The sequence below is a fragment of the Balaenoptera musculus genome, chromosome 16, assembly GCF_009873245.2.
Source record: "Balaenoptera musculus isolate JJ_BM4_2016_0621 chromosome 16, mBalMus1.pri.v3, whole genome shotgun sequence".
In the NCBI taxonomy this organism is placed as follows: Eukaryota; Metazoa; Chordata; class Mammalia; order Artiodactyla; family Balaenopteridae; genus Balaenoptera; species Balaenoptera musculus.
Window position 1 is genome coordinate 84,695,363 of NC_045800.1, and position 142,705 is coordinate 84,838,067.

Consider the following 142,705-nt stretch of genomic DNA (forward strand, 5'->3'; position numbering starts at 1 on the left):
CTAGAGCCGTGCTCCGCAACAAGAGAAGCCACTGCAATGAGAAGCCCGCACACCACAACCAAGAGTAGCCCCCGATCGCCGCAACTGGAGAAAGCCTGTGCGCAGCAACGAAGACCCAACGCAGCCAAAAAGAAAGAGCAGTTTTAGGTTCACAAAAAGTTGAGCAGAAAGTACAGAGAGTCCCATAGTCCCCCCACCCCCCGTGCACAGACTCCCCCATTTATCAGCATCCCCCACCAGATGGTGCATTTGTTACAATTAATGAACATACACCGACACATTATCACCTAAGTCCAGAGTCTACCTTAGGGGGTCACTCTTAGTGTTGTACGTTCTGTGGGTCTGGACAAATGTATAATGGCATGTATCCACCACTGTAGTATCATACAGAGTGGTGTCACTACCCTAAAAATCCTCTGTGCTCTGCCTATTCATCCTTCCTTCCCGCCAACCCCTGGCAACCACTGATTTTTTTTACTGTCTGCACAGTTTTGCCTTTTCCAGATGTCGTATTGTTGAAATCATGCAGTGTGGAGCCTTTTCACCTTAGCTTCCTTCACTTAGCAGTAGGCATTGAAGGTCCCTCCATGTCTTCTCATGGCTCAATAGCTCTTTTCTTTTTCATGTTGGCTGGATGGACCACAGTTTATCCATTGAAAGGACATCTTTGTTGCTTCCAAGTTTTGGCAATTATGAATAAAGCTGCTGTAAACATTTGTGTGCAGGTTTTTGTGTGGCTATAAGTTTTCATCTCCTTTGGGTAAGCACAAAAGAGCACGATTGCTAGATTGCATATGGTAAGAGTATGTGCAGTGTTGTAAGAAATCGCCAAACATTCTTTCAAAGTGGCTGCACCATGTTGCATTCCCACCAGCAGTGAATAGAGTCCCTGTTGCTCCACATCCTCACCAGCATTTGGTGTTAGAATTTTGGATTTTTGCTGTTCTGATAGGTTCGTTGTTGTCCTAATTTGCTTTTTTCCCTGGTGACGTGATGCAGAGTATCCTTTTATATATTTATTTGCCATGGGTGTATCTTCTTTGGTGAGATGTCTGTTTGTCCATTTTTTAATCGGCTGTTTGTTTTCTTATTGTTGAGTTTTAAGAATTCTTTGTATACAATAGTCTCCCCTTATCCTCGGTTTCACTTTCTGTAGTTTCAGTTACTTGTGGTCAACTGCAGTCTGAAAATATTAAATGGAAAATTCCAGAAATAAGCCATAAATTTTAAATTGCACACCATTCTGAGTAGCATGGTGAAATCTCACGCTGTCCTGCCTGGGACATGGGCCATCCCTTTGTCCAGCGCATCCCACCCGTTAGTCTTTTGGTAGCCATCTCGGTGATCAGATGCACTGTGTAGTACTGCAGTGCTTGTGTTGATATGACCCTTGTTTCACTTAATAATGGCCCCCAATTGCAAGAGTGGTGATGCTGGCAATTCACATATGCCAAAGAGAAGCCATGAAGTGCTTCCTTTAAGTGAAAGGGTGAAGGTTCTTGATTTCATAAAGAAAGAAAAAAAATCATATGCTGAGGTTACTGAGATCTATGGTAAGAATGAGTCTTCTAGTCATGAAATTGTGAGGAAGGAAAAAGAAATTCGTGCTGGTGTTGCTGTCGCACCTCAGACTGCAAAAGCTACACCACACTGCTTAGTTAAGATGGAAAAGGCATTTAATTTGTACAAGATACTTTGAGAGAGACCACGTTCACATGACTTGTTACAGTATATTGTTATAATTCTATTTTATTATTAATGTTACTCTTACTTTATAAATTAAACTTTATCTTAAGTGTGTGTATGTAGGAAAAAAATACAGTTGACCCTTGAACAACACGGGTTTGAACTGTGAGGGTCCACTTATACAGATTTTTTTTCAATAAATACGTACTGTAGTACTACACAATCCACGGATGCAGTTACAGAGGGCCTACTACAAAGTTATACATGGATTTTCACATGCGAGGGGGTTGGCGCCCCTAACCCCTGTGTTGCTCAAGGGTCAGCTGTGGTATATATGGGGCTCCACGGTTTCAGGCATCCACGGGGGTTGTGGAACGTATCCCCCGCGGATAAGGGGGAACTACTGTATTTTGGATACCAGTCCTTTGTCAGATGTGTCTTTTGCAAATAATTTCTCCCAGACTGTGGCCCGTCTTCTCATTCTCTTGACAGTGTCTTTCACAGAGCAGAAGTTTTTAATTTTAATGAACTCTGACTTCCTTAATTTTTTCTTTCGTGGATTGTGCTTTTGATATGATACTTAAGAAGTCATTGCTGAACACAAGGTCGTGTATGTTTTTCTCTTATGTTATCTTCTCAGAGTTTTATAGTTTGGCGTTCTACGTTTAGACCACTTTGAGTTAATTTTTGTGAAAGGTGTAAGGTCTGTGTCCTGAATCATTTTTTGCACATGGATGTCTGGTTGTTCCAACACCATTTGTTGAAAAGTCTACCCTTTCTTCATTGAATTGCATTTGCTCATTTGTCAAAGATCAACTGACTATATGTATGTGGCTCTGTTTCTGACCAATGCACTCTTAATTTAACCTGAGGGTTTTAATCCACCGTATCTTGTATAAATAACTGTATACCTTAGACAGAATATTTGAATTGCATTTTTTCAGCATCCTTACTGAGGGAAAGTGTTACAAGTATATGTTCTGGCAGTTGACATGGAGTGTACTTGGAGTTTAAGTCATTAATTAAATCATAGTTCAAAGGTGACTTTAAGAAGAGGTTGGAGTATTTAACATTGCCAAATTTCTTTTCAGTTTTTAGCCTGGTAGAAGTTGTATTTGTTGACTGTCTGCAAGGAGGGTTTGATTATGTGGATATGTCTTTTAAATGAATATTGGGGTACCTTAAATTCCTTATAAGTATGGGATAAGCATTATATTTTATTTATATTGCTATGTTTTTGAGTAGGTAGACTTTTATGTAACATTGTGATTTTAATTCATTGGTTGATTAGTATGACTGTATGTATTTATAAATTCCCTGATCTGACCAAACATTAAATCCGTATTAGAAATAATGAAATTGGAGGAGGAGAAACTGAAGGAACACAAGGGTATGAGACTGAGGGAGTTCTGGTGGATTCCCAGGTAGCTGCTTCAAATCAGAGTTTATATTAAAAGCAGGTGTGGTTACTGTTCCCAGAGGGCTGGGAGTAGCAGAGGGCCGTTTCCTGGTTCCAGTGACAGACGTGTGCCTTTGCTTCTCGTCCTCAGGTCTGAGCTCCTTCTACTCAGAGCTGATGAAGGGACTGGGTGCCGGGGGCCGCCTCTGGGAGCTCCTCGAGAGAGAGCCGGAGCTTCCTTTCAATGGTGGGTCTGAAATGGGTTTGCTCCTGTTTGCTGGGATTAAACAAATGTGGTTTCGGACCGTGACACCAGCTTCCTGCCCCACCTGGGATGGACGAACGTGAGCGGGACGCTGTCCCTTGCGTGTGGCAGGGACAGGGCCATCAGTGGGGTGGGCGGTGAAGAAGGACAGCTGCTGGGCGCTGTCATGGGGCCCCAGGGCGTCCCTGGAGGCGTGGGGACTGACCACAAAGCGTGCAGCCACTGTTTACCTCCCTGCAGGCGATTTGCTACCACAGACAGCAGGGTAGAAGTGAGTGCAGCGCAGGGGTGCAGATAGGAAGGGCCCGGCCAGTGCCCCAGACTTGTCTTCCTTGGTGCTTTTGACGTTTGTGTGGGCGGGGGGGGGGGGGGGCCGGCGGGGGGTGGAGAGGACAGGAAGAGGGATCACGCGTATAAAAGCCTCCGAGTTGCCTGGCTTCGGGGGCGGGGCGGAGGATCCTGCCGCTGATTGGCTGGAGCTGTCTCCTTCACCAGCTGCTTCCCGGGAAGCCGGCGCTCGGGGCAGCTGTGCGGCCTGGGCCAGCTGGCCCAGGGCTCGGGGGACGGGGACGGGGCTGTGAGCGGCAGCCACTGCCAGCTGCTCGCTGATCCCTAGGGACTGGCGTTGGCCCCAGGTCAGTAGCGAACGCCCAGTGTCCTCCGCTCTGACAGGCTGGGAGAGATTGCGCCCCTTCTCCCAGGTCGGGAGCAAGGCTACACAGCACAGAGCCGACCTGTGCCCGCCTCTAGCTCTGGGGCTGTTGTGCAGCGCCCGCCTGTTCACCGTCATCCTCTCAAAACATGTATTTAGAGAAGGTGAGGGAAACCCTGGACAAGGGAACCGCAGAGGCAGCATACAGGGGGAAGGCCCCTGGGCTCGCCCGGACGGCTCCGCGCTGGAAGCTCCGTCCCCGCCTCGGCTGGCTCCTCTGCACCTCGGCGTCCTGTCAGTAAGACTGGGATGGGGACTTCTGCCTCTCAGGGCTGCGAGACTCCAGCAAGGTGGCGGGCGTATGGTCGCACTGCCGGTGCAGAGCGGGTTCAGGGAAGCGCTGGTCGGACGCCTCCTCCTGACCTGCCCGGGAAGAGCCCAGACTCCAGGACTCGCCACGCTGGGCCGCGTCTGCAGTCAGACAGGCGGGCGCTGGGCTCCGCGGTGAGCCTGAGCTTTGCCCTGAGTGATTGGCGCTCCATCTTCCCTTGCAGAGGGGGCCATTTTAAACGAGAAGAGCTTCCAGGGCGCTTTGGAGTTCAAGAACGTGCATTTCGCCTATCCAGCTCGCCCAGAGGTGCCCATATTCCAGGATTTCAGCCTTTCTATCCCAGCAGGATCCATCACAGCGCTGGTTGGCCCAAGTGGTTCTGGCAAATCAACAGTGATTTCTCTCCTGCTGAGGCTGTACGACCCCAGCGCTGGTGAGTGGCTGAGCACGTTGTAGGACGGGAGGCCTCTCCTGAGCCCCCAGAGAGGATCAGATTGCGCAGGGGGCCGTGCAGTGCGCGAGTTCTGAACGAGTTCTGAACGCAGAGGGTTTGTTCCCAGGAAGGAAATCCCAAACAGAGGATTCACTTTTTGGGCTATGGCAGCTCGTACAGAGGGCCCGTCGGGCACATTGTATACCTTGTGTTCGCCACTCAGGTCCAGAGTGGCTTCCTGCACCCCACCTCCTCCTCGTCTCCCGTGTGGTGCTTCCTCCACCGGGAGAGGGGCTCCAAGAAGGTGCCTCGGGGCTGCTGAGCACCGCCGGCCATGGCAGCACCGTGAGTAAGTGCCACTCGGTGCCGGCCCTGAGCTTGTGCGGGAGCCCGGGCTCTCCCTGAAGCCCTCCGGTCCTCCTGCCTGGGGCTGGTGTGCAGACAGGGCACGTGGCCGTCACTGAGTCACTGCTGGGCCGCTGCTCCGTTGAAGCTTTCTTGTGGTAGTAGAGGTTTTCTTATGGATTTTTCTCTTTCAGGTTTTTTTTTAATTTTTAACTGGATTATAGCAGCTTTCAGAGCAAAGAACACATTATTCTACTTCTTTATATCTTTTTAAAATACACAGTTGGCCTACAACATATGAGTTTCAGGTGTTATAGCGTAATGATTCAATATATGTATATACTGTGAAATGGTCCCCACAGTGTGTCGGGCTAACATCCATCACCACACACAGTTACAGAGTTGACATCCTTCTTTGTGTCAGAGCTCGGAGAAGACAGTCTGTTTTGGGATTAAGAAAACGATGATGGGGACTTCCCTGGTGGTCCAGTGGCTAAGACTCCGTGCTCCCAGTGCAGGGGTCCCGGGTTCGATCCCTGGTCAGGGAACTAGCTCCCACATGCATGCCGCAACTGAGAGTCCGCATGCCGCAACTAAGACCCAACGCAGCCAAAATAAAATTAAATAAATAAATATTAAAAAAAAAAAAAAGAATGGTATTTCTCAACAAGAAAACAATTATCGGTATAAAATAAAACCATGAATTTAAAGAGTATGTCTTATGGTCTTTTTGGTTACAACAGTGTGAGAGCTGGTTATGTGCCAGGTAATTATCTGACTCACAGATCCTGACCCACAGAACCACCAAGCGTGTTAAAATGGGTATTACTACACTGTTTGCCTCTGGAATCACTGCCTTGGTTTACCCTCTACTTGCTGTAAAATTCTGAGTTTAGAAAAATCCTAGTGAGGGGGATGCAAATCAAGTCAAAATACTAAGTCTCTAGTTTCTTCATCACAGTGAATAAATCAAGGAGAAAAGCAACGGCACTTACATTCCTGCCTTGTGTAGCCTGTAGAACACTTACACTTTTTAAGTCAAGACCTCAGGTTTTTGTAGGTTTATGAAAGTTTACAGCTGGCTTGTATAATGCCACACACCTAACTGAGAATGAATGGGATTTCTTGTGTTGGTCACTGTCATTGTAATCGGGAAGCATGATTGCGTTCCCTCAAGGTGTAGAGGTAATTCTGTCAGCTGAGGTCACAGAGTTACATCTGACTGTTGAAACACTCTGCCACCGTGTCAAACAGAGTCTTAGTTGCAGACGGCAGACTCTCCAGCTATGCTTACTCGGGAAGGCAAGCTGGATGGATGAGCTAGGTGGGCTTAGTCATCTAACCACTGCAGGGAGACAGTAGGCGTGGACGATCCAGAAAAGTCCCTTTTAGTTCTAAAATTCCCTAAAATACGTTGGTTTTAGATTCTGTTTGGAGATTTTGAGTACCTGATCTTTAAAAAACTGAGTCTGGAATTTTCACACGAGATCCTTTCTGTGTTTACATCAGTCATTGGCCCCATGATACCCAGTGACTCTTTCCTTCTTCTCTGCAAGGAACGATCAGTCTTGATGGCCGTGACATCCGTCAGCTAAATCCAGTCTGGCTGAGATCCAAGATTGGGACAGTGAGTCAGGTAGGAGGGGAGGGCTCCATTTTTATTACATTTTCTTTTAAAATGGCTTCTGTCATTTGCTTTTTTCTTGGTCTTGAACCTTTCAAAAGAAAAGGAATGGAAGTTTTCCAGATGTGTGAAACCAATCTCCAGGGCAGGTTGTTTAGGTTTGTGAATAGTGCTGTTTCCTGAAAACCTTAAACATTTTAACCACTCGAAGCATTGACTTTATCAGAAGCTGGGGACTGGCATTACTTTGTAACGCAGATAGTCTAGAAGAAGACTGGGGAGAAAAAGATACAACTTTTTCGCTTCTACTGGCTCTTCCTCAATTCTCATTTTCATTACTAGCCGGTCTACTGTTTTGCATAATGGGTTTCAGAGACAGGCAAGCAAAGGCTGTGGCCAGAGCCAGGGTCTCCTTGCAAAGAGGCTGCAGATTTCAAGAACCTTGATGTCATGCGGCCTCTTTGACGAGGCTGTTTTCACAAGACCACTCGGTGCAGGGGGATTTTGACACAGCTATTGGTATTTTTATCACCAAGCTTCGTGCACAGCAGGCAAACCCAAGCACCCCAACTCCTGAGCCTCTTCTACTAATGAGCCTTCCCTCAGCACCACTCCACTGGTCGGGGGCAGTGACGGGGGGCTTGGCTCGGTGGTGCAAGGGTAACGGCAGTGCCACAGCCTTACAGGGAGGGAGAAAGAAGCTGGGAGTTCATTTGCTTTTTAGGACTATTCCACAGAACGGCTCTGTCCAAATGCCACGTTCCCGCCTGCTCTGTGTGTATTTCAAAAAGTGATAGATAGAAATGGATTCTCCCATTGCCCTTGGACGGCAGGCGGCTGGAGAACGCAGACGGGCTCAGGGTCCTCCTCGGGGAGGGGGGCTTGCGCTTACAGAGCGCCTGCTGTGTGCCGGACGCTCGCAGGTGTCTACTGTGGGACCCCGTGTCCTGCAGTGGGGGACCTGCAGATGATAAAGGCAGTCCTGCTCGTGCTAATGCATGCATTGTTTAATCGCCCACGGGGTATATTTATGGAGAATGAACCAGAAAAACAGTATATATTCTCTGGGAACCGTTTAGTGTCTTAGCTGTAAGTCTTGTACTAAGTCCACTGTATTTACTAGACTGTTGCAATTTGCAATGAATACGTTTTATTTCCAATGTGTAGGAACCAATTTTGTTTTCTTGCTCAATTGCGGAGAACATTGCCTATGGCGCAGACGACCCTTCCTCGGTGACGGCCGAGCAGGTAGAGAAAGTGGCTGGTGTAGCCAACGCAGCTGCGTTCATCCGACATTTCCCTCAAGGGTTCAACACTGTGGTCGGAGAAAAGGGCGTTCTCCTCTCAGGTACCTTTTTGTTACCCCTTTGCGGCAAACACTCTCTAAACATTTCCTGTCGCAGTGTTATTTTCTAATTAGGCTTTTGTCCTTAGAGTTTATGAAATTAACCTTTCTCGTTTTCTCACATCTCTTTTGTATGTGGACAACTCCCCAGTGCCTTTCACTTTCCACCGCAGAGGTGCTTCCAGATTCCCACTGGTGTCCCACTGCCTAGTACTCAGCCACAGCAGCTTTCTCTCATCCCAGAAGAGATACGTTTTGCAACTCGAGATCCTTGAAAATCGTAGAAAATAACACAGATACCGCAGATGGCAGGATGACTTGTCCAGGGAGGCAGAGACTGGATCAGGGCAGACGTGCAGCTGAAGGAGCTCCTTATTCCCCACTTCGTAGGTTACGTGTAGACCCAGGACTTACAGACTTTTCTGTAGAGGGCCAGAGAGTAGATGATTTAGGTTTGTGCATCACATGTGGTCTCTGTCACAGTCGTCTTATTATTTTTTAACGACTCTTTTAAAACATAAAAACCATGCTCAGCTTGAGGCTGTGCACAGACAGGCCCTGGTCCGGACCTGGCCCAGGTGGAGTCCGCTCTGCCCCGTCCTGGATGAATGGGGGCTCGCAGGGCTGTGGCACCATCTGGCCCGTGGTGTCGGCTCACCCTGCAGGTCAGATCGCCCTTGGGGGCGGTGTTTCCAGGAGGGAAAGAGAAAACAGTTCTGTTGCTTTCGAGCGCAGAAGTGGGACCAATGAATAGAGGAGTAAATTTTTCGTTAAACACAGATTTTTTTTTTATTACAAATGTTCAACTGTACTTCCTTTCACGGCGAGCTCTGTCACTGGATGTGTCCGAGCAGGGGATGGAGGCCTCCATGTCAGAGTGAAGGCTGCCAGGTTGGACTGGAGCAGGAGTCCTTTCCAGTGCTAAACTTTGTGCTTGAACTTAGACTACAGACAATTTAACACAAAAACGTTTTAAGTTTGTTGTGTATGATTTGTTTAAATGATACGCAGTAGATGAAAAACTGTTTTTTGATAGATTGGGGAAGTTCTGGGGGTTTTGATAGATTGGGGAAGTTCTGGGGTTTTTGATAGATCGGAGAAGTTCCGGGAGTAGAACCGCTACTGCGTCCCTGGAACAGATGTGTCCTTGGGCAGGACGCCAGTGTAAGCTTTACCGAGATGGAGGAGTGGGGTTGGGAGCTACCTGTGCTCTGTCCCATGAGCACAGCACCTGCTCCCTTCGAACAGGTGCTGCATGTCCTTCCCTTTGACCAGGATTCTCAAGCTCCATCTCCCAGTGAAATAACCAGAGGTTTCAGTCTACCCTGGAGGAAGGGTGGGCATCTAGCAGGAGGCCCCCCGTGTGCTCATTGGCACTGGGGTTTTCAGAGCTGCCCAGAGCCCTTGCTGGCCACTCTGCTGACCCACACCGAGCACTCAGACCCCCACCAACCAGAGAATCCGGAAAGGAAGGGTTTTTCCTCCTTCCCTCGTCGTGAGGGTGGGGTTGCCTGGTTGAGGACAGCTTTTAGCAGTGCCACCCATTTCAGTTTAAATGATTAACTTGTCTTAGATGAAATGATAAGTAGGTTCAGCCAGTAACATCAACCAAAAAGGAATGTTTTCATCACCAAAAGTGGAATTGAGTTTCCTAACATGAACTAAGTTGGGAGGAGTGAGCTGAGTCCTGCTCTGAGACTTCACCAGTTGTAACTTAGGAGAGCGTCCCTGGGGGAAAGGAGAGGGTGGGGTGGAACAGGGATGAGGAGGGGAATTGTCATCTGTCTGTCCCTTCCACCCTTCCCCCACACTGCCCCCCCTTGCGTTTAGTAGAATTTGAGTTTTACAAAGGGGGCTGGCTAGAATGGCATAGTCTATCTGTTGCCCCCAGTTTCATACATGCACAAAGTACCGCATATGTCGGTTGTTCCCTGGGGCAGGAAAAAGAAAACACCGTGAGAGTGGAAGTATGGAGTGGTGTTCTGGGCGGACAGTGGAGTTACCAGTCCCAGCTCCTTTCGCCCCTGTCCATCTCACGTACTGCTCGGAAACCTCTAACTTTCTCGAGTTGCCCGTTTGTTTCCTGCTACAAGAGGTGCTGTCTTGGGGGGCGCGGCACGTGTGTGGTTAAAAGCACACCCCACTGTTCAGACCTCGGCTCTGCTGCTGACCAGCTGTGAGGCCTCTCGCAGGATATTTGTGCCTCAGCTTTTCACCTGTAAAAAGAGAATCGTTATAGGATCTACTTCAAAGGCTTGTTTTTGAGATGAAATGAAATAATACATGTAATGCATTTAGGAAATGCCTGGGACGTAGGAATTCCTCAGTGTTAGCCATGATAATAATTGTTGTTATTATTAATCTTGAGATAGATGAGGAAACATTATAATATTTAAAACATAGGTTTCTGTTCTCGCATCTATCTCAACTATGACTGGGAGAAACTACCTTCAAATTGTCATATGGCTCATCAGAAAAGCCTATTACCAAGAATTTTTGTTAAGGCCTTCAATTTAAAAATGTATATATTGTCATTGTCAGGTGGGCAGAAACAGCGAATTGCAATTGCCCGTGCTCTGCTTAAGGTAAGCCCGAAGCCTCTCGGCCGGGGTTGGCATTGTTCTTCATCAGGGACCTTGTAATTTGTAATGTGCAACTTTTCTTCTTCTTCCTTTTTCTTGGGAAGGGGCGGGTAGGTATATGGTTGACAGTTCTGGTGAAAGATGAGTTGGGAATTCCACTGAGTACCTGTGGTCCAAATTTAGCAAGTGTTTCCTGAGTATTAGGAGCCAGAGGGAGAACAGTTTAACACACAGATCTTCCATCAAGAAGCATACAGAATATTTTAAAAAAAGAACGTCTCTATGTGTGTAACTGAGTCACTTTGCTGTGCAGCAGAGATTGGCACAGCATGGTATATCAACTATACTTCAGTACAAAAAAATAATAAAATTAAAGAAGCATACAGTCTAACTGGTGGAGTAGTGATTATATCAAAATACCAAAATAATACAAGTATGCTTACTTGTATAATCTGTAATCACCTGCTAAACTGAATAGTACGGACTTGAAATACTTATACAAGACTCCTAAGAGGAGAGGGAAAAGCTGAAAGTCATAGACATTGTATTTTTTAGGAAATGATGGCCTTCTCCTTTGTTATATAACTATCCTCCTCAGATTTATAGGTGATTTTTTTTAAAAAACAGCTTTATTGAAGCATGATTTACATATCATAAGACTGACCAGTTTTTTTTTTTTTTTAATTAATTTATTTATTTATGGCTGTGTTGGGTCTTCGCCTCTGTGCAAGGGCTTTCTCTAGTTGCGGCAAGCGGGGGCCACTCTTCGTCGCAGTGCGCGGGCCTCTCACTATCGCGGCCTCTCTTGTTGCGGAGCACAAGCTCCACACGCACAGGCTCAGTAGTTGTGGCTCACGGGCCTAGCTGCTCCGCGGCATGTGGGATCTTCCCAGACCAGGGCTCGAACCTGTGTCCCCTGCATTGGCAGGCAGATTCTCAACCACTGTGCCACCAGGGAAGCCCAAGACTGACCAGTTTTAAATGTACTTTTCAGCGACTTTTAGTAAATTTACAGAGTTGTGCACCCATCACACAATCCAATTTTAGAACATTTCTATCACCCTGATACCCTTTTGCAACCTTTCTGCCTTCCCAGCCCCAGCCTGCCACTAATCTACTTTCTGTTTGTCTAGATTTGCCTTTCTGGACATTTCAGATAAATGGAATCAGACAAGATACGGTCTCCTGCTTCTAGCCTCTTTCACTAGTATAGTTTTTGAGGTTCCTCCATGTTGTAGCCTGTATCAGTACTTTATTCCTTTCCATTCCTTTGTATGGACAGACCACAATTTGTTTACCACCCAAATGTTAATGAACTTTTGGGTTGTTTCCGGTTTAGGGCTGTTGTGAATAGCACTGCTCCGAGTGAATAGTGTACAAGCTTTTGTGTGGGCATGTTTTCACTTCTTACGGATAGATTCCTAGACAAAGCTAGAATTTATGTGTTTCTCAGTTCTGTGTGTACTACTCCTAGCTAAACTATAAGCAGGACCTTGAGAGTCCATCTGACTCACTTTAGAGCCCCACTTCATACTGTTAGTTGATTCACCAGCAGGTTAAAACTGCACTATGAAGAATATCCGGTTCATTGATCACTGTGATCATGGTTTAAAATCATGTCTAAATCTTCCATTTATGAGCTTATCTCAGACACTTATGAGCTTGTTTTTCTTCTTTTGTAGCAGCTTTATTGTGATAGAATTCACACACTCTACATTTCACCCATGGAAAGCATACAGTTCAGTGTTAGCGTATTCAGAGTTGTGCATCCATCACCATAATCAGTTTTAGAACATTTTCATCACCCCCAAAATAGCATCCACACACCACCCTGCCTTATTTCCCCATTGACGCCAGTCCCAGGTAACGGCTCTGCCCCTGCAGAGGTGCCTGTTGTAGACATTTCCTGTGTGATATCCTAAGTGGAATCACACACGAGGTGGACTTTTGTGTCTGGCTCCTCTCGCTCAGCAGAATGTTTTCAAGGGTCATCCATGTTGTATCATGTATCAGTACTTTATTTCGTTCTGTTACTGAGAGTTTGTGTTTTTCTAATAAAATTATGTTTTCTTTGCCTTTTAATGTTTTTCCTTCTTCAGAATCCCAGAATTCTTCTCCTAGATGAAGCAACCAGGTGAGGCTATCTTAATGTGTAATTGGATTAAACCAAATTCTTCCTCTATCACAAACTTTTATTCTGTACTTCAAGTGATACGGCTGAGAATGCCTTACACTTTAAAGTCACAGGGTCTGAATTAATCCTGACAGTTGGGAGGCAGTGAGCAGGCTGAGTCATGAGTTGAGGGTTCTAGTTCCAATTCAGACATTTGTGATGAATCCCTGATCACCAATCAGCAACTGTGCAAAATGCTTTTAACTTACATGGCAGTAGTTCTATGGAGATCAAGGGTCCAAAGCTTCTTTTTTTTTACAGTAACTTTATAATATAAAATATAGATAGTTGACCCAAGAAGTTGCAATTTTGATCATAGTGAAAATTGGCTGCTAATGAGGGGCCAGTGTACGTGTACCAGGAAATACACGCGTGAACAGTGTGCGTGGCCCTGACGTCTTTGCTTTCCTGTGGGCTCTCCTATTTAGTGCACTGGACGCTGAAAACGAGTATCTCGTTCAGCAAGCTCTGGATCGACTGATGGAAGGAAGGACGGTGTTCATCATCGCCCATCGTCTGTCCACCATTAAGAATGCCAATATGGTAGCTGTCCTTGACCAGGGGAAGATCACCGAGTGTGGGAAACACAAAGAACTGCTTTCGAAACCAGACGGGATATACAGGAAATTAATGAATAAACAGAGTTTTATTTCAGCATAAAGAAGCAATTATTGGTAAACTTAATATGAGACACTTTAAAGCAAAGCAGCACTGCAGGAAAAAAAATTTTTAAAAACCCAGGCTGTATGAAATCTGTAAATCATACTTCAAGTTATTTGAAATCTGCCTATTTTTTCCAAAGATTGTAAAATATTGTTTTGAGATCGACCTGTTCTCAAGACCTTTTTATTCAGAGTTTTAATAATTGTAACTTTCTAAATGTCAAGCTCACTGAAGTTATTTTCAGGTTTTGTACTTTTATCTTGGAATATTTTGATTAATATAGCCTGGCACCTCACTTTCTTTTATCTGCTGTTATAAATTGAAGCTATTGTCAAATGACAACTTTTAAAAGGGAATTATAAATAAAGAGCCTAATTATTTTAGGCCACTTTACCAATCACTGTGTAATCTCTTGGTAGTACTCTACCTACTTTGGGTATCATTTTACTAGGTAGCATAATAGAAGGTGAAAATCTAACCCTTTAGTTTATCCTGATAATCTCATAAAGCAAACCTGACATATATATAGATATATATATATCTATATATCTATATATATGTATATATATATACACACACACACAGAAATCGTTAACGTCACATGGCGAGGAGGGATCATGTATATTCCCCATCTCCTCTGTCTTCAGAGGTGTGAAAGTTCAGGGACATGTGTTCCTCTGGGCTGAGACTGTGTTTGGATGTGTGCATTTTCAACATTTTTGGCACATGAGAACCTGATGAGTTGTGAAAAGGGAAGAGGCCCCATCCTTTGAATATGAGAACTTCTGATTTCATTATTTACATATTTGTTTCTGTGAATTTGGGAAGCCAGGCATGAACTGCCAGGTATTATCAAGAAGGATGTAAAAATGAATTTTACACTTATGTTGTCTGAGGCATGTGTCTTGAAAATTATTTTTTAAGAGTTTATAATTCCTAGCCAAATTTTACAGGTTTTTGTCGGTTACTTAGTTTTGAAATTTCATTCAATGAGGCTAAATTCCAAAATTATTAATATAACTATAATGTTCAACCTTAAAACATTTGAAGGAAGCTTATATGTTCTTGCTATTCTGCAGAAGACCAAGAAACCTTAAGAGCTTGTCACTCTTCTGAAAAGAGGACGTAACTAACCATCTTTCTTTTATTTGTGGTTATAGTTTTGTTCACCTAAATTTCTGAAAATTCCTCAAGCAATGCTGACGCCATTGGATTTGTTGTATTTCATATCAGCACCATTAATTTGCTGTTGCCTCAAGAAAAAGTACTTTTCTACATTGATAATGCCAGAACCTAAGAAGTAACAATGTTGATGTGATTAAAATGGAAGTTTTCTCGTGTCCTAAGTATGGATTAGTTTCCTGATTATACTGGAAGAAACCACTATTTCATGATAAGCGTGGAATATTATATTTCATTCTATGTAAGGGAATTTATTAATGAATAAAATGAACTCAGTGAATGAATGAACTCAGTCTTCTTTGAATTAGTAAACAGTACATCCGTGACAGTCATCTTAACAAGCTTTACTTGTTTTCTTCATGGTTTACTACTATGGTATAGTTCTCAGAAAGCAAACAAATACAATCACAAGGTTGGATCTGAGGGAAATCTCTTTGTGCCATAGAAATAGTTACAAAATTGAATTTGATCATTATATTTTATTTTCTCATACAAGGTGTTTAATTGTGTCTTGGGTAACATTTTATATCATGGATTAAAATTCAAGCACATTACATTTATTGTGCACTTTATTTCTATTATTATTACAGATGCAGCTTAATTGTCACTTGCCACTCACTGATAGGTTTTTGATACGAGTCTGCAAGCTATTGATTTATTATGGTCTCTGTGCAGTCAAACCTCTCCGCTAACGATGATCTGTATCTGCAGCCGCTCCCCAGTGCTAACACCACCACCTCAGCTCCACCTCAGATCATCAGGCATTAGATTCTCATAAGGAGCGTGCCACCTAGATCCCTCGCATGTGCAGTTCACAGTAGGGTTCGCGCTCCAGTGAGAATCTAATGCTGCCGCTGATCTGATAGGAGGCGGAGCTCAGGTGGTAATGCGAGCGATGGGGAGCGGCTGTGAATACAGATGAAGCTTCGCTCGCTCACCCACCCTTCACCTCCTGCTGTGCAGCCAGGTTCCTAACAGGCCACAGACTGGTAGCCATCTAGTAGATAAGCAAAACGAAATTTAAATCACGTGAAAGCCTCCACGTGAAGATAAAATGTCACATCAGGGAGCTTAGTGTTTTGTTGTCTGCTCTCCCAGGCTCCTCTCTGTGCAAGGTCTCTGACCTTGGACCTGACTGGTTCCCAGGAAATAATCACAGATTAAACCATTACAGGCTGTACCCTGTATATGTACTTTTATAAAGTAGGGCTCCGTTTAGGGAAATCCATTTTATTCCATAAAAGTGCCAAAGCTGTTAGAAAATAAATGAAAACAAATGTAAATTGTTGTAAGACATTAAGTATATTAATGAAAGAAGTATATGGAAACTGCATTGTAAATGTTCATTTGAGGGTGTTTGTTTTTGTACGTTTTTACATCTGAGGCATCATGGAGCTTAGCTGGTAATCTCCATTCAACTCATTCAATAAACATTTATGGAACATCTTCTATTTTGTTAGGTCCTGTGCTAGGTGCTGGCTGCGCCTCCCTCATGAAGCTGGCACAGGGGTCCACAAGCTGTGACCTGCTACCTGTTTTGTATGGCCTGCAAAGCTAAGGATGGTTTTTACAGTTTTAAATGGTTAAAAAAATTCATAATACATGAAAGGTACATGAAATTCAAATTTCAGTGTCCATAAGTAGAATTTTATTGGAACACAGCCATACTCACTCAGGGCAACAGACAGCAAGCTGGAGATTCTTCCTCTCTGGCCCTTGACAGAAAAAGTTTGCAGCCTCCAGAACTGGGGAAAACAACACACATTCTTCACTGCTTGAAGAACGTTTAAACTATGCTGACATTTAGAGTTATCTCAAGAAGTTCCATTGCCACTAGATGGGGGCCTTGGAAATGATTGGGCCTGGATAATTTCCATGATGAGTTCTTCATTGTACCCCTGCCTTTCCATTTGAAGAGGGTCATAATTACTGTGTTGCTGAGAATGGAATTCTGATAGTTCTACTGCATCTGCAGGAAATAATCCTGGCTGCTTTCCTGTTGTTGACTGAAGGGATGAGTCCCACATCAATCAGTTTGGTCTTAACAGAATGGGCTGTGTCTTAGGAAGGCTGGACAGAGGGAGGCACACCTAGGCTGAGAATCTTACACACATGCTGCACTTGTGGGGTATCTTTCTTTTTATCTTAAACAAAAATGGGCTTATATTGGACATACTAATTTTTAACCAACCTGCTTTTTTTATTTGATAATATCTTCCTACATCTGCAAGTATTCATTACACACATCCACATGTATTCTTTTTAACCATATAGCATTCTATAATGTGAGTATACTAGAAATCTATTGTTGGACATTTATCTTACTTGCTGTATTCTTTGCTGTCATAAACAACATTACCTATATATCTTTGTTTTGATTTCTTTGATTTTTTTCCAGACAAATTTCTAAAAGTGAAATGGCGAAGTTTAAAGAGCATATACAAATTATAAGGCTTTTTGATAGATTGTCCTCATAAAAGACTACTAATTCATAATCCCACCAGGAGGCTATACAGTAGGGCCTCTTTCTCCACAGTCTTTTCAACATGAGCTATTTTCATTTTTTAAAACATTCCTGCTAGTTCAACAGGCAAACAATGCTGATGGGTGGTTTAACTTGCATTTCTTTAATTACTAGTGAAGTTTAAGACCTTTTCATGTGTTTTTTGTCATTTTTAGTCTTTGATCTAGTGCTACTTCATGCCCTTCATACATTTCCATTTTTTTCTATTGGGGTAGCTTGCTTTCTCTTACTGATTTTCTTTAAAGTTTACTACTTTATTATAAATATTTTTTCTTCAGATTTTTTGTGTTTTTTTGACATCCACAAATGTAATGGTATCTCTATTCTCTAATTCTCACAAGTGGGCACTATTAGTAGTTTATCAGAGGCTCAAAAAGGTGACACAGATAGTAGATAGCAGAGGTGGGATTTGAAACAAGTCCCATTTAATTCCAGAGTCTATATACTCTGTCAGTTACTACACAGTAGTTATCAAAATGTCCCAAGACAGCTGTCTCAATAACACTTGGGAATGCAAATGTTAGAAATGCAGATTCTCAAGCCTCAGCCCAACGAGTCAGACACCGAGGTGGGGCTCAGCCGTGTAGCTTAGCCAGCCCTCCAGGTGGTGCCGGTGCCCACTTAGGCTGGAGCGCCACTGCACTACACTACCCTTCCTTCTGGATTTCTAGAGTAAGTGGCTGCACTAGCTTCAACGAGGGAGAAAGATAAACAGGGAAATGGCAGCACTGGGGAAGGATAAAGACGCCCTCGGCTGCCCCAAGGCGAATGTGCTGAGAGTATCTTCTGTTCCACGTGCCTCCTCCACTCTATCCTCCAGGAGGCCGGCCTCCAGACTGTCCTAGTGTCCTCCTCCCTCACACCCTGGCCTCCTTGCACTGAGGTCACGATACGAACACTCCCAGTCCCCTTCTTTCTGGATTCCCATGAGTTGGCTGCAACTCCTGACCCAAAGCCACGGCTCTGGCAGGTGGCCCTATTTCTCAGGTTCTGGTGACCCCCTCCTTTCTTGGCCCATCTGCTGTTAGGAGCCTCAAGGCTTTACACAATCCCTAATAGTCCTTTTGGTTTTTTTTTTCATTTATTTATTTATTTTATTTTTGGCTGCATTGGGTCTTTGTTGCTGTGCACGGGCTTTCTCTAGTTGCGGCGAGCGGGGGCTACTCTTCATTGCAGTGCACAGGCTTCTCACTGTGGTGGCTTCTCTTGTTTTGGAGCATGGGCTCTAGGCACTCAGGCTTCAGTAGTTGTGGCATGAGGGCTCAGTAGTTGTGGTGCACGGGCTTAGTTGCTCCGCGGCATGTGGGATCTTCCCAGACCAGGGCTCGAACCCGCGTCCCCTGAATTGGCAGGCGTATTCTTAACCACTGTGCCACCAGGGAACTCCCCCTAATAGTCCTTTATTAAACTCTACCCAGCTTGAGGGTGCTATCTATTTCCTCTGGGATCTTGTTTGATAGAGTTTACAAGGCCCTTCCTGGGCCCTCATTTCTCCAGTCTCCTCTACTTTTACTCACTTGTCATTGGTTGGTTTGTCTGAAGTCCCTGGAATGCACCAAGCTCTTTGCTGCTTCAGGACCTTTGCCTGAGGATCCACTGCTTCAAACACTCTTCCCCCTCTTCTTTGCCTGGCTGACCGCACGTCTCAGCATAGACGGCCTTTTCTCTCAGAGGCCTTGTAGATCTTCTTCCAAAATCAGGTACCCCAGTCATTCTCTGTCAGACATCCTGCTCTTTTCTTTCACAGTACACATCTCAACTTGTAGTTGCGTAAATAAATTTGTGTCCATTTGTTCAGTATCTGTCCTTCTCACTGGCCTGTGACTCCATGAGGGCAGGGCCCTTGGCTGCTTTGTTTACCGTTATAAACCTCAGCACTTAGCGCATAGTCTGGCACGCGGTGTGTACTCAATAAATCCAGAATGAATGAGTGACTGTCTATTCGCCATCCTTCCTTAGTCATACATCTGGACTCCAGGGAAGTTCCTTTGAGCACAAAGGTGCTGGCGAGTCGTTCCAACCCCTGCAAATAGCAACTTTTATAACTGGCTGGTGGACAAACCACTAACCAGACCCACAAAGCCCAAGAACAGATTTATCCCACAAATACCCACTCAGCCACGACTACTCTCATCCCCCTGGTAAGAATGAAACAAGGGGGGAATGCACGGGGATATAAAAGCTATGAGACTCAAAGATGAAGTGCGAAGTTGGGTTATAAATCTAAGTGGAAGAAAGAGCAAAGCAGCTTGCCTATATAACCTTTGAGATGACTCTCCTGATGCTATAACGTGCACAAAAAGAATGGCTTCCCAGGGGAAATGCCAACACCTGACATCCACATTGTGGTCTCCCACATATGCATATGCCAGTGTTTACTTAACCATTCCCTTATTTCAACAAATATTTAATGCAAGTCTATGTACCTGTTATGGTGTGCACAAAGGGAACAGCTGTTAAGGCATTCAGAAGGAGCTAAGTGTGACAGACGGTTATGTAAACAACTATCAGGCAGGGTAAAAATATTATAAATAGCCTCTACGTAGGAGCACAGGGGGCAAAGGATAAAGGGATGCCTAGTCCTGTGGAAGGTTGCACCGAGAAGGCAGCACTGAAGTAAGACTTGATGTAAGAGGCAGACGCTTGCGGGCAAAGGGGAAGAGAACGCGTTCCGGGCAGAAGAAACGTGCGCAAGGGCAGTGGAGGCGGGTGTGGGTTAGGGACAGAAAAGCCAGCCAGAGTTAAATCACAAAGGACCTTGCAAGGGAGCTTAGCAAATTACCTTTGGGCAACGATCAGCCAGAGCATTTAGAAGCCCAAGAGCAGCTTCTGGTTTGCCTGAGTTTGTTAAGCGGTGTCGATTAAAAAAAATATATTCACAACCTGAAAGTTGAGAGTTGTGTTTTATCTGGCGGGAATTTTTAGGACTTCAAGCCCAGGAGGCAGCATCTCAACTAACCCTGAGAGAACTGCTCCAAGGAGGTTAGGGGGGGGGGGGAGCCAGGATATATAGAGGTTTTGCAACAAAGGGCAGGTAGTCTGAATGTCAAAATATTACTGTTAAAGAAAACCAGGTATGTCAAGTTAAGGAATTTAGTACTTTTCTATGTATGGGCAGATGCAAGAGTCTGGGCTCACCGAAATCGTTCCTTTGATGTGCACCTCAGCTCTCTGGGGCCTGCATCCTGTGTTTTCATATCCTGAGTTTCCTCAAGGCTCACCAGCTCACCATCAGCTGTGGCTGCAATCGCTGATGACTGACATCCTCTGTTTACTGATACGGCAGGCAATATTCCATTTATCAGCTGGCAGCGTGGGAGGACAGTGTTGTAAGACTACACAGGGCACGGAGACTCAAAAAAGAGGCGAAAGTCTACGAAAGGGGGAAAAGATGAACACCTGAACCAGGGCAGAGGCAGTGCAGGTGTGGTTTCTACTAGAGATGCTAAGTACAATGTCCCAGGCGTCACAGTGGAGGAGAGTGTGAAGAATGACCCTAGGACAGACCTCTTCCTTTTGCCTTGGCCAACTGCCCAGTTTTACCAAATGGGGCAGAGGTGGTAGTAAGATAGGGGTCCTAATGAAAGCGTGAAACCAGCTTTTAGCGATTGGATTGTGAGGCGTCTGCAGGACTTCCAGGTGAAAGCGTCCACTAGGCGGCTGTCAGAAGCCTGTGGTTTTTGAGCAGGATCTGGTTAGCGATACGGACTTGTGGCGTCACCAACGTGAATGGGAAATGACAAACCTAGAGGATAACATCTAAAACACTGAGTGTGAAACCAGTGTCAGATTTAACACTTTTCCTCCCTTCTCAGCTTGGACCAGGCAAGAACTCTTCATCTCCCAAGAGGCTCAGAAAGGACCAGTGTGCAGAGGCTTTGCGTTCCAGCTGCTGGAGGGCCACCCCCACCCGCCGGACTGGAGAAGGGCACCTGCTTCTCCTGCTTCACTTCCCTGGAAACTCCGGATTCTCGCCGCTCCAGGACGCGGCCACGCGCACACTATCCCTCTCCGCTTCTAGGGGTAGCTGTCTTGACCACGCCCCGTGGCTCGAGGTTGCCCTGTACGTCATCACCGCGCCCCCTCCTTCCCTGTTTCTCCTGCCTTCCCGACCACGCCCCGCGCCTCGGCGCGGCTCTTTGACGTCATCACAGCGCGCCCCGCGGCCTGGCGCTGCGCTTTGACGTGTTTACCGCGCTCCCTCCCTCCCCTCAGGTGTTCAAGCTTCGTGCGCTGGCCGAGCTTCAGCCTCACGGCCGGAACGTGCGCTCTCTGTAGCTTCTCCCTTGCGTCATGTTCCCGGCCGTCTCCTCTCCGCGGACCCCGGGGCCCGGGGCCCGAAGGGGCCCGCTGGGCGGAGTCGGGCCGGGCTCCACGCCCCGGGCGACCAGCAGGAAGGGTCTGGCCCTGGGGTCTTTGGTCAGCTCCCCGGTGCTCTTCTCGCCGGCCGGCCGTCGTAGCTCGCAGAGCTCGCGGTGAGTGATCGTCCCGGGTTGGGTTTGGCGACTCACAGGCTCACGGGCCTCCAGAAGTCACCGGAACCGGGGACGGCGCGGGACGCCAGAGTACTGGGAGAATAGACCTCTGTCACCCTTGCATCCTTGTGTGTTGTTATTTCAGCCTCGCTTTGATTAATTCATCAATTGAGTCTTCGCATCATGCACTTTGCATGGAATTACCTTTGTGTAGAGGTGAAGAACACATTGAATTAGAATCAGTGGTTACCCGCCTCACTCTTAGTACCCCTGTGATCTGGTGTAGGTCACTCATGATCTCTTCGTCTGCGAAATGGCGATAATGATACCTGACCTGAGCCTGCGAGGAGTCAATATGAAATGCCACGATGCAGATGTAAAGTGATGGTGGGAGTGAGGACCTCAAACCCTGGAAAATCATTATATGTGCTTAACATACTAATTGTCCTTAATATCCGCTGGTGGATAATTAAAGGGATTTTAGCTACAGAAGTTAGCTTTGTAGCTAAATTAATAGGGAAAAGGCTTTCCATAAGCAATGAGATAAGACTAGTAGTTTTGTTACCAAATAAAAGCGTGGCACACCAGGTCACGTCACTTGTGAAACCGTGGTCTGCATCTCCCCTTTCATAATTAAACTAGAATTTTAGAAGGAGCTAACATGTGTCTTGAGTGGTTTCTTTTGAATTCGTCTATCAAAAATGAATTTTCCCCTCAAGAAGACGGTAATACTGGATCTTGAACTTATAGTTAAAATTTATCTATAGAAGTTTGCAATACTTTAAAGGAGAAATGATTTTTAAAGAATACCTTGTATCCTTTTGCGTTTTGTAAAGTGCTCTTCAAATGGTGATCTTGTGATTGTTTTCTACTCCTTTTGAGAAAAGTCAGTGAATAAAAGTCATACTTTGTTTTCTTTTTAAATTTCTTCTTACCTTTCGGTAATCATTGAAAGAAAAAACCTTTGTTATAATACTTTAGCAGAAACAATGCTCTCAATCACTCTGTGCATCTCCTTAATCCTGTGATAAGAGGTAGAATAACTTTTATACTAATAAATTTACACTGGTTTTCTGAATGTTAAGAGGAAGGGGAGAAGGAAATATAATTTCTACTGCTGTATCTGTTATCGAAGACCAGGTAGCGGCAGATACGACCCTATTTAACTTCTTGATTTTGATTGTATAAATCTGGTAGATTCTTATAATTCTGTGTCTGATGAGAGCTTAAAGATAATCTAACCCAATGTTTGTAAAACTTCTTTGACCACAGAGTATGATAAACTCTACTCTATATTCTATTTCGTTTTTTAAAAATGTTGATTGAGACCCTCAAAATGACCCATAATTTGAAAAACACTGATCTAGTCCAGCCTTCTTATTTCACAGCTAAGGAAGCAGAGTTATAAAGAATTTAAGTGAATAGGTCATGCATCTAATTACTAGAGCATGAAAGTCTGAAGCCAAGTTTTCCTAAATCCTGTCAGTCTTCTTTTTTTTAATGAAAAATAAATTTAATAACACAGTATATATGAGCCAGAGTTTTTTCACTGTTATACTTCATCTTTCTTCTTGTTTATCAGAGATTTTCTCTTTATTGTGAAAATATATACATAAAAATTATAATGAATAATGGAAAATTTTAAGTTATGAGTGAAATAATCTGGTCTCGTTTCTTTAGAGGAACACCTACACGAATATTCCCACACCACTCCATAACTGAGTCTGTGAACTATGATGTGAAAACATTTGGATCTTCTCTCCCTGTTAAAGTCATGGAAGCCTTAACATTGGCTGAAGGTGGGTGTCATTTTCCATTTGTCTCTGTTAGCAATTCAAAACGAAGCCTAGGTCTGGCATGGAGATTGAAATTTGTGCTTTCTCTGGTATACCTTCACTTCAATGGAGAGAAATAGGTGGCTTATATGGTTTTTCATTGTAATTGAGAAATATGGTAAATTTGGGAAGCAGAATGAGTTCATTTTAGCACAATCAAAATAAGTGTTTATGGTTGTACATACTGTATATGCAAAACTTAGTCCAATTTCAAAAGTTGATTGAGTATATGAAGTTTAGCTTTTTAAAGAAAATCCAAAAAACTACTGCCTCACATTACTGGGTTTAATAATGCAATAGAATCAAGTCTTACCTCCATTTCTGGATCCTATGTAGTACCCTGGAGGCTGTATGCACAAATTTATGTTATCAATTTGGTGCACCATTAGAAGGTTCTCTTGGCAGACAATTAGAGTGGAAGTGTAGACGGTGCAGTCAACACAAGCTGTAGAAAGACACCGTTAAGGGTGAGGAGTTGGGGTGACTAGAAGAGCAAAGTTCAGAGCATCCTGTGATTTCCTGGAACAGTGTTTTTGAAACTGCAGGTAGTGACTGCAATCAGTTTAGTGGTTCATGACCAGCATTTTTTAAAAAAATGAAGTAAAACAGATTGAAAAATATCAGAGTGCTTCTCATTTTGTTTTATTAAAATTGTGTATGAATGCATCATGATGTAAAATGTATTTCATACTGTGAATGACAGTCACAAAAGTTTAAAGTACTGCGTTCCACAAGAAGGAATATTTCTCATCAACTTAAACCAGCACATCTTGCCAGTAAGTCCATGAGAGCTTCAGGTACAATTATTTTCAGGCAACTAAACTTCCATGAACCTCTGTCATGCATTGTTCCTGTTTTAAGTATATATTTTCATTTCCCGTCTAAAAATTTCAGCTTAAATTGCATTTAAGCTTTTTGACACACTCCTGGTTCCTGCCACCAGATCATGTGAATAACAAATAGTACACAGCCTCAGAGGAGAGAGTCTCTAGAAATCAGGATGTGTAAATTGAAGAGTGTGTAAACTTGAGAGGAACTCGTCCTCACGTGGAAACTTCCAAGTGCTAGTCAGTTGGTGTGCTGTGTTAGCGTCCTCGAGGGTTCACCAGTGGAGGATTTGGAGCTGCTGTAGTGCTTTCAGGAAAAGAAAATATGGAGCAGATACTCCAGTTCAGCAAAAAAGCCCACCCTTAACCTAGGTATGATGTGATATTTTAGCTTGTACATTATTGATGCCTTTTATTTTGCCCCTCTACCCTGCCTTTAGACGGAGAGCAAAGCTCACATGAATTAAATTTCTAGGGCCGCTAATACATTTACTCAGGTTTACCACCAACACATACAACAGCGACAGAACAGTCCCCCTTCTCCACAGGCGTGCGTTCCAAGACCCCCAGGGGATGCACCGGACCCTGTGTGTACTGTGTTTTTTCCTGGACGTACATACCTGTGGTAAAGCGTAATTTTATAAATTAGGCACAGTAAGAGAATGTCCCAGTTGCCAGCGTCATGTCTCTGTGCTTCCAGCCATGTTTAAGTAAAATAGGGTTACTTCAACACAGGGACTGCGATGCCGCGACAGTGGATCTGATGACCTGCGCTACTACTGAGTGGCTAGTGGGCGGGTGGCAAAGGAATGCTTCACCTCCCCATCAGGACATCGGGGCAGTGGGAGATTTCATCACAGACTTCAGAAGTGTTATTTCTGGAATTTTCCATGTCATACTTTGGACCGCAGTTGACCACGGGTAACTGATACCACGGAAACCGAGGATAAGGAGTGACTACTGTATACTAATTTAGTTTTGTCACTTAATATGGAATGTAACCCTTTAGGTCACCATATAATGAAGTAATTTATCATACTTTCAAAGAGCTCTTATTTGAAAATCTTGTTCTTTTGAAGGAACATGATTTTTCCTTGAAATATTTTATATATTTAATGAGAAGGTTTATGATTTGTGTTGCTTTGTCAAAATTATGAATGTTACTAAATATAATATTATAAAAAGTAAGATATCTGTCTATAACAAAAATTAAGAAATATTAAACCTAGGCCCAAAATATACTTTTTGCCTTTAGATATATTTCTAAAAATAGTTGTCAAAGTTAAATGGAGCTCTTGTTTTGGATATTAATAACTCTTGAATTATTCAAGAGTATTTTTTGTTGTGAGTTAACCTCGTGTGTGTGTGGTGATTACTTTTTTAGGTGAAGATGGTGGCAATGAAGAAGATTTTGGTGTGAGGAAATTTTAAGTTTTTCTTATTCATACTTTAAGATTAATTACGTACCTCATTTTTTTTCTTCAGTTGACGATCAGCTGACTGTTCACATAGATGAAGGTGGATGGGCTTGTCTGGTCTGCAGAGAGAAACTCATTATTTGGAAGATTGCTCTGTCACCTATTACCAAGGTAATGGTTCTTTAGAGAGCTGGAAGGAGAGAGAGGAGAGGATCCCTAATTGGCTCCGAATTTTTACCCTAAATTTTCAGAGTTGTTGGAGGACCATAACTTGAATCTACTCAAGCATTATAGATTTGCATTTTCATAGCAATATGAAATACTGAGCATATCATTTCAAAAAAGTTTCTCCCCTTATCATGATTTTAAGCAAGATCCATCTTATTTACATTTAAAAATTAGAGACATGGAAATTTTTAATGAATGTCGTGCTAGTCACTCTGTCTAATGAAGTCTAAGACTAAAAGCCATCCACATAAGCTGATGAACTGAGTTTCTTAGAAGATAGGAATGTATTTCACTGAATCTACTGAATGATGCATAATAAAATAGGAAAAAATGATACCAATTTTTATAACGCTAATTTAACTTTCAATTGTCAACTTCTCACACGGGGGTTTTCATTTGTACGTACACTACCGTACCCTCAGCAGCGTCTTTTTCCTTCCGCTCCAGATCAGGCATACTCTCCTGTACCACTTGTGTTCACTGGGCCATTGTTCCACTGGGACTTGGGCTCCCACTTACCTAAACTCTTCACATCTACTGGCCTCTGTACTGCTGCTGCCTAGAAAACCGTGCTTGTAGTTTTAGGAGCATAGGTGAGGGAGAGGGCCTGGGGTGGGCATCCTGAGTTAGCAGAGGAACCTGATACTTGGCTGAGTCTAAGAAATGTTTTCTAGGTGACTTGGAATACTAACTCTGTGGTCATGCTGATTTTAAATGTCAACTAAACAAATCAAGATTAGACTGGGAAAATTCCATGGGAAGCCTACACACTTCTTTCAACCAATAGACTTTTTGGTCTGGGAAGAGATTGGAGTAGTTTATATTAAGGGTCTGGTCTAACTGTTAAGTTTTCTTGATTCTATATCTCTTAAAATATTTTGTTTTAAAATTACTGAAAATGATGATGAAAGCCTGATCAAAAAGATATGAGAAGAAAGAGTATTTGTAGAATGGTATTTCCAGCAATGAGTTAGAATCTAAAATATGCAGAGAAAGGAAATAGTGAAGCCAGATGCATATTCACAAAATTGGATTTGACATGAAAGGTTTTTTGTTTGGATTTGTTCTGTAGTTATCTGTTTGCAAAGAACTTCAGCTACCACCTACTGATTTCCACTGGAGTGCCAACTTGGTGGCTCTCTCTTACTCTGCTACCTCAGGTGAAGCACATTCTACTCAGGTAGGTGACTTAAATGCTTATTGAAGTACATTTTTTAAAATAAGGGAGTTCTAAAGTTGGAGGAATCATCCAGCCCAGTTCTGAAACGTAGCTATAAAGCTACAGGAATCAAGACAGAGAGGTAATGGCAAAGAGATGGACACACAGGGCAGTGGAACAGAATAGAGAGTAGAGATATAGACTCACTCAAGGGTGGCCTTTTGATCTTTGACAGAGGTGCAAAAGAAATTCAGTGGTTCAAGGATGGTCTTTTCAGTAACTGGTGTTGGAATCATTGGCTGTCTTTATGGAAAAAAAAAGCATTCCTCCTAAACCTCATTCTTTATGTAAGGATGAATCCAAAATGGATCATAGATCTAAATGTGAAATGTAAAACTAAAAACTTTTGGAAGAAAACAGGAAAAAAAATCATCATGACCTGGGATTAGGTGAAGAGTTCTTAGAAATTACCAAAAACATGATTCATAAAAATAGATAAATTAGACTTAATCAAAATTTAAAACTGGGCTCTGCCAAAGGCACTGAAAAGAAAATGAAGAGAGAACTACAGACTGGTAGGAAATATTATGAATCATATATCCAACCAAGGACTTGTATGTAGAACATAAAATGAACTCTCAAAGCTTAGTAAGAAAACAGGCAGCCCAATTTAAAAATAGGACTTGAACACTTTACCAAAGAGGATATAAGGATGTCAGATAAGCACATGAAGAGGTGTTTACATCATTAGCCATTAGGGAAATGCAAATAAAACAAGTGAGATACCACTACAGCCCTAGTACAGTGGCTGAAATGAAAAGCACTGACACTACCAAGTGCTAGCGAGGATGTGGAGCAACCGGAACCTCATACGTTGCTGGTGCGCCTGCTGGTGGTACAGCCACTTGATTTTCACTTCTTATAAAGTTAAAGTACCCTTGCCATATGACCCAACAATTTCCTTCCTGGCTATTTACTTTAGAGAAAGTAACGCTTATGTTCACACAAAAAACAGTACGCTAATGTCATAGCAGCTTTATTTGTGATAGCCAAAGGCAGAAACAATCCGAATGTCCTTTAACAAGTGAATGGATAAACAAACTGATTCATCCATAGGATGGAATACTACTCAGCAGTAGAAAGGTATGAGCTACTGATACATGCAACAACCTGGATGAATCTCAGAGACGTTATAATAAGTGAGATAAAGGTTATATTCAGTGTCAAATATAACCAGTGTCAAAGGTTATATTCTATATGATTTCATTGGTTTGGCATTCTCGGAAAGACAGAACTATAATGATGGAAACGGTGATTGCCAGGGGTTAGGATAGGGAAGGGTGTGACAGTAAAGGGAAAGCGTTAGGGAGTTTTGGGTGCAGATGGAACTGTCCTGTATCCTTATCGTGGTGGTAGTTACATGAGTCTACACGTGTTTTAAAATTCACAGAACTGTAAAAAGCAAAAGATTTTATGCGGTCTGAAGAGAAACCAGAGTATAAAAATTCATAGAACTGTAAAACAAAAGGGGGAAAATGTCAATTTTACTGTATGATAATTTTTTAAATTTGAAAAAAAGGAATTTTTATTTCTGATTTCTGTTAATCAATAGTGCACTGCCCTGGTTTCTTTATATCAGTGTCAGCAAACTCCCGATTTGGGCTCCTTCTTTTATTGTGGTTGCTGAGTGTTATGGTCTTGTTTTGAGGCTGTTGCTGTCATGGTTGCCACCAGAGAAGGATCCATCCGCTACTGGCCAAGCCTTGCAAGTGAAGACACCTACACAGAGACGTCCGTAGATCTGGGAGGTGATAAGACTTACAGTTTCCTAACAACAGTGCAGGTATATGATAGATATTCTTTTATATTTATTGGTAAGCTGTGCTTTGGCTTGGAAGTGGGATTTGAATGACTAAAAATTTGGGGTTTTGAGCAGATCATACAGGCAGGGCGTGAGGGGAATCAAAAAGAGGCAAGAAAAGAATGTCAGGATCTAGGATTTGAACACTTAGACGGAGGGAAGCCCTTCTCATAGGGCTCTGAAATAGCAGTAGTGCATGCTAACCGATGTTATTCATTTCTGTCAGAAAGATCTTCATAAGATGACTTAGAAACTCTTAGACAGTAGGAGGAATGGTTTGCTAATATATACTCTGCAGGTTTACTGAAGAAATAAAATCTAATACTTGATTTGTTGAACCTGCATGATGGTGAACCTATAACTTAAAAATCAGAATTAAAAAATACATGCAGTTAAAAAAATTGCAACAAAGTTATTCTGTGTAGAATCAATATTAAGTGAATGGATTCATAAGTAAGTGATTTTAATAAAATAGCACTGTTCTTTTTCTTTTAGATTTGTTTTAAGGTACAGATGATTTCCTTCTGTATCAAAGTGATTTATGTTAATTTTCTTTTCTTAGTCTTAAATGCTTAACTAATTTTGCTATGTTTGTTCACAGGGAGGAAGTTTTATTTTATCCTCATCGGGAGGCCAACTGATTCGCCTGATACCCGAAAGTGTAGGAAAAATTCATCAGCATATCCTGCCTCAAGGGCAAGGTGTGCTTTCAGGAATTGGTCGGAAGGTTTCTTCTCTTTTGGGAATTTTATCTCCTAGTAGTGATCTCATAGTAAGTTGATAAAATAACTTTGTTTTACAAGCTTCTTTCTTAGTGAAATCAATAAGTTGGCAGTTTCCTATGAAGTTGGTATTGCCTCTGTATGAACAGTGGTGTACATGAGATGAAAGCTTTGATCTTTCAGTGAAGCATTTTTATTATGATGGTCAAATGAGTTCATACCCTGTAACGTTAATATTCTTAAGTCACACAGATTATCTTATAAGTACATTCTTTGAACTAAAACTATGATATAAAATTATAAATGTGTTTAAGGATTAATTTTGCTTTCTAGACGTAACCAAAAGTGTGTTCTCCACCCCCATGACTCCAGCCATCTGTGTGGATGACTCAAATCTATGTCTGCTGGGCTTCTGCCTCAGTCTCTGGAATAGAAGGGAGGCTGATGGGAACTAACATGTGGGGGGCATCTGCTCTCTGCTAGGTGCTCCATGATTGTTACCTCCTGTAATTATTAGACGACCTGTAATGTAGAGAGCTTCATTTCCAATTTGTAGATGAGGAACTGGCCTCAGTGAGGCTAAATTGCCCAAGGTTACAGAACCACTCAGCAGCAGATTCATGCCCACGTCTGTTTGAATTGAGAGCACACCTTTTTTTTTTTTAAACTATGCTGTTCCCTCTGATTTCAGGTTGCTATTATTATCTGCTTCCTTAACTGGTCTTTGAACCTAAAACTTAACATGTCTGGAAACAAATTGCTCATATTCTCTTCTCTCCTGTTGACTTACAAAACTCGTTTCTCTTTTGACCTGTTTCTAATGGCACTGTCACTTTTTTCAGAGACCCAGGTATAAAACCCTGATGTGTGTGTGTGTGTCTCGCTCTCTCTCTCTCTCTCTCTCTCTCTCCCTCTCCCTCTCCTTACCAGGTTCTCTAGGTTTGGCTTCTTTCATGTCTCACTGCCATCTCCATCTCCCTGCTTCCATTGTAAGGCCCTAATATGCACTCTTGGTAAATTTCTCCTAATTCTTCGTGCCAGTCCGCTTTACTCACTGTTGGCCCCTCTGGTCCCATTAGTGGCTAGAGTCATGGTTACAGGAGAAGTGGAGACAATTAGGGTTTTCACTCAACAGTCCTGTATACCCAACTTAAAAAACACATCTATTCTTCAGAAGCAAGAAAGACGAGGTAACATACCCACGTGGAACTACACACAGCCCTACCAGATTCCTCCTCCTGTAACACAGCTCTTGTGCTCACAAGCCATTGAGACTATTGCCCTTGCTTATTAGGTTTACAAACGCACATTTAAGACTGTGCTGTGTGTGAACCTTATTTTTGCTTCTTTCCTAGTTATAATCTACATTCCAATTTAGCAGGACTAAATTGTCTAAATGTATCTTGTTCTCTGAAGATCCTGTGACTTTCCCACCTCCCAACTCTGCTCTTCCTGGGCCTTCTGCCTTTATATTTCTGCCTGTGGAAATCCTTCTTACTCAAGGTCTGTTTCAGGATCACTCCTTCCTTTGAATCCTAAATGAAGAATTCTAGGATTACTAATCAAATGGTTATAAAATGTACTAGTTTTGAATTTCAGAAAAATAGTTCATTAACATTAGAACTTAATAATCTATAAACTTTTTTCTCCTCTCCATATAGCTTTCAAGTGTCCTTTGGGATAGAGAGCGATCAAGCTTTTATAGCTTGACAAGTTCAAACATCAGTAAATGGGAATTAGATGATTCTTCAGAAAAACAAGCACATAGTTGGGATATAAATAGAGTCCTGAAGGAAAACATTATTGATGCTATCTGGGTAAGGAACGGTAACATTCTTCTCTGTAATTTTCATTTATGTGAGATTGCTAGTTCCTTTCGTTGTTGTATTCATTAGAACACATTTCAGTGTGATACACAAAGTTTTAGCCATCAGATAAGCTGAAATGGAGTAGTCAATCTTTAGAAGGATTGGAACTCACTGATTTACTTAACTTTTTAAATGCATACATTCATTCAATAACTGTTTGACTTACTGTGGATGAGGCACTTTAGTAGGTGCTGGGGATATAAAGGTGAAAAGAAATGATTCCTAAACTCAAGGAGCTTACATTATTGATATTTTCATGTAGGGATCTGAAAGTAACTATGAAGCTATTAAAGAAGGGGTCAACATTCGGTATTTGGATTTGAAGCAAAACTGGTAAGCAGTTAATTTGTCATGAAGAACATAGGAGTTGTTTGGAAAAACAAACTGATGTTTGTTATAAAATGATGAGCAGTCTTGCTATCTGTATTTCGAATGCCTCTAATGCTAATCTTATACCGTTATGTCTTACTAAATCGTTTTGTGTTGTCTAGAGATGCTAGTTCATTTGAGAAGTACAGGCAGTTGTCGGCCTTCCACTGTGTGCTCCATTAGCTGTCTGCCCTCAGTAGGGATCCTCTGTTCTGCTGTCACAGCCGGAGCCTCTCAGAGCTGCCTGCCCCGCTGCTGGGGGTGCTCCGTGCTGTCATTTTTCCCAACTCAGAGGAGATGCCGGGCGCTCTTCTCCAGCCCTTTTTCTGTTGCTGAAGGAGCTTTAGCCTGTGTTTGTGGCTGTATTGAATAAAGGAAGGATGGGGTGAGGTTTTGTCGTGGTGGTACAAGTTAGAACTCAGTCATGGTTTATACTCAGAGTGAATTTCCTCTTAGAAACGGTGCTCTAAATGGTGCTTAAGATCCCAGGTTAGGCTTCCCTGGTGGCGCAGTGGTTGAGAATCTGCCTGCTAATGCAGGGGACACGGGTTCGAGCCCTGGTCTGGGAAGATCCCACGTGCCGCGGAGCAACTAGGCTCGTGAGCCACAACTACTGAGCCTGCGCGTCTGGAGCCTGTGCTCCGCAACAAGAGAGGCTGCGATAGTGAGAGGGCCGCGATAGTGAGAGGCCCGTGCACCGCGATGAGGAGTGGCCCCCGCTTGCCACAACTAGAGAAAGCCCTCGCACAGAAACGAAGACCCAGCATGGCAATCAGTCAATCAATCAATCAATCAATCAATAAATTAAAAAAAAAAAAAGATCCCAGGTTAGTCTGATAAAGCTGCTTAATCCCATGTTATTGTTTAGCTTTAATACCAGAGACCATATGGAACTTAAAAACCATTTGTAATATGACTTCTGTGGCAGAGTTCATAATGAGTGCAAATACATGACTTGTAGTTTTTCAAAACACAACTTACCGGAAGTTAAGGACTATTTTTATGTGTTCTAGAGTAATTTAGTTTAGTAGAACAAATTCTACTTGTTTCTTGGCTTGAAGTTCTGCTGTTTAATTTTTCTCTCTTGGGCTATTGAGACTATCAGGATCCTTCTTTATAGTTTCTGAAAACCTCATATGTAAACTATCAAAGAAGTAAAAATAATAGTACATATTTAATTTCCCAAAACAGTTTCATTAAATACAGTGTATCTTGTTTTCATTTAGCATTACCAGACCTTCATAAATTTAGAACTGCTGCCAGGACACAGCCCACTGTGGGTGTAGGATGCGGGGATGCGGACGATTTTTCATGTATAGTTTTCAGAATGGAGACCTGGGTTGAGAACAGAGAAACATGCTTAGGACTGGCTGTGCCGAGGCAGACCCTGGGCGCCTCCGCTGGTGCTGTGATGCTAACACAACTCGATTCTCGTGGGCCTGTGAGATGCAGCTCTCATCCTCCTTCTGGGCCCCCTCCCCACCATAGCTCCAAATGACGCGGTCATCGCTCTTATGTATACTCTTGTTCCAGTGATCCGTGCAGACTGTTCCACGTCTGGGTGGGTCTTTTCTGTTTAAGAAGCACATGTGTCTCCCTGATGCTTATTGCTCCTCCTTGATCGACTGCTCATTTTGGCCAGAGCTGCAACCTCGGCTCCTATTTGCGGTGAACAGCCTTATGAGTTCTTTTACCAGATTATTACTGATGCAGAGCTCAGGTAGCTTCATTCTGGATTTTTTGAAATCATAAATGTATTGCCCTGTATATACTCGCATAAAAATTTGTCAATTAAAAAAAAAATTTTGTTTATTTATTTATTTATTTTGGCTGCACCGGGTCTTTGTTGCGGCATGTGGGATCTTCATTGAGGCATGCGGATCTTCTGTTGCGGCACATGTGCTTCTCTCTAGTTGTGGCATGCAGGTTTTCTCTTCTCTAGTTGTGGCGCACAGGCTCCAGAGTGTGTGGGCTCTGTAGTTTGTGGCATACAGGCTCTCTAGCTGAGGCGCGTGAGCTCAGTAGTTGTGGCGCGTGGGCTTAGCTGCCCCGCGGCGTGTGGGATCTTAGTTCCCTGACCAGGGATCGAACCCATGTCCCCTGCATTGGAAGGCGGATTCTTTACCACTGGACCACCAACGAAGTCCCTGTCCAATTTTTACTGATTTGCAGAATTGGTTATCTTCGTATCATCTTTACTACCTAAAATAGCTTCATGTTTTTTTAATCAGGAAGATTTTTTTTATAAAGATGTCAAATGAAACTGGTCCGAGCACCACTCCCTGAGGAATCCTCTGTTAGCTGTGTCTCCGGGCCTCGGGGGGCACCCCGTACCCCACGGCGGTCCAGTCTTCGGGGTGGCTTCAGTGTCGAGCCTCATCTGGGCGTGGCCGTCTCTCCCTCCCTACCTGGTGCGGAGGGCGGCTCTCAGGACCGCAGTCTCTGCGGCCTCGCTCACTTCCTTCTTACGTGTCATCAGGAGCTCTTTAGGTCACTGCCAATATGTTCAGATGTGGGCCAGTGTCCTTGAATTCTTCTCGGGAATTCAGGTAGAAGTGATAAGGTCTGGGGAGCTGGAGGAAGAGAACAGTGGAGAAGGGAAATGAGAGCCGCGTTAGGACTGCTTGGTTTGAAGTGCATGTCGTCCAGCCACTAGCTCGGTTTATTATTTTTAGTTGTCAATAGAGGGTGCTTGCCACCCTGTTAATATTTCTGAGACTTGAACGAGAGTTGCTAAAAATGCTACTAAATGTTTTAGAAGGGTTGAGATTAGAGACCATTTAATTGGTTGGGGGCAACAACTTTGATAGACTTAAGAGGACCATATACACTTTAAGATGGAAAAAGGTTTGTTTTTCACATATACAGCAGCTTGAATATACAGCAGCAGTTCTATGATTGGTTATTAAAATTAAAAACAAAATGTTTTTCCTCTGTACAAAAGTAAGCTTTAAAGAACAGATTAGATCAGGGGTTGGCAACCTTTCCTGTGAAGGGTCCAAAACTATTTTATATTTTCAGGCTTTGGGGACCATGTGGTCTTCACTGCAGCTCTTTTACTCTATCACTGGTAGCATTAAAGCATCCATAGACAACACATAACAAGCGGCGTGGCTGCATGGCAGGAAAGCTTCAACCTGGGCTCAGTTTAGTCTGAGAGCTGCACTTTGCCAATCCCTGTATTTGATGATTTGTTGGTGTTTTTAAGTCAGATTTATTGAGTTATATTTTACATATAGAAAATACCTTGCGCCCTTTTTAATGTATAATTTGGTGAGTTTTGACAAACGTGGAGTCATTTAACTAGAACCGCAATCAAGATACAGAACAGTTCTATCACTCCAAAAATTCCCTGGTACTCTTTTGTCAACCCCTCTCTCCACTTGCAGCTCCTGGTAACCATTGATGTATTTTCTGTCCTTATAGTATAAATGGAATCATAGGGTATAAAGCCTTTTGAGTCTGGCTTCTTTCACTTAGCATAATGCATTTGATATTCATTCAGTGGTTTCTTCCTTTTTACTGCTGAGTAGTAGTTCATTGTATAGATTTACCAGGATTTGTTTATCTATTCAGCAGTTGAAGGATACTGGGTTGTTTCCAGTTTTAGGCAGTCATTAGTAAAGCCACTATAAACACTTGGACACAGGTTTTTGTGTGAAGATAGGTTTTTATTTCTCTTGGGTAAATATCTAGGACTGGGCTTGCTAGGTCATATGGGAAATGCGTGTTTACCTCTTCAAGACCTTGCCGGACTGCTTTCCCAAAGAGGCAATAGATCTTTCTTTCTCACTGATTAGCGACGGGCTCCTGATTTTGGCAGCGGCGTGGCACCTGGCGGACAAGCCCTGTCTCGTCTATTGCTCGCTGGTAACAGTAGAAGATAACGGCTGCCAAGTGTCAGATGCAGTGACCGTGGAAGTCACTCAGTATAACCCACCTTTTCAGGTAAGGTTTCCATCTGTAAGTTAAAGTACAAAGTGACAGTAACATGCTGAGTTTTTTTCCTAACCATTGCAGGGTCAGATTCTTTGAGAAATTCATCTGCAGAGCTTGGAAGTACATTTTATTTTATTTTTTAAAAAAATCTCTGTATTGATTTATTGTTACTATTATTTTTGGCAGCTTGCGGGATTTTAGTTCCCCGACCAGAGATTGAACCTGGGCCCTCGGCAGAGAAAGTGCAGAGTCCTAACCACTGGACTGCCAGGGAGTTCCTGGAAGTACATTTTAAATAGCTAGTTTTTAGGCATTGCATTCTGTTTGCCATCTCATACTCAATCCTTTGCTCAGCCTTAGCTAACGAGAAGTGAGGGTGGGAACCCCTGACGGCAAGGAACGTCTTTCTCCTGCCGTAGCTCTGTGAAGGGACTTTCATTTCGGTATTACTGAGAAGAAAGAAAACACTGATGATGAACCGCAGGTGAAAAATAAGGAAGAAACCTGATATGAATTGGGCTTTGGTTTTGAGCCCTATATACTACAGAAAAATCCTGGTTTTGCTCAAAGTAGGATTATATTTGTAGGTAACCACATTATATTCTTGTCAAAGTTCATGTGAACGATTAAAAGGCAAGCTCTCTAATTTTAAGCTCCTTAATAGCCATTGAACATTGTTGAATAAGTATGATGTTTTTGAGGAAGGGCCTTAACTGCTGTAAATTCAGTTCATTTAACCTTGTATAGTATCTAATTCTGTTGAACTCTTACTCTTAATATGATTTGTGTAGCTGAGTGCCGTAAGGAAATCTTTTAGTTTGGTCTTTTATTTCAAACAGAAATAAACCTTATGTGTTCTGATTATACAAGAAAAATATGCTCAGTGTTAAAATTTTTCAGACAGTGGGAAAGGGTATAAAGAAGACAATTTGAGAATAAAAAAATTCCATGTTTATGTTATGTTTGTAAAATTCTTTTAATAAATGGAATATCCTTTTTAGCTTTTGCTAATTTTATGATTTAATTAGGTCTTATTTCTATTTTTAATTCCATATATGAACAAATTAACTCAGTTTTCTTGTGCTTGATATCTGGACAGTGAAGAAAAAGACAATATTTATCAGGGGTCGTTTATAAAATAAATTTGTCAATTCTAAAATAAATAATAAACTAATCCTTTTATTTTCGTCCTCACATTTGTTACAGGCATTTAGTTAAAATCTTATCACCATGGAAACGTTTTCAAACTTTGCTAATTATTTGCAACTCAGCATATGATCTCTCTAATTGATGTTTATAAACTTATTCTGTCATGTTTTGTAAATCATCTGATGGGTAGTGTTTAGGTTTTCACAAGGATAATCAACGAATTATTTTATCATTTTTATGAGCGTACAAAAGTGTGAATTATAAAATCATACAAACAAGTATTTTTGTTTCAATTCTTTTTTTTTTTATTTTTTTTATTTTTATTTTTTTATTTTTTTAAACATCTTTATTGAAGTATAATTGCCTTACAATGATGTGTTAGCTCCTGCTTTATAACAAAGTTAATCAGTTATACATATACAATATGTTCCCATATCTCTTCCCTCTTGCATCTCCCTCCCTCCCACCCTCCCCATCCCACCCCTCTAGGTGGTCACAAAGCACCGAGCTGATCTCCCTGTGCTATGCGGCTGCTTCCCACTAGCTATCTATTTTACATTTGGTAGTGTATATATGTCCATGACACTCTCTCACCCTGTCACATCTCACCCCACCCCCTCCCCATATCCTCAAGTCCATTCTCTAGTAGGTCTGTGTCTTTATTCCCGTCTTGCCACTAGGTTCTTCATGGCTTTTTTTTTTCCTTAGATTCCGTATATATGTGTTAGCATACTGTATTTGTTTTTCTCTTTCTGACTTACTTCACTCTGTATGACAGACTCTAACTCCATCCACCTCATTACAAATACCTCCATTTCATTTCTTTTTATGGCTGAGTAATATTCCATTGTATATATGTGCCACATCTTCTTTATCCATTCATCTGTCGATGGACATTTAGGTTGCTTCCATGTCCTGGCTATTGTAAATAGAGCTGCAATGAACATTTTGGTACATGACTCTTTTTGAACTATGGTTTTCTCAGGGTATATGCCCAGTAGTGGGATTGCTGGATCGTATGGTAGTTCTATTTGTAGTTTTTTAAGGAACCTCCATACTGTTCTCCATAGTGGCTGTATCAATTTACATTCCCACCAACAGTGCAAGAGTGTTCCCTTTCCTCCACACCCTCTCCAGCATTTATTGTTTCTAGATTTTTTGATGATGGCCATTCTGACCAGTGTGAGATGATATCTCATTGTAGTTTTGATTTGCATTTCTCTAATGATTAATGATGTTGAGCATTCTTTCATGTGTCTGTAGGCCATCTGTATATCTTCTTTGGAGAAATGTCTATTTAGGTCTTCTGCCCATTTTTGGATTGGGTTGTTCGTTTTTTTGTTATTGAGCTGCATGAGCTGCTTGTAAATCTTGGAGATTAATCCTTTGTCAGTTGCTTCATTTGCAAATATTTTCTCCCATTCTGATGGTTGTCTTTTGGTCTTGTTTATGGTTTCCTTTGCTGTGCAAAAGCTTTTAAGTTTCATGAGGTCCCATTTGTTTATTTGTGTTCTTATTTCCATTTCTCTGGGAGCTGGGTCAAAAAGAATCTTGCTGTGATGTATGTCATAGAGTGTTTTGCCTATGTTTTCCTCTAAGAGTTTGATAGTGTCTGGTCTTACACTTAGGTCTTTAATCCATTTTGAGTTTATTTTTGTGCATGGTGTCAGGAAGTGTTCTAATTTCATACTTTTACATGTATCTGTCCAGTTTTCCCAGCACCACTTATTGAAGAGGCTGTCTTTTCTCCACTGTATATGCTTGCCTCCTTTATCAAAGATAAGGTGACCATATGTGCGTGGGTTTATCTCTGGGCTTTCTATCCTGTTCCATTGATCAATATTTCTGTTTTTGTGCCAGTACCAAACTGTCTTGATTACTGTAGCTTTGTAATATAGTCTGAAGTCAGGGAGCCTGATTCCCCCATCTCCATTTTTCGTTCTCAAGATTGCTTTGGCTATTCGGGGTCTTTTGTGTTTCCATACAAATTGTGAAATTTTTTGTTCTAGTTCTGTGAAAAATGCCAGTGGTAGTTTGATAGGGATTGCATTGAATCTGTAGATTGCTTTGGGTAGTAGAGTCATTTTCACAATGTTGATTCTTCCAATCCAGGAACATGGTATATCTTTCCATCTATTTGTGTTTCAATTCTGATTAAATGTAATCTTAAATTTAATTTTCAGTCTGAAGACTTGATTATATGTCAGTTGATGGTCCCAAACTTTTCAAACCAGACTGCCTATCTGTATACTGAAAGTGCTGTCTACGTGTGCTCCACAGGAACTGGGAAGTTTTCTCTTCCTCAGGAGAAAATCGTCTTCAATACACAAGGTAGGGTAGTGGTTTCAGAAACTAGGATTCGGGAACTCATTAGTCATTCTGAGCAGTTTTTGTTCTCTTTCCGTAAACTTTGCTTCAAGCATGATGCCTGTGACATTCAATACCACACCTACAATAGCTGAAAGACTGGAAGGGTGGTAGAATTCCCAAACTGATATATTTATGGGCAAAAAATAGTAACGTTTTCCCCAGAAGAGGCCAAGAAGAAAAGAACTGATGCTGACAGAAGTAATTGCTTGTTCCTGGTCAGTAAGAGTGACTTATTCTGAGTTGATATTCTTTAAATGTTTGTCCAGACCCCTGGGTAAGAAGAATCCCAGGTGCTGGACTAATGCAAGGGGGCTGGAATTGGCGGGGAGGTGTGGGTAATGGGGGAAGCCAGCCAGGAGTGACAAACACCAAGCGGACAGTCTCATCAGGGTCTTTATCTTAAGGGGCAAAGGCCAAATCCATGTGAGGCAGCAGGATGGAACCTCGGTTCTCTAGTCCCAGCACCAGAGCCTTGACTGGGTGCGTGGGATGCTGTTAAGACTCCAAGAGAGCTTAAACCTTTTCCTTCCGCACTGGCTTACTCAGTAAGTCAAGGTAGGGTTGGCAAGCTGTACTCTGAGTCTCGCAGAAGGGATGATTTTCTTGTTTGGTGCTCTGTACCCACTACTCTTGGAAGGCACAGTGAAGGACACAGCCTACCACTCCAGATAGCGGGGAGCCTTGACTTTTGACGTGGGATTACAGAGTAGGAGTAACACGGCAAAGGATATCACCAGGATTTTCTTCTGGGAGGTGGATTTAGGAAAGTACTTTTTGGTTACGTCTATCTGATCGTGTATTTTTCTTTCTCTTAGGAGATAGTATTTTAGGAGCTGGTTCCTGTGGGGGCGTTCCTATCCTTTTTTCTAGAAACAGTGGATTGGTGTCGATTACTTCAAGGGAAAATGTGTCCGTATTGGTAGAAGACCTTGAAGATTCCCTGGCATCTTCAGTTGCTGGACCAGGCAATGAGGTAACGTGGTTCCATACGATATTTTTTTTTTTTTTAAGTATAGTTGGTTTAAAGTGTAGTTGATTTGCAAAGGATTTAACCACTTTTATCAGGATATTTCCCACAAATGTTTAAAAGTCAGACACTTTTAAAAGAGTTGTGATGAAGACATTAGTTCTTTTATCTCTCTCATCTCTTTTGTGCTTTTATTCAGAAGCGACTACTTGTAAGTCCTTCAGCTGTTTCTTTTGGTGTTTTCCTCCACATTTCTAAGTAATACGCGTGTATTGCTGTCTCTCATTCACTAATTCTCGTCTGTAGATCTCCTGTCATGGAAGATGAGGGCTTGGGGTAGCCTGCACTCCTCTCTCTGCCTTTATCATCCCAGTATACATTTTTCCCATTATAATGGCAGTGTGAACGTCGTTGATAGTCCAGAGTGAAGCAGTGTGCTGATTACATCTCCTTTAGTGTACAACTGTGTGCGATTCTTGGAGTGGACTAATTTCCTATTCGCTTACTTTCCTTTGCTATCTGGCTTAATCTTCCCACACCCTCCAGCAGCTCCGTAGGCGCCTTTCTGTAAAGCTTTGCCCAGGGTCACGTCTCTAGAGAAGCCCCTTGCCTGCTGTCTGCCAGGAACTGCCTGGCCCCGCACTGCACGGGTTTGCCCGGCCTTCTCCCTGCTCTGTCACTTGCTGCTCCTCCTCCTGCTTTCCATCTTTGTGTGTTGCAGTTGGAACCGCAGATGTGTGGTGGTTGTGTTTCTTTTTCTTCTTTTTCTTCTGGGATGATTTTTGAGGGGAGAGTGGGGAAAAAAAACATCATTTTTTTTTTTCCTGTCATCTTGAATTCTGAAATACCCTGATCCTTAAAAAAGATTTTTATCATTCTTTTACAGGAGGCTAAAAATGAACACTGTTTGGGGTAATTTCTGTTTGAATAGTATGTAAAATATATAGACTGTGTAATTCAAAATGAAAATGATCTGATACAGGTTCAACAGAAAGTAACTTTTTTTTTTTACTTTTGTTCTTTTGTAATCATGTGGTTTTCATAATACTGCTGTATGTTCTGAAATTGTCTTACAGTATTCCATTTCTTTTAAATTTCTCTAAGTTTTTCTTTAAGACTGAAATCAACCATTATGCTTAGAAATATACTTTGTGATGAGTTGTATAAGGGTAAGCCTATAAGAAGGTTGTGTTGTGATGAAATCTCCAGATGATTTTACTCACAGTATAATCCCTGAATTATATATACATTTTCTATAGGACTTTAGTTGATCATTTGGTGTGTTTTATCTTGTTTCAATAAATGTCTTAAGAATCAATATATAAACCATTGGTATAGAGAGTATGGCAAACAGCTGTGTGTCTGTACTGTTGCTCTCATAGGTGGGTCCAATGTTTAGTCCAATAACTAAGAATATTCTTATACCTTCACCTCTAAATTATAGTTTGTTATTTTACAGAGTGTGGTTTTTGACACCTCTACCAAGAATGAGACTGTTGCCCGGGAAGATAAAACCAAATTGCTAAAAGCTGCTTTTCTGCAATACTGCAGGTATAACAAGTTTTTTTTTTTTTTTTTTTTTTTTTTAAATTTTTATTTATTTATTTATTTATTTTTGGCTGTGTTGGGTCTTCGTTTCTGTGCGAGGGCTTTCTCTAGTTGCGGCGAGCGGGGGCCACTCTTCATCGCGGTGCGCGGGCCTCTCACTATCGCAGCCTCTCTTGTTGCGGAGCACGGGCTCCAGACGCGCAGGCTCAGTAGCTGTGGCTCACGGGCCCAGTTGGTCCGCGGCATGTGGGATCTTCCCAGACCAGGGCTCGAACCCGCGTCCCCTGCATTGGCAGGCAGATTCTCAACCACTGCGCCACCAGGGAAGCCCCACAAGTTTTTAAAATTACTGCTCTTTTGATGTCCGAGGACACACGTTACTGGTTTGTTGATTAGCGGGAGCGAGTTGGAGGAGTGAAGCCATCAAGGAGGAGATGCTTTTCTGAGCTTTAGCACTTCAGCAAACTCTGCTTCTGAACTTGGTGTCCGCAGGGGGGTTCCAGCTGGGCTGGGAAAAACCTGGTGTAACACAGCCTCTCCACGCGATGGAAACAGGGTCCCACTAGAAATGGTGGCCCTGAGGACAGCTTGCAGGCATGCTTTATGTATAATGTGAAAGCAGTGACGTTGCTTACAAAGGGTTATCATCGCTGTTGTAAAGGAATTAGGCTTGGCCTGTTGGTTGAGTTCTGCTGTGTAGACATCACCACAGAACTCAGTGGCTTATTTAATACAGCTTCTGGCCCTGGGTCTGGTTGTTTGGGGCTGTGCTGGGGTGGCAGTTTTCCTGGTCCTGCCTGGGCTCGCGCATGGTCTGTGGTCAGCAGCCAGCTGTCTGGTTACACTTGCTCCCGTCTGGGGACCCCGGCTGGTCAGCTCTGTCTGCCTCATGTGGCATCTCTTCCTCTAGCAGGCTGCCCTGGCCTGCTCACAAACCTCAGGGTTCTGGAAGTGGAAGAGAGGAGGCCTTGCTGCACAAGTGCTCTTCGAGTCTCTGCTTGGTCACATTTGCTAATATCCCGTTGGCCCCAGCGAGTCCCGGGGTGAGGCCCCGTGGAAGGACGCTCGCAGGAGGGTGTGCGCGGGCTGGAGGAAACAGCTGCACTCACTCTGTCACACTTGCTGCCCCTATACAGTCATTTCAGTCCGTCCTACACACACGTTCTGCATGTTCTGTATCTGGTACCTTCCATTTATGTTGGAATGAATACTCAGGAAAATTGTGATCCAGCCCTTGCTCTGTCCCTGATTAGCTGTGTGAGACTTTGGACACATTGCTTAATGTTTCTGGAATTGGGGTTTAGCGGATCTTTGTTTTGAAGAAATATTCAGACTTTACTGCCTCCATTTTCCCCGCTCTCAGCTCGTGGTCCCGTAATCGCACTCCTGGTGGTGTCTGGTGCGTGGCGGCTCCCTCTCACAGAAGGGACACCCTTGAGACTTCGCAGTGCGTTTACAGGTTGAAAATTCTCTGCCATCGCAGTGATGGTCTCCTGAGCTTCATTTCCTGTCCAGAAGAGGGCAGTTTGTTTGTTTCTGTTTTTAAATAGTATTCTTTTAATCTTGTTCTGTTGCATGGTGTTCAGTCTGACTGCCAAGATTTGGATTAATGCTATGATTTTATCTTGTATAAATTTATCCTTTAATTAACAGTTCTGTCAGACTTGTGGCATCTCAACATTTAAATGGTAATGGAGTCACTGTACTAGTTTCCTGTGCCTGCTGTAGTGAATTGCCACAAACTGGGTGGCATAAAACAATAGAAATTTATTCTGTCACAGTTCTGGAGGCCAGACGTCCAGAAGGACGGTGGCAGCAGGGCCGTGTACCCTCTGAAGGCTCTGGGGAAGGATCTTCGCTAGCCTCTCCCTTAGCTCCTGGTGATTGCGGGCAGTTGTTGGCTTTCCTTGGCCACGTACGCCTCCCTCCAGCTGTCTCTCTTGGCATCTGGCCTTCTTCCCTGTGCATCTGTCTTCACGTGTCCTGATGATGACACCAGTCATTGGGTTTAGGGCCCACCCTAATCCAGTATGACCTCATCATAAACTTAGCTGATCGTATCTTCAAAAACCTTATGTCCAGATAAGGTCACGTGCTGAGGTTCTGGGTGGACTTGTGTTTGGGGGAACACTATTCAACCCAGTATAGTCATTTCTAAATGTTTTACTGGGGAAGATGATTAAGTACGAAAAGCGGACCCTGACCTCAAGTGCTCAGAGCGTAGTAACCTCAGGACCGGTGTTATTGGGCTTCTAACACAACTGTGCCTTCTACTTATCCTGTTTAGCATAAAGTACCATGAGGTTAGCAAGTAATCATTTCTGGGGTGGTGCCAGCCAATAGTCTAAAACAGTTAGCCTCTTCACAACTGGGATCATGGAACCTTTAAAGCGGCGTTGCTCAGCCTTCTCACTGCTGACGTTTGAGGCCGGGCGGTCTTTGTTGTGGGGCCGTGCTGTGCGCTGCAGGGCGTTCGGCAGCGTGTCTGGCCTCTTCCCCTGGCCTCTTCCCGTCTGACGCCGGTAGCCTCCTTCCCCCCAGCGCGTGGCAGCCAGAGTTATTTTCAGGGGGTCAGAGCTGCTGGATAGAACTCTCAGCTGTTATCCGTTCAGTTTTTTGCTAAGGTAATATTACTATTTTTATAGCATGGTTTCTTTGAAATTAATTTTTATATTGTTTTGATTTTCATTTTACTTAATATAAATATAAAAGCTTTTGTTCATGAGAGTTTTAAGAAACTTAGTCTTTTGATTAAAATAGTTCATTATCGAGTGATCGTGCCATAGTCCACTTTGTATTCCCATGACCTCTAGCATAACCAGGTTTCCGGCTTCAACCTTGCCTTTAACACTTTGCGGCAGTTTTTCTGTGTTTCTCTGGTCGGCTCTGTCTCCTGTTCTGCAGAGACCATTTCAACCCTTTCCTCGCCTCCTCTGCCTTCCCACTTCTCTGCCCCTTTCCCCCCGAGGCAGCTGACTCAGGCTCCTGTTCCACAGAGATAGTAGACACCATCAGAGGACAACTCCCTGTCCTTAGCGCCCGCAAACCTACCTGCATCCCGACTCCTCTTCCCCTTTCCCTCCCTGGGGAGTAGGAAGAGGTGTTCTTCTTCCCAAGGCCAGTCTCTCTGCTCTGAGTGCCGTGGTGTCCTGTTTCCCTTGAGACTGTACTCTCTCAGTTACTCCGCTTCTACATCTTTGACCCTGTGCTGGCCTCTTCTCATCAGCTGTTAATCATATTTAATCTGCCATTTTTACAAAAGACCAGTCTTTGACTTGTCCCCCTTTGAGCTGGCACCTCTTCTGCTTGTTCCTGTTTATAGCTAAGCTGCCTGAAACGTTGTCTCCAGTTGTTATTGTCTTCCATATTTTTCTCTTTCTACTCCCTGCACCATCTTTCCTCCTTCCTTGGCTTCATTTGCTGAAGAAGCACAGCCCTGCCTTGCTCTGGGCCATTACGTACAAATGAAGAACGTTCAGAAGCAGTTGTGTGTTCCACAGGAACCTAGTTGTAACACATCTGAAACTGTGCTTGGCTTCCCCAGAGCTTATTCTTTCTTTCCTAGCCCCTGTTCCAGTGGCAGGTCCTAGCAGCCACAGTCAGTTGTTCAGTCATCCTTACACATCAGACCCAACCGATGGCCAGAATTTCCCGCCTGTGTCTCTTTCTCAAAGCTGTCTGCCTGTCTCCTTCGCTGCTGCAGCTGCTGCTGGTGGAAACTCCCGTCCTCTCTTGCCTGGATAGATTTCTGCAGTAACCTCCTCACTGGATTTTTCTCTCTCCTGTCTGACCCCCCCATCTCCATAGCATAGTTAGAATGATCTTTTAAAAATAGAACAGATCGCGACATTTCCTTCTAAGCTCAAACTCCGTCACATGCTTTACAAGACCTTCTGTGCTCTGCCCTTTGTTTCTAAGAGGTGTGCCTTGGACCCTTCTTCCCTCTCTCCTCACTGGGTGACCCTCTCTCCCCCAGGGCTTCCGTTCTCTGCTGGGATGCAGGCATACTTCTTAGAGGTCTGCCTTGGACCCTTCTTCCCTCTCTCCTCACTGGGTGACCCTCTCTCCCCCAGGGCTTCCGTTCTCTGCTGGGATGCAGGCATACTTCTTAGAGGTCTGCCTTGGACCCTTCTTCCCTCTCTCCTCACTGGGTGATCCTCTCTCCCCCAGGGCTTCCGTTCTCGGCTGCGATGCAGGCGTACTTCTTAGAGGTGTGTCTTGTGCTCTCCGCCGCTGTGTGCCCCTCCCACACTCACCCCAGCCTCCCTGCGCCTCTTCCTCCAGGAAGTGTGCCCCGCCCCTCGGGGGTTTTGGTTTTCCCTCTGTGCGCTATGTGGCCTCTGCTCTTTCCCTGTCTAGTGTGTGTGTGTAACTGCTTCTTTAATGATCTGACTCCTCACGCCACTGTATACTTTGTGAAGTCTTAGGACTGTGTTCTGATGTTTTGTTTATTGTTCTGTCTCCAGAGCCTGCGTATTATCAGTGTTCAACATATATCTGTTGAATTAATGAATGCATAATTGTCTCCCTTTTAAATAAATGTTATTAGAAGTAATAAACTTTGGGCTAACATATGGGACTTTTAATTTCACAGTTAACTTTTTCATTATGAGTTTAATCCTTTTTTTTAAAATTTTTATTGGGGTATAACTGCTTTACAATGGTGTGTTAGTTTCTGCTTTGTAACAAAGTGAGTCAGCTATACATATACATATGTCCCCCTATCTCCTAATACTTTTACTTTTGATACTTTTGTTTTCTGATTTTCTTTCAGAAAAGATTTAGGTGGTGCTCAGACGCTGGTTGACGAGCTGTTCTCCTCTCACTCTGACTCGGACTCCGACTGTGAACTAGACAGAGCTGTTACCCAGATCAGCGTGGACCTGGCGGACGACTACCCTGCTTCTGATCCGCGGTGGGCCGAGTCTGTGCCCGAGGGTAGCGGCATCCTAATTCTAATGTTACGGGGAAGGATATGCTGGGTCTTTTGTTCAGGCGTTTCTCAGTGTAGGGACATCCTAATTCCAGTGTTACGGGGAAGGATATGCTGGGTCTTTTGTTCAGGCGTTTCTCAGTGCATATTTTTTATTTTCTGAAGCAATTTAATATCAATTCAGTATTTTATAAAAGTTGTAACTTTCCTTATGGTAGATTTTGAAAAGGGCTCAGAACAGGGAGCTCCTGGATGGTCTTAGTGGTTAGGATCTGGAGCTTTCACTGCCATGGCCCGGGTTTGGTCCCTGGTCGGGGAACTGAGATCCCGCAAGCCGTATGGCACGGCCAAAATAAGAAAAATAAAACCACCTCATCTATTTTACATACATACATGCATACATACATAAAGGGCTCAGAACAGGTCTACATAGTAGAATAGAAACTGAGGAAACACTGGAGCAAATCGTACATGTTCTGTCAGAACAGATTAATCAGCCCTACTTAGCTTTCTCAGCATTTTATTTCTAAAAGGAAATTGGTGGCATAGGTAGGCATTTGACACTTGCCCCAAATTAAATGACAATTTTAGCGTAACTCCTGAATTTGGCTAATGGAAATCATGTGCTTGTCTAAGAGCAGCGGTGGTCAGATCTCAGCCGGTAGAAGTGGGCATGTGCCCTCCTGTTCGCCCTGGGTGAAGTGGGCATGTGCCCTCCTGTTCGCCCTGGGTGAAGTGGGCATGTGCCCTCCTGTTCGCCCTGGGTGAAGTGGGCATGTGCCCTCCTGTTCGCCCTGGGTGAAGTGGGCATGTGCCCTCCTGTTCGCCCTGGGTGAGGTGGGCATGTGCCCTCCTGTTCGCCCTGGGTGAGGTGGGCATGTGCCCTCCTGTTCGCCCTGGGTGAGGTGGGCATGTGCCCTCCTGTTCGCCCTGGGTGAGGTGGGCATGTGCCCTCCTGTTCGCCCTGGGTGAGGTGGGCATGTGCCCTCCTGTTCGCCCTGGGTGAGGTGGGCATGTGCCCTCCTGTTCGCCCTGGGTGAGGTGGGCATGTGCCCTCCTGTTCGCCCTGGGTGAGGTGGGCATGTGCCCTCCTGTTCGCCCTGGGTGAGGTGGGCATGTGCCCTCCTGTTCGCCCTGGGTGAGGTGGGCATGTGCCCTCCTGTTCGCCCTGGGTGAGGTGGGCATGTGCCCTCCTGTTCGCCCTGGGTGAGGTGGGCATGTGCCCTCCTGTTCGCCCTGGGTGAGGTGGGCATGTGCCCTCCTGTTCGCCCTGGGTGAGGTGGGCATGTGCCCTCCTGTTCGCCCTGGGTGAGGTGGGCATGTGCCCTCCTGTTCGCCCTGGGTGAGGTGGGCATGTGCCCTCCTGTTCGCCCTGGGTGAAGTGGGCATGTGCCCTCCTGTTCGCCCTGGGTGACTGTCCCTCTTACCCTCCACGCAGCATCGGGGCACTCGGGGGTCCCCAAGGACCATGGGACTGTCACAGACATCCTTCCGCTCCCCAATTTCCTGCCTACCAAGCAATTCTCGTTAGAGTCTTAGGAAGAAAACATCAGTGCTCACCTTCTTTCTTTGACTGTTTTGAGCTGTCAAGCTTAGAATGATACGAATGATGAAGCTAATAATAGCATATTTGTGTTTTGAATAAATACGGTATGAATTGTATCAAACCCCCAAAAGTTTCGTCTAAATTTTTAACCTCTTGGGTATTGTAATTAGTAATTGCGTTGAAAGGTTAGTGCTTTCCTTTTGTATAGATTTTTCTTAACTCTTAATAGCAGTGCTTTCTGTCAAGCCAGTGATTTATGTTTTTGTCTTGTTATTGTGTTTCGCCAGAAGCACCTGGGTTCAGCAATACATCTTTGATTATTCTCCACCAGCTCGAAGACAAGATGAAAGCCCATTCTTTCCTTATGGACTTCATTCACCAAGTAAGCCTCCCAGTTGCTGTGAACAGGGATGGCCGGACACCTGGCTTTATTGTGCCTTTTGTGGCTCGCTCCAGGACAGTGGGAGACCCTTTCTCACTAATTCTGAGGTGTTTCATTGGGTGGGCCATGACTAGTGTTGTCCATTTTCTTTGCTGACTTAAGTAAATAATTCCAGGCCTGTGTGGAGGCCTGTTACTACAAGAGTCAAAGCTGCTTTGAAAATAGGATAAAAAGGAGAAAAATAGTGTATTTCAGCAGAAATGTTATTTCAGCTTTTCTTGTTACATCCTATGATACCCTGCTTTTCATTCGGATTTCCTGTGTGCTTTTATATAAAACTTAGGTTTTCCCGAGTTGATTTTGTATTATTAGAAAGACAGTGAAGAATCTGAAGGCGGTGACAGGTTTTTCTATGTGGATGTTTAATTTCGAGGTGCCATTAGCATCAAATACTCATTTAAAGTATTCTTTTTTTTTTAATTAATTAATTAATTAATTTATTTATTTATTTATGGCTGTGTTGGGTCTTCGTTTCTGTGCGAGGGCTTTCTCTAGTTGCGGCAAGCGGGGACCACTCTTCATCGCAGTGCGCGGGCCTCTCACTGTCGCAGCCTCTCGTTGCGGAGCACAGGCTCCAGACGCGCAGGCTCAGTAGTTGTGGCTCACGGGCCTAGTTGCTCCGCGGCATGTGGAATCTTCCCAGACCAGGGCTCGAACCCGTGTCCCCTGCATTGGCAGGCAGATTCTCAACCACTGCGCCACCAGGGAAGCCCCAAAGTATTCTTTTTTTTTTTAAGGGGTAAGGGAATTCCCATTTATATTGAGCCTAATAATAGAAACTGTTTTTGCTGCTAGACAGAGTTGTTACACAAAATCACCCATCCTTACCTTGTTGATCAGTTGTGGCTCCCAGGCATAATCCAAAAGAATTAATTTAAATCCGTTTTTGCATATTTTTTCCCAGAATCAGTATGCCTCCTTGTTAAAGAGACTGAAGTCAGTGCTGCCTAATAGAACCTTCTGTGGTGATGGGACTGCCCTGTGGCTGTGCCGCCCAGCATGGCAGCCTCAGTCCTGTGTGGCTGCTGAACACTTGAAATTGTTGCTGCAGCTGAGGAACTGAAGTTTACTAAATTTAAATTTAATTAACTTAAAGTCACCACTTTGCTGGATAGTGGCTACCTTATTGGACAGTGTGGTTCTAGAGGATTCCAGAAATACCTTGGTTGTTTCTAATACCTCATTCTGCTTCAATTTTAATGCACAGTCTGGCTCCAGTCTGCTCTTACTGTCTGGGCAAGAGAGCTTTATTTGTTCATTGAGTCTTTTCTTAGTGTTTTAGGTGGGCTACAGATCAATGGGGAAAAAACATGTTTTCTCCTGATGTAATTGTCAAGCGTTATCAGTTAACTCTTAACACATAACAAATACCCCAGGATGTGGTGGGTTAAAACAACTGTGGGTTAGCAGGGCAGTTCTTTGCTGATTTCCCCGGGCCCTCTCCTTGAACTGCATTTGGGGTGGGCTGAGCTGGCAGGTCCCCAGGTGTCTCTCGTCTGACTGGCAGTCGGTGCCTCCGTCCGCTGGGGCCTCTTGGTTCTCCCCCACTTAGTCTCATCCTCCTCTAGGCTGGACTGGCCTCCTGTGGTCTCCAGGCGGCGCTTCAAGGGGATGAACTTAGAAGCTGTAGGCTTCAGACGTCACATGTTATCACTTCCACCAAAGCGACGTTGGTCGAAGCAAGTCACAAGGCCAGGCCAGATAAAAGGGATTGGGAAATTGATTGTGCCTCTTGATGGGAGGAGTGGCAAGGTCACGTTGCAGAAGGGTGTGCGTGCTGGGGTGGGAGTAGTCCGTGGCCCTCACATGCCACACTGCGGGGACGCTAAGTTATGGGGGAGGGTGGTGCGAAGGGGAGGGAGCCATGGAGTTGGAGCCGTTGCGGCATCTCTTGGCACAGCCTTCCTGGGCCTCAGACCCTCGTGGAGTCACACAGCTCTTGGTGGCAGCGTCCGTTGCGAGGGAATGTCTAGCCAGATCTAAAAATCCCAGTCTGCCTGTGCCTTTATATTTCCTTTAATATTTAGAGCTTATGTCATTGAAAGGTTTACGTTAATAATCAGGAAAAATGTACAACTGGATACTTGTATCTAAGGAAATAATTCTGAATATAAAACTCTTCTCCTCAAGCCAGAAATGGGCATCAAGCAAATCAGAGGCAGCTGATGCAAAGGGTCAGAGACCCCCCCCCCCATGGCTTTAGGGTTCTGGAAGATGGAGGCTGCTGAGGTTCTAGTTCTGAAGGTCTGGAGTCTAGGGGAGTTGATCAATGTAGCTAGAAAAGAACAATTTTATGATTTTGATAACCATAAACAATAATTTGAGGAATAAGATAGGTAGAGACAACAGTAGTTGACCCTAATCTTAGAACAGGAATGTCTGTACTTTCTTACAGGTGTAAATGGCCCTGGCTGAAGAGAGAGAGAGAGAGAGAGAGTGAGTGTGTGTGTGTGTGTGTGTGTGTGTGTGTGTGTGTTAGGAACAGCCCCAAAAACCAATAGACGGAGGTCTTTCTGGGGGAGGATGGGGCCAGCATCTCTGTACCCAGTGAGCTGCTGGTGGAAATGTGACTGCGTTCTCCTGTATGTTACTGTGAATGCTTTCTAAGAATACGTGTTCGTCTTGTCACAAGGTCGGCTTGTTTGGACGTCTCGGCACTTCTCCGGTGAGAGGGCTGCCGATGGCCACACGGCTGCTGCTCTGTGAACACGCCGAGAAGCTGGCCGCCGCCATCGTCCTCAAGAACCACCACTCCAGGCTTTCCGACCTTGTGAACACAGCGATACTGATGGCTTTAAACAAGAGGGACTGCGACATCCCGTGCAACCTGACCCCCGCAGACGTCTTCTTCAGAGAGGTGAGATGAGACCCGTCCTCCCCTTAGTGCGGCTCTGGAGCGCCGTGCCATTTACGGAACGGGCCCCCGGCGAGGAAAGGATTGAGGACAAAAGAGCTCCTTGAAGTTTTAAATTGGACTCCATGTTTTCTGGGTAAATTATCCCTCAAAAGTATCACTCATTTATCACTTTCCCTGTAAGTTAGGGCTTGTAAAGATGACTACAAAGTCTTCCCTATCACGTCTGGATGTTTTCCTTGTGTTTCTCCACACCACGTCTTGACTCTGCCTTGGAGGGCATCTCCGTGGTGGGCTCCCCTGCCCCCTGGCTTCTGTTGTTCTGATGAAGGTGCAGCACCATCAGGTCAGAGCTTGGAGCTGTCGTCCCCAGCTTCCTTCCTTGCTGCTTCCACCTGTTTGCTGTGCCTGCTGTCCGACCAGGCTCCTCTCAGGCCGCCCTCTCCGCCCCTCCAGCGACTGCTCTGTCCCAGTGCCCCTTCAGGCCTGGACCTAATCGTGGCTCCCCGTCTTGCTAGCCCGGGGCTGCACCATCCCGCCTTGGTCCCCTGACTCCCGCCCACATCTTTGTAAACAGTCCCTTCACTAAACTCTCCTCAGCTGCCCGCTGGGATCCTGCTCTACACCTCACTTTTAAAGTCAGATTTATTTTCAGAGGAAAAGAAAAACCTGCTGTAAACTTGGGAGGGAGAAAAGATGAAGGTGCTGGCCAGCTGGTGGCAGCCGGACGCTGGTCAGAGCACACAGCTCTGGTACCTGAGTGACACCTCACAGCCTCCTGAAAGGCAGGGCTGACTTTCCCGTCTCCCTTTACAGGTGTTGACGCCAGGACCCAGGGGCCGGTTGACCCAGCTGAGACCCTGGCTCTGAGCCGCCGTCCAGCAGGCTGTTTTGGGGGTGCTAGTCAGTCGCTTCAGGGGTCTGTAGCCCTTCACTAGGGCTGCTCCTTCTCCCTCTGTGGCATTGTCGGAGTTTAGAAGCAGTGCTCGCTCTTCCCCCAGCTCTGTGGGACTTGGGGTTGTTTTTTGCATTTGGGAAACTTTTCTGTCTGGTGCCTCTAATTTTATCTCCTTCCTCGTGCAGTCTGGCTGTCATCTAGCATCTAACAGCCTGTGCCAAGGGTCTCTTCTACTCTGAATATTTGATGTACTGCAACCAAAAATAAGACACTGAACTATGTTCAGTTCTGTTGACTCCATAAATGTATTTAGTTTGAAGAAGGCCTCATTTTTATGCATTTGGGCTTTTTTTCTAGGGAATGTAAGGCAAGCACTTTTCTGTTTTGTTTTGTTTTTTAATCAAGTATACCTGAAATCTGAATGAAAAAAAAGAGAGACAAGTCACCTCAAATTTCATGATCTAACCAAACTGTTGTCATTTTTGTGTCCTTTTTTGTCTTTATTCATACATAATTTTACATGATAAAGTTTTTGTTTTTCTTTTTTAATTATTAATGACGAATTGAGCAAGAGCCTGGTTCCTTTTTCTGCTTTGGATCAAAGTGTAAAGCATACTAGTTAATTAAGTATAAGTACATTTTTCCAATTAACTGGAAAAAAAAAGGGTCTGGAAATTATCAATTGGATGAATACATAATTCATGAGTAGCGCTGTAGGAATATGATAGGGAAAAAAAAAAAAAACTAAAAATGTGATTGGTTCCTCAAAAGAATGCTCCATATGGAAGATAGTAATGTTTAAGACTGTTTACATCACCATTTATCTTAATTTCTCTTTACATTTACTGGTCTTAAGCTTCCTTTGGGTGAAGTTCTAAAGGTCCCCCCACATGGCATAACCATAATAAAAAGAGAGAGCTGAAGAGGGTATGCATGTGTTTAGCGAAAAAATATGTATCAATTTTTTTTTTCTTTTTACCTGTGTCCATCCACTTGGGAGTGGTAAATTACATTACAAACAGGTATGCATTTTAAGAGAAGAGCTGGTTAACTCAAGTCAGGCTCTGATTGGTGGGCTGTGTAGAGGAGATGCGATCTCACAGCCCTGGATAGAAGGTAAAATAATACAGACTGTGCTTGAGGGTTCACCCTCCACCTGTCGCCAGTCTGGAAGGAGCCCCCGCACCTCCTGGGGCTCTGTAAAGCGAGTTAACTGCTTCAGAACAGGCCCTCAACAGTGTTGGTACAGCTTATGAGCAATGTTTGAAACCACTGAACATGTCACTCACGTGGTAAGGCTGTCTAGCAAGTGTCTTGGCATTTTATTTGCTTTTATATTATTTCCTGCCTTTTATATCACATATGCTTTCATTATCTTTTTCACATTAACAGTGTAAAAGATTCTTACAGATTCAAAGTGCCAGAGGTTTCTTGCTAGGGCTGTTAGGATGCCTTTGACTGACATCAGAAATACTAAAGGAAGAAGAGTGATTTTGTTTGGGCTCCACTGTGCATGTGTTTACGAATTGTTCCTTCAACTAGTTTGTAAGCTCCTTGAGGGCAGCAAATCTAATTTCCATTTCTTCTTATCTCTGAGTGTTCAATGCTATGCAAACTCTAAATGCCAAGTAAATATCCACTTGATAAATAAAGGGGGAAAAGCTTAACTGTGGGCTGAAACTGGAAACAAGTGTTTCAGTGCTTAACATTTTTGCACAGTTACGGCATGTTTTAATTAATGACAAAAAATAGAACAGTTACAAGTTATGTATTTAGTTTCTATGTAGCTACTGCTGTTCTACAAACATTTCTATTATGCCTAAAGAAAAGAAGTTCTTCAAAGAAAGAAATAAGCAAGTTCATTGGTTGGATAACTATTTTAATCCATTAGTTCATTCGTTTAATTCATTACTTTGGGGTCTCGCATTGTTATGTGACATCATTTGTAGCCTAGTACTGTTTAAAGGTGGCATTGAGCCCTCATAGCTATAATAAACAAATATTTCAGTTACTTGATATTTAAATAAAAAATCTACCGGCTACCAATCCAGAATTTGCTTGTTTATCAGACTCAGTTATTTGGGCTCTCTACCTTTTAAAGTTAGGAGATTCTCACTTTTCTTGGTTTTTGAATTTGTTTTCATCACTGACCGTCCCTTTGACTACTGAGCAGAGGGTGTGACTTAGTGAGGAAAGCCTGCTGAGTCGATTCCAGGCAGCTGTAATTGTCACCCATCAGTATGGTTTCTGTTGCTAGTAGGTGCCGTCTCTGTCCTCCCTCAGGTGTCCCAGGTGGATACCATCTGTGAGTGTTTACTGGAGCACGAGGAGCAAGTCCTGAAGGACACGTCCTTGGAATCAGTCGAATGGGCGGAGGTGGTGATCAGCGTGAACAGTATTCTCAAGGTACAAATGCGCAGTGAAGATACCAGCAAATCAAAGCCCAGACTGTGGATAGAGGAGAAAGTGGTCTCCATACTCCTACTTTGCATCACCAGTAATCCATAATGGTTTAGCCATTTGTTAATTCCAAAAAGTTAGGAAAACCTCAGTCATTTTATCAGTCAGTTAATATACATTTGAGTGTTTGCCTTGTGCATGTTAAAAGTTTCTATTTGGTAGAATAAACCTTTTATTTGGAAAAGGACATGTATGTCATTGCAAATGTATTAATGTTACTGTAACTGTCCGCTTTTTAATTACACAAAAGCTCACTACTTATATTATTGATTAAAATGTTTCATTTAATTTTAGCTCATGGACTTCATAGTAATGGTTTTCCTAGTTCAGTTACCATAGTTTTCTAAAATTGAAGTTAAACTGTAGAGTAAAACAAATTTCAAATGCAGAAAGAATCAAAAAGTAGTCCTACAGGCCTGTGCCGAGTAATTTTTTGTAATAATAGACTTGATGTTTCAGAGTATCTTAGAGATCCCGGGATCCCTCGCTTCCTGCATGTGATAACACATTTCATTTTCCAGGACATGCTGCAAGCTGCTAGTCACTATCGACAAAATAGAAGCTCCTTGTACAGAAGAGAAGAGCCACTAGAAAAAGAACCTGAGTATATTCCATGGACAGGTGAGATTGCAAGCACTGAGCCCAAATATACTGATTCATTAGCGGTTGTTCAAAATATATTTCTAATGGTCTGTTATTTTCGGAAGCCATATCGTTCTCCTAGTGCAAGTTTGTAAGTGAAATGAAAAATAACATAAGTGCCATCTCCAAAATGAGTAGTTCTTATGAAAATCGCTTTATCGCCTTGGAATAATTTGTAGATCTCTCTGTAACTCATTTTTTTAAACTGGTACTCACGCATCTACTAGGTTTTAGTACGTATAGTTATTCATAGCAGCAGGCCCTGGATGTACTGACTGTATTTTTCGTTGATTTGATACAAGGAAGTAAGTGGAGTAGCGTTAAAGGAATTTAGAAGGAAGAAGAATCATGTTTACCTGGCTTTGCTGAGGCCGTCCTCATAGAGAAGATGGGTTTGAGCAGGACATAGAGAAGTATCAGCTGACCTCCTGTTTGATTTCTTTTTCCATCCATCAAGGCTGACGGGATATAATTTTTAGGCAGTTGGTCTTTCCCGTAGCCATTATAGAATCCTTACTTGTCATATTGTGTGATTTTACAGCAACAAGTGGTCCTGCCGGCATCCGAACAGCAATAGTGCGCCAGCATGGGATTGTCCTGAAAATGGTTTATCCTCAGGCAGACAGCAACCTCCGAAACATTCTGACAGAGCAGCTGGTAGCCCTGATTGATTGCTTCCTGGATGGTTATGTTTCTCAGCTCAAGTCTGTGGACAGATCCAGTGATCAAGAAAGATATAACAATCTGGAAATGGAATACCTGCAGAAAAGATCAGATCTCTTATCTCCGCTTCGTAAGTGCCTAATATTTAGTGAGGGCTGTGGGTCTTGAGTCTGCAGAACGGATGTAGGAGCCAAATCATTCATGCAATGTGTTATGCAGTATAGTGTCGTTAACCCAGCTGTAGCTCAGAGCTTAAAGCACAGCTTTCCTATGTACACCTTTCTGTGTTCATTTATTCAGCCTCGTCATTACTTACCAGGTAACAATTGTCCTAGATGGTGTTAAAGATGATTTAAAAATGAATAAATTAACAGCATGTGGAGACTGCTTACCATCTCAGACCTTCACAGGAACAGCTAGACCGCAGGGTAGAGCAGACAAGGGTCGTTCCAGGGTCGGGAGAGGTGGTACGGCTCTTCAGCGGAGGACACGAGACGGTCACAGCCAGGATTCAGAGAAGTAGCTTGTCTTGCTACGTGAAGGAAGGGAATAGCATCTTAGGTGGGCAGTGATGAAGCAAGGGACTGAATTTACATCTTTATTGAGTTTATATGGATTATGAAACTAAATGCCAGTAACTGGAAAGGTTTCTATTAATTATTTTTAGTATATAATATGAATAAAGGTAAAATTTCAAGGAATATTTTTCTTATTACATACTAAGTTTTCGCTAACAGGATTTTTTTCCATCTGTTCTCATGTCCATAGTCACACTAGGCCAGTACCCATGGGCTGCTTCGTTAGCAGAAAAATACTGTGACTTTGATATCTTAGTACAAATGTGTGAGCAGACTGACAACCAGACCAGACTGCAGCGCTACATGACACAGTTTGCTGATCAGGTAACGAACCCTGGGGGTGTAGGCAGTGGATCCTGTAAGAAGGCTTTACCATTTCAAGTCTTACTTGGGGTTTTTGGAAGATGGTACAGTCTTTTTGCAGATTACCAGATACTAATTTGTACATTATGTTTCTTTGTAAGTAGGTAGACAATTCTTTATATATAAATATTACTGACGGATTCTTTAACCTTTGAAAAATACGTTAAGACTTTTATTTCTATTCTTATATTTTCAGTTATAATTAAAAGTACTTAGGGATACGGATATTGCTAGAGTTCTAAAGTTTGAGAACTTGAGTAGCATGGGATGCTACTTTTAGAGAGCTCAGATTTCCGTACACCTAAGATTCTTGTTTTCCTTCTTTGACATGCTTCCCGTTTTTGTTTTTGTTTTTTTACGCTTACTATTTTTTTTTAAAGTTCGCATTGTGACACTATTCAGGTAAATTTAAGTTGTTCCTTAAAGCCAGTCTATTCAGTCAGTTGATCTTTATGTAAAAACTGAGTTTTTTTCTTACTATAAAGGTAACATTGTATAAAATTCAGGAAACCACTATAAACAAAAAAGAAGATAAAAAAATCGTTCATAATTCTACCACCCAGAGAGAACCCTTTTTAACATTTGGTTTGTATTCTTCTAGTCTTTTTACTCTACCAAACATGTTTTGTTAACTGCTTATTTCACTTAATACATAACAGACATTTGTCCATATCATTAAATATTACACAACCACATTTTTAATGGTGTTACGGTATTTCATGGACTGGATGTAACTTACTCGATCAGTACCTGATTGCTGGACATGGCTTATCTCGTATTTCACAATAGTGCTGAAGTATGTACTTTGTGCCCATCATAATTTTTATTCTTTTTAAGGATTCTTATTCTCTGTTTTTTGTTTTGTTTTGTTTTGTTTTTTTTATAAATTTATTTATTTATTTATTTATTTTTGCTGTGCTGGGTCTTCGTTTCTGTGCGAGGGCTTTCTCTAGTTGCGGCAAGTGGGGGCCACTCGTCATCGCGGTGCGCGGGCCTCTCAGTATCGCGGCCTCTCTTGTTGCGGAGCACAGGCTCCAGACGCGCAGGCTCAGTAGTTGTGGCTCACGGGCCTAGTTGCTCCGCGGCATGTGGGATCTTCCCGGACCAGGGCTCGAACCCGTGTCCCCTGCATTGGCAGGCAGATTCTCAACCACTGCACCACCAGGGAAGCCCCTTATTCTCTGTTGACATTTTCCATCCTTTTGTGCTTTGTTCCTTTTATTTTCTTTAATATGTTTACTAGTTATTTTAAGTCCTTTTGTGCTAATTCCAAAGTGATCATTCTTAGGTCTGCTTCTGCTGCCTGCATATTCATATTTTTCTGCTTCTTATGTCTTACAATTTTTAAAAAAATATTTATTTATTTTTCTTTGGGCTGTGCCGGGTCTTAGTTGAGGCACGTGGGATCTTCGTTGCGGTATGCAGGATCTTTTTTTCTTAGTTGTGGCATGCGGACTCTTAGTTGTGGCATGCATGTGGGATCTAGTTCCCCGACCAGGGATTGAACCTGGGCCCCCTGCATTGGGAGCACGGAGTCTTACCCACTGGACCACCGGGGAAGTCCCTTGCAATTTTTTAAATTGTATTTTCGACATTGTGTATAAAAGAACCGTAAAGACGGAAATCAATGCTGTTCTTTCCCCTGGGAGGCAGGTAAGATGAGAGGCAGATCACTCAATTCATCAAGAATAGAGGTGGGTCAGGGCTTGACTGCAGCTTCCGTTACATTCATTCATTTCTGGTTTCAGATGTCTTATGGGGCTGGTGTGTTCCTTGCAGAATTCCCCCTTTAGTGGAAATCTCTCTTAAGTACTGTGAGACTGCAGGACACTTTTGTCTTCCTTTCCAGCCCAGCCTCTCACACCACCCCAGCATCCAGCAAACGTCCTGTGGGGAAACTGGATGTGCCTCTCTAGATCCTGATTTATTGTGCCAGCCCACATGGACACGTGGCACCCAGTTCTGCCCCTGAGAACCTTTCATTCTGGAAGGAAAGCGTCTCAGTACTGTCCAGTAGAACTTTCTGTGGTAATGGAGATCTTGCTCATATGTGCTGTCCCAAATGGAGTCTCTGACCACAGATGGCCTTCAAGTACTTGAAATGTGACTGGTGTCTCTGAGGAACTGAATTTTACATTTTAGATTAAGTTTAAACAGCTACATGTGACCAGTGACTGCCATATTATTGGACAGCGCACATCTGTGTGACCCTGAGCAAGATCCCCTTTCTGAATCTGAATGTCCTCATTTGTTAAATGAGGTGATTTGAGGACCCTACAATGCAGGAAATGAGTGTTTAAAACTGGATTTCTATTCTGGAGTCTAAGACCTTTGGGAGAAATTTAATACTTTATTATCAGAAATGTATTTTTAAAAACTGTATTACTATATATTATTGAATTCTTGGCTTTGTTCTTTATAGAATTTTTCAGACTTTCTCTTCCGTTGGTATCTGGAGAAAGGAAAGCGAGGCAAATTATTATCTCAGCCTATTTCTCAGCACGGACAGTTGGCCAATTTTTTGCAAGCTCATGAACATCTCAGCTGGTTACACGAAATTAATAGCCAAGAATTAGAAAAGGTAAGAAGGATTCAGTTATATGGAGCAGATTTAGGCAATTTTTTGTTTAGTTTTAACTAGTTTAGTTTTTTGTAGTTAAATACAACTTATGGATTTTTTAAAAATGTGTATCTCGTATTCTCTCACATAATTTGATAAAAGTATTTTTCATTTATGATGGTATTGCCATTACTTGTTATATCTCAGTAAAAAAAAAAAAATGAAGCCTATTGTGATTCAACTGTTATTACAGTAAAATAAATCACAAAAACTTTAACACGTAATTAGCAGTTATTGGCCTTTTTTTGTAATGAGTATTTTCTTGTAATAAAAATGTTCAAATTATCAGTAAAAAGTGTACATGAATTAAAGTTTGTCCTTGACAGGGTGTTGACGTGAGAGCAAATGTTGGGTTTTTTTTGGGTTTTTTTGGCTAGGCTCCTGTTACAGCCCTTTTTTTCTTTAATTGGGGTATAGTTGTTTTACAACGTTGTGTTAGTTTCTTCTTTACAGCAAAGTGGAGTTCCCTGTGCTATACAGCAGGTTCTTACTAGTTATCTATTTTATACATGTTAGTGTATATATGTCAATCCTAATCTCCCAGTTCATCCCACCCCCCACTCCCTACCCCCCACTTTCCCCCCTTGGTGTCCATACGTTTGTTCTCTACATGTGTGTCTGTGTCTCTGCCTTGCAAACCGGTTCATCTGTACCATTTTTCTAGATTCCACATATATGCGTTAATATACGATATTTGTTTTTCTCTTTCTGACTTCACTCTGTATGACCATATCTAGGTCCATCCACGTCTCTACAAATGACCTAATTTCGTTCCTTTTTATGGCTGAGTAATATTCCATCATATATATGTACCATATCTTTTTTTTCCATTCGTCTGTTGATGGACATTTAGGTTGCTTCCATGACCTGGCTATTGTAAATAGTGCTGCAGTGAACAATGGGGTGCATGTGTCTTTTTGAATTATGGTTTTCTCTGGGTATATGCCCAGTAGTGGGATTGCTGGGTCATATAGTAGTTCTATTTTTAGTTTTTTAAGGAACCTCCATATTGTTCTCCATAGTGGCTGTATCAATTTACATTCCCACCAACAGTGCAAGAGGGTTCCCTTTTCTCCACACCCTCTCCAGCATTTGTTGTTTGTAGATTTTCTGATGATGCCCATTCTAACCGGTATGAGGTGGTACCTCAATGTAGTTTTGATTTGCATTTCTCTAATTAGCGATGTTGAGCAGCTTTTCATGTGCCTCTTGGCCATCTGTATGTCTCCTTCGGAGAAATGTCTATTTAGGTCTTCTGCCCATTTTTTGATTGGGTTTTTGTTTTTTTGGTATTGAGCTGCATGAGCTGTTTATATATTTTGGAGGTTAATCCTTTGTCCGTTGATTCATTTGCAAATATTTTCTCCCATTCTGACTCTTGTCTTTTCGTCTTGTTTATAGTTTCCTTTGCTGTGCAAAAGCTTTTAAGTTTCATTAGGTCCCATTTGTTTATTTTTGTTTTTATTTCCATGACTCTAGGAGGTGGGTCAAAAAAGATCTTGCTGTGATTTATGTCAAAAAGTGTTCTTCCTATGTTTTCCTCTAAGAGCTTTATAGTGTCCGGGCTTACATTTAGGTCTCTAATCTATTTTGAGTTTATTTTTGTGTATGGTGTTAGGGAGTGTTCTAATTTCATTCCTTTACATGTAGCTGTCCAGTTTTCCCAGCACCACTTATTGAAGAGACTGTCTTTTCTCCATTGTATATCCTTGCCTCCTTTGTCATAGATTAGTTGACCACAGGAGCATGGGTTTATTTCTGGACTTTCTATCCTGTTCCATTGATCTATATTACTGTTTTTGTGCCAGTACCATATTGTCTTGATTACTGTAGCTTTGTAGTATAGTCTGAAGTCCGGGAGTCTGATTCCTCCAGTTCCATTTTTTTCCCTCAAGAACGTTTTAGCTATTCGGGCTCTTCTGTGTCTCCGTACAAATTTTAAGATTTTTAGTTGTAGTTCTGTGAAAAATGCCATTAGTAATTTGATAGGGATTGCACTGAATCTGTAGATTGCTTTGGCTAGTATAGTCATTTTCACAATGTTGATTCTTCCAGTCCAAGAACATGTATATCTCTCCATCTGTTTGTGTCATCTTTGATTTCTTTCATCAGTGTCTTATAGTTTTCTGAGTATAGATCTTTTACCTCCTAGGTAGCTTTATTCCTAGGTGTTTTATTCTTTTTGTTGAAGTGGGATTGTTTCCTTAATTTCTCTTTCTGATCTTTCATACTTAGCGTATAGGAATGCAAGTGATTTCTGTGCGTTAATTTTGTATCCTGCAACTTTACCAAATTCATTGATGAGCTCTAGTAGTTTTCTGATGGCATCTTTAAGATTTTCTATTTATAGTATCATGACATCTGCAAACAGTGACAGTTTTACTTCTTCTCTTCCAATTTGTATTCTTTCATTTCTTTTTTTCTCTGACTGCCGTGACTAGGACTTTCAAAACTATGTTGAATAGTAGTGGCAAGAGTGGACATCCTTGTCTTGTTCCTGATCTTAGAGGAAATGCTTTCAGTTTTTCACATTGAGAATGATGTTTGCTGTGGGTTTGTCGTATATGGCCTTTATTATGTTGAGGTAGATTCCCTCTATGCCCGCTTTCTGGAGAGTTTTTATCATAAATGGTGTTGAATTTTGTCAAAAGCTTTTTCTGCATCTACTGAGATGATCATATGGTTTTTATTCTTCAATTTGTTAATATGGTGTATCACACTGATTGATTTGCATATATTGAAGAATCCTTGCATCCCTGGGATAAATGCCACTTGGTCATGATGTATGATCCTTTTAATGTGTTGTTGGATTCTGTTTGCTAGTATTTTGTTGAGGATTTTTGCATCTATATTCATCAGTGATAGTGGTCTGTAATTTTCTGGTTTTGTAGTATCTTTCTCTGGTTTTGGTATCAGGGTGATTGTGGCCTTATAGAATGAGTTTGGGAGTGTTCCTTTCTCTGCAATTTTTGGGAAGAGTTTGAGAAGGATGGGCGTTAGCTCATCTCTAAATGTTTGATAGAATTCACCTGTGAAGCCATCTGGTCCTGGACTTTCGTTTGTTGGAAGAGTTTTAATCACACTTTCAATTTCATTACTTATGATTGGTCTGTTCATATTTTCTATTTCTTCCTGGTTCAGTCTTGGAAGCTTATACCTTTCTAAACATTTGTCCATTTCTTCCAGGTTGTCCATTTTATTGGCATAGCATTGCTTGTAGTAGTCTCTTAGGATGCTTTGTATTTCTGCAGTGTCTGTTGTAACTTCTCCTCTTTCATTTCTAATTTTATTGATTTGAGTCCTCTCCCTCTTTTTCTTGATGAGTCTAGCTAAAGGTTTATCAATTTTATTTATCTTCTCAAAGAACCAGCTTTTAGTTTTATTGATCGTTGCTATTGTTTTCTTTGTTTCTATTTCATTTATTTCCTCTCTGATCTTTGTGATTTCTTTCCTTCTACTAACTTTTTCTTCTTCTTCTTCTTTCTCTAGTTCCTTTAGGTGTAAGGTTAGATTGTTCATTAGAGATTTTTCTTGTTTCTTGAGGTAGGATTGTATTGCTATAAACCTCCCTCTTAGAACTGTTTTCGCTGCATCCCGTAGGTTTTGGGTCGTCGTGTTTTCATTGTCATTTGTCTCTAGGTATTTTTCAATTTCCTCTTTGATTTCTTCAGTAATCTCTTGGTTATTTAGTAATGTATTGTTTAGCCTCCATGTGTTTGTGTGTTTTACGTTTTTTTCCCTGTAATCGATTTCTAATCTCATAGCATTGTGGTTGGGAAAGATGTTTGATATAATTTCAATTTCCTTAAATTTACCGAGGCTTCATTTGTGACCCAAGATGTGATCTATCTTGGAGAATGTTCCGTGTGCACTTGAGAAGAAAGTGTAATCTGCTGTGTTTGGATGGAATGTCCTGTAAATATCAATTAAATCTATCTGGTCTGTTGTGTCATTTAAAACTTGTTTCCTTATTTATTTTCATTTTGGATGATCTGTCCATTGGCGTAAGTGAGGTGTTAAAGTCCCCCACTATTATTGTGTTACTGTTGATTTCCTCTTTTATAGCTGTTAGCAGTTGCCTTATGTATTGAGGTGCTCCTATGTTGGGTGCATATATATTTATAATTGTTATACCTTCTTCTTGGATTGATCCCTTGATCATTATGTAGTGTCCTTCTTTGTCTCTTGTAACATTCTTTATTTTAAAGTCTACTTTATCTGATATGAGTATTGCTATTCCAGCTTTCTTTTGATTTACATTTGCATGGAATATCTTTTTCCATCCCCCCACTTTCAGTCTGTATGTGTCCCTAGGTCTGAAGTGGGTCTTTTGTGGACAGTATATATATGGGTCTTGTTTTTGTATACATTCAGCAAACCTGTGTCTTTTGGTTGGAGCATTTAGTCCATTCACGTTTAAGGTAACTATCGATATATATGTTCCTATTACCATTTTCTGAATTGTTTTGGGTTTGTTTTTGTAGGTCCTTTTCTTCTCTTGTATTTCCTGCTTAGAGAAGTTCCTTTAGCACTTGTTGTAGTGCTGGTCTGGTGGTGCTGAATTCTCTTACCTTTTGCTTGTCCATAAAGCTTTTGATTTCTCTGTCAAATCTGAATGAAGTCCTTGCTGGGTAGAGTATTCTTGGTTGTAGGTTCCTTCCTTTCATCACTGTAAATATATCGTACCACTCCCTTCTGGCTTACAGAGTTTCTGCTGAGTAGTCAACTGTTAGCCTTATGGGAGTTCCCTTGTATGTTATTTGTCATTTTTCCATTGTTGCTTTTAATAATTTTTCTTTGTCTTTAGTTTTTGTCAATTTGATTACTGTGTCTCGGTGTGTTTCTCCTTGGATTTATCCTGCCTGGGACTCTCTGCACTTCTAGGACTTGGGTGGCTATTTCCTTTCCCCTGTTAGGGAAGTTTTCGACTATAATCTCTTCAGATATTTTCTCGGGTCCTTTCTCTCTCTCTTCTCCTTCTGGGACCCCTGTAATGCGAATGTTGGTGTGTTTAATGTTGTCCCAGAGGTCTCTTAGGCTGTCTTCATTTCTTTTCATTCTTTTTTCTTTATTCTGCTCCATGGCAGTGATTCCCACCGTTCTGTCTTCCAGGTCACTTATCCGTTCTTCTGCCTCAGTTACTCTGCTATTGATTCCTTCAAGTGTATTTTTCAGTTCAGTTATTGTAGTATTTATCTCTGGTTTTTGTTCTTTAACTCTTCTAGGTCTTTGTTAAACATTTCTCGCATCTTCTTGATCCTTGCCTCCATTCTTTTTCCAAGGTCCTGGATCATCTTCACTATCATTATTCTGAATTCTTTTTCTGGAAGGTTGCCTATCTCCACTTCATTTAGTTGTTTTTCTGGGGTTTTATCTTGTTGCTTCATCTGGGACATAGTACTCTGTCTTTTAATTTTGTCTTTCTGTGAATGTGGTTTTCATTCTGCGAGCTGCAGAATTGTAGTTCTTCTTGCTTCTGAGAGCAAATGTTCTATACATGTCTCTTTTCCCAGTAATTAGTGTGGCTGGCTGATATTTTATGTGTAATTACTCTCAAAGTATGGTACTGATGTGTTTTTAGGCTTGCTAACAGTGACTTGATCTTTCATTGATATAGCTTGGGGGGAAAAACCAAGTTTGGGTTTTACTTAATCTTTATTTCAACTTGAATTAGTATCCAGGATTTTATCATAGTTTTCATATTTTGTTTATTGTAGGCTCATGCAACACTTCTAGGTTTGGCAAATATGGAAACTCGTTACTTTGCAAAGAAAAAAACCCTTCTTGGCTTGAGTAAATTGGCTGCATTAGCTTCAGGCTTTTCAGAAGATACACTGCAAGGAAAAATTGAAGGTAAAATACAGTATTTGAACAAGAAGACATACAAATCAGTCATACTGTCAATGTATTCTTAGAATGTGCTCTTGGTATCATTTAATGGGGTCCATTAGAAACAGGAGCCATCTCCTTTGCGAGGAGTGCTTTCTAGTCAGTGTCCTTAGGCAATTACTCAGTTACATAATTAGGATTCTCTTTTTATGGAAAAGTAATTTGTGCCTTAAATAAGAATTCCTAAAGAGTAAATTGAAATGACTTGAACAGAGTACTCTGATTACACCCCTAGTGACTCATATGCTACGAACAAACTGCAAAGAAACTTGACGTTTACTCAGTGGGTTTGCTGTAGGTGGTGGTAATTCTGTAGTGGTGGTCTGCTGTAGGTCGTGGTTTGGGAGATTCTTCCTTATTCTTTTATTTTTAAACACTAATAGTGCCTGTTGTTCTAGAGAAGTGTGTATATGTTCTGCAAGCCTGGCTGGTAGTCTGAAAGGGGAACTGTATTTTAACCTGGCCGCCAGAGTTAGATCATGTTAATCAAAATATCTTAACACAAGGCTTTATTATTTCTGGTTCCCCCCCCACTTCTGGTCATCACTTTGCATTTTGATCACTTTTTAGCTTTTGCTTTCTTAGCACAATGAGAATATTTTCAGGTCTCGTAATTTCCTACAGACTATTATCACAGTGTATCTAATTGAAGGGAGTAGATTTTTTTAAGAGATAACTTTCTATTGGTTATACAAATTTAATTATGGAAATTAGTAAAGTATAGAAAAAACAACAACAAAAAAATAAATCGTCTATAATCCCACTGCCCTAGAGATAATTACTGTTACTTTTTTAATCCTCCCAGTCTGTTTTCTTAGGTATGGAAATTGCACAAAACAGTTTTGTTTAATTTTTACAAGCTTGGGATCATGTGGAATGATGCCAGTATTTGAATGAGCATATCTGTGATTTAGTCACTCCATTTTGCTGTAACTGCTGTTAGCAAACAGTTCTGCGTCCTTTTTTCCTGCAGCCCAGCTCATTCTCATGGGTGAAGCCAGGTAATGAGTTTATGCAAATCAAAAGCCCCGTCACCCTATCATATGGCGATAAATAACCATTGCTGGGTAATAGGTCTGGTGCACAGTCCTCTGGCTTGTGTTTTTCCTGGCATGTACTCATGGTGGCTTTTAAGTAGATCATTTCCCTTAGTGAATGAAGTTATACTAGAAACTCTGGTAAAGTAAAAAGTAGTACTTTACAGAGTAACCTTGAAATGGACTGAGAGACCTCAGATCTGGGGGACTTGTGCTGCTGAAATCCGTCTGCTCTACAGTCGCTTCAGTCGGTAGGCTTGTTTTCTTAGCTCTTCTCTCCCCTCCTAATACTTCTGCTTGCTGTGATAATCCATATGACTTGGATCAAACCCTGAATATTTGTAACATAATTAGGAGTCAAGAATAAGCAGAATTAATAACATTCTAGGATCACTGAATAGTGATGGGATTACCTTTAGAGCTGTTCCTTTTCTTTTTAAATTCAGATTTGTTTATGACAGAGCAAAAGTGAATGTTCACCCCTCCTCCTGTGTTGCCTTCTAGAAATGGCTGAGCAGGAGCGCTTTCTGCTGCACCAGGAGACCCTGCCTGAACAGCTGCTGGGCGAGAAACAGCTGAGTCTCAGTGCAATGCCGGTACTGACTGCACCGCAGCTCATTGGCGTATGTGCTTTTCAAATCCCTGCACCGTTTCTTAGTCTCAAAACAACCTCAGTGTTTCCTGGACCACGTAGTACAGTTCCTCAGAGGAGTCATCTTTCCATTTCCTATTTTCCTGGTCACTTTCCCCTGGAGTCAGGTGTCAGAAGCTGCTTAGGAGCAGGGTACCAGTTAGCAGAAAGCAGTGGGTCAGCCTCTGCACCCCATAGCTCTCTGCCTGTTCCTCAAGACGCTTATCCAGGCGACCGGAAGAAATTACTTCCATTGTGCTTTTCTAGTACAGGACAGATATGTACCATGAGACACAGTTCAGGCTCTTCAAAAAAAATGGTTTTAGGAACTGGATTTGCATAGCCTCTAAGTGCCATCGTCACCATTTTTCTCTGCAACATCGCACATTCCTGAGGACATAGCTAGATTAGGGGCTGCAACCCAGATAAGGTAATTTTGTTGCTGTGCACACTTAATAGCCTTAATTCTGCTTCTCTCTTTTCCTTTCAAGAAAGCATTTCAAATGCAAAAGCGGTGTCATAGGATCACCTTGAATTGCCCTAATTATGTTACTAAGAAAGCAGACAATTCAAAAACTTCAGTATTTTAGTCATTATTAGTAACAGATTTCCTATCATTGAGCTCACAGCAGCCTCTCCTGATAGAGCACATTTAATTTAAAAATCTAGGGGGCTGTTGCCTCTAAGACTCACCATTATTTTATGTATTGGTAAGAAGGAAAAAGTTGTCCAACTTTACCTTGATACTGAATCAATTGTAATACTACATTCCAATTTCAGGGATGTTAACATTGTGGGGAAAAAAGGTTCAGAAACAGTGAAATAAAATATTGTTTTCAAGTGTTGTAAGACAATGACAACAAGTAGATAGCTTTTCTTCTGAAATGGTTTGAGTATTGTCTTTGCTGTTAAAGGATTATGTGCAGTATTTTAAAATGAAATTTGTTATAAATAGTTTTTGGAAAAAGAAGATAGGAAAAATTCAAATTGATATTGTTAATAAGGCAAGCATTTTTCTGATTATAAAATTACAGGACATTTATGATCATATAGTCAGCTGTGATCTAACCAACCAGGGATAACCATTGGTAACATGTTGGTGTGTTTTGTTATCTCTTAAGTAAACTGTAGACCAACTGCATGCTTTCTCATAGGTCTCAATTTTTATAACTATTGAAAGGGCAACATTTCAAAAGCATTATAGCCAGCTTTAAAAATGCAAAGGCAGCTGTTTATTACAGAGCATGCTCGAAAGAGTACTGAAATGTATACTATCTTGAACTTATGAATATAAATTTACTGGCATTTTAAAAGTATATATACCAAGTTATACAAGTTAGTTACTGTGAATGAACATAGGTGTGTTTTAAAAGACAGTTTACTGTGAGGTAGATGGAGTATAATTTCCAAACGTGTTGCTGTTCTTTGCTATAAAGATCCCTACAGACGTGATGACTTCTCTGTAAATCTCTCCAGTCTTGGTTATATGATGAGTTAAATTAATTCTCTACCTTATTTTAACTTGCCATAGCTGTATATCTGTGAAGAAAACAGAAGAGCTAACGAGTATGATTTCAAGAAAGCTTTGGACTTGCTTGAATATATTGAAGAGGTGAGTAAAATCACTTGATGATCTCAGGCAAGGATCACAGTTTGTGTATGGTTTTCTGTAGAACTGAGTACATCTTGAAAATGTCTTAATTTTAAAAGACTCTCAAAAAATTAAAAGACTTTCTGGTTCAGCTACCCATAACTCTTGGAATACGTATAGCTCTTTAGAAAAGCTGTCAAGAGATCTCACCTCTTGATAATTCTCACACATTTCCAGGTGTCTTTTTCCCTGCACAAATAAAAAATGTTGCTTTTCAAGGTCCTGAGATATTTTTTCTCTTTCATTTATTGAGTCGTTGTTAGTTTCTCAAACTGATACGCTGCTTGTCAATTTATTCTTCATAGTATTCACCCTAAGAGAAGCTGTTTCTCAGCCTTCTTTGAAAAAAAAGATTATAATGATAATTCTGTAGGGTAAGTAGTCGGCCCTGCAAATTGAAAGTAGTTTGCTAGATTATAAAGACAATAATATGTGGGCTTTTATGTTACTCTGTTTAAAATCTTGACTCTCTGAAGCTTCTTGATAAAATCAGATTGTCTCAGAATAATCGGAAACAAATTCACACAAAGTTCTTAATAGTTTTACTCTTCTGAGTAGTATTAACGTCCCAAAGAAAGGGAAATTTTTTAAAATTATAAATTAAAGCATAATAATATTTATGCAGAATTAGGAGTTGATATAACTCAAATTTAAGCATGTATTTTTAAAAATCAGGACTTAATGAGGATTTTTTTGTTTTGCTGTGAAGGAGGAAGATATAAATATAAATGATCTAAAACTGGAAATCCTTTGCAAAGCTCTTCAGAGAGATAAGTAAGTTCCCATAGTGTGAATATAAGACATTGTTTTGGAAAAGGACTCTTTAGGAAGATTATGATACCATACACATCAAATCGTTTTGTAACCTAATTGTATTGTAACGTGTATTATAAAAATGTTAATGGTTTCATTAGCAATCCTAATTTTTTTAATTCAATAATTAAGGAATAGCTTAAGGACTTGGGACCACTGGTATTATAATTCTCTACTTTTGATTTTAAATTTTACACTGTCAGTTTGCACAGAAATGTGTATGTTCCTTATTTTCACGGAAGTTGGGCCAGTTCTGCCAAGAAAGACTTGAGGCTACATTTTTTTTTTTTTAAATAAGAAGTTAGTACAGTTTGAGAATCAGTACCCTCTTCTAAGTTATTGCGACGTCTTTTTCACTGTAACCTGCCTGCAGAGGAGGATTTCTGTCCACTGGAACGGTGGTGTTAAGATTCAGTGGCAAAGAGAGACAGAATAATCAGCTGTAGAGATGGATTTTCCCCAGGGAAAGAATTTTAAAGAGAGCATGACTTGAGTGCTCAAAGCCTTCTCTACTCAGTTTTCCTTTTTGCTGTGGCTTTGAGAACTTGCAGTGGAACTATTTTTACTAAAACATTTCTTCCTCTAATCACTCCCAGATAGTTAAAATTGTTGTCAAATTTGGTCTTGAAGGTCATCCTCTGAAGCATCTAGCTCTGCCTGTTGGGTTCTCCTTCCCAATCATAAAAAATGTATTATGTCATTTGACTGGAATTCCTTGTCTTGGCTTCCTGATTAAACACTTCAAGGTATCATGAGGGATATAGCCATTGATTACTACAAAGCAGTGGTTCTGTGGATTTGTATTTCAGTAGTAGATAATCTCAACTAGATAAAGAAAACTTTTTAGGTCACACCAGACACTAGTTGCCATTTTACTTTTATGAGAAACAGAATATAACATTTTTTAACTATCACCTGTGCTCTGAAGGGTCATACTTTGGGGTCATTACTAGGTTGTTACTTATAGAATTTTCTTGGGAAAGATACCTCACTACTTGGTTTTGACATCGAATACATGCTGGTTATACTGGGCGAATAGCTATCTGAGTATAGCATCTCATATCTAATAGAGAGACTCTGGGTATATCCAACATTTAAAGCTCCTTTATTTAAATAGTTTTCAACAGTATCACAAAACTCAAGATTCTTCACCCCCTACAAACATCAAAACAAATCCACAATAGCAAACAAGTCATTTGTTTCAGAGTATGGCCACAGTTTCATTTTCTCCTCACAGTGATTTTGTTTTCTAGCTGGTCCAGTTCAGATGGTAAAGATGATCCAATTGAAGTATCTAAAGACAGTATATTTGTGAAAATCTTACAGAAACTTTTAAAAGATGGTAAGTGGTTTGTTCATGTTGGAAATTAGTGTCACTCCTCAGTTTTAGAATCTTAGAATAATGGGGATTTGCCTAGGTGTCAAATGCCAGGGGGTTAAAATTAAACGGTATCATACTTAGAATTAGAGAAATTTGTTTAAAATAAAGGGAGGGCTCTTTCCTCCCCTACACGTTGGGGAGCTGTGTCATGGTGGAGTTGCCATCTGCTTGGCCACTTAACTCTTGTGAAGATTGAAAACCTAAAATGTGACTTTTTTGGTATATCCCGTACTGAACTGGCCATACCATGCTTGAGCGCAAACTACAAACTGTTTTATCAATCCATTTTGGACATTAATACTATAAAACTAGTTTTAAGAACAAAATAAGGGACTTCCCTGGCGGTCCAGTGGTTAAGACTTCGCCTTCCAATGCAGGGGGTGCGGGTTCAATCCCTGGTTGGGGAGCTAATATCCCACATGCTTCAGGGCCAAAAAACCAAAACATAAAACAGAAGCAATATTGTAACAAATTCAATAAAGACTTTAAAAATGGTCCACGTCAAAAAAAAAAAAAGAACAAAATAAAAGGAGACAGGAAGGGAGTATGTTTCGTATATGTTTTGTACCTAAGACAGTGAGCAAAATTCCATTTGCTGATCGAGGTGCAAGTAAGTAAAGAAGCGTTTATGGTTAAATGTTTATTATGAAGGGAGAAGATGAATTAGAGGGTACTTAACTTTTACTTTCATATAACTGGAGCTTAATATATGGAGAAAGACTAGAGGTGAGAGATTTTCCACATTTTATACATAAAGACAAGTGTGGCTCATTTGTTATAGAATTATTAAATCAAAATATATGATGATAATCCAGGCAGTGTGCAAAATAGGCTAACCTAGTGTTTACCAGTCTTTTCAGATATAAGGACACTCTCTTTAATACCAGCTGGAAAAAAGTACACAATGACAAAAAACTACAGTAAATTCAACAGCCCTTCTAAATGGATGTGGATTTTATTCATGGTGCTGACATTTACACACATTCAGAAATTTCTGTACATACATCTGCAAGACACATTATTTAATCTACATAAGACATGCCCGGCCCAGTGCCTGGTACATAGTAGTTACCCAACAAACATTTGTTCTTTGAATGCCTAGAATTATTTTACAGATTCATAGCCCCAGTTCTTCTGTAATAGATTCCACTCTGCAGTCCTCTGCTTGAGAATCACTGGCTTAACCGAAATGACAGGGGCCTCAGAGAAGCACTGTGGAGCTCACCATACCAGCCAATATGCTGAGGTGAAGGAGCAGCAAACCCTCGGTGTTTACATGCCGGAAGTTCGCTCTGGATAGAGCTGTCGACCTCAGCATTGACCTGGATGTTTACTTAGGAAAAATGAATACTTGACTACCCCGCATTGACAGTAGATTTACTGAATGCTTTTCTTCTCAAAGATGAATAAGTAACACAAAGGCAATTAAGCCTTTTCATTGTCAAAAAAATAAAAATAAAAAATTAAATAATGAAGGGGTATAGCAAAAGAAAATATCTTTTGCTTAAAAATACTTGAAATTCAGACAGAGTTAAAATATATCTACTAGGCTTTCTCTTTTCTAGATTTGGAATTGAAGAAATAACTGAATATGGTTGATTTCTCTGTGCTGTTGAAGAGATTCATTCGGACCCAAATCTGATGCTTTCCATGAAGTTAGTTCTTGTAAAGGTGCCACTGAACCGAATTGTGGCTAATTAAGTATTTGGTGCTATTTAAAGTTCACTTTTCAGTTTTTGCTATTTTTAGATTATAAATCATAGATGAAAAACAGAAATAGAAACCTATAATTTTACAAAAAGAATTATTAAATTTTGACCAAAGGACAAAAACAAGTGGAAACTATTATATATAAATTATAATATGTAATGATATAATATATAATACATATATATTAATAACATACATGTATAATATTATACATATATTATAAAACCAAGCCAAAGACATTTATTTTTGGAACCTTTTTAATAATATGGCTTCCATGTACAAGAGTAAATGTTTTTAAAGGGCAGATTCTGAAGGTAGATATAGATAGCTTCACATTATATTTCATAGACTTGGGCAGCCCAACAATCACTTCAGCCTGTGGAATGAATTCAGCCTGCAGATATATTTAAATTACCCACCTGGAGCTTTTCAGTTTTTACATGTTATTAAAGTACATTATACATACAGAAAAAAAATACATGTCATTGCACGGAGTTTAACATTTTTCCTAATTAGTCTCTGGCATTTAATAGTTGAGAAGAGTTCTTACAAAAGTCTTGTTTTCTGACTTGTCTTAAAAGTCAAAAGATTTGCCTACACCAGACTGAAATATTTACCTGGCAGCTGGCAGCTGGAGCTGATGAGCACTGCCCGCTTTGAAAGGGGCGCTGGTCCTAAGTTTACCAAAACCCCTAGGCCCTCTTCCTCATGGTACCTGCCAGGGCTTTGCAGGCGTTTGAGTTTTTTTGACTCCTGCTCTAAAGAAAAATAAACCATCAAATATTATGTCTAACAGAAGGCACGCATTATAAAAATAGAAGTTAAATAAGATGGGTTTTTTTAAGAGAATTAATCTTTAGGAAATTAATGTGATATTTTCACAAGGTTAATGCTGTTTTACAGAGAAAAAGTCTCTATTGAAAGTGTGTTAATTGTAATAAATGATATATAAATATTGCAGATTTAGTCTCATAACACTTGTTATGAGATTTTTTATTGTATAATAATTAAGTATCAAAAATGGTGCTAGGCACTTAGATGGTATTAAAAATAAACAGTATTTGATTTTGAGAACCTTACGATAATGTAACAAACTATAAAATATTGCCTTATTAATTTAAAATGTTTCCTCCAGTTCTCTTTATTTATCAAATGAGAAAAATCATACATACTGTTTTGTGACTACACAGATGCTCATTGGCTTTCCAGCTCAATAGAGGACTGACTGATGAAGACATGGTTCTTCCCCCTCTCCAGTCGTAGAGAGAAACTGTAATACGTTTGGCGACACTGTAGATAGCTTTCACGGCAGTGTTTCTACTAAATTATTTTCCTGAATAGGAGAATATTGTTTGAAATACGTGTTTTCTTTTTTTTAAATTTTTAAACAATTAAATAAACTTGAAATACAAAATAAAGTTGATCAACTTCAAGGAAAATACATATTACCAAAGTTGACTCTAGAAAATACTCTTTAAAAAATTAAGCAGACCACCGCGATGAAGAGTGGCCCCCGCTTGCCGCAACTGGAGAAAGCCCTCACACAGGAACTAAGACCCAACACAGCCATAAATAAGTAAATAAATAAATAAATAAAAATTAAAAAATAAAAAATTAAGCAGACCAATCACCCCAGGAAAAAAACATTAAAAACCTTTTCTCAAATAAGCACCTCTGCAGTGAAGCATTTCTAGAGTGTGGGAAGACCACCCATCCAAGCAAAACAGTGGATCTTTGATCTGGGGGACAGATAAATGTCTGAAAGTCTTTTCAGAAGACATGGTATAACTTGTCTTCCTTAATAATTCAGACTCCTGTCTTTCAAATTTTACAGCTGGATTATAAGCAATCTTTTCACCTGATACCTTCTACCTCTCAGTATATAGCTGCTTAGAATGCTGTTTGCTTGGGCTTGAAATACTTATTTTCAAGTGATTATTAGTTTAAAACTTCCACACTGAAGGAATGGCTTAAGCTGTGGAGAAAAATGAAAGTATTTCAGATTGTATTAAAGACTTTAAATAGAGTGGCTGTTTGGACCACTAGGGGGAAGAACAGTCACGCAGCCCCTGCTAAGTAAAGAATGTCATATTCTCAAGCCTGCGAGTATGCTTGGCAGATGGGAAGGAATTTAGAACAGAGTATTTCCCAAGAGCAGAGTGACATTATATTTTAAATAGAAGCACAGGTGTTTTTATCATCAGTCATCTCAATTCATTTGAGAGTTATGTGAAAAAAAAAAAAAACGTTCTGTGTTTGTGTTTATAGGCATTCAGCTCAGTGAGTACCTGCCAGAGGTGAAGGACCTGCTGCAAGCAGACCAGTTGGGAAGTTTGAAGTCCAATCCTTACTTTGAGTTTGTTTTAAAAGCTAATTATGAATACTATGTCCAGGGACAAATGTGATTTTGCTAAAAATGGTCATTGTTCCTGAAAATTTGTCTGAGTGTGTCCTTATAAAAATTTTAGACCGTAAACATCTAGAAGTTTGTACAGTTTTATAACATGTATTTCTGAATTTTTTATACTTTATTTGGAAGCTACTACAAAATAGTTGTATGACTGTAGTTTTAGTTTTCGGTTACATGATATTTTTTTCTTCCTCTTTTCCATCTGAAGTTTATCTGTGGTTTTCATACTTGCTACCCTTCCTTTTTATCTCACTCCATCCAGGGTCCTGGTTCTGGCTACGTGTATGCACGGATCACTTCTAGGCTTCAGCTTCTATAACTCTAAAAATGGCAAGATTGCACTAAGTTGTCTCTGAAATTGCTGTAACTCTGGATGTTATGTACTGGACAGTGTCTGGAATATTTGGTATCTATTTTGGTTAGGTCTGGGGGAAAATATCTAGTGGGATAAATGTCAAAATTTGCTAACTTATGAAACTAAAAGACAAAGTGGGCCTAATTCATTGTGAGCTTGATAACTGATTACTTCATTGGGAAAAATGTCAGATTTGTCTACATAAATAATAGAGTATTAATAAAAGTATTTTGGTGAATAAAACATATTTATGTGGCTTTCTAATCTATCTATAAGTTACCATATAATAGGTTATAACCTGTCAGTATGGAGATTCAGTCAGGTTTATGCATTTTCAGGATGATTTACACTGAATTCCATCTTTACCACAGTCTGTCTAGCTAATCTAAGGTGTGTGTAATGCTAGAAACCTTTATAGGTTTTCTTAATATGGCAGCTGATTTAACTGAAAAGTAGTTGTCTCAAAGGTTTGTCCTGACCAATGTTGTCACTCAGTTTTTGTTGGGCTTTAAATAAAGACGGAGTTGCTGGCATATTCAGGCTTTGGCCCAGTTGAATCCTCACTAAACAACTTGCTCCAACAGCTGAAAAGGTCAGGAGTTAAATATGGTGAAGAGAGTCCGGTTCCCGGCTTCACGAAGTGCAGCTCTCGCGCCCTGTCCCCTGCAGGCTTCAGATCCCGCCTCTGAGCGTGTGTGGAAGGATGGGTTCATGGAGGAGCTGCTGTCGGCAGTCACCAGAGGAAGGAAATGGGCATCCCGGCCTCTGTCTGCAACACGGGTGCTGGGACAGCGTGGGTCGCAGTTAGGAATATCCTGAAGGGCACTAGGGGAAGTTAGGGAGAGGAACTTGTCAGACGGCATAAGAAATGGTTGAATTCTTGTGTTAGAAGACTGGTTTTACAGGGCCTTACGGGTCTCACCTGTGAGATCCTGTCAGGTGATACTGTGACTGGGACACAGGACCCTGCCACCTTCATGTGCTGCCACAAACCCAGTTACCCCCGTGTGACGAAAGCCAGTCTGACGATGACCCCGGCCCACGGACCACAAGGATGTAAAGCTGCCGCTCTCACAGCAGGGTGGATAGTTGTCTCATTTTGAGGGAGAAAAAGGCTCTCTCCTACCCCTGTTAGAGATGGTAGCCATAGCTCCAAAATGGTTGGGTTTCTTAAAAATTATTTTAACAGTAATAGTGAAATTAAGGCCTAAGATATTGAGTAATGTTTTCTTCTAAATTTTAAAAATTTCTTGCACACCACAGTCTTCATTAAAGAATTACTGATTTTTATATAAACTAGTAGTTGGCGGTGACAAAGTGTAAAGGTGCTGTAAAGGTGTGCATGTTTACTAGGAAAGAGAAAGTGGACTGACTTGGAGAAGGATTTCTTCACTCCTGTCTTTGAGCGCTGCTTGAAAAGTCACAGCTTGTGGCCCCGATTAAATCAAACAGGAAGGTTGGGGGCTTGATCGTGAGCAACAGGCTTTGCATGTGGCTGTGTTTTAGGAACTTCTGAACGTGTCGAGGATTAAGACAGAATTTGAGAATCACAGCAAGAGACAGTGCTGGAAGTCTTGGTGAGGTAGAAGGCGACTGACGCCCTCTGTTTTAGGGATTTCGGTCTGAAGAAAACTTTTTAGAAATCGGGTTGTGCTGCTTTTTTACTTTGGGGTCTGAATCATGCTTTTCTCACAGCTTCACCCTCCAGGTGTGGGGGCTGTCGGGGATCGGTGTGAAGCGCACCCCTCGAGGCCCGAGGTGACCGCAGCCTCGCTCCCCGCACACGTGTGTGTTTTGAGGCTACTAACTACGAAAGCATTAGCGTAGCCCGCCTACCCGTTCCTGGAGACTTTATTCAAGGAACGCTTCTAAAGAAAACAGCTTTCTATATTCCTACGTAAAATTCACTCATTAAATACCAAGGTATATGTTTTAGATATAATCTTGTTTAATTCTAAAATTTAAAAAGTACTGTAGAAAATGTGAAACCTATTAAGAAAAAAAAAAGTGTGTGGAGGAAAATAAACCCCCTACCAGCCAGAAATAACTTCAGTTACCATTTTGAAATATATCCTAGATTGTGCATGTATTAGTGTTTGGACTGTGCATGTGTTACATTTTGTAACCTGCTTATTTTGATGTGAGGTATTGTGAGCATTTCTATGTATCTTTAATCTGGTATTTCTCGCCCTTTTTTTTTTTTTAACATCTTTATTGGAGTATAATTGCTTTACAATGGTGTGTTAGTTTCTGCTTTATAACAAACTGAATCAGCTATATGTATACATATATCCCCATTTCTCTACCCTCTTGCGTCTCCCTCCCACCCACCGTCCCTATCCCACTCCTCTAGGTGATCACAAAGCACCGAGCTGATCTCCCTGTGCTATGCGGCTGCTTCCCACTAGCTATCGGTTTTACATTTGGTAGTATATATATGTCCATGCCACTCTCTCACTTTGTCCCAGCTTACCCTTCCCCCTCCCCATGTCCTCAAGTCCGTTCTCTAGTAGGTCTGCATCTTTATTCCCATCCTGCCCCTGGGTTCTTTATAACTTTTTTTTTTTTTTTTAGATTCCATATATGTGCGTTAGCATACGGTATTTGTTTTTCTCTTTCTGACTTACTTCACTCTGTATGACAGACTCTATCTAGGTCCATCCACCTCACTACAAATAACTCAATTTCGTTTCTTTTTATGGCTGAGTAATATTCCATTGTATATATGTGCCACATCTTCTTTATCCATTCATCTGTCATCCTTCCTTTTCATTATCACTCCTCCTAAGGAGACTTCTTTTTTTTTTTTTTTTTTTTTTTAGCTACTTTATTTATTTATTTATTTATTTTTGGCTGTGTTGGGTCTTCGGTTCGTGCGAGGGCTTTCTCTAGTTAACGGCAAGTGGGGGCCACTCTTCATCGCGGTGCGGGGACCGCTCTTCATCGCGGTGCGCGGGCCTTTCACTATCGCGGCCCCTCCCGTTGCGGGGCACAGGCTCCAGACGCGCAGGCTCAGTAGTTGTGGCTCACGGGCCCAGCTGCTCCGTGGCATGTGGGATCTTCCCAGACCAGGGCTCGAACCCGTGTCCCCTGCATTAGCAGGCAGATTCTCAACCACTGCGCCACCAGGGAAGCCCTAAGGAGACTTCTTAAGACAATTTTCTTTAATCACTCTGCTCCCTTCATCCCCTCTGAAAGTTTAATACCACAAATATATTGTATATCTTTTTATGTACCATAGCCTTTGGAGCCACGCATCATTGTAATATCTAAGATTTTTTTTTAACCCCCTAAGAACCAACCTTTCCCCTTCAAGAATGCATATCTTCCGTATTCTTCAAGGTACAATTTTTTTTAATGACTGCCTGACACTTTACCATATGGCTGTATCATAATTTAACAGGTCTGTCTCTCTTAACAGTCTTAAAAACACTTGGGTTAATGGTTTTGGGTTGGGTGGGGTTGGGGTTTTGTCTTTGTTTTTTTTCTTACCGTAATACTGGAATAAATCTTTGTACAAAAATCTGTTCATTCCAGATACATTTAAAATGACACTGACTCTTCCTGTTCAGTTAGTGATGACGTTGATAAGTGGTCAGTGAGCCGTTCTAATGATTTTTAGTGTCCTTTGCTCACCTCTCCTACCACCTCACCCCTCTCACCTCCTCCAAACACTTAGAAGAAAGATACTGTACCATTTCTCGTTTCTTGTGTTCCAGGCACTTACCTAGTTTCAACCTTCAAATCAGTCTTAAGGAGTAGGTGGCATCCTCAGCTGAGAAGGCTGAGTGTCTCTGGAAGCCACCCGCCCCAGGTCACATAGCCCGTCAGAGGGGCAGGTACACCCAGATGTGCTTTACCGAAGTGCAGGCTCTTTTAACTAGTTCATTATAGCTGGCCTGGTGGGCTGGGGTGGGGAGGAGGGGAGGGGAGGGGAGGGGGAGGAGACGGGGAGGAGGCGAAAGGAAGCCTCGGATGGAATCATTAGTCCCTTAGAGATGCCGAAGCAGAGCGAGTCCCAGTGTGAGAAAACCAGTAGGAGATCGAAGTCCTCTCTTCCTGCCTGCCACGGTCAACTGGACATTTTTCGATGTGTGGCTTGGGAGGGCAGTGAGTTGGTTTTTCCCTTTACCCGCCTGGTCACTGGAACGCTTCTGACTTTGTGTCTTGCCAGGCAGCCCCCCTCCCTGTTCTTTTTGGGATGACAGAGGATGGCTGCACATGGAGCCATGGCTTCATTTAAGATGTCTTTGGCCCTTCACTGGAAGAGATCCCTCGAGGATCTGTTATGTTCCAGAACATACCAAGTGTTGGAGAAGGTTAAAGGGAGATAGAAAACAGCCCCGAGCACTCCTAGGGAAGGGTGGGTCTCCCAAGCCCCTGTGTGTCCCAGGACGTGCTGTCTGTCTCATGGAGACTTGGTTTGCTTATTTTTAAAGCTAGCGTAAATAGTACCTGTCTCATCTACCTCCAGATAGTTACAGGATTAATGGAACAACACAAAAACATGTGAAGCGCTTTACAGATTCATGTCTAAATAGGTAGGAAACACAGTAGAAGGCTTAGACTGCTTGAGATTGGGGTCCACAGATATGTGAGGGGCTGAGGGGATGCGGCTGGATTGGGTGTGAGCACAGTGGCTGGGCCCTAGCAGAAGGGCCTGTCAGAGGATCGAGCTAAGGCCGCCCCCGAAAACTTAGAAGCAGGAGCTCTATGTCGAGCATACCCTGCATGGCTGACCTTTCCTCAGGGTGTCTCTCAAAAGGCTGTGCAGGCAGTGACCCACTTACTCAGGCGTGGAGTGCTGGGGTGATCCCCAGAGTGTACATGTATGGAGACGGCCTTCCACCTGCTCCTCAAGGCCATTTATGAGCCAATGAGAATTCAGCAGGACCAGGATGGGCCTGCGGCCGCCCCGTGGTGGCCCTCGGGTACTATTTCAACCCGCGCAGGCATCCCAGCTGGCGTTCTCAAGCCCACCTCCCCAAGGTTTGCTGTACCAGCAGATCTCCGCTAGCTTGTGAGTGCTTGATTCAGCTTTTCATGTGTGTCGGAATCTAATAGACCCTGAGCTTAGAAAAGCTCGCTATAGGAGAGGAGTTGCACTGAGCAACAGTTCTGGCAAATACAACCTCCTTCCCCTTTAAGATGTCAACCAAATTCTTAGGTATTCAGTAAATGACAGCATACTTCTTCCTATCTTCAAGACCAAAATTTAAGCTATTCCCCTTACACTGTACATAGAGTGCATTTGCCAGGTTTTGTTTTGTTTTGTTTCTAGTGTCGCCACTTCACACTGCCACCGCAGGACACAAGGTATTGAAAATGAAATGTAGCTCTGTCCATTATTCATTCATTCTCTAATTTCAGAAACTGAATATGAAGCCACTGTGGCATTATACTCACTACCGAGGCCCCGTACTAACCAAACTCCTTATTTTGTAATTGACTTTGGCCATTTTGGGGAAGGGCTGCCATGATGTGGTCTGCGGAGAAGGGTTTCATATACTTTTATATCCCTCCTCAAGAGGGCCCACACCTGTCCCAGTTGCTGAGTCCCACCACCAAATGTGAATGGTAGCTATTCTGGGAACACTTCAGCACATCAGAAAAATGAGTGGTTCCATTCTGGCTCACACCGCATCACTGATGTACCCCTTTAAAGCATGTCACTGAGTTCATCACAGAGAATTGTTTCTCCTTGTGCCTTCCACAGCAAGGTTAGAACTGTTCTCATCCGGGCAGGTGGGGGGGGGGGAGTGAGAAGCGCCAACTGGGTAACCTCCTCTGACCCCCCACTCCACCTTACCGTAAGTAGATAGAGCCAAATCCTTCTAGAAAATTAGAAAGGCATATCCCCATATATCAGCGGTATAAATAGAACCGCTTCAGCAGGCTCTGGTGGACCGGTGACTACAAGGGGGATTGGGAAGCGGCCGGCCTTGGCTGGGCATCACCCTCTAAATATAACGATGAGTTTGTTCAGCCTTTGCAGAAGGAAAACGTTTTGCCCATCCTAGAGCGCTACGTCCTTGTCCTCTTTACCGGGGGGAGGGACGGGCGCGGCTTCATCTAGTAAGAACACCTCACCGTTCCCACCCCCAGGTCGTGGGCTGTGACCCTTGCCTTTCGGCCCCAGGAGGGGGGCCCTCAGTGAGCTCCGCCGAGGATGCGGGGGGTAGGGCGCTCCGCTCGGCCCGCCGCACCCCGGAGCGCGCCAGTCACGCCCTGAAATTCACTGCCTTCACAAGCCCCCGAGCGCGCCGCGCGTCCCCGAGGCGGGCAGGTCCGAGGGCCCTGGCTTTGCGCCCGGCGCTGCCGCAGCCGCCGCCCGGGCCTGTCCCCGGGAGGCCCGCGCCTCCTCCCCGGCGCTCCGCCCTTGCCCCCCGCCGCTAGCTGTCTGCCCCACGACAGCTGCGCGCCCTCCCGCCGCTGGTGACCCTCTCCGGTGGGGGTGGGGGCCGACGGGGTCAGCCCTCTGGATTCGGGGAGCTCGGGGTGGGGGGAGAGACCAGGTTCGCTGGGGAGCTGGCGGGAGGGGTCGCCCGCCTCCCCTGCCCGGGACGCGGGTGTGACTGCTCCCCCGGTCCTCTCGGGCCCACCACTTGAACACGGCTCCCTCCTCCCTGGAGCCGCACTTGAGGTTCGGGGGTCTGAGCAAAGAACCCGAAGAACGGGTGAAATGCGGGGCGCACCTCCCCGAGACCCAGTGCGCGCCCAGCGGCCGGGGGCGGGGCAGGGCGGCGGCGGCGGACAGGTGCAGCCCAGGGCGCAGGCGCACTGGGCACGCCGCGCACGCGGTGACCCTCGCCGCACGCCAGGCTCTCCGCCGGGCAGCTGGGCGGGGTCGGGAGGGGCCGACCAGCGGGGAGACGCTCCATATACGGCTCGGCCCGCGTTACCTGGGCTCGGGCCAGGCCGCTCCTTCTTTGGTCAGCGCGGGGGACCCGGGCGGGGACCCAGGCCGTGAACCGGCTGGGGGAGGGGGCTCTAGTGCCCGACACCCAAATATGGCTCGAGAAGGGAAGCGACATTCCTGCGGGGCGGCGCGGGGGGAGCGCCCGAGGGCTATATAAAACCTGAGCTGGGGGACGAGCGGCCACCGCAGCGCCCGAGCCGGAGAGCAGCAGGTGTAGCCACCCGCCGAGGTAGGCGGGGTCGGGGTGGGGACAGGGAGACGGGGCACCACCGAAGGGAGTCCGGAGAACTCCGGGTAGAGCTCGGCCGACTCACTATATCAGTCCCAGCCCTGCGTCCTCAGTGCTGCGCCTCCGGCCCCAGAGCCACGTGCGCTTTAAAGAAGAGACAGGAAACCCTCGTCCTTTGGAAACTTCTCCAGATTTATGCCCAGCCCCTTCGGGCTGCTCTCCCTGACGCTTAGTTTGTGCCCAAGTAGATGAAAGGTTTTGCTCTAGTCGTCCCCAGGGCAGTTCCGTCCCAACCGAGCCAAAGGACAGCAAGGGCCACTACTCCCCGGGTTCGCCATCAGGCCCAAGGGCGCTTCGGTTGTGAGTCTGGTGTGTCGTGAGGGTCCGGAATAGGCCATTCGTCCCCGGGTGGAGTGCCCAAGCCCTTCCCACGGCGTCTCCTTTCAACCTCATAGTCGCCCAGTGGGCAGGGTTCGCGGACCTTGACCCCCTAGGTGAGACCCCGGAGGTGCGGAGAGGGCGGCGCCTGCAGCCAAGGAAGAGAACCCTCGGGGACAGTGTGCCCTGGGTTCCCGGATGGAGAAACGCTCGGTGTGGTCTCCCCCCAGCGCAGGGCCCGGTAGCGAAGCTCGGCCCGGGTGGCATTGATTGCTTCCCCTTCGGGACGGCGCCGGGCTGGGGGCTGGGGGTGTCCATAGGCCCCGGGGGAGGGAGGGCGCTCGCGATGGCGGGGCCTTCCGCCTGACACGCCGAGTGTCTCCACGGCCTTCCCGTCCTTGCAGAAACCAGACACCATGTGTGACGAAGACGAGACCACCGCCCTCGTGTGCGACAATGGCTCCGGCCTGGTGAAAGCCGGCTTCGCCGGCGACGACGCCCCTAGGGCCGTGTTCCCGTCCATCGTGGGCCGTCCTCGCCACCAGGTCAGGCTGCCCGTCCGCGGAGGGAGCTGGGCCGGGTCCCCGCGCAGCCCAGCCCCGCGCCACCCGGAGCCGCGGTAATGAGCGCGTGGTGTCTCCGCTCCGCAGGGCGTCATGGTGGGCATGGGGCAGAAAGACTCCTACGTGGGCGACGAGGCGCAGAGCAAGAGGGGTATCCTGACCCTCAAGTACCCCATCGAGCACGGCATCATCACCAACTGGGACGACATGGAGAAGATCTGGCACCACACCTTCTACAATGAGCTCCGCGTGGCCCCCGAGGAACACCCCACCCTGCTCACCGAGGCCCCCCTCAACCCCAAGGCCAACCGCGAGAAGATGACCCAGATCATGTTTGAGACCTTCAACGTGCCGGCCATGTACGTGGCCATCCAGGCCGTGTTGTCCCTCTACGCCTCCGGCCGTACCACCGGTGAGTGCTCGGAAGCCGCCCCCCCCCCCTTCCCGAGCGCCGGTCACTGACCCGCCGCTCACCCCCGGCCCCGCCCCCGCGCAGGCATCGTGCTCGACTCGGGCGACGGCGTCACCCACAACGTGCCCATCTATGAGGGCTACGCGCTGCCGCACGCCATCATGCGCCTGGACCTGGCCGGCCGCGACCTCACCGACTACCTGATGAAGATCCTCACCGAGCGCGGCTACTCTTTCGTGACCACAGGTGCGCTGAGCCCCGGGCTCCCCGGGCGGGCGGGCAGGCGGGCGGCGCGCGGGTCCCCGGGCCCCGCGCTGAGGGCTCCTCTCTCGCCCCGCCGCCCGCAGCCGAGCGCGAGATCGTGCGCGACATCAAGGAGAAGCTGTGCTACGTGGCCCTGGACTTCGAGAACGAGATGGCTACGGCCGCCTCCTCCTCCTCCCTGGAGAAGAGCTACGAGCTGCCCGACGGCCAGGTCATCACCATCGGCAACGAGCGCTTCCGCTGCCCGGAGACGCTCTTCCAGCCCTCGTTTATCGGTGAGCCCCGAGCGCCCGCCCCCCGGCCCCCACCCGCCCCCCGGGCCCCCCTCCCGCCCGCTCACGCTCCTCCCCGTGGCCCCCAGGAATGGAGTCGGCGGGCATCCACGAGACCACCTACAACAGCATCATGAAGTGCGACATCGACATCAGGAAGGACCTGTACGCCAACAACGTTATGTCGGGCGGCACCACCATGTACCCGGGCATCGCCGACCGCATGCAGAAGGAGATCACCGCGCTGGCCCCCAGCACCATGAAGATCAAGGTGGGCGGCGCCCCCCCCCCGCCCCGCTTCCCCGGCCCGCTAGGGGCTCCGGGCCGCGGCCGCGTCCCTGACGGACTGTCACTGTCACTGTCTTGCAGATCATCGCCCCGCCCGAGCGCAAGTACTCCGTGTGGATCGGCGGCTCCATCCTGGCCTCGCTGTCCACCTTCCAGCAGATGTGGATCACCAAGCAGGAGTACGACGAGGCCGGCCCCTCCATCGTCCACCGCAAATGCTTCTAGACGCCTCCCCGACAGCCACCACTTCTCCCCAGGACGACGAATCCGCTCGCGGCGCAGGCGGCTGACCTCGAGCTACCGCGCGGCAACTGCTCTCCAACCACCTGCGCTGCTGCCGCCGCAAGCCGACACAGTGTTTGTAGCGTGTACATACGTTAACTTATTTACCTCATTTTGTTATTTGTAAAACGAAGACCTGTGGAAGGAAATGGAAAACTTGAAGCATTAAACTCAGCCGTTCTGTTATGCTGCGTAAAGTTGTCTGTTGTGTTTATTTGCGGGGGCGGGGAGCGGCCGGGGGCGGGGAGGAAGGGGGACCCCATCTTCCTCCATCACTTTGCCCAATACTCCGAATGAGTGCACGCCTTTCAAGCCCGTGAGTTAAGTCTTCCCCTGCTCAGGGCTCTCCCCTCTGGCTCAGATCCATTCCCCAGACTGGCAGGCGCGCCGTGACCCGACTTGACCTTCGGGCGCGTCCGGCTCTGCACTGCGCTCGGGTCGGCGGCGGCGCTGGGGCCGCGCGCGGGTGGCCAGGGGACGCCGCAGGCAGGGCGCTGACCGTGGTGCTGGGCCCGGGGGCCGCCCCGCAGCGCGCACCTCCGCTCCGCCCGCGGCGGGCGTGGCCTTACAGAATCCGGGTTCCCTCCGGAATCTGCGATCTAACTGAAAGGGCGGTGTTCATTTGTAAGTGAAGGTAACTACTTCTCCTCCCGATTGGGAAGTCCTTTGCTTCGTACCATAAAGAAGTGCCCTTTCCAGAGTGGGGCGGGGGAGGAGCGGCGCTCAGAGGTGGGAGGAGGGCGAGGAAGGACCAAGTGAACGCTCCAAAAGAAGGACAGCGCATCCTAGGCGGGGAAGGGCACTGGGGGCGGGCCAGCAAGGAGATGCCTGCAGGGAAGGGAGCCCAGATGGTGCTGAAGAAGAGGAGGTAAGCAAGAGAGAAGGAGCAACCCTACTCCACTCCCGCAGTGTCTGAAAGGCGCAGAACATAGTAACAGTTTGCATTTCTATGAGAGAGCACTGCATCTACATATTTTAAAGTAGCCTAGTGTTTCCCAGTCAAGACTTTCGGGGAAAAAAAGTGGTCCCTATAAATGAAATAGATTCTGACTCAAAGAAGGTAATACACTCATTCAGAAATAAGTTTATAAGTAGAATTAACAACATAGCTTGTGTTATATGCCACTTTGCCATATGTTTATTCCCTCCTGTTACGTACGGCCTGTTGAGAAGCTTCCGAAATCATTGAAGCCTCCAAGGCAGGAATACTGCCAAATCCAGATATCAAGAGAATCATCATTCAGTAGAACTTAAGATTTTAATAAAACAAGTATACGATACCAAATCCACTGAAAACCAGGCATTCATCCACCCAGGAGGGATAAAGGTTAAAAATGGGCTAAATTCTAGTCTTTCAGAGGTACCCAGCTTTTATGGATAATAGTACATTTACACAGGCACATCTGAGCAAACAACACACACACAGCCTGAATAATTCGTGTAGCCAACAGCTGGGAAAAAACGTCAGAATTACATGAGTCAGCTAACCCGCATGTTAAATCTTTTTTAACCAAAACCCCAGATCTCTTAATTAGGATTTAAGTAAGATATTTAAGGAGGTAATGACCCATTTCTCCTGTGATCATAATCATCAAATGCCTGAGAGAAGTTTTCAATATAATTTGTAGCATTTCCTTCTGCCCCACCTTTGACGTTGTTCTTCTACTGAAAACATGTGCAAAAATTAGGAATTGTGTGGTTTCACTGGAAGTGTGCCACATGACCTTTTCTTTTCTGGTTCTTCTCTAAAAAGAAACAAGCATCACACATTTCACTGGTGTTCTGTATCTTTCCTGCTCTCCTAGTAGGTTGTGATTATAGGTATTTGGTAAATTGTGTTACCTATAGTAGGCCTGAAAGAAGATTTTTGGTGTGCTGTAGTAAAGAATTACATATATATATATAACATATATTATATATTATGTATATATAATTAATGTATAATTATATGCATGTATAATTAATGTATAATTATATGTATATATAATTATATACATTTTTATATAATTATATATAATTTTATGTGTATATATATAATATATATAAACACACACACACACTATATATAGAGTGTATATAGTGTGTATAGAGATATACACATGTTTGTGCTGGGTGAGGAGAGCCCCCAGCAGCTCTAAGTGTGTTTGCAGTATGAAGAAGTGAGAAGCTCCTGTGTGACAGCAGTGTACTTGACACTAGAGGGGATAATGTTACGGCTAATTTCCCACTGAAAAGCCATCTCAGAGAATCAATTTTTGGAGCTGTGAGAGAATTGAAAGCAGCAAAAAAAATTTCCCCACCCATCACTTATGGTGTGTTTCCTTAGACCTGGTAGGTCTTATCAGGGATCTAACTGCAGTTATTTCATTCTCTCAAAAGCTCATTAAATAGCCGTAATTTTTTTTTGCACCAAATCTATATTGCTAGTGCCCAGTTGAAGGAAGAAGGGACAAAGAAGAAAATGGAAAGAGAGGTTGTGTCAGGATTAAAAAGAAGGATTAGGCTGAGTGGGAAAAAAAAAAGGATCTGGGATTGCGGTACAGCCTAGGCTTTATAATTTAAACCTTTGGGAGTTAGAATTAGACCATGGAATATCAGGGTACCTCCCAGCTGTTTAGTCCCCTGAACTGTCACCCCAGATTTGGCAGAACCCTAAGGGGTCAATGAAATATTTTATTGCCCATCTACTATGTGCCAGGGGTACGGAGAAGGCTAAGATGTGGTCCCATCCTGGGAGTTCAGTGTCATGACCCCCACCATCACCAGGCACTTACGCCTTGACTCCGATCACCGCACAGCCTGTTGGAGGAGCTGGCTGGGATGGTCCTGGTCCAGGGGCAGGCCCACCCCGGACCATGACCGTCGGATGCTGTGGGTATCTGGCTGCTTTGCACTCGCCACCACCAGGCCGGCTTCCCTCCCACACAGCATTGTTTTCTGACGAGGCTGGATGGTTCCAGATATAGATTCTTACAGGGAAACATCCATCATTGTGCTGGAGAAGGCCTGCCCGCCCCTGGCCTTGGGGACACAGACTACTGCTGCCTCTCACCTGGCAGTGCCTCTGCCCTGAGAACAGGAGTCAGAATGGGCTCAGGCCACAGACCAGCCCTGCCCCTGAGGGCACTCATGTGGCCAGCCCACCTGCCTGCCTTCCTCCCTTTCCTTCTTGCCTCCTTTCTGTCGCTTACATTTCCTCTCTGCCCCGCACTGTCCTTGGAAGTCACCCCCTTTTGCACTGTCGCTGTGTCACAGTCCCTTCGGGGAGTTCCCACAAGCTGATGCGCCGTGTCTGACCTCAGCTCAGAGAGAAGCCGAGAAGACCTGGTGTGATGGCGCACTGGTGAGGTGGGCAGCGTGGCGGGTCCCAGGGCTCCGGGTCCACCTGCGTCCTTGTCACCCACAGCCAGAGCCACTCCCCCCAGCAGGCCATGGGCTGCACCTTCCAGAAGGGGCACAGACGGCAAAGGCAGCTGGAGGTTAGCTGACGTGAATGAGGAATGGGGGCCGCTCATTAAGGGTGGCCCTTTCACTGGGTGCAGGAGCCCTGAGCCTTCTGACTGACTCTGCCCCTGCTTGTCAGTTTCTTAATGGCTTATCGTGATGGAGCAGGACCCTCAGGGGTCTTCATAGAACAGAAACGCCCCCCTCTATGTTCTCTGCCTGCCTCTTGTCTGGAGAAAAACTTTAGCCAAAGAATACATTTATTCAGAGAAGTGAGACAATGCAGAAGCAAAGAAAAGCAGTCAAACAAAAATAATAATAAGTTAGTCATTAAACAAAGTCAAGGATTTTAGTTCCTCCTCACGGGTTCTAGATAATATTCTGAGCCATATCCTGTGAGCTACCCTGTAGATATTGAAACTCCCACCAGGTGGAAGAAGTTAACTGCATGATGACCAGACTGTAGCCAGGACATAAGCTGCCACAATTCCCAGAACTGGCCTCAAAGAAAGGGGACCAAACCGACCCTGGAACTGAAGGCTCACTGATCAAGCTGACACTGATCAGACCACCACATGACCAATTTCAAGACGACGGTCAGAGCTGGCTGTGCTGTTGCTGCATGTAGCCCCCTCCCTCTGTCTATTCACCCCTGAAAGTCCCCTTTAAAAGCTCTTGCCCTCTGATTGGCAGGGGAGAATTGGCCTTTGGACATGAGTCCACCTTCTCCCCGGGTTGCCAGCCTCCAGAGTAAAGCAAACTTTCCTTTCTACCAACACTTGCCTCTCAAATATTAGCTTTCGAGTGATGAGCAGCCGGAGCTGAGTTCAGTAGCACTGATGCCGAACAGTTTCCGGGGGTGGTGACTGAGTGAAAGAAAGACTGAAATGTGCAAAGGTGATGTTGGTGGTTCTCAGGGCTGTCCGTAGAATCAGGATTGCCTTTCCTGTGACAATCATTGGGGTTTCCTAAACCTTATCACCATGTGGAGAGTTCTGGTCACTGGAGATGGACTTGGGAGTAGAAGTCTCTCTACATCATGGGCCAAGGGTGGCCGTAGCACCCCTGGATCCTTGTTCACCCCATCTTTCCTAGTTTCCTTCATGGGACCTGTATTAAGTTCCTGTAACAAATTACCACAAACTGGGTGGCTTAAAACAACAGGAATTACTTTTTTCCACAGTTCTGGGGGCTAGAACTCCAAAATCAAGGCAGGGTTGTCGGCACTTGAGGCCTCTCTCCTTGGCTTGCAGATGCCATCTTGTCCCTGTGTCTGCACGTCCTCTTCCCTCTCTTCATGTCTGTGCCCACATTCCTCCTTATAGGACACCAGTCATGTTGGATTAAGGCCCACCCTAAAGACTTTGTTCTAATTACTCCTGTAAAGGCCCTGTCTCCAAATACAGTCACATTCTGAGGTCCTGGGGGTTAGGACTTCAACATATGAATTTGGGGTGGTGGTGACACAATTCAGCCCACAATAGGGACAACAATTTAACCCACTATAGTAACTAAGAGGCCACTAGTAACAATTCATTTTAATAGTCCATGCATCTCTTATGTTAATATTGTGTCTTATGTTATACGAAGAACTTTCACATACATTAGCTCATTTTATCTTATAAGGTAGCTAGGATAGGGATTATTGCTCTACTTTCATAAATGATAACAGTGAGGCCTCAAGACTGAGTGACTTGCCTAAGTTTATAAACTTAGTTTATAAATTAGTAAAAGTGGCAGAGGAAAGACTTTAACTTGTAACTTTTGACTCTATTCTTTTATTTTCAATTTTGATGTACCCTTATATTTCATATACATTTCTTGTAAACAGCATAAGGCTGAATAGTTTTCCCAGCCTGATAATTTTGTCTTTTAATTGAGACACTTTGTCCATTTATATTCAGTGTGATTACTGGCATGTTTGGGTTTAAATCTATCATTTTATTTCGTACTATTAGTCCAGCCTGTTCAAAGTCTAAAATTAATCAATACTTTTACTTTCCTTGGACAACACAAGACCCTTGTACCCCAAAGAAATAAAAGCAGGGACTCAAAGAGGTATTTGCACACCCATGTTCATAGCAGCATTATCCCAATAGGCAAAAGGTGGAAGCAGCCCAAGTGTCCGTTAATGGAGGAATAGATAAAATGTGGTGTATATGTACAATGAAATATTATTCACTCTTAAAAAGGAAGGAGATTCTGACCCATGCTACAACATGGATGAGTCTGAAGACATTATATTAGGTGAAATAAGCCAGTCACAAAAGGACAAATACTGTATGATTCCACTTATATGAGGTGGAATATCTGGGAGTGGGATGGATATTGAGAAGTGGCATGAGGGAACTTTTTGGAATTATGGAAATGTTCTGTATCTTGATAAAGGACTGGGTTACAAAGATCAGATTCACTGACTGTACAATTAAGATTTGTGCATTTCATTTTGTGTACATTTTAATCAAAAGAAAAAATTGCAGGCAAAAAATAAGATGTCAGAACTTCTGATACCTCTACCTTAAAAAAGTTTTAATTTTTAAATTAAAAAAAAATTTTTTTTGTATTTTTCATTTGAGGGGGTTTATCTGAATTGCATTGTGGGTAATTTCCTCCAATTGATCTTCCAATTCACTAATTCTCCCTTTAACTTACTTAATCTATTGTTAAACTCTTTTGCTCAGTTTTAAATTTCTGGTATTGAATTTTTAACTTTTAGAAAATTTTAGAAATTATTTTATTTTCAAATTAACTAGATCATATTTTTATAGTTTTCTGCTTCCTGTGGATATTTGTTAGCTTGTCTCTTACTTCTTTCATAGAGCAAGCATAGTTTTTTAATAATATGAATCTAATAATCCTAGTGGCTGAAGTCTTGGAGTTTATTTCTATTACCCGTTGTTCTGGTTCATACTCACAGTACCTTTTTCCATGTGTACTTGACAGTGTCGTGTTCACTGTCTTTGAAGAATTATTTCTGGGACACTTGGAAACCCATAATAAAGGTGACTCTCTCAGGAAAGGACTTGTATTTGCTTCTGCCAGGGATCTCCTAGGATACCACTAATCTGAGATGATGGTAAGCTAAATCCACAGCCTGAGGTCTCTTGGTCCCCCCAGATGAGATGGGTTGCAAATACGTGTGAGAACTCAGCCTGAGTTTACAACTTCCCAGGAATCTGCACCCCACGCCACTACCACGCACTCGGTACCAGGGCCACTCGCCTGTCCGATCCTCGAGTGTCGGTGTGGGGCAGGGCTTACCCCTGGCTCACTCCTTCACGCTTCCCCGTGGTGTAACCCTCAGTGTCCCAGCTTCACGAGGGAGGCATCAAGCTTTGCAAAGCTGTTAAACCCCAAGTGCAAGGTAACTGAGATAAGCAAACACTCTCAGGGCAAGAGATGTTTCTAGAATCACTGTCCTGCTGGTTCCCCTCAGATTTTGCCCTGGTAATTCTTTACTATCTTGTCAACTCTTCGGTGCTTGTAAGATGTTAAAAATACTTGATCTGGCTTTTTAGTTGTTTTCCACAGGAGTGTTGTTCCAAGAACTCAGCCTGTCATATTCCCTAAAAATAGAACTCAACATCTTTCACGGTGCAGGCCTGGCTTTAGCCACCCTTGAAACACAGCTCAAATCTCACACATGGGCTTAAGGAATTTTGCCCCAAATTCTGTTGCCTTATTTTAAAGCTGTTATATTTTCCCTGGGCCTAAAAATACACTGGGTCTGAAAATTCCCCAGGATAACAGGGCACCAGCTGGGAGACAGAGCTGCCTGGTGCCCTTCAGCCCAATGTTAATGTGCCCTGTGTCAGCAGGGACCCATTGGACCAGGGAAAAAATGAAGGACAAAAGGACAAAGCAACTCAGTCAAAGTGATAAATCACCACGATGGTTTCTGTATGGGGGGATGATAGGTGATTTTTTCTGCCTTTTTTATACTTCATTATTCTTTTCAACTTTTTTTTTTCAAGATATAAGTGTTATGTTAATATTAAAAATACTTAAGTGAAAAATGAAAAAATAAATAGAGAAGAAAAGGCCCCTCTAGGCCCTCAGCCCTGAATGGTATTTCCAGCAGCAGAGATGAGTTTGGGCAGATCCATTTGCAGCCACGCGGGTGGCGGGAGGTGGGGACATGGAGATGGGGGTCGGAGAACGGCTGTGTCAAGCATGATCCCAAGGTGGTCCCCACGGAAAGGACTCAATTGCTCCTTTCATTTCTCCCGTCTGAGCTCCAGAGGCATCCTGAGTGAGCTGGGCAGATGGCACTGGGAAGAGCATCTCTGGGTTCCAGCCCGGGCTCAGCGGAGGACGTTGGTCTCCATCGCTAACAGGAGGGGGAAGCCCTGCTTTAGGTGGTCCCCGTTCCTCTGACAGTCTGTGATCCCGCCCCCCCCCCACTCCTCCTGCTCAGGACCCCTGGGAGAGGAAGGGGAGGCTGTTGAGAAGCCCCTCAGGATGCAGGACAAGGGGATGAGCAAAGAGAAGGGGAGACGCCAGTGCTATAAAGAGTTTCTCCACATCCAGGTTCCCTTTGAAGTTCTGAGAAGGCTCTGTTTACACTTTGCCCTTCCTAAGCGAGAGCGCCCACACAGTTCTGCCTCCCCTCCCCCTCCCGCCCGGTCCATTCATCAGCGCGCATTTACCGAGCGTCTCTTCTATTGTAGGCACAGGAGACACTACATGGAATAACCAGACTGCACTTGAACTTCTCCAGTAAATGCTTAAAAAGGATGCCTACCATGCTTACCCTCTGTCTTTGGAAGGTTCTCTGGAATCTAGGTTTTCCTCTGAGTTTCATCTCCGGCCTCTAGTGCCGGTGCAGGGCAGGGAGGCCCGTGTGCTGGGGTCACCAGGGACGCCCAGAGCCTCCCCTGGGAGGAGCTGTGTAGTGATTTCTTCCTACGCTGCCCTGGTGGTGGAGGCCAGGAATTTGAAAGCTGGGGATCTCAGCACCTCTGAAATTACAGGGCGTCTCTCACTGACATGAGAGCAAGCGCAGTGGTCCGGTCTGGCCAGGGTGGAGCCCTCCCAGCCAGCCCTTCCTCAAGTCTCTGCGCCCCCGGGCACTTCCCTTGCTGCACCCCAGTCCCAGCCCTGCACTGGGTGGTCATATTTTTCCCAAAGGGCAATCCAGGCAATTTGAAGCAAACAGATTTGTTCCCAGCCACACGAGAACACAGGGTTGTGGTTCACAGCCAGGGAAGTGTCCTTTTTCTCCACCGTCTTCCTGGTTATCCAAGGACGCAGGTGTGGGACCGTGCTTCCCTCAGCTGGAGGAGCCAAGACACCCAACATCTAGTCTTGATTATTCTTTTTTTAAAAAAAATATTTATTTATTTATTTGGTTGCACCAGGTCTTAGTTGCGGCTCACGGGCTCCTTAGTCACGGCATGCAAACTCAGTTGCGGCATGCATGTGGGATCTAGTTCCCTGACCAGGGATCGAACCTGGGTCCCCTGCGTTGGGAGCGTGTAGGTTTTTTTTTTTTTTTGGCTGCATTGGGTCTTCGTTGCTGCACGCGGGCTTTTCTCTAGTTGAGGCGAGCGGGGGCTACTCTTCGTTGCAGTGCACGGGCTTCTCGTTGCGGTAGCTTCTCTTGTTGCGGAGCACGGGCTCTAGGGTGCGGGCTTCACTAGTTGTGGCACGTGGACTCAGTAGTTGTGGCTCGTGGGCTCCAGAGCACTGGCTCAGTAGTTGTAGCGCACGGGCTTAGTTTCTCTGCGGCATGTGGGATCTTCTTGGACCAGGGATCGAACCCGTGTCTCCTGCATTGGCAGGCAGATTCTCAGTCACTGCGCCACCAGGGAAGTCCCTAGTCTTGATTATCCTTTGGCTCATTTTCCAAAAGCACCCAGAACTCCGTCACTCCACTCTTGCCCTGCTCGTTGGCACACCTGCAGCTATAAGTTTGCTGATTTACTCAACAAACTTTTACTGGGCACCTACTATGTGCAGGCACCGTGCTGGGAGACAAGGAGGCCAGCCGAAGAGTCCGGGTCTCAGCCTCAGGGAGCCCTCAGTGCAGAGTGGGAAACAGAATTCATCAACAACAGTGCAAGCCTGTCCATTTAGCATGGGCTGCAAGAGAGGCGTGGGGTGTGACAGTATAGAAGAAGCCAAGGGGGGTGGGCTCCTGAGCCAGGGCGGTCGAGGTCCTTTGAAGGTGAGTAGGCAGCAGCAGGTGAAGTGGGGAGGCTGGAGGTTCGTGGCCTGCGGAAAGCTGGGTGTGGCGGGGTGGGGATGGGGGAGGGTGGTGGGCAGAGAGGATGCAGGGGGAGGCAGACCCAGCCTGAAGACCCTCCACCGCTGAGGGTATATTTTTTCTTTATTCTAAGAGCAGTGGAAAGCCATGGAACTGTTCTAAGCAGAGAGAGAGAGAGAGAGTGAAGCTGCCTTGCTGGGGCAGGAGGGGGCTCCAGGGCGCCTCTCGGGTCTCTGACTCACCTGCTCACTGAAACGGGCACCCGGAGCTTGGGAGCTGCAGCTGGTGTGGCAACCAGGCAGGTGGGTGGTCCCAGGCCGGAGGGGGGCAGAGCAGTCCTGGCCCTGAAGGGGTGCAGCCTGGGCTCTGAGGCGGCAGTGTGACATGGGCTGCAGCCTCTCACTTCCTCTCATTCCATTCCCACCTTGGAGCTGGCCGGGTACTGGAATGTTCTCTATAGAAAATCCAGAAAGGCCACAGGAGAATGAAGGTTTGTGCTATTTCCCTCCCATATGAGGGGAAGGGCTGGGGAGGGGTGGGGAGGGGAGGAGGGGAAGGGCTGGGGAGGGGTGGGAAGGGGAGGAGAGGAAGGGATGGGGAGGGGGAGGGGAGGAGGGGGAGGGGAAGGGATGGAGAGGAAGGGAGGAGGGAGGGGGAGGGGCGGGTTGGGGAGAGGAGGAGGGGGAGGGGAGGAGGGGAAGGGATAGGGATGGGGAGGGGGAGGGGAGGAGCGCAGCTGTCTGCAGGCCTGCCGGTCACACGGGGAGTCGGGTACCAGCCCCCACCGCCTACCTCTGTTTTTACATCAGTGCCGCTGGCAGCTGGCTGGTTGAATCGGCCTCCCAGTGGCGGAGGGACTCTGACGGCGGGCGAGGGCCGGGAAGCATGTAGTCGTCTCCGCAGGAATTATGAAGCGAACCGTCTCTCCTGCGAGGAGATCTTCGCCTTTCCCCCGAGCTGCTGTGCCCGGGGCGTGACAGCTGCCAGGCTGTCAGGGCTCTGGGGACGGAGCCGGGAGTCACCAGGACAACAGCCTGGGTTGGGCAGCGAGCGCAAGGCGTGGGTGGCAGCGGGGCGGCAGGAAGCTGTGCTAATAGGCACTGAAACGCGCCACCCCGCGGCGCGATGGGCCCCGCGACCCGCGACCGGGCGGGTAACAGACGCTCAGAAACCTGGGCGGGAGCCTGGGCGGGGCAGTCAGGTGCCGGAGGAGCCGCCTTCTTCCCGGCGGTGCCGCGTCCTGCAAACGCTCGGCGTCTCTGAGCCTAATTCCCGCCTGTGCGAGGGGGTAGCGAGCCCAGCCCCCCGGGGCTGGAGGATCTCAGGCGCTCGGTACTGGTGTCCGCAGTGCCGAGAGCGGGGCTAGTTCTTCCTCTCGCTGTGTCTTGAGGAGAGCTCGGCATACACCCCCTCCCTTGGCCTGTGAAGGGTACGGGAGCCTTCCTGAGGTCACCGGCAGGGGTCAAGGGCCAGAGGTGCTCTGCCACGTGCCTTTGGGCCCCTCTGGGTCTCAGCCCGCATGTAGAACAAGATCAGCTCCAAGAGAACATTGCTGCTCTAGCTGCTGCTGTACCTTCAACCACTTGGTTGTTTGGTGCACGGAATCAGAGGCTGACGTTGGGTCCCCGCTCCTGAATTCACCTTGTGTGCATCACAGGGTGAATGTTGACTGTGTCCATCCTGGGGATTTAGACTCCCAGAAGAGGGAGTCAGGGGTGACCCTTGCTGGGAGGAAGGGGATGGGCTGGGAGCACCACGCCCTTCTTGCCTGCTCTGAGGGGTGGGTGCTGCCCTCCCCCCCGCCCCGCGGACCCCCCAGCTCCCGGGCCTGGTGGAGGAGAGCCATGAGTGTCTCTGGTCTGTCCTCTGACATTCCGAGCGAGAGCCTGGTGGCCCAAGGCCCGGGCCTGCCTGTGCTCTCAGGCTGGGGCGGGCCAGGCTGAGCCTGACCCCTTGCAGCTCAGAGCCCCGAGGGTCACGCCCACGGAGTAGGCACCCGACCGCTGGCACAGCCTCTCCTTCTGGGGGCTCCGGAGCAGGCAGCTGTCTTCCCCTTCACGCACTCCAGCTGACCCTAGAAGGAAGCAGAGGGACGGCGACAAGTGGCCAGTGTGGTTTTCCCCCTTTCTCCCTGGGTGAGTAAGCTCAGCTTTACACTCAAACTTCAAAGTCAAGAGTGGCCGTGGTAGGCCCCGAGGGGGAGACAAGGGCGTCCAGACCCCGTGAGGGACGCACACGGGGCGGCCCAGGCTGATGCACAGGCGTCCTCTCCGCCCTGCCCCGCAGCCCCCCTTCCCCACGTCTCTGAGCCCAGGCGCCCAGCTCCCCTCACACTGCGTGTCCCGTCTTCCTGCCGGGTATCTGGAATGCTTGGCCTGCCTGTGGACCTGGGCAGTGGGCACGGCGTGGCCCCAGGGGAAAGGCAGCCGGGCCTTGAGCTGCTGGGACCCTCTCCCAGGGCTTCAAGTGTCAGGCCTGGGTCTCGTTAATCTCAGGTGCTCCTTGAGGGCGGTGGCCAAGCTCCCCAATATAGTGGCCACCAAAGCCACGCTGTTCCTCCCACGGGGGCTGGCTTGGTGGGGCCGCTGGTCCAGCAGCAAGTCTCTGCCTGTCGTGACCTGGGGTCAGCGGTCTCCCCCCCGTGCCCCGTGCCAAGGAGCAGCTGGCCCCAGAGGAAGCTAGAAGTTTTCCCATTTTGCAGATTGGAAAGACAAGGCTGAGAGGTGATTATAAAGTCCCAGGCTGCAGTTGCGTCAGGAAGCTGGTTATTTCTCCCGAGTCCCGGGATGCCCGGGGCAATGACATGGGGGGGATGGTGGGCGAGCCTGGGGCAGCCCTGGAAACACGGAGTCAGGCTCCTTCCTGGGGAAAGACCAAGGGGGCACGACCCTCCCCCGTCCCCTCGGTCAGAATCCGCCTTGAGGACAAAGCCCGCCACCTCCCTTTGCAAGTGTTTTATTTTTCTCTCTTCTAAGTGGCCTCCCCTCGCGCTATGCACCTGGTTTGCCATCTCACGGGTTCATTATCGTCCAGACTGAGCTCCCAGCGCTGGGTCTGGACTGCAGCCTGGGGACAGGAAGAAGGGAGTGGGGAGAGAGCAGCCTTCCTGGGCCGGGCTTACAGTGACAGCTGGGCCGCATGCCTGCCATTCCCCCTAGCACGCTCATTCTCTGGATATAGGGGCTGCTGGCACAGCCAGGGCCCTGGCTCCAGGGCTGGACACGCTGCTGCTTTAGGGCAAGGCCAGCGGGCCGGGCTGGGGCATCAGCTTTCCCCCTGTCCTTGCATGGTCAGGGCCCACAGCCTGCATTCTGATTTGTGTGTATTATTAGGTCCCAGGACTCCTGCAGCCCTGGGTGAGCCTCAGAGGGTGGGCCCCAAGCCAGTCTGTGAAGGGAACTTGCTCCTGAACTTGAACTATGTTTGGGGGTCCTCTGGTCTGCTTGAGATGGCAGGCCCGCCAGCTCCTGCTGGCAAAATGGAAAGGTGCCTCAGCGCCTTTCCTTGCTGTCCTTCCAACTGCCCTTGAGCCCACGATGCTTGGCAGTCCCCTCCGGCACCTTCCCTCGCCCCCCACCCCTGGGGCTCCCTTCTGTTCTATAACCTAGTTCATGGTTGACGGGGCTTTGCTGCTTTCTCTCCCTGGTGACACGGGGGAGTGTTTACTAGGGCAGTTAATGCCACGATTCTACAAGGAGGGTTAATTTTGGGAATTGGGACCACATTGCCCTGGAGGTGAGGGGGGGCGGTCCCCGTCCAGGGCACAGAGCCCCCTGACCCCCAGGCAGGAGGAATGCCCAGACACTATTTGACGATGACTGTGAAAGGGGACAAGCTCTGCAGCTTTGCCACCGAGGGGACGGGAGTGACAGGCCCCTCGCTCTCTGCCTTTGACACCTGCCCTCCGCCTTGGGGGCTCAGAGCCAAGGCCAGGCCTAGCGAGCAGGTCTGGTTTGATTGGACTATTATTATTATTAATTAATTTTTTTACAGGTAAAGAACTTCATTAACCTTTGTTTCAAACGTTATTCCCAGGCTTCTTCAGCTTACTGAGCTACAGAGAATGAATTGTTTAAGCAAAGGCTGAAAAGAGATGCAGTGTCCGGGGGGCTTGGGCTTAAAACTCTCAGAGATCTGATTTTATCACATCCGCAAACAAAAATTTTAAAAGCAGCCGTAACATAGACTAACAGCTCCTCGTAACGTGTTCAAGTTTTATCTTCTTCAGATGTTGACTCAGTTCAGCTTGCCCGGTTCTTAGAAGCCTGATCAGAATTCTCCATGGGACCTGGGTCCTCTCCATCGCTCCTGAGCCTGGCGTGAGTGCACAGGGTAGGCGCTGGTCCCGGGAGGCCGGGCCCGAGGCAGGAGCCGCGGGAGAAGCCTGGCCAAGCGGAGGGCACCTCACCCTGACCCCTCGGCCAGACCCCCTTCCCAGTGGGCGTCTCAGGGTGAGGGCTGCAGCCTTTCTTCACAGGGAGCTCCTCCCAGGCAGGCAGCCTGGCAGGCCAATCTCACCTGTGCTCTCACAGCCCTGGGTGCCCCACCTCCTGGGGACAGGGGTCCTACCTCGCACTGGGGACCCTCCTCTGCAGACGTGGACACAGCCCCCAGGGCATCTGAGCGCTCGAGGGGACAGTCCCTCATGACTCAGTGCCCCCGGGCCTTGTCTTCCGCATCTGTAAACAAGGGGCATCTCGGTCACCTCCAGGGGCTCTCTCTGCCCCAGCCCTGAAGTCCTGCCTGCCCTTCCATTCCAAAATCAGGACATGGTGGGCTCCTGAAGGCCCTCTTGGCTGTGGCAGTGCTGGTGGACCCTCCACCCTCAAGGAGGAGCTCTGGTCCCCTGGCTTGCAGCGCCCAGGCCGTGGACCTTCTTGTGTCCTCTTCCCTCTACCTGCCGGCTGGGGCCACCATGGTCACCACTGGGGTCACCACTGTGTCAGAGGGAGGAGTTGATATTTCTGCTGCCCTGAGAACAGTGCCCTGAATGGGGTAAGCGCGATATATGTGTTTGTTGAATGCATTAAGGATATATTGTTTAATACCTCAATTCGAGATTTTTTAGAAATAAACTTTTATTTTGGAAAATTTTTAGATTTGCGGAAAAGTTGCCATGGGAGCACGTAGACCCCCATATATCACACCCCCGGTTGCCCCACTGTTAGACCTTCTGTTAACCGGGAGCGTTGTCACTCTCGGGAACCAGCCTTGGAGCGATGCCGTTACCTACACTCCGGGCTTTCTTTGGGTTTCTCCTGTTCTCCCGTTGGGGCCCCCTTTCTGCTCCAGGACCCCATGGACACCACATTGCACTAGGTTATCATGTTCGCCTCCCCTGGTCTGTGAGAGTTTCTCAGTCTTATCTTGTTTTTCGTGACTTCGACAGTTTTGAGGAGTTCCGGTCCGGTATTTGGTAGAAGGTCCCTCGATTTGGGTTTCCCTGGTGTTTTTCTCATGATCAGACTGGGATTCTGGGTTTTTGGAAAGAATACTAAGAGGCAAAGTGCCCGTCTCCTCATATCACATGAGGGGACCCGCATGACACCCCTGCTGATGTGAGGGCACGTGGCTTAGGGGGTGTCTGTCAGGTTTCTCCAATCTGAGTGACTGTTTCACTTTCCCTACAATATTCTTTGGAGCCCAGGCTTAGATCTTGAAGGAGGGGGATTAAGCCCCACCCCCTGGAGTAGGGAGTATCTCCATCTATTGTTTGGAATCCTGTGTAAGGAGGCATTGCCACTTCTCACCCATTTATTTACTTATTCAATCATAATTTTCATCAGTATGGGTTTATAAATATAGTTATTTTATACTTTGGGTTATAATCCAGTGCCATATTATTTATTTTGTTGCTCATATCCTTCTGAATCCTTTGGCACTAGAAGCTCTTACGGGTTGTGTAAGACAGTAGAAAATATATATATATTGGTCTCTGCCCCTGGTTCCTGACACAGAGCTCCTAAAACCCTTGGAATTGCCTAAATGATAAGAACACTAGGAGCACCTCTTGTCTGAATACTGGTCTTTGACTTCCGTTCCTGACACAGGGCTCCTGAAACCCTTGTGATTTCCTGGGTGATAGGAGGGTCTTCTGTTCTAATGCGGTGACCCCGCGTGGCTCCTGAGTGAGGGCTGGTCACCAGCAAGACCCAGCAGGATGAGAAGCTTGGGAGTTTCAGCTCCACCTCCCATTGTTTTGGGAAGGAGAAGGGCTGAAAGCGGAGCTAATGATGGATCTCGTGAGCCTCCATAAATCCCAGTAGGCTGGGTCTTTAGAGCCCAAGGCGAGGGGCCCACAAGGTGCTGCCTTGGCCACAGGATCCTGAGAAACGTGGTCTTCACTCCTGCAGGAGGAGCCCAGCCAGGCCCCTGCCCAACACAATCCTGCCCGTCTGAAGGTGGCTGGCTTTGCCATCACGGCTGAGCTCTGCCTTCACCTTTGGGGACGTCGTCAGTGACCGGCCGCCAGCCACACGACCGGCTTGTCGCCAGCCCCCTCCTCTGTGTGGGCACAAAAAGTTCGCGCAGCTTGGGCCTGAGGTCTCGCTCTTTAAGTCCGGGCAGAGGGCACATCTGAGGGACACGTGGGGCTCAGAGATCTCAGAAGCTTCCAAATTAAAGGGAAAGGAATCTTGGCGGGAAGCACCAAGCATCTTAAGAGGCGTGACTGTAGTAAAACAGAGAAGTATCGTAACTCTGCCTTCTGCTTCAGACCTCGTGCAGGGGGCGCCCTGCAGAGGGCTCGCCAGGCCCGGGGCCTCATCAGTGCTGATCGCACAGGGAACTGTGAAGCAGGATTTAAGTCTGAGGCACGTAAGGCAAGGTAACAGGCATTTATTGGGCCCCCACCGTGTACCGAGCACTCTGCTGGCCACTGGGAGAGACAGCAGGGAAGAGGAGACATCATCTCTCCTGTCTCCTGAAGAAAGTAAGATGCACAGGAAACCACCCTGTTAATAGGGATGCTGGCCGGTGACACCTCTGTGATTCTGCCAGTTACGACCGGGCTTCCCACAGACCAAGTCCAAGGCTGCTCTCTCTGCAAGCTCTCAGGGCGCCTTCAAAGAGGCACAGCCAGGCACGGAGGGGAGGGCGCGTGCCCCAAAGCACTGCCCTGCCCATGTCAGGCAGGCATTCCCTCCAGTAAGAACCCGGGCACGACCCTGTGCCCTTCTGCTCCTGCCTCAAATAGGAGCAGGCCAGGCAAACTGGACCTCTTACCAGTTCCCTTGGAAGCAGAAAAGGCTACGGTGGTGTGATACAGAGGATAAATAACCCCCAGAGATGTCCATGTGCTAATCCCCAGAACCTGTGACCCTGGAAACTTATATGTCCAAAGAGATCACAGATGTGACTAAGATGAAGACCTAGAGACGGGAAACTTATCCTGGATTATGTGGCTGGGCCCAGTGGAATCACAGGAGTCCTTATAGGAGGGAGGCAGGGATTCAGGGTCAGGGAAGGAGAAGTGATGGGGGCAGTGATGCAGTTGCAGAAGGGGACCAGGAGCCAAGGGATACAGGCAGCCTCCAAGGAAACGCACTCTCCCCAGGGCCTCCAGAAGGAATGCAGCCCTGCTGACACCCATTTCAGACTTCTGGCCTCCAGAAATGTCAAACAGTAAGTTTGTACTGTTTAAACCACTAGGTTTGGGTTACTTGTTACAGCAGTGGTAGGAAACTAATACAACTAACTGTCTTATGAAAAATGACCCTTCCTAGGGCTAACTTCACTCTTGGCCTGGACCACAGGTTGTACAGAAGGGATGGAGACCATGTTGTAAAGGGGGATGATTTCTTTGGGGTCTGTATTAGGTACTTGACATCGACGTTTATGTTGGGTTCCCACCACCTCCACATCAAAAGCACATTTATTATACGCATCCACCTTACTCGGATGGCAGCAAACTTGCTTTCCGTTCTCTGAAGTTCTTGCTGACTTCTCTTCGGAAGGCAGTAATTATGTGCCTTTGCTATGTAGAGCCTCTTCATTTCCTGGATATCAGGATGACAACAATACCCCGCAGATAGACCCTCTGCCACCCGAGGATTTATTTGCACACGTTGCTTTTCCCTTCTAAATGACAAAGTGTCTCGAGGGAAAGGCAGCTTCGCGGAGCCGGGCACACAGAACGGTGACATTTCTGTGCGCGTGTGTCTGTGAGGGTGTGGGCGCCATGTTCTCTAAACCTCTCCAGAAATAGACGAACTAAAACTTCCGTGAGATTGAGGAAGCCTTAAAGCAACAACCCCACCCTAGTCTCTGTGCCTTGTAACTGGTTTAAGGCTGAACCAGAAATATGTCCCTCTGGGGAGGGCTCCCTGCCGACAGAACCCTCCATAAATGGAGGTCCCTGGTCATGTCACAGACACGCCACATGGAAACCAGCAGAGCTCGCGTCCCACGCCCTGCCATTCACGACGGCGCTCAGAAAGCAGCACCTGCACGTCATATAGCATCTTAAACCTATTCTCATTTTACAATTGAGAGCTGCTTCTTTGTCCCTGAGACTTGAAATATGGCAAGTCTGGGCTGTCTAGGTGCTGGGCTCCTTGCCTAGTGTGGTGGTGAGGCAGGTATTTGTCGATGCATCACTTGCCTCTCACCCTGGAGCCTATAAATCAACCTGGATTAGCTTGTGTCGTGTATACTTCTTGATTGATGGATGCTCAAGTGATTTTCAACGGAAGTGCCAAGACTCCTGGATATCCACATGCAAGAGAATGAAGTTGGACCCCTACCTTATACCAACACAAAATTAACTCAAAATCAATCATAAAGCTAAATGCAAAAGGTAAAATTATAAAAATCTTAGAAGAAACATGGCAATCGATCTTTGTGTCCTTGGAATAGGTGATAGTTTCTTAGATATGATACCAAAGGCACAAGTCACAAAAGAAATAGGTAAGTTAGACTTCATCAAAATTAAAAACTTTTTTCCAAGTTCTGTGTCTTCTTTTTTTAAAAATTGCGATATAATTGACATATAACATTGTATTCGTTTCAGGTGTACAGCATACTGATTTGATACTGTATATATTACAGAATGATCACCACAAAAGTCTAGTTAACACCCGTCACCACACAGATTTCTAATTTTTTTCCTGTAATGAGACTTTCTAAGATCTACTCTCTTAGCAAACATGCAATAGAGTCTTATTAACTATAGTCACCATGCTATACATTACATCCCCAGGACTTACTTATTTTACAACTGGAAGTTGGTACCTTTTGACCCCCTTCACCCATTTCACGCCCACCCCTCACCCCCCACCTCTGGCAACCACTCATCTGTTCTCTGTGTCTATGACTTTGTTTCTGTTTTTTAGATTCCACATATAAGTGAGATCATTCGGTATTTGCCTTTCTCTGTCTGACTTATTTCATTTAGAATAATGCCCTCAAAAGTTCATCTATGTTGTTATAAATGGCAAGATTGTCTTCTTTCTTATGGCTGAATAATATTCCATTTTGTATATATATCTCACATTTTCTTTATCCATTTATTCATTGATGGGCTCAGGTTGATTTCATGTCTTGCCTACTGTAAATACTGCTGCAATGAACATGGGGGTTCATATATCTTTTTGAGTTATTGTTTTCATTTCCTTTTGGATAAATACCCAGAATAGGAATAGGAATGGATCAAATGGCAATTCTATTTTTAATTTTTTGAGGAACTTCCATACTGAGTTCCACAGTGGCTGCACCGATTTACATTCCCACCAATAGTGCACGAGGGTTACCTTTTCTCCAAATCCTCACCAACACTTGTTATTTCTTTTCTTTTTGATAATAGCCATTCTAACAGGTGTGAGGTGATATCTTATTGTGGTTTTGATTTTCATTTCCTTGATGATTAGTGACGTTGAGCACCTTTTCATGTACCCGTTTGCCTTTTCATGTACCTACATGTCTTCTTTGGAAAAAGGTCTGTTCAGATCCTCTGCCCATTTTTCAAATTGGAATGTTTGTTTTTTAACTATTGAGTTTTATGAGTTCTTTACATATTTTGGATATTAACCCTTCAAAGTCCCAAGTGCAGGAACTTCTGTCTGTATGAAGTTGGGGTGCATAACTCTCCTGTTGTGAATGTGTTGCCAACCTGGAAGCTTTCCAAACCCCATACTGTTGGGATTTTATGGAAGCTTCCTCACATAGGCATGATCAATTATCAGCTCGGTTTCTAGACCTTCTCCCTTCTCTGGAAAATGAGGGTAGGTCTGAAAGTTGCAAGCTTCTAATCATTGTTTGGTTCTTCTGTGGTGAAGAGCCCCCATCCAGGAGCCATGGAGGTTCCCACTGAGTCATCTCATTAGAACAAAAGATGCTTCTGGGGCTCTTACCACTGAGGAATTTACAGGGGTTTTGGAGCCCAGTGTCAGGGATGAAGTCAAAGAGAAATATTGGAACAAGAGATGATCCTAGCACCATTATCACTTAGGAATTTATAAGGGTTTTAGGAGCTCCGTGCTGGAAACTTGGGACAGAGACCAATATATATATTTCTTGTTATTTCATATGTATAGAAATGCAACAGATTTTTGTATATTCATTTTGCATCCTGAAATTTTACTGAATTCATTTATAGATCTAACAGGTTTTTTTTTGGTGGAGTCTTTAGGGTTTTCTATAAATAATGTCATGTCATCTGCATATAGTGAGAGTTTTACTTCTTTCTGATTTAAATGCTTTTTATTTCTTTTTCTTGTCTGATTACTGTGCTAGGACTTCCAATACTATGTTGAATAAAAGTGGTGAGAGTGGGCATCTTTGTCTTGTTCCTGATCTTAGAGGAACAAGTATGATGTTAGCTGTGGGTATGTCATATATGGCCTTTATTATGTTGAGGTACATTCCTTCTATATCCACTTTGTTGAAAGTTTTTTTAAATTATAAATAGATGTTGAATTTTGTCAAGTGCTTTTTCTGCATCTATTGTGATGATCATATGGTTTTAATCCTTCATTTTGCTAGTGTGGTGTACCACACTGATTGATTTGTGGATGTTGAATCATCCTTGCATCCCTGGAATAAATTCTACTTGCTAACAGTTTATGGTCCTTTTAATGTATTGTTGACTTTGGTTTGCTAATATTTTGTTGAGGATGTTTGCATTTATATTGATCAGGGATATTGGCCTGTAGTTTTCTTTTCTTGTAGTACCCTTGTCTGGTTCTGGTAGCAGGGTAATACTGGCCTCACAAAATGAGTTTGGAAGAATTCCCTCCTCTTCTAATTTTTGGAAGAGTTTGAGAAGGATTGATATTAATTCTTCTTTGAATATTTGGTAGAATTCACCAGTGAAGCCATCTGGCTCTAGACTTTTGTTTTGGGGGAGGTTTTTGATTACTGATTCAATCTCTTCTTACAAGTAATCTGTCTGTTTAGATTTCTACTACTTCATGATTCAGTCTTGGCAGGTTATGTGTTTCTAGGAATTTATCCATTTCTTCTAAGTTGTCTAATTTGTTGGTGTATAATTGTTCATAAGTAGTCTCTTATGATCCACAATGATCCTTTGTGGTATCAGTTGTAATGTCTCTCTTTCCTTTCTGATTTTATTTTAATCCTCTCTCTTTTTTCTTTGTGAGTCAAGTTAAAGGTTTGCCAAATTTGGTTATCTTTAAAAAAAAAACAGCTCTTAGTTTCATTGATCTTTTCTATTGTCTTTTTAGTATTTATTTTACTTATTTCCACTCTGACCTTTGTTATTTCCTTCCTTCTACTAACTTTGGGCTTCATTTTTTCTTCTTTTTCTAGTTCCTCAAGTTGTAAAATTAGGTCAGTGTTTGAGATTTTTCTTGTTTCTTGATGTAGGCATTTCTAGCTATGAACTTCCCTCTTGTAACTGCTTTTGTTGCATCCCATAAATTTTAGTATGTTGTATTTTCATTTGTCTTGAAGAATTTTTAAATTTCTTTTTTGAGTTCTTCTTTGACCCATTGATTGTTCAGTAGCATTCATTTAATCTCCACATATTTGTGAATTTTTCAGTTTTTTTCTTATTGTAATTATAGTTACACACAGTTTTATACCATCATTGTAGTTTTATATCATTGTGGTCTAAAAAGATGCTTGATATGATTTCAATCCCTTAAACTTTTTTTTTTGGTGGGTCTACATTTATTTATTTATTTTATTTTATTTTATTTATTTATTTTTTTATAAATTTATTAATTTATTTATTTTTGGATGTTTTGGGTCTTAGTTTCTGTGCAAGGGCTTTCTCCAGTTGCGGCGAGCAGGGGCCACTCTTCATCGTGATGCATGGGCCTCTCACTGTCGTGGCCTCTCCCGTTGCCGAGCACAGGCTCCAGACGCGCAGGCTCCAGACGCGCAGGCTCAGTAGCTGTGGCTCACGGGCCTAGCTGCTCCACGGCATGTGGGATCTTCCCGGACCGGGACACGAACCCGTGTCGCCTGCATTGGCAGGCGGATTTCTAACCACTGCGCCACCAGGGAAGCCCTACATTTATTTTTAAATAATTATTTCTTTCAATCCTTAAACTTATTAAGACTTGTTTTATGGCCTAATATATGATCTATCATGGAGAATGTTCCATGTGCAGTTGAGAATAATCTGTATTCTGTTACTTTTGGATGGAATGTTTTGTAAATGTCTGCTAAGTCCATCTGGTCTAACTTAAGGCTAATGTTTCCTTATTGATTTTATGTCTGGATCATCTAGCCATTGATGAAAGTGGAATATTAAAGTCCCCCATTATTGTATTGCAATATTGTATTGCATTATTGTATAGCAATCTATTTCTCCCTTAGGTCTTTTAGCATTTGCTTTATGTATTTAGGTGCTCCTATGTTGGGTACATAAATATTTACAAATGTTATATCCTCCTGTTGGATTGAACCCTTTATATAATCCCCTTCTTTGTTTCTTACTACAGTTTCTGTCTTAAACTCTATTTTGTCTGATGAAAGTATAGCTATCCCAGCTTTCTTTTGATTTCCTTTTCCATGGGATATCTTTTTCCATCTTTTCACATTCAGTCTGCATGTGTCCTTACATCTGAAGTGAGTCTCTTGCAGGTAGCACATAAATTTTTTTTCTTCCATTCAGCCAATCTATGTCTTTTGATTGGAGAATTTGGTCCATTAACATTTAAAGTAATTACTGATATGTACATACTTGTTGCCATTTTGTTAACTGTTTTCTGGCTATTTTGTATTTCCTTTGTTCCTTCTCTTGCTCTCTTCATTTGTGATTTGATGATTTTCTGTAGCAGTGTGCTTAGATTCCTTTATCTTTTGGCTATCTACTATAGGTTTTTGCTTTGTGGTTACCATGAAGCTTACATAAAACAATTTATATTTATAACAGTTTAAGTTGATAATAACTTAAGTTTGAATGCATTCTAAAGATCTACATTTTTACTTTCCCACCACATTTTATATTTTTGATATCAAAATTTACATCTTTTTATCTTGTGTGTCCATTAACAAATCCTTGTAATTATAGTTATTTGTACTAGTTTTATCTTTTAACCTTCATACTAGCTTTATAAGAGATTAACCCACAACATTTATAGTATTTGTTAGATTATTCTGAATTTTACTATATATTGACTTCTACCAGTGAGATTTATACTTTCATATGTTTTCCTGCTACTAATTAGTGCCATTTTGTTTCAGCTTAAAGAAGTCCTGTTAACATTTCTTGTAAGACAGTTTTAGTGGTGATGATCTCCTCGAGCTTTTCCTTGTCTAGAAAACTCTTTATCTCTCCTTTAATTCTGAAGGACAACTTTGTTGTGGAGAGTATTCTTGGTTGCTGTTTTTTTTCTTTCAGCCCTTTGAATATATGGTGCCACTCCCTTCTGGCCTGCAAAGTTTCTGCTGAAAAATCTACCGATAGTCTTATGTGGGTTACCTTGAACATAACAAGCTGTTTTTCTCTTGCTGCTTTTAAGGTTCTCTCCTTGTCTTAAACTCTTGACAATTTAATTATTATGTATCCTGGTGTGGGTCTTTTTGGGCTTATCTTTGGAACTCTCTTGGCTTCCTTGATCTGGATGTCTGTTTCCTTCCCCACGTTAGGGAAGGTTTCAGCCATTATTTCTTCAATGAAGTCTTCTGCCCCTTTCTTTCTCACTTCCCCTCTGGGAGCCCTAAAATCTGAATGTTGGTCCACTTGATATTGTCCCATCAGTCCCTTTTGCCATCTTCAACCTTCTTCATTCTTGTTTTCTTTTTGCTGCTCTGATTGGGTGAGTTCCAACTGCCCTGTATTGGAGTTCACCGATCCTTTCTTCTGCTTCATGTAGCCTGCTGTTGAACCCCTCGAGTGTATTTTCAGTACAGTTATTGTATTCTTCGGTTCTATGATTTCCTTTGGTACTTTCTTATATTTTCCATCCCTGTTGAAATTCTCACTTTGTTCATTCATTCTTCTCCTAAGCACAGTGAGCATCTTTATGACCATAATTTTGAAGTCTTATCAGGTAAATCACTTATCTCCATGCCATTAAGGTCTTTTTCTGAGGTTTTATCTTGTTCTTTCTTTTGGAACATCATCCTCTGTTTCTTCATTTTCCTTGACTCTCTGTGTTGGTTTCTATGTATTAGATAAAACGGCCACCTCTCCCAATCTTGAAGGAGTGGCCTCATGTAGAAGATGAACTTTGTTGCTCAACCCTGCCCTAGCTCTTGGTTGTGTCTCAAACCTTTGTGATTGTCCAGACTATCTACTTTATTCTTAGTGGCTCCCAGCAGTTGAGGCCTGTCAGTGTCCCAAAGGAGAGGACCTCTGTCAGCAGGCTGATTGGAAGCTGGACCCCCAGGCAGGAGGTTTTAAAGTATGTAAATATATCTCTTCAAGGGAAGGCTGGGAGATGGGCATCCTTCTCTGCTCCCTCTGCACTGAGCCTTGGGTAGCAGCCAGTGAAGAACTGTTTCTTTGTTTGCTACCATCCTGTTGAAGCTGTGAGCACAAGCCCTACTGGCTACCAGAGCCAGGCTATCAAGGAATGTGTCCTCTGGGCAGCATACACAAAAGCTGGGCACCAGGCATGTACACAATCTCCTTTCTTGGAGACACCAATGACCTAGGGCAGGGCAGAGGGCGAGCTTGAAGGTGGCACTGACCAGCCTCCCTGGTCTCTGGAGAGGATTGCAATCAGCCCCTAGACACCAGTTTAATTAGAAGTCTGCCCCTCAGGCTAGAGCTGTGGAGGTCAGCTGAAAGGCCCCTTTCACAGAAAGACTGGGGGTGAGTTTCAATCTGCTCTGTGCCCTGGGGGCAGTTGGTTAAGAACTGTCTCTGTTTGTTCCATCCCATGGGACCTATGAACACAAACCTCCCTGGCCCCCAGAACCCGGGGGTCCAGGGGCATCCCTGAGCAGCAGCCACAAAAACCAGGGTACCAGATGTAAAAACCAGGAAACCAGATGTGAAAACTGGGCCACCAGATGTTACAGCTCCTCTCTGGGAGGTACATGCACTCTGGAGCATGACAGAGGGCAGTGTGTGGACAGTGTCTGCCCTTCAGGTCTCTGGAAAGGATTACAGTCTCCTCAGCTGTGTGTTATTAGGAGCCTGCCCCTCAGCCTGCAGCTATGAAGATGAACTGATAGGCCTCCTTCCTGGAGAGACAGGGCCCTCAGTCTGCAGCCTCTGCTGTGCCTGGGGTGGTGGCTGTTTAAAACTTTTTCTCCATTTGTTACAGTCCTGTGGGACCCACGAGTGTCAGCCCCACTGGTCAGCAGAGACAAGCAATCAAGAGATGTCCCCTGGGTGGCAGCTGCAAAAATTGGGGTGTCAGATGAGGGTGCAAGCTCCCCTCTGGCAGATACTGGCAGCCTGGAGTGAGGCAGAGAGAGAGCAAAGGTGGCCCCGCCAGCCTCCAAGCCCCCAGATGTGGATTAAATTAGAAGCCTGCCCCTCAGGCCGATGCTTTAAAATGAACAAACCTCTTTCACAGAAAGTCTGGGCCCTTTTCAGTCGCTGTGTCTGTGTCAGGCCCTGGGGAGGGTAAGTTCATGCTGCCCCTTCAAGAACTGTTTCTCAGGTCGCTGTAGCCTCATGGGTCTTCTAGATGCCAGCCCCATCAACTTTCAAAGCTAGATGTTTTGGGGGCTCATCTCCCAGGGGCAGGTCTTGAAAGTAGGGGTGCCAGGCGTGGGGTTCAGACTGTTCGCTCTTCAGGGAGCAGCTTGGGGATGGGAGTTCCCCCCTGATTGTGGGTCAGCACGCTGGGTGTGGGATGTATGGTGAGACTGTGTCTCAGCCTCTCCTACCCGCTTTGATGTGGGTTTTTTCTCACTCACCCAATGTATAGGAGTTATTTAGCTAGTTATGGGGTTTTCCCAGAGGAAACTGTTCCATATACAGCTGTCAATTTCGTGTGTCCATGGGAGGAGGTGAGTTCAAGGTCCTCCTATGTGGCCATCTTGAACTGCAACTTCAAAATTAAAAACTTTTGTTCTTCAAAGGACACCATCAAGAAAGTGAAAAGACAACCCACAGAATGGAAGAAAATATTTGCAAATCATATATTTGATAGGAAACTTGTATCCAGAATAGAGAAATAATTCCTAAAATTCAACAATAAAAAACAAATAACCTAATTAAAAATAGGCAAAGGATTTACATAGTCTTTTCTCCACTGGGGGGGAAAAAACAAGCGGCTAATAAGCACATGATGTTCTGGAAACGTGGATCAAAACTGCAATGAGGGGCTTCCCTGGTGGCGCAGTGGTTGAGAATCTGCCTGCCAATGCAGGGGACGCGGGTTCGAGCCCTGGTCTGGGAAGATCCCACATGCCGCGGAGCAACTAGGCCCGTGAGCCACAACTACTGAGCCTGCGCGTCTGGAGCCTGTGCTCCGCAACAAGAGAGGCCACGATAGTGAGAGGCCTGCGCACCGCGATGAAGAGTGGCCCCCGCTCGCCGCAACTAGAGAAAGCCCTCCCACAGAAATGAAGACCCAACACAGCCAAAAATAAATAAATAAATTTATATTTTTTAAAAAAAGCCAAAATGAAAAAAAAAAAATGCCCCAGACAATGCCTGGGGCATCAAAGAGGTCAACACCCCAACACCGACCTCCTGGGCCTGCCTACCTGCCTTACTGCTTTCAGAGGCACAGTTTGGGGAGGGAAGCGGGTGTAGCTCCATCTTCTCACCAGGAGCTGATCTGATCTTAAGAGGCTTCCATTGCCCACACCGGAGACCTCACAGACCACAGCTCAGTCCTCAAAGACGACTCAGCTGCTGAATCCTCATAAAGATGCACCAGGTGATGCAGTGAGGGAGGATTTTATGAGAGAACCCATGGAAAATGGGCTTGAGCCTTTAACATTTGAAAGATTCTTTCTGCCTTGTTTATTAAATGCTATGCTAACCTGTCCGATATCCTCTTAAATCCTTTGTATGGCAGTTCTAAAAGGGCTTTCTCCTGTTGGTTGTTTGTGAGCACAAACGTCCTGTCCAGAGTGGGAGGCTCAGGGAGCCCTCCCATCACCGTGGTCCCTTAGAGCCCTACGAGGACATTCTGTTCGGGTTCGCACCACAGCCCCTCACGTCAAGGGCCCCAAGAAGGAGCCTTGGGTCCCCTAGGTCTCAGTACAGAAGGCACACATGGAGGGTGCCCCCTGCTGACGGGGCCCCGTCCCTGCTCACCAGGTTCTGGCCCCTGAGGTCTGCTCCAGGCCCTCCAATAAGCCAGTCTCTCTCCTGCCTTAAGGCCTTTGCTCGTGTTGTCCCCACGGCCTGTGGCCCAGCCCCGAACCTCTGACCTGTTGCTTCCTTCATTCTTCGGAGAGCAGTTGAATCTCCACACTGCAGAGGGCCCCGGATCTTCTTGAATCAGGTAAGACACTCAGACACAGAAATGACTGTCATGAAGAAGGATGTTTTTTATACCGAAGTTCCCTAGAAACAAGAGGCAGGATGAGCTCTGCAGGGCCACACGGGGAAGCACCAGTTTGATCAGGAGGCAGGGGGAATGGGGGGACCAGGGGCAAGGGCCTTCATTATGGTTTCCGTGGGAAGCAGAGGGCAAGCCGGGGTCTGCAGGCTCCCCGAGTGCTGGGCTGGATCCTTCAAGGGACTCTGGGTGTGGGGCTGTCCCTAGTTGTGTGGTCAGGAACAATTAGTGCAGGTGATGGGGACCCTGCGTGTGGGTCACGTAGAGGAGCTGGTCAGTGGGGCGGGCTCTGGGTTGGCTAGTTTGCATTTGAAAAGTTCACTCCTGGGGCGAGTTGTTCCTCTCTCTGGGAATAGGCAGTCCCTCCAGATGCTAGAGCCTCAGAATACAGAAAATAGGGCCCGTGGTTACCACAGAAGCCTTCCCAGGGCAACGACGCCTATTGTGTGTTCTTTCCTTCTTTTAATTTTATTGGAGTACAGTTGATTTATGACATTGTGTTAGTTTCAGGTGTACGGCAAAGAGATTCAGTCATACAATGTCTATTGTATTTTCTATCGGTTTCCTCCTCTAGATACCAGCTCTGGGAAGGGGCCGTGTCTGTCGTTTTTACCCCTGTATTCCTAGTATCTAGCAGTTTGTAGATGCCTATTAGTTAGTGAATCAATGAATAAGTGGATGAAATTATGTTTGCTTTGGCAAACTCTGAAATTTTAAGGTCTACTTAACGAAGGCCCTAATTGTGTGTGCGTGTAATTTTTTAAGCGGGACATACTGGTCTCAGGGGCTGACAGTCCTGAAACAGAGACGGTTCTTCCCCTGCTGTCAGATCTCCCAAATGTTCTGACAAATGTTCCCACCCACGACTTAGTGATAAAGTGTCACCTGGAGAGGAAACCGTGGGATGAAGGAGGCAGGTGGGCACACCTGGAGCCCACGTCCTATTTTCTTACCAACTCCCCCCCCTTTTTTTTTTTTTGCATTTTTTGCATTTTTTTGCTTTGAAAGTATCAAGAGAGCGGGAAGGTTGCACTTTGGCTGAAAGGCTATGTTGTCTCCAGCTGACTTGTTTTCTAGACCAGGTCTCTGCTGGGAAGTATGCTGGTGCTAATTCCTGCAGAAGTAACTCCTGACCACATAACCCTCCACAGTGGCCTAATGTGTAGCTGGTGTTACCCAAACATGGACGGATTCCCCTTGGCTGCGGAGCCAAGTAAGTGATTTCTGCGACTGGAAGAAAATGAGGACTCAAAATAGGTAGGTGCCAACTGCAAGCTGCGGGGGAAAAAAGAAGAAATGAATAAAAAAGTGAAGGGAAGGGGCTTCCCTGGTGGCGCAGTAGTTGAGAGTCTGCCTGCTAATTCAGGGGACACGGGTTCGAGCCCTGGTCTGGGAGGATCCCGCATGCCGCGGAGCAACTGGGCCCATGAGCCACAACTACTGAGCCTGCGCGTCTGGAGCCTGTGCTCCGCAACAAGAGAGGCCGCGATAGTGAGGGGCCCGTGCACCGCGATGAAGAGTGGCCCCCGCTTGCCGCAACTGGAGAAAGCCCTCGCACAGAGGTGAAGACCCAACACAGCCAGGAATAAATAAATAAATAAATAAATAAATAAATTAAAAAAAAAAAAAGAGGCCATTGGATTTGGCATTTGGGAGTTAATTAGAAAAAAAAAAGAAAAAAGTGAAGGGAAGGGGAGGGGAGATGTGTGCGGACAGCAGACCCTGGGGAGCATCAATTTTTCCTTTAGAAATCTGATGGGGAAGAAAAGGCCTTGGTTGTTGACTTCATTTGCTTTTCTTTGTTCACTAGTGAATTGAAGTTTGTTTTTTGTGAAGCGTGTGTGGCGTATGCTCACTGGGCAAACTTGGCCTTTTGTGACGGGCCGGTTGCATCCTCTGTTGAAAAGCACATCCGATTTTCTGATTAGTTTGTAAGGACCCTACTCTCCAGCTTCTGGGCAGGTTTACAAGCTGTGATCATATTTTGCGGCTCCTCCTTTTGAGAAGCTGTGGTGGATTTGCAGGTATTTACACATTATCAGCGTGGGTCACACGTCTATGGCTGGAGCCTGGTTTTGAATTTCACGCGCGAGAAAAAACTCATGTCACTGGGGGTGATAAATTTCCTTCCCTCTAGAGTCTGGTAGAGCGGGGCGGAGAGTGCTTTGTGGGTCCGGAGAGGCCTGTGACACCCTTGCTCTTGGGTGAGGGAAGAGGAATGGCAGACAATCATGGCGTGACAGGGAGAATAATGATGTGGACTTTAGATAGTGGGACGGAAGCCTCTTGACTTGCAGTGAGATCTTGGCAGGAGCTGGAATTTCTGCTGGAGAGCGTGTGGAGAAAAGGGAACCCTCCTACACTGTTGGCAGGAATGGAAATTTGTGCAGCCGCTGTGAAAAACAGTATGGAGGTTCCCTAAAAAACTAAAAATAGAGTTACCGTATGATCCAGCAATCCCACTCATGGGCATATATCCGGAGAAAACCATAATTCAAAAAGATACATGCATCCCAATGTACATTGCAGCACTATTTACAATAGCCAGGGCATAGAAGCAACCTAGATATCCATCGACAGATGAATGGATACAGAAGATGTGGTACATATATACAATGGAATATTACTCAGCCATAAAAAAGAATGAAATAATGCCATTTGCAGCAACATGGATGGACCTAGAGATTGTCATATCGGGTGAAGTAAGTCAGACAGAGAGGGACAAATACCGTGTAGAATATCACTTATATGTGGAATCTAAAAAAAAGTGGTACAAATGAACTTATTTACAAAAGCAGAAACAGAGTTACAGATGTAGAAAACAATCTTGTGATTAGCAAGAGGGAAAGGGGGGGAGGGATAAATTGGGAGATTGGGATTGACACATACACACTACTATATATAAAATTGATAACTAATAAGGACCTACTGTACAGCACAGGGAACTCTACTCAATATTCTGTAATGACCTATATGGGAAAAGAATGTAAAAAAGAGTGGATATATGTGTATGTATAACTGATTCACTTTGCTGTACGGCAGAGGCTAACACAACATTGTAAATCAACCATACTCCAGCAAAAATTAATTAAAAAAAAAACTATATGCCAAAAAAACCAAAAACCAAAAACCAAAAATCTGAGCTTAGAAGTCAAAGCCAAGGATACTCGGCCTCTCCTGATGCAACGAACGGCAGCCTCTTTAATGATGAAAGAGTCACAGGATAGAGAGGAAGTACGGACAATAATGACATTTCAAGATATTCTTCTTCATCAAGATCAACAGATGTAATGATTCATGTGTCTCAGAGCATGTTCAGGGAATAAGCAAAAAGAGGAAAGAAATAGAATTAAGCAACCTTGGCCCTACTTTGTCTCCTAACTTCTTCAATGTGACACGACACTCGTCATGTTTGTTTAGGTCACTTTTCCTCACGGCGCTAGGAACTTCTTGATCACTCTTAAGAGTGATACTGATTTTGATTACATCTTTGAAGGGCCTGATGATACCGTAATAAGGAGAAAAACGGATCAAAATGTAAACAAATGATTCATCATGTGGAAACCGGCAATTGGTCCAGCCCTGTTACCACTGTGTGTGCAGCGCATTTCAGGGAGAAAAAACACTTTGTACCTTCATACAAAATAAAAATAATACAGCCACTCTGTCTAGTTTTGGTCTCACCAAAGAGCAAAATCTCGAGCATTTCCTGTAAGCCTGGACTCTCAGCAGGGACCATGCCATCCTGGCTTTGGGGTTAATGTCTGAGACAGTAACACATGTCAGCACGAGCTGATCCTTTCCCACCATGAACAGACAGATGTAAACATGCAATCTTGTGGGGTTTTATAACATTAGATACTTGTTGGATTTTTTATTGGATGAGCTGGTCTTATTGAAGTCTAGCTCCCTTGCCCTTTTTGCAAATAAAAAATTTTTTTCATTCTGAAATACTTTTTGCCTCTGAACCTTGCCTTGACAGACTCAATGACTTTGATCTCACAGTTTTGAAAAGCCATACATGTCGCTCTTTGTAGAGCCATGTGGAACATCTAAGGGGCCCCAGAGCCCCAGTGCCCGCTTTCCCATGGCTCCATCCCAGGGCTGGCACCCTCCTTCACGGTGAAACTGGTATCAAGGCTCAAGGGACAGAAACGGCCTCATTGGAAGCCTGGAAATGCCACGGGGCTGCCTCTCTCAGCCCACTGTGTATTCCACGCAATTGACAGCGCTCAGCTTCATCTCCTTGCGAGAGTATTAGCCCTGGGACTGCAGGTGGGCAAGATGTTGCTGGAGGAGTTTGGTGACCTTTGAACCAAGTCCCCATCACCTAGGGCCATTTGTAGGCATCCATGTATTTGGAAAGAAACATGGAGATGCATGGCCTGATCCCTGGACCAGCCACAACGTGTGTGAAAGCACCTCTGCCCTGCAAATCCAGGGCTGTGCTCGCCCCAACTGTGTGTCTGCTTTCCATCGGGGCTCCTGGACCCGGGAGGCTGCCCTCACTAGAGGAAGCTCTGCAGGCGGCATCTCAGCTCTGACGGAGGGAGGGCCGTCCCATCAGTGTGTCTCTAGCTCAACGTCAAAGCTGCGGGGTTCTAAGGGTCCCCATGGTCCTGTGGCAGCTGCTTGTACCACGCCTGCGTTACACGGTAACTGAAGCCTTCTTACTGTAGCAGGGGGTCTCCAGCAGAGGACCTGCCCCGTCCCTGCTGTTCAGCCTCAGTGAGAGGACCTGAGCGCTGACATCCCCCGCGTGGACCCTTCTGCGGGAAGAAGGAGATCGGCTGCTCGCAGACCTGGCGGAAGTGCTGCGCGCGCCGCGCAGGCGCAGGACGGGTGCTGAGACTGGCGGGTGCTTTCTGGCAGCCGTCTGTCCGCACCCTTCTGTCCTCCTGGCGACTGGCCTTCGATGCTGCCCTGCACTATCAATCACATTGTGGTGCAACACCCCCCCCCCCCCACCACCTCGCCAAATCGGAACCGGGCACCTGACCCGGGATCAGCTGGAAGCAGCATTTGGTCCTGGACGAGCCCGTGGTCCAAATGGTCCAGTCGTCACCCAGATTGGTCTGTGGAGTGCAGAGATGGGGGGCTGCTTCTGCGGGGCCGGGGCGTGCCACATGGGGGTGGTGGTGCTGTGCGGCTAGGACCCCGCCCGGGGAGGGAGCTGGGAGACAGAGAGACAGGTGGAGGCGCTCGGATCGGGTCTGAGGACCCAGTCGTGCCCGCATCCATTCCCATCGCTTGCGTAATGGGAATTTACTTCCTTCCCACCTTTGTTTGGCTTCAGCTAGTTTGATTTGGGCTTCTGTCATTTTCAACTAAAACAGTCCTAGCTGTCCCTTGTACCCAGGCAGCTACCTAGTGGTTAAAGGCACAGATGCCCGGGTTCTGATCCTGGCTCCACCTCTCCAAACGCAGGACTCTGACGCCCCAGCCTGTTTCCCCAGGTGTGAGGTGGCCCCCGTCGCTGTTAAAGAGCCAGTTGGTCATGCCCAGGTGATAACGGGTAAGAAAGCTTCCAACACCTGCCAATCATTATGAGTGGGTCCTTTCAAGGCCTCCAACTGTTAAGTGCTCCAAAGATGAGCTTTCCTTTGGAAAGAATGTTCTTATTTTTGAGGCAGTTTTAAGTGTAACTGGATTAACCCGAAGACCTCTACTTGCTTATTATAGGGAAATGTATCCAGAGGAAAGGAACACATTCCCATTTCTCCAGAGAGCTCTTCAAGAAAGGAAATCCTCCTTTACCCCAAACTTTCTGCTAAATTCCAAGGCAGAGGTGTTTTAATTGTGTCATAAATACCTATCGTGGCCAGGACAGTAGTAGTAGGTCATGTTCGTGATCCAGCTGCAGAGCCTCTTTTAAGAGCTGCAGGGCATTGTTTTGTAGAGTTCTGATTGCTTTTTGTGAAATTGCTGTAGGCTTTCATTCACATGGTGATTTGTATGCAAATCCTTGCAGGAGGCTGAAATGCTGTTTGTTTGCTTTTTTATTGTTTTTTTGTTTGTTTTTGTACACTTTCTTGTTCCAGAAAAGGTTTATGATAATTCATACAAGATTATAAAAGATAAAATAAAAACAAATAAGTGAAGAAATTGGACCATGGAGGGTGGAAAGCTAAGATAAATCTAGGAGTAAGACTTATAGGCAGGTATAAATAAACCATAAATTTAATTCTGAGCTTAGCAGCAGTTTACACAGAGAGGGAAATACAAGGAAGTATATGTTTGTGTTAATCATGCCTTTTTTTTTTTTTAACATCTTTATTGGAGTATAACTGCTTTACGATGTAATCATGCCTTTTTATTCTGATGCTTTGACATCTTGGGGTCTTGATGACCTTGTGAAGGCCCTCCACCCCCCACCCCCCCCTCCCCACTCCCCCACCACCCCACCCCCCGCCCCGTCTCCCCACAAGGGCTGGCTAATTCCTGGAGATAGTAAACAACTGGCCTTCAAGCACCTTCCAAATGCAAACCAACCAATGCCACACCCCAACTACCTCCTCTATGGGGCTCTCACTCTGGGCCACATCCCCCTGCCCTAATCACCCAGGGCCAGGTAGCAGACACCTAGGGACAGCTCCTTTGCCCCAAAGCCCACTGAGATTATTCAAACTCAATTACTCAAAATCAAATTAGCCAATATTACACCTGCTTCCCCTGCCTCTTCTTGCCTTGCTTGCAGAAACCACAATAAAGGCTCCTGGCTGAATTTTCCCCACTCCCTCTGTCTTCTGGCTGACCCTGGTACTTCCCTGTATGGTCGTGCCCCTTATTTCTAGGGACTTGTGGGAATACAAAAATTCTTCCTTCATGATGGATATTTCCACGTCTGCGTGTCTTATCATACCTGAGTAAAACAAATCCCTGGCACATTCTACAATAGTGCTTCATGACATCCAAGGAGAAAAACAAGCCAGTTGCTCAGAAGCACAATTATTCATAAAAGTGAGGCCAGAGGTAATTGTCTCCTGTGAGTCCTCTTAAAGAGGACATTGTGCCATGGTGTAAAGAAAGCCTCAAAGGCAAATCCACAACAGAATGCCTTTGTATCAGTTAGGACATTTTCAGCAGAAAGTGATAGAAAACTGACTGAAAGAGGAATAGACACCAAAAGTTCAGAGGTAGGGCGGTTCCACAGAATTTACAGCTCCAGGAGAGCTCGGTTTCTTTGTGATTCTTTGGGGTTTTTTTTCGTTTTTTTTTTGCTTCCCCACTGAACACTTTCTGAGACACAGTAGATCTGTTTATCTTAATGTAGTAAGAAAATATTTTGACATATTCACTGATCATTTTTACTTTTGGTATTCCTGTCTACCCCGTGGCCTTTCTTTTTAACATTAGAGGCTAAGTCCAGAGACAAAAAAATGGAGTCAAAATCTTAGCCTTGACTCTAAATAAAATAGGCTTGTGAAAACCAGAGCAGAGGTAATGTCTTGAAAACTAAGGATTTCAACTGACAAGAACCTGGTCTTTGGGGGAGGATCAAAAGGGTCACAGTGAAGAGCTGAGTGCATGACGTTTACCTGGAAATGACAACTGGAAGAACACCTATCAGCCCATTCTCTCCACCACAGAGCGAGGGGAGGAAGGCCCTTTCTGGGCTACAGGGAGGAGAGTTTCTCCAAATTTCGGAGGGTAGGATAGTAGGGAAGGCTACTGATGCTGAGAGTCTCCAAGAAGGAACTCTGTGTCAGGCACGCCCAGGCCAAATGAGTCATGATATTGACCCCTTGATAAGTTGGGTGGACCCCCGAGCACTGGGATCTGTGCCCTAAGAAGTGGCCAGCGTGGACCAGGGCTCAGAGCATCATCTAAGCAGGGTCTGTGGGTGGCCAAGGCTATGGTTCTCAGGGTAGATCAGGGAAAGGTCCTGAGACTCCAGGAGGTCCCAGAGGTGCTGAGAGAGCTGGGGGAGCCTCGTGGTTCTGGTGAGGGGGTGTAGCTACTTACAGAACTGGGGATCTGGCATCCAGGACCCTAGCAAGGCCGTGGGGGATGCAGAGGCGTGGGAATGAGGACCCAGAGGGGCTAAGTGGGCAGAGATGGACTGAGGCCAGCACCTCCTCCTCCTCACAACTGCAGCACTTACCTAGGTCCCCCAGAGCCTTGACCCATCCCTAGGGTAGAGCAGGGGAGAAACATCTGAACTTAAGTCCTGAAATGGCTCCATAGTCATTAATAGAGTTTGTCTGGAAATACCGAGATTATTTTTGCTCTTGGGAGAAAATAGGGGCTCAAGACAAAAGTAAACATGATCATGGAAAAATACTGTTTCGTTTTCTCATAGTTGAGCTCACAGATCCTAGGGAAGCTCGGTGTAAGGTATTTTGGTATTTAGTAAAAGAGTTGTTTCACTCCAACTAATACCCAATTTTTGGTTATTAGCTGTAGGCAGGACTCAAATGAGTCTTAAATTTTCTCTTTTATCCTTATAGGAAAATAGTTTGCCTATATTTCCTCATTTTTATTAGTTTTCTATAGTGAACATTATTGCTGTGGCATTTATTCATTCAGTAAACACTACTGAGGACTTCTAGGCACCAAAGGCATCATGCATCAGTTTGGCATGAGAGACAAAATATCGGTGACTTGAATTAGATATAAAAGTATTTCTCTTTCTTATAAAATTCTGGGAATAGACAGTCCAGGACTGGAGTTGTGGCTCCACAACTCCACAAGGTCCTCATGCACTCAGGACTCTTCTCTTGCCGTGTATGGTCTCATTTCACATAATCACTTCCTGGTCTAACATGGCTGCCCAGGTCCAGTCATCACACCCATATTCTGGCTAGTGGGAAGGAGGAAAACAAAGGACATGCCTAGCTGTCGTCTATGGAAAGCTCCTGGAGGCTGCCATGTGATACTGCTATTTACATTTCCTTGGGCAAACCTTGGTCAAAATGCATTGCTTTAAGAGTGAGGCAGCAGGGGACTTCCCTGCTGGTCCAGTGGGTAAGACTCCACCCTCCCAATGGAGGGGGCTTGGGTTCAATCCCTGGTCAGGGAGCTGATCCCGCATGCATGCTGCAACTAAGAGTCCACATGCCGCAACTAAGACCCAGCGCAGCCTAAATAAATAAATAATAAAATTTAAAAAAAAATTGGATGTTAGTAGACATTTAAAAAAAAAAAAAGAAAGAGTGACGCAGCAAAGTAATTTTTATTCTGAGTGGCCATGTGCTCAAAAAAGTGGCAGTTCTATAAAGGTGTAAGAAAGGGGAATGATTTAAGGGGATAACTAACAATCTCTAACAAGCACTAACAAAATCTCTTGGCATGTTTCATTTATGTCAATTTAATTCAACAAACACTGACGGAGCATTTATCACAAGCCAGAAACTGGCAAGACAGGTGCCGGCGGGGTCCTCCTCGGCTGGCCTTCATCCCACCATGCTGCTCTCCCTCTGATCAGGCAACTGTCTTCTCATTTCCTTCTGATCTGATTTGGCTTTGCAGAGACAAATTTCTTTAAAAAATATTTTCCGCTAGCAATGTTGCCTAATGCTGACCTTTGAGGGTAAAGAATTGTTTTACTTACCTGCCACTTTGATTCTTTATGAGGAGTCACCTAGCCTACAATTACCTCTAGGCTTTGAATGTGAATCATCAATTGATACTAAATCTCTTAGACCCAGAATCACAGAATTTTAAAGCTAGAATGGTCTCAGAGAATACTGAGCCCACCCCACTCATATACCCAGGAAGAGATGCAGAGGCTGGCCAGCGCCAGGGGGTGCCCGGGGTTTGTGGTCCTCTCCAGGCCCTCTGCCTATCCCTCCACAGTGGGAGCGGTGGCATCCTGCTAGAGGCCAGTGCGCAGTACAATCCCAGGCCTCTGTCACATGTCAGCAGGCAGTGCAAAGGGAGGCCGTAATTGATGCTTCATCCTGCTCTTGCATCCCCAGGTGGCTTGTCCCAATTCTGCAGATACACATTTCCGAGCCCTGCTGGAGGCAAAGCTTGCTCCTTTGCACCCTTCTCCATCCTCCTCCCCTCTCCTCATCTGAGCCTTCCAGCCACCCACGCCACCGTCCACCCCCTCAGCGCTTGTCCATCTGTCTTTCTACCCATCCCTGGGTGCAGGGGGAGGGGGCAGAACTTCCCTGCACCCGGCCGGGGCAGCATGTCCTGAGTAGGCGGGTTGCGTGTAATTTGTTGTCCTAATAGTAAAAAAAATCTGGTGGTAAGTGATTGAGTGGGTGTATAAAGAGTTAAAATTACCAAGGTCATTCTTACTTGGGCTGAAGTTACAGCCAGGAGGGCTGGGGATTAGCCTGGCCCTGGCACACCTGGAGGCTGAATCAGAGATGCTCCAGGCATCTCCCCCGAGCCCCGCCCCGGTACACACAGCCTCCCGCCTTCGATCGTGTCCCCCCACCTGGCCGGCCGGCGCTCCCTGCCGCCCCTTTCCCGCGGTTTCCGTCCTCGGAGCGGAGCGCATCCTCTCCTTGGCCCCTCGCGGGCACCACCAACGCTTCGCTCGAGCTTTCCGGGCACGCGCGGGAGCCAGGGTGGCCAGCGTTCTCCCCTCCTGTGCGTGAGTAACCCAGAGGTGCAGACGGGGCAGCGGGACAGTTCGGGATAGAAAAAGACTATGGGAGCATCTCATGGGATGCAAGATGAGTCCCCTTCCAGTCCCACCCTCCGCGAACTGGTCGTCAGATGTCTCCCTGATCCGGATTCATCTGACTCAAGGTCCCAACTGCTTGCCACAGGGCAGGGGTCGCTCAGGGCTGTCAACGCTCTGCTTTTGGGTTGTCCTTTAAAGCACTGGGGCGGGGGCGTGCGATGGGGCATAAACGTTGATAAGTGTTGGGGGAAGGGTTGTGTCTTTTCTCCACAAGGAGGTTGAGAAAGTGTTGCCTGAGACGCAGAAACTCCTTCCTTCCACATGCTTTGTTGTTCTCTGTGTGTGTGTCTCGTGCATTTCAGAATTCCCCGCAGAGAATCGAACCAGAAAGGAAAAAACAAATATTCCGGGCTGAAAAAGAAAGACGCTTCCCGGAAGTTATGATGGCATCGCATCGCGTGGGAGCGCCTTCCTTCTGTGGCCAAGAAAACGGAGGGCTATTAATGGATACAGATTGTGGGTGGCCTATTTCCTTGCAAGTCATCCTAAGTGGAAGGCCTAACTGTGCTCCGTCAAGCTCTTTTCCTCGAATTCGTTTGCAAAAAATTGCTTCCAGAGCTTCCCTGCAGAGGAAGAATACACCATATTATTTTAGAGAAGGCCAAACACCGCCCGAGAATTCCTGGTCCCCTAGCCTTGTCTTCCACACCCTTGTGCATCCCTGACTGCAGGCTTGCATCTACTTGGTGCTCGCTGTCGACTGTCGCTGGCAGGCTGGGGTGGGGGAGGGCGGCCTCCGTTTCCAGGCTCCACCACTCTTTTAGGGCACAGATGAAGGAGGGGTGAAGTGTGTTCCTAGGCCCTCCTCCTCAACACAAAGGTCCTGGTCTAGTGCATTTTGGATGTGACTTCGAGAGACACCTACGTCCACAAAAATGGGCCCAGGTCGCAGTAGCCAGAGTCCGGGAAGGCCCTAGGGCCAGAGGTCCATTTGGCCACCTTGGCATCTGTCCTTAAGGCCACAGAACTGCCTCAGCTGGGGTCGCACTGCAGCCTGTACTCGCACTTTTTCTCCTTCTAGTGCCGATTCCCTATCAGAAACCTAGTGTTTAAGGTGGGAGGACGGAGGTGGTGAGGAGGAATTAGACCTGGTCAGTGAATCTTCTGTTTAGTCTGAGAAATAAGTGAAGATCGATTTCGGGTCATCTTCTCCTAGCTTTAGACTTAACAAGACAGGCTATCCAATGCCACAGGTGGAGGAGATGTTATTCATTGAAAGTTCTCTTAGGGAAAGTTCTCTTAGGTATTTATTTGGAAGCATGTGTCCACAGAATGAAATCCCAAGAGTATAATGAAACTGCAAAAGGTGCTTCCCAAACTGATACAAGACCAGAGGTACTTGCTTTGCTTGGTGGCGGAATGGGGATGGCTAGGGAGAGATAGAGGGAAAGGGTCCAGTGAAAAAAATGAGCCCTCTGCATTATCCCCAATCTTCAGAAAATACACTTTACTGATGAACTCACCAAATGCTCAGAGGCTGAGGGGGAGGGTAATGGGGTCACAGACATTGGGGGCTTCTATTCTGATGGGCCCCAAGATTGATAGTTGGGTTGGGGATGGGTCTCAGCCAAACAAACTTAGACCTTAGGGTGTAAGGGGATGCCAGTGGACATCCGTGTTCCATCACAGATAAACAAGTGAGTTTGGAATGAAAAGCAAAATCAACCTGCACTTTCCTTTTTATGCTACTTGAGAATGTCACCCATTTCCAAGGGGCAGGCTTTGGTCTTTGAGTGTGTTTGTGCTTGACAATGAGTGTCCAACATCCCTGCTCACCCATGTGGATCACGTGACACACGCACCCCTGTCCGTGGCAGGCAGGGTACAATTTTCAATCTGCCTCCTTGACTGAGAATTCACACCCAGGGAGTGACATTGTGCCTCCAAATACCTCCAACTTTTCCCGTGGTGACTTGGGTTTCCTTTTGAATCTTGCAGGACCCCCTTTCTTCCTTTTTTCTCATTCTCCCTCCCCCACAGTTGGGTCAGTGTGTCTCAAGTTTTTGGTGCAGAGTATTGCCCGGGGGTCCTATTAAAATGCAGGTTTGAATTCAGTAGATCCGGGTGGTCTGAGATTGTATTTTTAACACACTCCAGGTGAGGCGGGATGCTGGTCTGTGGACCACAGTTTCAGTGCTGACCCTCTAGATCCAAGTTGAATTTCTCAGCCCAGTGTGGTCCTCAAGCCGTCGGCATCAGAGCCCCGGGGAGGTGGGGTGGGGGGGAGGGACCGGGATCCACACAGAATCTGGGGAGGACACCTGGCACCCACGGTCTAATAAAGTCCCAGATGACGCTTGTGCAGACAGACGTTGGTGAGCAGCTGCTCCAGGAGAAGAAAGGCTCACAGCCCGGCCCCCCGAGCCCCCCAGCCCCTCCCCGGGCAGAGCCGAGGTCACAGTGAGCCATGGGCTTGTGCTGCTGCTATGTGCATAGCCTCCCCCACCTGGGCCCCCAGGTTTTGGCCTCCCGAGTCCTGGAAACAGGAGATCGTCTTCGTGGGATGGCTCCAATAAGTAGCACTTCAGATCTTGGCACAAAGAAGCCCTCCTCGAGGGGAATACCACATGTAAGAAAAATCACCCAGGAAAGCACTGGAGGGGGGCAGGGTGGGGAAGGACCCTCCCCCGACTTTGTTCCATGGAGCAGCCCTTAGCACAGGGGAATTCCCCGAGCCATCGCTGAGGCCGTGAGGGTGGTGAGCCAGGCAGGGCTGGTCGGCAGGACCCTGGCTGCCAACCCAGAATGCCGCCTCGGGGCAGCACCGGCACCCTCCATGGTGGACGCAGAACCTCCCAGGAGATGCGCCTTCCCGCGGGGCAGAGACAGGCGTTTAGCCCAGTAGACCCTGCCCTGCCCCAGCCCCCAGCAGAGCATGCACTGGATCCCACGCCTGAAAAACGCAGGTGACAAACCATGTACAAATCTGATCGCATGAGTAGATGGTGTGCCCCGTTGGCACTCATAGCTGGTGGCTTCTGAAACCCTAGAAAGAGAGTGTAATTACACCATGCTTGCTTCATACGTTCATTTCCCTTGTCAAGTGAGACGTCTCACCCTTAACCAATGGTTTTATCTTCCCTGAAGGCTGTCTGCCTGCCCAGCGTGGACCTACGGATGATTTCCACTTTCATTTTAACGCAGACGTAATAACGACCCTAATGTTACCACCACCCCCCATAGCAATGATGGCGCCCCTCGTGTGTGAAAGGACTTGCACTTTGTTTTGTTTTGTTTTTTAAATTTAAATTCTTTTTTTTTTTAATTAATTATTTATTTATTTTAATTTTTGGCTGTGTTGGGTCTCCGTTTCTGCGCGAGGGCTTTCTCTAGTTGCGGCGAGCGGGGGCCACTCTTCATCGCGGTGCGCGGGCCTCTCACTATCGCGGCCTCTCTTGTTGCGGAGCACAGGCTCCAGACGCGCAGGCTCAGTAGTTGTGGCTCACGGGCCCAGTTGCTCCGCGGCATGTGGGATCTTCCCAGACCAGGGCTCGAACCCGTGTCCCCTGCATTGGCAGGCAGACTCTCAACCACTGCGCCACCAGGGAACTTGCACTTTGAAAGCATGGTTCCCCAGCGCCAGATCCCCGGAGACTCCGAGCCGCCTCCCTACCCCCTTCCTCCGAATACGCAGGGTGTCTGCCAGGTGTGGGCGTGGAGAAGTGCAGAGACAGACGGCCAGCTAGAACCCCTGTGATGAGTGCGATGAGGAGGGCGCAGCGGGAGGGAGGCTTCTAGAAGCCCCCCATGCCTGGACTGAGCCCTGGAGACCGAGCAGGAGTCTTATAGGGAAACACACCGAGGCTGGAAGGTCTCTCCCATTCAGGGAACCGGAAACAGCCAGCACTGCTGGCGCTGAAGATGAGCATGGGCTGGGGCAGGTGAGGAGAGAAAGGCAGGCAGGGTCAGAGCGGGAAGAGCTTCCTATGTCCTGCCTAAGGTTTTGCCCCTCCTCCCCACCCCCACCCCCCGCAGGAGCCCCTGTAAGGCCTTACGCAGAGGAGCCTTTAGGAGTGGGTCCTGGTGGAGGCCCGAGCCGGCAGTGCGCGGCTGCCCGCCTGGAGAGGATGGCCTTGGCATGCATCAGTGCTGCGCTTGCACGGGCGGAGAGGTCCTTGCAGACTTTGGTGCCTGGCTTTTCATAGGTCAGTTCCCCCACTACCCTTCACGCCCCAGTTGGTGCCCTGAATGGATCTAGAGTTCGCCATATGTCTGCGATGGTGGCGGCAGGACTGAGGGAACCCAGCCATCAGGTTCATTTTCAAACAACTGGCGAGGAAAATACTTGGCACAGTTAGAGAAATGGTTAATATAGTCTTACTTAAGAAAATGGAAAATTGACCTTAAAAAAAAATCTAACAGAAAAACAAGCAAAGGACATGTGTAAACAAATAATTTAAGATAATATATAGAAGCACAAAGAACATAAATAAATACATAAAATAAACAATACACATGAAAAATATTTAATACTATTAGTGACCAAAGTCATGACCATTTAATCAGAGAGTTGCCACTTTTTGTATATCAATTTGGCCATATTTAAGAAGCAAACACCCAATTCAGTACTGAGAAGAGTGCTGAGGTATGCCCTCCCCGACACTGGGGGCATGGAACTTGGAAACTTTTCTGAAAGCAATTGGGGAAATTAAAACCAAAAGTCATGACAATTTCTTGTTCTGTGATTTTACTTTCAGGAATTTCTCTTAAGGGAATAATAAATGAGGCAGCAGATGTATTCTCTGGGACACTGCAGTGTTAAGTGGTGAGCCTTGGAACATAGAAGCTGAATGTTTGACAAACAAAACAAAACCAAGAAACACAAAAAGTCATCTATGAGGAAGTGTCTCAGGCCATGGGACAGGCCAAAGGGGAGTGCAGGCCACGGTCCACCAGCTCACGCCTGGAGGGAGGCATTCCCCAACCTGTGTTTCCTGATGCCATCCTGGATACACGACCCTGAAGAGTTAGGGCTGGTAATGAAAACCTGCCCCAGTGACCCTGGGTGCAGTTGGGGTCAGCCCTGGGCCCCCTAAGGAGCTGACTCCTTCTAGGGTGCAGTTGGGTCTAGGTAATGTTTATTAGGTGTTTGCCGAGTCCTGGCAAACTCACGGGGCAGGGGGCTTGTCTGTTTTGCTCACGGCCGTACCCCCAGTGCCTGGAAGAATATCTGCCAGAGCAAGCCCATGGTCAGCGCCAGGGCCGGGGTCCCTGGGCCTGAAGCTTGCACAATTTGGGAGGGCCTCTTTAAGACAAAGAATTCAAAATTAAAAAAAAAAAAAGGTTCAAAATAAATAATTTATTTAGCATGAGAAAACATAGCACATTCTAAGATTTTAAAAGCCTACAAAGGTCACAAATATACAAGATACAGGAAAATAGTAGAATAGTATTAACTAGCTGACTGACTCGTCTCTAATATGTTCACACAGACCAGCTTCTGCCACCTAGTTTTGAGGCTGTGGCTCCACATCTTCCAGGGCTGGGCTCAGTAAGGCCCACTTTGTCACAGTGCTGTCCCGGTGCCGCGTGGTAGCCTCAGGGCCCCGGTGGGTCAGCAGGGGGCAGGGTCCCGGAGCCACCCCGAGATGACTAGCAAAGATGGAGGTGACCACGTACATAAGCACCCCCTCCAACTCAAACTCAAGCGTCCCCATCTCAACATCCCACCAGCCAGGTCCCAAATTACCAGCAGCCATCCCCATCCCATATGAAGTGAAATGCACTGGAGGGAAAGTTGTGGTTAAATATCTCACTTTTGCAAATTTCACCAAAATCTATGACTTTCTAAAAATGTCGCTAGAGTCCCTCCCAGAGCTGGTCCCAATAGGGACCAGTTCAAGTGGGGGTCCCTGAAGCGAAAGACCACTTTTTTTTTTTTTAAATGTTTCGTTATGAAGTGTTGGGGAGTGTTTTTTTTAAATTTATTTTTTATTTTTTAAATTTATTTATTTTGGCTGTGTTGGGTCTTCGTTTCTGTGCAAGGGCTTTCTCTAGTTGTGGCAAGCGGGAGCCACTCTTCATCGCGGTGCGCGGGCCTCTCACCATCGCGGCCTCTCTTGTTGCAGAGCACAGGCTCCAGACGCGCAGGCTCAGTAATTGTGGCTCACGGGCCCAGTTGCTCCGCGGCATGTGGCATCTTCCCAGACCAGGGCTCGAACCCGTGTCCCCTGCATTAGCAGGCAGATTCTCAACCACTGCGCCACCAGGGAAGCCCCCAACCACTTCTGTGCTTAGTAAATACATGTTGCTTTGAGTAAAGGACACTGTGATATTGTGATTTATAATAAGAAATACTCATTTGGTCTTTGTCCCTGTTTCTGATTCTCAACTCCCAAAACCCTTGGAATTTCCTGAACAGTAAGAGCCACAGGAGCATCTTTTGTTCTACTTGGCCTCTTGTCCTCTGAGCCACAAAGGTGACATGGATGTCTTGTTATTCACAAGCCCCTTTCCACCACTACTGGGTTTATGTCAATGAGGCTTTTGGAAGCACCTGCATATGGGAGCTGGTTGCTAGGGGAACCAACGGTAAACAGAGGGGTGTAAATTTCAGTCCCACCCCCTGATTTCCTGGGAGGAGAGGGGCTGGAGGTTGACTCAATCACCAATGGCCTATGACTTAATCAATCATGCCTATGGAGTGAAGCCTCCGTAAAAACCCAAAAGGCCGGTTCAGAGAGCTTCTGGGTTGGGGAACGCATGGAGGTGTTGGAAAGCTCCACACATTTTCCCCATGCCTCACCGTCTGCATCTCCTCCACCTGGCTATTCCTGGGTTATATCCTTTTATAAAAAACCAGTGATCTAGTAAGTAAAGGGTTTCTCTCACTTCTGTGAGCTGCTCTAGCAAATTAATCAAACCCCAGGAGGGTATCCTTGGAACCTCCAAATTACAGGCAGTTGGTCAGAAGCACAGCTGGACTTGCAGCTGGCATCTGAAGTGGCAGCAGTCTTGTGGGGCTGAGTCCTCAGCCTGCGGGACCTGATGCCGTCTCCGGGTCGAGAGTGGCAGAACGGAGTTGAATTGTAGGACCCCCAGCTGCCGTCAGAGCGCTGCTTGTTGGCAGTGTAGGGAAAAGCTCCCCCGACGCTGGACTCGGTCCTAGAATCGTCAGACCTGCACCTGGCCTTGGAGGAGCTCTGGTTCCAGCGCTGAGACCCAGGGCATCTGGTCCAGGTTGGACTCCTGAGTCTTCCTAGGCATCACCTGGGCAGCAGGGACCCTGGAGCTGACCTCAAAGCCATCACAGACCTGGGGCGCTCAGACGTGGAACGCTGTTCACAGAGGTACTTGGGGTCTCTCGTTGCCTTGAGTCTTGCGCCAGGGCAAGTCCTCACACTTCCATCTGGGAACTTAGCCTTTGAGGCTGGGGGCTGCTCTTCCTGCTTCTCCAGCCCGTGTGGTGGTCGGAAGGGGAAATGGGGGGACGCAGCATGTTTGCTCAAAGGACCTGCTGAAGTCTGAAGGCTCAGGTTCCTGAACTCTGAGTGGAAACCAGAGCCCTATGGGGCCCTCAGGTTACGACGGACAGACCTGGGGAAGGTATTTTCATGGACCCCTGCGGTGGGTTTGGGAAGCAAGGTCATTAAGCTGGTGGCCATCACGATTTAACTGTAGTGGGAGCAGAGGGGCCAGGGGTCGGGGGGCTCCAAGAGAGGAAAGCCACGCAGTTTGCTTTCACCCATGCAGTTTGGCTGGTATCCACCGGCCCAGTGTACCCAGCTGGCAAGAAAGCCATCTTAGGCACTCATTTAGAAATCAACACTCTTCCTCCGGCCCCCACGAGGGAGGTGGCCCTGAAAGTCCCCACTGGATGACTGTTCTCTGGGGACTGCAAACCTTGCACTCACCCAGCCCGACTCCTGCATGACCCCTCGGCAGGGCGGTCGTGCCCTCCCTGGGGGCCTACAGGGGACAGTCCCGGCCCCTCCCCACCCTGCTCCGGCTCAGCGGTGCCTCGCTTCTCGCAGGACCGAGGGGCAGGCTAGAACCTGGTCTGCTGCCCACTGCAGTTGGGCCTTGGTGCATCCCACACTCTGGTCCTCACCTGTGGGGCTGTGGTCAGCGATAAACAGTGATGCTGACCCCGGGTGGCGGTTCTCCGGGTTGGGGTCCACACTGACAGCAACCTCCTGCTGAGCACACAAGCCGGCCATGCAGCTGCTCAGTGGGCAGTCAGTCAGCATCTCTGAGGCCTTAGACCTCCTCCACGGGTGACGTGCTTCTGTTTCAGACCACGGTCCTGGGTGCTTTACGAGCTGCCTGGGTTTGGGTAGAATACTACCGGGCAAGGGTTTTGGAAGTTAGGATCCATCGATTCTGCCGGCCACTCTTCAGATAAATTCAAATCCAGTCAAATCCACCTTTGCTTCTCCCGAGAAACCGGATCTGGATCTCCAGCCCCCGTCAGTAAGAAGGTGCTAAGTCTGCCCTCCTGGCCGAGATGCCGGAGAGGACCAGGCTGAACATAGCGTCCAGCTATGGACGGGAACCGGGTTCCAGCTTCTCAAAAAAATCAAGCCGTCAGCCTCTTCAGGAGTCTTCTTTTCAACATCTCAGTTATTACACCCCCCACCCCAAACTTAGTTCCCTAACCTCTGAGAAAACTTCCCATCCGGTGCTGACCATTGTCAAACCCCCCAAATCTAACTTCAAAAGGGAGTTGATCTGAACACCCTCGGTTCTGTATGGGCTTGGTTCAATGCTTTTATTTCATGCAAAACAACCGCTGAAGAAGGATAGCCATTTCCTTTGTGCCCAGGGGCCCCTGGCCCCTCCAGAGATGTCTGGAGCTATTTATAAATGTGACACACAGTGATGCCTGCCTTGGCAAGCGGGTCATACAGAACTTGAAGTTTGGGGAGGTCGGAACAGATACCCCAGTCTGAATCTGGCCATGATGTCATTTGCCTTCTAATTCCAGGTGGCCTGCTGCCCGGGGAAGCCATCTGAGCTCTTGAGGGAACCAGGGCCCCACAGGAAATTTCGGTCCCTGAGGACCCCCGCTGGTAGGTTGGGAAACGTCTGGACCTGTAACAGGTCCTGGGGTTGGAAGGCTCCAGCACTCCGTTTTGTCAATTTATGCCCCCAGAGAAGTTCTCACACGTTTTAATGGAAATCAGTTTCCCTCTGCCTCACCATCCTCTGTCTTGTCCTTTTAGGCAACAGCACAACCCAGGGCAGAGCAAGATGCTTTAACCACCCAGACCCCAGACCCAGATAATCTACAGCTGGGCCTTCTAAGATGCTCCTGGATGTAATTTGGAACACTTTTTTTTTTTGGCGATTTTTAAGGCATCATTGAGAATGGTAGAAATGACAAAAAGATTAGAATCAAACAAGCATTTTTTAAAGGAAAATATAATAGATCCTAAGAAACTGTACGTCTGCTTGGCATTGCTTCCCAGAAAACTCCTGGGATTGATTGTTGAACATACGGTTTGTAACTATCATGAAAAGGACACAGAGATGGCCGGGGGTCTGCGCTAGTTCAGAAAGAGCAGGTCATGCCAACCTGGCACCCCTCCTTGTTCAGACCATGCCGCTCAGTTAGTACCTCAGGTGGAGCACATAGGGAGCATTTTTCTGATTTCATAAAATATGAAATATAAAGTATGAAGTAGATCAGATCAATGAATAAAATACCAACCAAGATGAAGGTCAAGTTTGGATTTCAAATTTTAAATATGAAAAAAAGAGTGGATATATGTATAACTGAATCACTTTGCTATACACCTGAAACTAACACAAGATTGTAAATCAACTATATTCCAATAAAAATTAAAAACAAAGCAAAACAAAAATTTTAAATATGGGAGAAACATGTTGGCAATTCATGGGAAAAATAATTGGGGAGTTGTTAAATAAACCACAGTGTGGTGTGATTAAAAAGCACACATAAACCTGCCCTGCCTGCCTGAGCGGCTATGGCCTCCTTGAGGGTGGGTTCTGTTCACATTGTCACATCTGTTCCTACACCAGTGCCAGTCACACGCTGGGGGCTCAGCCGTTTCTGGCAGCTCCTGCCTCAGCCCTCGTGGGCTGGAGGGAGAGGGACAGCCCTGGCCCCAAGGTGGGTCCCAAAGGCTGGGAGGAGAAGCGCTCGGTGTCCCCTGTGAGAGGCAGTGCAGCAGCTGGAGGTCCGAAGGCCTGCACTGAGCTTAGGGACAAGTCGGGGCTCGCCCCTGTGACAGCAGTCGGAGGGGCTCCAGGTGGAGCCGTGTAGAGGGGCCCGTTTGCAGGTCCAGGTCGCTGACCTTGGCAGACACAGTGCTCAGAGAACACCCACGAGCTCCTCTACATTTTCCTCTGCGGTTGGTTGAGTTCATGCGACCAGATCTAAAAAGGATGTGTCACCTCACGGCCACGGATGTTACGAGCTGGTGTGTCTCCTCCATCCTTCTGAAATTATAAAATATATATATACACATATATAATCTCTGTCCCTTGTTCCAGTCACAGAACTCCTAAAATCCAGGTAATTTCCCAAGTGGTAAGAACACTTGGAGCATCCTTTGTTCTAATATTGGGTCTCTGACTTCGGTTCCTGACACAGATCTCTTAAATCCTGTGGAATTTCTTGGGCGATAGGCATGTCTGCTATTCTAACGAGGCGACTTTTGGTGGGTTCCTGGGTGGCTTCCAGATGCGGGCTGGTCACGAGAAAGGTCAAGCCATTCTAATCATGCTTAGAATGTTCAGCCCTACCCCTACATCCTCCGGGAAGGACAGAGAGCTGGAGATGGAGTTAATGATTGATCTTGCCTATATGGTAAAGCCTGTATAAAGACTCCCAGAGTGTGGGGTTCTAAGAGCTTCCGGGCTGATGAACACATCTACGTGCAAGAAGGTGGTGCCCCCCCCCCCCCCGACTCCACAGGGACAGAAACGCCTGTGCTCAGGACCCTTCTGGACCTGGTTTATGTGTCTCTTCATCTAGCTATTCATTCATATCTTCTACTATCTCCTTTTTAACGGACCAGCAAATGTAAGTGTTTCCCTGAGTTCTGTGAGCCATTCTAGCAAATGATCAAATCCAAGGAGAGGCTCATGGGAACCTCTGATTTGCAGCCAAGTCGGACAGAAGGTGTGGGTCACCTGCAGACCAACTACGGGTTATTGGCATCTGAAGTGGAGGCAGTCTTGTGGGACTGAGTCCTTAACCTGTGGGGTCTGATGCTAAACTTCAGGTAGACAGGGTCAGAACTGAATTGCTGGACACCCAGCTGGTGTCACAGGTTTTCCTGATGTGTGGAAAACCTACATTTCCGGTGTCGGGAGTGTTGTGAGTGAGTGGTATCGTGAGGGTGAAGGTGAAACACGCAGGGAATGATTTTCTCCAAGGAAACCCTCCCTTCCCTTCTCCCTGTGTCCTGGAAGCTATGTGTCGCGATGGCCGTGTCACAAGATGAAGGGATCTGGTATCTCTGACTCACGCTGGGAGGACAGTCCCTCTTTGTTTGAGTGAGAAATAGACTTCTATTGTTTTGAATACTGAGACTTTTTAAATTGAAGTAGAGTTGATTTACAATGTTGTGTTAATTTCTCTTGTACAGCAAAGTGACTCAGTTATACATATATATACATTCTTTTTCATATTCTTTTCCATTATGGTTTATCATAGAATATTGAATATAATTCCCTGTGCTATACAGTAGGGTCTTGCTGTTTATCCATCCTATATATAATAGTTTGCATCTGCTAATCCCAAACTCCCAATCCATCCCTCCCCCACCCCCCTCCCCCTTGGCAACCACAAGTCTGTTCCCTATGTCTGTGAGTCTGTTTCTGTTTTGTAAATAAGTTCATGCGTATCATTTTTTTAGATTCCACATGTAAGTGATATCATATGGTATTTGTCTTTCTCTGTCTGACTTACTTCACTTAGTATGATAATCTCTAGGTCCATCCATGTTGCTGCAAATAGCATTATTTCATTCTTTTTTATGGCTAAGTAGTAAATACTGAGATGTTTGAATTTGTCTACTATAGAAGCTGGTGGTTCCTTGTTCTGTCTAATACACTGACCAAGTAGGAAGTGTTTACAGGGACTATTATCTTGTCCAGATGTGATGAAAGGCAGCCTGCTCAGATTTCCCTACTTTTCTAGAGAGTGAGGATTGTCACCTTGGTTTCGTCTATCTGCTTTACTGGTTCAAGCTCCTTTGGTCAGATTGTCTTTAATAAAAGGCTTCTGCTGTTTTTTCAAAAGGCATAAAATAAGTCTTCTGTGGTCTCCCTGGTAGAGCCCTCAAACACATTTCTGGCCCATTTTAATTTGTCAGAAAGTTCTTTATCCTGAGGTGAAATCTGAGTCCCAGACCTCCAATAAATGAATCACGAAGCATTCACGAGTCATCGATGTCCTGCTACACTATATTCTGTATGCACCTTTCCATTTTAAGAAGACAAAGAATCTGCACAGGAAAAGGAAAGAGCTAAAGGAGAGTTTCCAACCAACCGTCCATTGCAGAGAGAGGCATCACACAACAGAACTGATGAGTATTACGTAGTGCATTTCAAAGTCATGGTGAGGGATGAAGGGTGTTGTTCACCATCGGTCTCAGGATCTTGTGCTGTGCTTTTGTTGCTATTTGAACATCCTGTACATCAAAATTATTTTTTGAAACATCTTTATCATGAACCATAGACAATAGTATTCTTCGGAATCATCTTTGGGGTTTATAGCAGGTGGCTCTTACAGAATGTAATATATTTTCTTCCATGTGAATGAGTCAAATGAAGGAGTGGATTCTGCAGCTCTGTCAGTAAAGGTATGATCTTGGGACACTCACTTACCTTCACTAGGGCCTTGTAAATGTGCTCTCAGCTTTCAAGAATAATGGGATGTGGAGTAAGGAATATCTAAGCAGCCTCTGAATTTCAGAGGACCCATGAGGGAATATTTTTTTATATTTAATCCCACCTCCACCGCTCCCAAACCCCACCAACAGGGATTCTAATTTAACTTTGCAGTCTTGATCAGAAGGCTCGGATACTTTTTCTCTACTATCTATGCTTTTTAATCAAGATTTCTTGATGACCTGTGTCCATGTGTTTAATCTCTAGTAGTGAGAAGTTAGGCAGCACAGTTCACAAGATCACCTTCCCTTTGGACACTTGAGTTTGGTAATTCTCTAGAAGGATTCACAGAACTCATTGAAAGCCGATATACTCATGGTTACAGTTTATAACAGCAAAAGGATGTAGATTAAAATCAGATAAGTGGAGAAGCACGTGGGCGGCGTCCAGGAGGGAGGGCTCCTGACTCGGGCCTTCCAGTCTCCTCTCCCCATGGAGCCATGAACAGTGCTAATTCCTCCCAGCAATGATGGTGACAGTATGCAGGGAATATTGCCAACCAGGGAAGTTCACCCAAGCCTTGGTGTCCAGAGCCTTTATTGGAGCTCCAGGGTCAACTGTTCGCATGGCTGACCTCAGTCTCTAAACCTTCTGGAGGTTGCGCTGATACTGCATGACTCAAAAGCCCCCCACCATCAACACATTGATAGACACTCCAGTGCAGTCCAAAACTCCAGGTCAACAAATGCCCCACTCATCGGTAGGGCATTCCAAAGGCTTAGAAATTACCCACCAGGAGGTGAGGGCAAAGGTCAGCCCTCCTATTGGTCAACGTTAAAATTCTTACTACGTATGCAGAAATGTTTTCTTTTAGATAAGCTTGCAAACACCAGTCTTTTTTTTTTTTTAAATCTTGTTTTCTATTTGAGACAAAACAGTCAACAGCTTCATCCACAGTAAAGGCACTTTGAACACCTGCTATTGTGCTTGGAGAATCCTGTGTTAATTGTTGACATATTTTACCTTGCCATATCTCAGCCATGTCTTCTCTATCAACAGGTCATGGCATGTGACATGTTACATGCACCAGCAGCACAAATGGATGGAGTTGTGGAAGGGTTACCACCCCTTGACCACAGAGTGGTCAAGGCTTAACCTGGCTTCTGACCAGTACTGTTATTTTGGTCGTGGTTGCCAATTCCCAGCATTCTGAAAAGAAGGCATGATGAGATGCAGAACAATGTCAGCAGCCTCAAAATCTGCAGTTGATTTGTCACTGTCACTCGATTACCTTTCACATACCCGTTTTCTCCTTCTCTCCAGGCTCAGAAAATGGGCAACACTCTGGCTCCACAAGGCTAAGAACTCTGCCTGCGCGTGAGGTCTCATTTATCCCACTTTTAGCCCCTTTCTCTCCTCGATTTTTCCCCTTCTCCAAATATGAACAGGTTACTTCTGTCTCTGATAAACATTTTTATTTGACCTAATTATATCCCAATTTTCTGTTAGAGTTTTTTGTTTGTTTATTAGATTAAACACAAGCCCAAGATTTATTTAACTCATGATTGAAGGAGCCAGTGAGCTGAGAGAGCTGGTTCAAGGGGTTATGGGAGATACAGAAGTATTTATAGGCACAGAAAGAATGCTGGAAGAAGATTACAAAATTCCATACAAATTGGTTAATGTTCTATAGTGGAATAATAACATTTGGAGTTTTCTTTTCTGTAAGGTATAAATCATTTGCATCTCTACAGGACGAAATTCTTTGGATAACAATAATTTGTGAGTGATATTAGCAAAATTATTTTGTACCTATTTCTGTTAAGCCACATACAAAATATCTTTTCTGATCACAATGGAATAAAACTAGAAGTCAATAACAAATGAAAACTGGAAAATTCACAAATATATGGAAATTAAACAATACTCTCAAACAAGCAATGGGTCAAGGAAAAAATTACAAGTGAAATTAGAAAATATCTTGCAAGAAATGAAAATGAAAACAAAACATAATTATGGGAGGTCAAAACTTATGGGAGGCAGCAAACACAATGCTAAGAGGGAAATCTCTAGCTGTAAACACATTTAAAAAGGAAGATCTCAATTCAACAACCTAACTTTACAGTTGAGAAAAAGAAGAAAAAACTAAACCCAAAGCTAACGAAAGGAAGGAAGTAATAAACATTAGAGTGGAGATAAATAAGATAGAGAATAGAAAAACAATAGAAAAAAATCAGTGAAACCAAAAGTTGGTTCTTGAAAAAGATGAACAAAATTGACAAATCTTTTTTTCTATATAAATTTATTTATTTATTTATATTTATTTTTGGCTGTGTTGGGTCTTCGTTGCTGTGCACGAGCTTTCTTTTAGCTGCGGTGAGCCGGGGCTACTCTTTGTTGCAGTGTGTGGGCTTCTCATTGTAGTAGCTTTTCTTGTTGCAGAGCACGGGCTCTAGGCGCGTGGGCTTCAGTAGTTGTGGCTTGCGGGCTCTAGAGCTCAGGTTAAGTAGTTGTGGTGTGCGGGCTTAGCTGCTCCACGGCATGTGGGATCTTCCCAGGCCAGGTCTCGAACCCATGTCCCTTGCATTAGCAGGCAGATTCTTAACCACTGCGCCACCAGGGAAGCCCAAAATTGACAAATCTTTAGCTAAATTGATTAGGAAGAAAAGGGGAGAGAAGAAAAGTCAAGTTACGAAAGTCAGAAATGAAAGTGGGGCTGTTACTACTTATTTTATAGAAATAAAAAGGATTATAAGAGAGTAGTAGGAACAATTGTATGTCAACAAATTGAATAGCCTAGGTGAAATTTACAAATTCCTAGAAACACACAACCTACTGAGACTGAATCATGAGGAAATAGGACATATAAATAGACCTCTAACTAGTAAGGAGATTGTATCAGTAATCAAAAATCTCCCAACACGGAAAAGCCCTGGGTCAGATTGCTTCTCTTGTGAATTCTACCAAACATTTAAAGAGGGATTAACACCAGTCCTTCTCAAACTGTGCTGAAATATTGAAGAGGAGGGAACACTTCCTAACTTGTTCTATGAAACCAGAATTTCTCTGATACCAAAGCCAGACAAAGACATTACAAGAAGAGAAAACTACACACCTTTACTTTTGAATATTATGTAAAAATCCTTAACAAAATACTAGCAAACCAAAATTAGCAGCATGTTAAAAGGATTATACACTATGACCAAGTGGGATTGTGGCATTTATTCTCAGAATGCAAGGATGGTTCAACATATGAAAATCAATTAATGTAATACATATTAACAGAATGAAGGAAACAAATTGCATGATCATCTTAATTGATTCAGAAAAAGATTTTTGACAAAATTCAACACCGTTTTATGATAAAAAGACTCAATAAGCTAGTAATGGAAAGAAACTTCCTCAACATAATAATAAAGGCCATATATGAAAACCTACAGCTAACATCATATTCAATGGTGAATGACTGAAAGCTTTTTCACTAAGGTCAGGAACAAGAAAAGGATACCTATTTTTTGTCATTTGTTTTCAGAATGGTGTTGGAAGTTCTAGCCAGAACAATTAAGCAAAATCAATCAATCAATAAATGACATTTAAATTAGAAAGGAAGAAGTAAAATTATCTCTGTTCACAGATACCATGATCATATATGTAGAAAACCCTAAAGATTACACAAAAAAACCTGTCAGAACTGATCAATGAATTCAGCAAAATTGCAGGACACAAAGTCAACATACAAAAATCCATAGTATCTCTATACAATAATAATGACAATCCAGAAAGGAAATTAAGAAAACAATTCTGTTTACAATAGCATCAGAAATAATAAAATACTTAGGAATAAACTTAATCAAGGTGGCAAAGGACTTGTACATTGAAAATTATAAAACATTGCTTAAAGAAATTAAAGAATACACAAATGAATGGGAAGACACCCTTTGTTCACAGATTGAAAAGACTTAATACTGTAAGATGCCAATACTACCCAAAGTGATCTACAGATTCAATGCAATCCTTATCAAAATCCCAATGATATTTTTCCAGAAATAGAAAAACTCATCTTCAAATTCAAGGAACCCTGAACAGCCAAAGCAATCTGACAAAGAAAAGCAAAGTTGGAGGACTCACAATTCTGGATTTCAAAACTTATTACAAAGCTACAGTAATTTAAAAAAGTGTGATACTGGCATAAAGACACATATATCAGTGGAATAGAATAGACAGCCCCCAAATAAACCCTTTCACATAAATAAACCTTGGCACAAGGGTGCCAAGACCATTCAATAAGGAAAAGACAGATTTCTCAACAAATGGTGCTGAGAAAACTGGATATCCTCATGCAGAAGAATGAAGTTGTACCCTTATCTTACACCATATACAAAAAATCAACTCAAAATGGATCAAAGAGTTAACTGTAAGAGCTAAAACTATAAAACTCCTAGAAGAAAACGGAAAAGCTTCATAACATTAGCTTTGGCAACAATTTCCTGGCTATGCCACTGAAAGCACAAGCAACAAAAGAAAACATACATAAATTGGACTTCATCAAAATTTAAAATTTTGTGCATCAAAGTACACTATTAACAGAGGGAAAAGACAAGCCACAGATTGGGAGAAAATATTTGCAAACCATATATCTGATAAGGGGTTAATATCCAGAATATATAAAGAATTCCTGCAACTTAACAACAATTAAAACAACCCGATTTAAAAATAGGCAAAATACTTAAATAGACATATCTCCAAATAAGATATACAAAGGCCAATAAGCACATGAAAAAATGCTCTGCAGTCTACATTAATGACTGTTAGGGAAATACAAATCAAAACCACTATGCGATACCACTTCACACCCATTAGGAGTATTGGCAAGGATGTGGAGGAATTGGAATCCTTGTGCATCGCTGGTGGGATTGTAAAATGGTGAAGCTGCTGTATAAAACACAGAATCACTACATGACCCAGCAATTCCACTTGTGGGTATACACTCAAAAGACTTGAAAGCAGGGACTTGGACAGATATTTGTACACCCATGTTCACAGCAGCATTAGTCATAATAGCCAAAAGGTGACAACAACACAAATGTCTATTGACGGATGAATGGATGAACAAAATGTGGTCTACAAAACGTGGAATATTATTAAGCTTGAAAAAGGAAGGAAATTCTAATACATGCTACAAAATTGATGAACTTTGAAGACATTATGCTAATTGATATGTCAGTCACAGAAGGATAAATACCCTGTGATTCCACTTATACGAGGTGGAATTTGAGTTAGAATAGTCAAAAGTCTTAGAGATAGAAAGCAGAATGGTGGTTGCCAGGGGCTGGGGGAGGAGGGAAAGAGGAGTTAGTGTTTAATGTGTATGGAGTTTGAGTTTGGGAAGATGAAAAAGTTCTGGAGATGAGAGTCACAGCAATGTGAATGCACTTAATGTCACTACAATTAAAATGGTAAATTTTGGGTTACGTATATTTTACCACAATAAAAATTATCTGCATTTTTACAAGTTAACACCAATCCTTACACAATTAAAAAAATTTTAATCAATAACTAAGCAAGATACATACCACTCGCGCAGGGTTTCCCAACCCTGGCACTACTGATATTTTGGGCCAGATGATTCATTGTTGTGGGCATTGTCTTGTGTATGGTAGGATGTTTAGCAGCAACTCTGCCCTCTTCCCACTAAATGCCACTAGCACCCCTCTCCCCCTGTGACAACCAAAAATGTCTTGAGACATTGCCAAATGCCACATCTCTATTGGTTGGGAACCACTAATAAGGGTTCTGGAAATTCTGACTTAATCTCTGATATTGAATGTTGTCTAAGCAGCATCAGCTTGGAAGTCTATAGCCATAAATTTATTCCTTGAGCTATCGATCATTAGAAGTTTCTGGTGGAGTCCATTCCACCAACATCCTTTAGACCATCATTCTCTGCTGTAATCCAACTTCCAGAGTCTGTAGTTTAGAGCAGAGCAAGTCCATACCTCAGAGAACTGATCTCCTTTATGGTGTGCATGAAATATTTACGTGATTGACTTGAGTTCATAAACAGACAGACGAGACTATTAAGCACCCCACTCTCACAAAGACTGTTAACCCCAAGTCTTTGCTGTATTTCATGTGGCAGAGAAGATTCTCATCATCTTCCTATATGCTTAGACCATAAAGCCAGATTCCTAATCATTGCTGCCAGTGAGGAATAAATTATTGGCCATGTGCAAATCAGAACCAGAAACAAACTAGTCTAAGGACCAGAAATAGAACCAAAAATCATGGGACAGG

The 142,705-nt window shown here is 44.9% G+C and overlaps 3 protein-coding genes and 1 long non-coding RNA gene across 5 annotated transcripts in view; all 4 read left to right on the plus strand.

The window, feature by feature from the left end:
* ABCB10 (ATP binding cassette subfamily B member 10) overlaps positions 1-14,964 on the plus strand; it is a 33,891-nt gene extending 18,927 nt beyond the window's left edge. The window contains exons 7-14 of the mRNA XM_036828772.1: positions 3,237-3,332; positions 4,557-4,766; positions 6,668-6,747; positions 7,903-8,083; positions 10,622-10,665; positions 12,762-12,796; positions 13,264-13,509; positions 14,659-14,964. Coding sequence (XP_036684667.1) covers positions 3,237-3,332; positions 4,557-4,766; positions 6,668-6,747; positions 7,903-8,083; positions 10,622-10,665; positions 12,762-12,796; positions 13,264-13,495 — 878 coding nt within the window. The 3' untranslated portion in view covers positions 13,496-13,509; positions 14,659-14,964. The remainder of the gene's footprint in view (positions 1-3,236; positions 3,333-4,556; positions 4,767-6,667; positions 6,748-7,902; positions 8,084-10,621; positions 10,666-12,761; positions 12,797-13,263; positions 13,510-14,658) is intronic.
* Positions 14,965-21,358: 6,394 nt separating this feature from the next.
* On the plus strand, positions 21,359-76,350 carry NUP133 (nucleoporin 133). Of its 2 annotated transcripts, none has more exons than XM_036829250.1 (26): positions 21,359-21,679; positions 23,360-23,478; positions 25,827-25,930; positions 27,060-27,167; positions 28,855-28,989; positions 29,609-29,779; positions 31,391-31,546; positions 31,860-31,930; positions 35,767-35,914; positions 39,238-39,385; positions 40,240-40,397; positions 41,851-41,942; positions 46,714-46,877; positions 48,706-48,800; positions 51,493-51,717; positions 54,896-55,018; positions 55,594-55,693; positions 56,256-56,507; positions 57,146-57,279; positions 59,741-59,899; positions 65,656-65,791; positions 67,369-67,487; positions 69,027-69,107; positions 69,856-69,920; positions 71,213-71,301; positions 75,319-76,350. In XM_036829250.1, exons 1-26 carry the CDS (start codon positions 21,498-21,500, stop codon positions 75,453-75,455), a joined length of 3,471 nt encoding a protein of 1,156 aa, XP_036685145.1. In that variant the 5' UTR covers positions 21,359-21,497; the 3' UTR covers positions 75,456-76,350. The 2 variants fall into 2 exon arrangements, with proteins under 2 accessions (XP_036685145.1, XP_036685146.1); XM_036829251.1 differs by having other exon boundaries at positions 67,369-67,460.
* A 6,507-nt stretch (positions 76,351-82,857) lies between these two features.
* On the plus strand, positions 82,858-85,619 carry ACTA1 (actin alpha 1, skeletal muscle). Its single transcript, XM_036829253.1, has 7 exons — positions 82,858-82,963; positions 83,746-83,886; positions 83,992-84,316; positions 84,401-84,562; positions 84,664-84,855; positions 84,942-85,123; positions 85,222-85,619. Exons 2-7 carry the CDS (start codon positions 83,758-83,760, stop codon positions 85,363-85,365), a joined length of 1,134 nt encoding a protein of 377 aa, XP_036685148.1. The 5' UTR covers positions 82,858-82,963; positions 83,746-83,757; the 3' UTR covers positions 85,366-85,619.
* Positions 85,620-97,064: 11,445 nt separating this feature from the next.
* Positions 97,065-114,267, plus strand: LOC118882295. The gene is made up of 3 exons (XR_005016742.1): positions 97,065-97,209; positions 112,719-112,905; positions 114,114-114,267. It is a non-coding gene; the product is annotated as an uncharacterized LOC118882295 (long non-coding RNA).
* Positions 114,268-142,705: the final 28,438 nt, after the last annotated feature.

Excerpts from the sequence above, each read along its gene's own strand:
- NUP133 (XM_036829250.1), top strand. The coding sequence starts at position 21,498 with ATGTTCCCGGCCGTCTCCTCTCCGCGGACCCCGGGGCCCGGGGCCCGA. Across the intron at positions 28,990-29,608 it reads GTTTCCTAACAACAGTGCAG|GGAGGAAGTTTTATTTTATC; the intron begins GTATATGATAGA and ends GTTTGTTCACAG. Across the intron at positions 59,900-65,655 it reads ATAGCCAAGAATTAGAAAAG|GCTCATGCAACACTTCTAGG; the intron begins GTAAGAAGGATT and ends TGTTTATTGTAG.
- ACTA1 (XM_036829253.1), top strand. The coding sequence starts at position 83,758 with ATGTGTGACGAAGACGAGACCACCGCCCTCGTGTGCGACAATGGCTCC. Across the intron at positions 83,887-83,991 it reads TGGGCCGTCCTCGCCACCAG|GGCGTCATGGTGGGCATGGG; the intron begins GTCAGGCTGCCC and ends TCCGCTCCGCAG. Across the intron at positions 84,856-84,941 it reads CTTCCAGCCCTCGTTTATCG|GAATGGAGTCGGCGGGCATC; the intron begins GTGAGCCCCGAG and ends CGTGGCCCCCAG.